The 144,179-nt window shown below is 35.2% G+C and overlaps 1 pseudogene; it reads right to left on the bottom strand.

Moving 5' to 3' along the window:
- Positions 1–45,988: 45,988 nt before the first annotated feature.
- Positions 45,989–90,990, bottom strand: LOC100018315 (retinitis pigmentosa 9 protein homolog; annotated as a pseudogene).
- Positions 90,991–144,179: the final 53,189 nt, after the last annotated feature.

Below are 144,179 nucleotides of genomic sequence, written 5' to 3'. Positions count from 1 at the left end.
AGATGAGTTAGGTTAAAGGGGCATAAAGGAGCTTAGAGGTTTAAAGTGTACATTTGTTAATTCTGGCTTTTTTCTTGGATGATCTTTGTTGTGTGTATGAATAGATATATATGAAAGGTTATCGGAGTTTGAAAAAGATATGAAGATAGCTGCTACTACTCTTAAGGACCAAATTTCATTTCTGCCACTATATTTAAATTGTTAACATAGCTTTAGAGAAGGCTAAGCAGCTACAGGGAGCAAACCAGAATAACATGAACAGTTTTTTCAGCTCCACATTTTGGTGCTTCTGTTACTCTGAAGGCTTCTAACAAGCAACAACTTATTTATTACTACTGTAATTTTAAAAGCTTTTTTTTTTTTTGCTTGAAAGTGCCTCGGTGGTCTCAAGAACTATTGTTAATGGGATCCCCTGGTTTCTTCACAAGAAGTGACATGATTTGAAGAATCCTCTTGTTAGCATTAAAATTTCTGCACCTCTTGTCCCCCCATTTCTCCTACCCCAATACTTTTCCACCACCACTGGCATTGAGTCACCAGCAGTTGTGTGAAAGGTTATGATTTGTTTGTTTCTTTTTTAAATCTGTGATGCTGCAGTTCCAGCAAATTCTCCTGCCCAAAAATTCTCTGTCCGTGACCACCTAGAAAGAAAAGCTGAATCAGCTGATGATTTTCATATGTGAACTATAGCAATACACTGAACCCACTGTAACAGGAATATTGAGATGCTTTGGAGGTGTATTGTGTACCTTCCATCTTTGTAGATGATTTTCTTTACTACTTCTGAATTGATTTTTTTTTGTTCTTGACAGTCCTTTTTACATCCCCACAAGGGTTTTACACTTGTCCTAGAATAAGCCTATTCAGGCTTGTGTTCTCAGAAGAGGATATATTGCATTGTAAATATTTGTGTTCATATGGTATTTTGAAGAAAGAGGGAAAAATACTTGTCCATTTTTATAATTCATTATAGGTGGTATCTTGGTTCCCTTAGGAAAAATTGACCCACCTGTCATATTGGCTCCTAAGGAACTGCTGTTGTAGGTGGCTCATCAAAAGGAGAACTTCATGCAATCTTATGGATGGGTGAGAATGCCACAGGACTACCCATCTGGCCTTGTTGAGGTCTGAATGGTTATTCACAAACAAAAGTAACTTGAGAAATTTATATATTTTTTTTAAAAATTAGATACAATCCCCATTCTTCCCTCTGTAATTGAAAGTATTTGTTGTATGAGGACCCCTCCCCAAGGCTAAGCATGGAATGTTCTGGTTCTATTACCAATTGCCTCCTCTTCCTTCCTCTTCCCATTTCACTCTTGAGATCTGTACGGAGATCTCTAATCCCTTTTGTAAATAACCATTTTATTTTCATTTTTTATGATTTTGTTTGTATCCTATTTAAAGCACTTGTAATTATTAATCTGTGTCTGAATCATTCATGTTCAGCATCATTTGAACCATTAGTCAGTACGGAGAAAGACATTTGTGTTTTAAATAAAACTGGTGTAGGAAAAAAAACTGTAGCATTCCCTGTAATAGGGGAACAAAAAACTTGAGGCAATGCAATAGAAGCATCAATTGAAAGACAAGGGTTATTTAGTGTGGAGGAATTAAGGCAGAGTGGGGAACCAAAAAAGCTATTGTAAGATAGGTAGAGAGATAGAGCTTGATTGGTCTGGCTCTGAAGGGCAGTAGTTAGAGCAATGAAAGCAACCTGCCAAAAGGAAAGTTCAGTAGTGATATAAGGAAAAACCTGTTCTAAATGATTGGCACTATATGAAAATGGGAAACGCAAGGGAGAGACAAAAATAATAAATATTTTATACCACCTACTATGTGCCAGGCACTGTGCCAAGATCTTTGTAAATAGTGTCTCATTTTATTTCCAAAATGGCATTGAATGGTAGATGCTGTTATCAATATTTTATAACTGACTGAGGTGCATACAGATTAAGTCTTGCCTACAGTTACATAGATAGTAAATGTTTGAGACTAGATTTGAACTCAGATCTTTCTGACTCCCATGCCCAGGGATTTCTACACTTACACCACTTAGTGGTTTTTCTATCACTGGAGGTAAAGATTAGATGTCCACTTGTCAGAGATGTTACAGGAGGGATTTCTGTTTAAGAGATGGCATGAACTAAGTGACTTGTGAGTTCCCCTACTACTTGCCTTGTTGAAAGCAGATGGACTTTCTTTAAGTAACATTCTTAGAATCCTGAAGTTTTCATGTTGAAAGAGAGCTTAGATATCATCTAATTCAATTTAATAATTGTTTATTATTCATTTTAACATGCACAAGAAGGACTGGGCTTGGGATTCAGAATTGAAAATCATAAAATAACAAAATATTAGAGATAGAGAAGCCTTCAGAGGATCAAGTATTCCAGTTTCTACATGAAAGAAGCCCCACTGAACACCTGAATTTAATGTGTGTATCAATTAGAATAAGGTAGTATAGTTGAGTGCCTAGCAAAATATCCTCCGACTCAGGACAACATGTATTCAGGTCCTATCCCTGACACTTGGCTGTTGCATGACTTTAGGTATGTAAGTAAAATACTCCACTGTTCTTAAAGTTGAATAATTACTGTTCCAAGTTATTTAAGGGAATGTTCTTATAGAGAGATCACAATTCCAATGAAATCATGAATCTTTTAATTAAAAAAACTAAAATGAACAAATTGGTTCATATTTCTATAAAGTAAGTCTCAGTATTCAAATTCTCTAAAAACATTAGAATTGTGAGAGAGAGGGCCTATAAGATTATTTACTGGTAAGAGTGTAGGATCAAATAGCAGAAAAGTCAGTCACCAATTTTTGATTGGAATATGGAATGTATGAAAGAATTATGAATACAAGTTTGCCTTAATATGCTAAATCATCTGATCCAATGGCGACAAACCCACATAGAATCAGGGCCACTCAAATATATATAGTATCCCTGCAAGCTGTATATGGACAGTTTTAAAATGTAAGGTTATTTAAGTTTTATTGTATTTTTATTTATATCAATAACTATTTCCTAATTATATTTTATACTGATATGGGTCATACTTAGGAGGACTGTGGGCCAAATGTAGGCTATAGGCCACGTATTTGACTCTGTTCTAACTTCTTTCATTTTACAAATGAGGCATGAAGGAACTTAGATCAGGAATGTGAGAACTCTACTTAGATCAGTAATGTGAAGACCTCTACTCCATCCCTACTTTAAATCTGCTTTAGGGGAAGAAACTCCTTTCTGAGCAATGAAAGATGCTTAAACCCATACTTATAATAAGGCCAAAAGTTCTTAATCTGTGCCTATTTTTAGAACTAATACAAAGGGGTGCTAAGTACCTATAAAGGTCAGGCAACTTGTGAACTTACAAGGAGCAAAGAGGTGAGAACTTACTCAGAGATTCTAGTCTACTCAGATGTGAATTACTCAAAAGTTTAGACTTCTTAGGTGTGAATTAAGAATGGTCTGTCCTTTGAAAAATGTCTACTGTGATTAGTAGATGTAAGAATTTAGGAGAGGTGACATAGGAGAAAATTCCCTTTAAATAGGAGCTCAGATAGAGCTGAAGGGACATTCAGATTCATTCAGATTCAGGATTAAGCTGGTGGAGTCAGCTGAAATGAAGCTGGCCTGGTGTCACTAGAATCCTTGCTTGGACAGATCTTGTGGTGAGTGATTAAGGACTGACTGATCTTTCTCTTAAGGCTTAGGCCTGGGTTAGCCAGGGCTTCCCTGGGCTGGCCTATCCTTTTCTCATTATTCCCCTTTTCTCTCTTTCTCTCCTTTTACTTAATTCCACATTTGTATTAATTAAAATCTCTATAAAACCCAGTTGACTTGGGTACATTTCATAATTGGGAATATTTCCCTGGCGACCACCTTATATTTGATTTAAAACCAAGACACTGTAGTGAAACATATTTTCTGTGGTCAAATTTACTCACCCTCTCTTATATCTATCACAATTTATATCTTTCACCATTTTAACTCACTACAGTTTATGGGCCTCACTATTTTAAATCTCACAGTACCTAGTCAATCTTTGTGAATGTACCATCTGCTGCTCAGAAGAAGGTATATTCCTTTTTGTCCCTATTTATTTTTTTCCACATATGTATTAACTCTAGTTTTTCAGAGATTTATTTTATAGCTTTTACCTTTTTCTTGTTTATATTTTTGTTTGATTTATCTAGATCTGATAGAGGAAGGTTCATGTCTCCCACTAGTATAGTTTTACTGTCTATTTGCTCCTCAAGCCCCAATATTTTTCCTTTAAATATCTGGATGCCATACTATTTGGTGCATACATGTTGAGTTCTGCTATTTCCTCATTGTCTATATTGCCTTTTATCAGGATGTAATTACCTTCCTTGTCTCTTTTAATCAGATATATTTTTACTTTGCCTTTATCAGATATCATAATTGTGACTCCTGCCTTCTTTCTCTCAGTTGATGTCCTATAGATTTTGTTCATTCTTTAAACTTTACCCTGTGTGTGTATGTCCCTCATGTGTTTCTTGTAGATAGCATATGGTAGGATTTTAGTTTCTAATCCACTCTGCTTTTTCCTTCTGTTTTATGGGTGAGTTCATCCCATTCACATTCAGAGTTATAATAACCTGTGACATCCCCAACATTTTCACCTCCTCTCCTAATCCTGAACTTTCTTCTTTCACTATTTCCTTCTGCAGCAATATTTTGTTTTTAATCAGTCCCCCTAATTCCCACCGCTACTTTAATTCCCTTTCTCCCCCCTCCCTTCTTATTCCCCTCTTATATTCTTTAGGGTCTTTTTAAACTACCCTCCACACTGTATCTCCCTTGTATTGCTTCCCTGCCCATCAGTCCATTTGTTACCCTTCTACATTCTCTACAGGGCACAAATCAATAATGTGCCCCAATGGATTCAGTTGTTTTCCCTCTTTGAGTCAATTTCAGTGCACATAAGAATGAAATATTTCTTGTCTCCAACCTCTTTTCCATTTCAGTATATTGATGTGCTTTCCCACTCCAAACATTTCTTTATGAAATTAGAATTCACCCCATTTTTTGTCTCTTTTTCCATTTCTCTTACTATAAACTTCTTTTTTTACTTCTAGTTTTATATAAATGTATATATACATATATGTATATATCTTCACATTTCATCCAATACAGTTTGCCACTGTTCCCTCTAAGTATAATTCCTCTAGCTCCAAAGGTAATAATAACAATTTTTAAGAGTGACCAGAAACATCTTTGCTTGTAGGATACAAATCATTTGAGCTCATTGTGTTGCTTAGGAGAAAAAAAAAACATTTTTTTTCTCCTTTCTTAATTATGTTTTGGTGATTCTCGTGAGTTATGTGTTTGGGTATCACCTTTTCTGTTATTTTCCAGTCTTTTCTTTATGAATGCTTGGAAGTCTTCTATTTTATTAAATGACTATACTTTTCCCTGTAAGAATATAGTCAGTTTTGTTGAATGGTTAATTTTTGGTTGTAAATCAAATTACCTTGCTTTCTTGAATATCATATTCCATTTCTTCTGGTCCTTCAGTGTAGATGCAGCCAGATCCTGTGCTAATCTAACTGTGGTTCCAGGGTATCTGAATGACTCCTTCTTAGAAGCTTGTAATATTTTTTTCCTTGGTTTGGTAGTTCTTGAATTTGGCTATAACATTCCTGGGCATTATCAATTCAGAATTAAATACAGAGACTGATCTGTGGATTCTTTCAATCTCCACTTTTCCTTCTTTTTCAAGAATATCTGGGCAGTTTTCTTGGAAAATTTCTGATAAAATGATGTTTAGGCTTTTTATTTTGTCATGATATTCTGGAATTACAATAATTCTTAAATTGTCTCTCCTGGATCTGTTTTCAAAGTCTGACATTCTGTGAATGAGGTGTTTTATATTTTCCTCATTTTTTTTAAGTTTTATAGATTTTTTGCTCTCTTGTGAAGTTATTTGCTTCTAGTTGTTGGATTCTAGTTTTGAAAGACTGCATTCATCCCTGGCTTTTTGCTCATCCTTCTCCTTCTGGTCTTGCACCTTTTTTTGCATCACTTTCAAGCTGGTTAATTTTGGCTTTTAAGACACTATTTTTCTGTTTCCAGATGACTTATTTTGCTTTATAACTTCATTTCCCACTTGTCTTCAGTATCTCTTTTTTTTTTGAATTGCAATTTGAGTTCTTCCAAAGCCTGTGTCCAATTTGCTGGAGTTTCTGTGTTTTTGCTTGGCATTGCTTGGTTATCCTCTGTTCCATTTGCTCTTTGTTCATTACCTGGATAGAATCTGCTTATTATAATTTCTTTTTGCTTTTTCTGTTTACCCATATTTTTGCTCTTCTTCCCCTGCCCTTCCCACTGTAATTGCTTGTAGTATTGCTCCTCTCGTTATTTGCGAGATCTGTGGGTGTAGACTGTTCTGTCCTGAAAGGACTTCTTCTCTGCTCTGCTGATTCACACAGATAGGCTGATGGTATTAATGAACCCTGAGGTCAGGTCTTCCCCAGCTGTCAGGAGAAGCTGAAAAGGAGCAGGATTTCCACCTTGTTATCAACATTGTAGTCTATAGTGGTTGTTGCCTACACCCTCAGAGCTTCGTAAGAGAGGTTCTCTGAGCAGTCTATGAGGGTGAGGTGTTGGAGTTTGAGCTTTCCTGCCCTCAGAAGGCTTCTTATCTGATCAATTGATAAGATTATGCCAGGGAGTAGTTGATCCAAAGAGTTGGATGTGCCCTGAGGCCAAAACCTTGAGAAGGTGGAGGGACAAGATGGAGTTTCTTGGCTGCAATTAAGTTGCCCTCACTGTGCTTCTCTTCCATCTGCCTTCCCACTGCCTCTGTTTAATGTTCTGAGCCTGACACAGCTGTGCCAACAAGAAATTCTCTCTAGACTAGCACCATTGCCCAATCAGAGGTGTAAGCCACAGCTGGAGACTCAACACTGTAGGTATGTGTGTGTGTGGAGTCCTGAGAACTTCCTTCTTCCTTTCTCTTGAACTAGTGTGTTCAAGAATTCAGTCTTTTGGGGGACATACCTTTTATGTTGAGTCCATCAGGAGGGCTCCCCTGTTCAGTACTGTTGTTAGATTTGGTTCGTCACCCCCTAGAAGCACTGTGTTTTTTATTGTTGTGGAAGGGTTTTCAGAGTTCTGGAATTTTGCTACTTCTAAGCTGCCATATTGACTCTGCCTCCCCAAAAATTTTCATATTGTCTCTCCTATATCTGTTTTGTAGATTAGTTGTCTTTTCAATTAGATATTTAATGTTTAATGTTTCCCTGTATTTTGCCACTCTTTTAACTTTTGCTTTATTAATTTGTGCTGTCTCATAAAAACATCCACTTCTACTCGCCCAATTTTAGTCTATAAAGAGTGGTTTTCAACAATGATATCTTGATTTCCCTTTCTGGTTTGGTTTATCTTGCTTTTCATGGCTTTTAGTAGGTCAATTCTGGTTTCCAATTTGCTTATTACTTCATGTGATTTCTGAGCTTCTTTTTCCAAGTGGAAAATTTTGCCTTTTAAACTGTTATTATCATTCTGAATTAATTTAATTTCTTTTTCCAACTTTTCTTCCCATTTTTCTTCTACCTTTCTTACTTTGTTTTTGAACTCCTTTTTGAATTTCTCAAGAGTTTATGACCAATTTACTTTTTTAAAATTTGAATGTGTCTGTGTGTTTGTCACTCTCTGCTGTCACTTCTGTATTTTCCTCTTTTCCTCCATAAAAATCAGCCAGTTTTTGGTACTTGTGGATTATGGTTCCTATGTGTTGGTGACCATTGTTGGATTATATTTTAATTTAGAATTCAAGAATTTTGATTTTTTTGTTTAAGATTGTATTTTTATATATAAAATCCAAGATTTTGATTTTGTTCAAGAAAAGATCTTCAAGAAAGAAGTTTGCTAACTCCTAAATCCAGAGAATGAATTGTTGCAGAAAGATGCTGGAAAATCTACACTACATCAAGAAGATCAAAATGAACTTTGGATATGGTTGATTGAACTGAACTTTGATTGAACATTTCTTGTAAATGTATACATTTATGCTAAAAGGGACTGTCCCTAATTTGGCTTTCTGTCAATGTGCCTAGCAAAACATTGGTTTTGCTTTCTTTCTTTTCTATTTCTTCCCTCAAGACTCTAATTTCCTCTTAGAAAATTGAATATTGTGTATATCTATAGTTAGAAGTGCATTTAGAACTACAAGATGATTATGTTAAATGATCAATGGGGAGACTAGTCTCTCAATGATCATTCAGGGGGGATTGTGAACCTTAAAAATTCCCAGACCCTACTTCATAAGATTGGATTAAGACCATTCCTCATTTGGGCAGTGAACTCTACTTAGATCAGAAATGTGAGACCTCTACTCCACCAGGACATAAGCCTGCTTTAGGGGAGAAAACTCCTTGCTGAACAATGAAAAGTACTTAAACCCATACTTAAGCCATGCCTATTTTTAGAACTAATACAAAGGGGTGCTAAGTACCTATAAAGGTCAGGCAACTTGTGAACTTACAAGGAACAAAGAGGTAGGAACTTACTCAGAGATTTTAGTCTACTCAGGTGTGGATTACTCAAAAGTTTAGTCTACTCAGGTGTGAATTCAGAATGGGCTGTCCTTTGGAAAACGTCTACTGTGATTGGTAGATGGAAAAACTTAGGAGAGGTGACATAGGAGAAAATGCCCTTTAAAAGGAGACAAAAAGCTCTCTCTAGAGACAGTCAGCTGGGAAAGGCTGCCTTGAAGGGTCTCTCTAGAGACTCTCTTGGGGACATTTCAGATTGGAAGGATTGAGCTGGTGAAGGCAGCTGAGATGGAGCTGGTCTGGTGTCACTAGAATCCTTGCTTGGACAGATCTTGTTGTGAGTGATTAAGGACTGACTGATCTTTTCTCTTAGGGCTTAGGCCTTGGTTGGCCAGGACTGGCCAGGGCCAGCTTATCCCTTTCTCATTATTCCCTCCTTTCTCTCTTTCTCTCTTTCTTTAATTCCTCATTGTATTAATTAAAATCTCTATAAAACACAGTTGACTTGGGTATATTTCACAATTGGGAATATTTCCCTGGCGACAACCTTACATATTGATTTAAAAACAAGACAATGTAGTGAAAACATATTTTCTGTGGTCACAATTTACTCATCCACTCTTTTATCTACTGCAATTTAAGTCTTCCACTATTTTAATCACTACAGTTTATGACTACAATTATTTTAACTATTACAGTATATGGCTCCCACTCTTTTAAATATAACACTTCCCAGCCAGAAGTCTGAGTGAGAAGGGCAGAGCTTTAAAGCATTTTTCCCTGAAGCTATTTTTCCAGTCTATTCTGTCTCTGCTTTAGTGTCACACTTCTGACCAATCTCTGTTCTTTACTGAAAAGGCTCTGCATTCTTCAGCCCCCATATCCAAGTCTCACTGTCAAGGCCTTGCACTATCCTCAGGTTAAATCTGTGGTGTACTCAGCTAGCCCTTGAGAATTTAGAAATGGAAAAGCCCTGGCTCTGACTCTGGCCTGTTATGTGATGTGGAGGAGGGGTGATCAGCTCTCCATTTAATAGGTTTAGTTTTACCCCCTTAAAGTGCAGAAATGCCAAAAAACTACCTACTTTTAAGTCTGGACCCTGTGGCAGAGTCCCTTTATTTGTCTGATTTTGATTTTTGCCCTTTTGAAATGCTTTGTAGTGTTCAGTAGTAGAGAGAGTCCTAAAGGTCTTAATACTCTATGATCATCTTAAGTCCACCCCCTTCCCTTTACTGTTTACTGTGTCTCCATGTTTTCTGTCACCTTATTAGCATATTTAGAATCATTTTCCATGCTATTTCTTGATTTCTGAATTTATGTTAATTTTGGGTTCTCTTTCTAATGTTGGGGGTGGGAAAGACTGCAATTTCAAGCTGTTCATGCTTCTGCTTTCAGAAGCTAATTCAGGATTTTGAAGTTTTCAGTGTTTCAAAATTGGTGTGATCTCAGAAAAAATTGTGATAATTATTCTCTTGCTCCTAATTCTGATTCTTAACCTGGGAAAGACGAAAGGCCCTACTTCCCTTGTCATCAAAAAACTATACTGTTGTTCTGACCCCTTGGGATTGGAAGTGATACTGACTCTTGGGGTTTCATTCCTTTTTAACTGAAAGTGCTCCTTTCTTCCCTTGAACTACAACTCAGGAGTGCATACTGGCAATAGATTTGGGATGTAATATCTATTTTATTATTCAGTGCTAGGACAGAGGTATCCTAGAATATCTTTCTGACCATTTGTCAGATCATCTTAAGGTCTCTGGGTTGAGAGTTTCCAAAACTGATGCTATACTTGTTGCCACCATCTAGTTCCAACATGGTTCATTAACATGGATTCTGGGTCACCTCTATCCTCATGTCACAGATATATTTTTGACCTTTTATACTATTTGGGAATGGAAAAATGTTTTACTTTGACCTTTTGTTGCCTGTCACACCATAATTTGATATGAAGAATTATTTTTAAGTTGTATAAAGGGAAATGTTCTTTATGGTCACTCAAGTAATTTCTATTCTGTGTACTATATGGCCAGAAAGGGAACACACACACATACACAGAGGAAATGGAAGAAGAGAGACAAAGATTTGAGAGAATAGAGAGAGGGAAGATTCACTTTCCCCTCTCTTCCCTTTGGGGGAAGGTAACCCAACTTTGTCTCCCTGAGGGAAGGAGTATGTCTCCTCAGAGAATGGTTCTGGGAGATGGAGGTTAAGAACTAGAGGGAAGGTCTTTGGTAAAATGACACTCTGCTTCCCCTTTTTGGTCTCAGCTATTGTTGAGAGGCATGATGAACGCTTCTGCCTCTGGGTCCTTCAGGTATACCAACTGCCACTCCCCCCCCCAAGATTTTGGCTTACTCCTCAGCCCAGGAGAGATAGTTGCTCCTTGGGTCTGGTTATTTGAATCCCTGGGATCCTGAGCTAACTCTACTTGTTGGGGAGAGGTATGGTTCTCCTCAAATCTTCAGCCATCTTTCTTATTCTCAGAACATAGTCAGACCTGATTCTAAGTAGTAGGCACTTTATTTGGGTTCACACAGGGAAGAGAGAGGTAAGGGAATTGGTTGAGCAGGAAGCCCTATGGACATGTCCTCTCTGGCAGACTGACCCCCCCAAGATCTCAGGGTTCAGGGTCTTGGCCTTTACCCCTCTTCCATACAGCTGCTGGATTGTTCCCTACTCCTGAGATAACTAGCTGAGTACTGGAGTTCAGGAACAAGTTAGTGAGAGAGATAGAAAATAGAGATCCTTGAAAAGGGGGGGGGGGGTCTCAGAGGACTGTTTTTCCACATCCTGGTCCACAATATTCATTGATGATTCTGAGCTGTTGATTGAGAGATATTCAAGGGTTCACAGGGAAACAATGATCTCAAGAGAGACACAAGCTTCTTCCTAGCCAGAGAGATCTGCCTCTACTCTGGCTTCTAGCTGGGAGAAGTGAGATCAGTTGGAGTTTCCATGCTTCAGATTCTCTGACTGGAGTCTTGAGTTTTTTCTTCTTATACCTTCCCAGCTCTCTCTCTGCATCTGATTTCTGCCTTGCATGAATTGGATTTGATTCCTCTCTTACAAATCCCCCTTATCATCTTGTGCGGTTTTGTCACTCTGACAATGCACTGGGGTTAGGCAAGTTACTTACAGTTGTTTCCTTAGTAGTATATTTCTTTCTATCAATATTCTATATCCCATCCCCCAAAATAAGAAATCTGCATTCCCTTGACTATATCTTACTCTTATCTTACGTTAGCCACCGAAGCCTACACTACAATGAGGTCCTGGAAAAGTTTCAGGGTAGGTGTGTTTTTGTTACAAGGGATTGATACAGTTGACTAACATGTTTTGGACTAACAATGTCCTTGCATAATATGTAACAATATTGATTTAAAAATATTTGGTAACAATGTCTTAAGGATCTTTAACTATCATAACATTTTTCTAACTACTTATGTTATCTTATGTTTTCTTAACTTCTCTAACTATTACAAATTCTTTAATTCTTAACTTTCCTACCTTAAATTACCCTATTCTTTCCATTACTGGCTCCCTAAAAGTTGGACTTCCTTTGTCAGCACTGCCTACTCTTTCTCTAATCTAAGTTTTGTTAAGAGTGTTAGTCTGATTCCTGAGTCTGTTAGCAGGTTAATGCCATGAGATTTACATTTTGCACATGGGATTTTTTTTTGGTACATCAGTTACATATGTACATGCACATATATTACATATATAGGAGAGTTCTGCTTTGGAGTCAACCAGACAAAAAGGTTTTCCAGTCCTTTTCTGCCTGTTTGAGTCCTGCAGGAATTTTATTTATTTTTACATTTGATTAAGTTTATTTAGTCAATTTAGAACATTATTCCTTGGTTAGAATAATCACATTATTTCCCTCCTTCCCCTCCACCCACTCTTCCCACAGCCAACACGCGATTTCATTAGGTATTACATATGTCCTTCATCAGAACCCATTTCCATGTTGTTGTTTACACTAGGATGTTCATTTAGAGTCTACATCCCCAACAATATGCCTTCAACCCATGTATTCAAGCAGTCATTTTTCTTTGGTGTTTTTACTCCCACAGTGTTTCCTCTGCATGTGGATAATGGTTTTTCTCATAGGTTCCTCCAAGTTGTTCAGGCTAATTGCATTGCCTCTAATGGAGAAGTCCATTACATTCGATTGTACCACAGTGTATTAGTCTCTGTGTACAATGTTTTCCTGGTTCTGCTCCTCTCATTCTGCATCACTTCCTGGAGGTTGTTCCAGTCACCATAGAATTCCTCCAATTTACTATTCCTTTGAGCACAATAGTATTCCATCACGAACATATGCTACAATTTATTCAGCCATTCAACAGTTGAAGGGAATCCCCTCATTTTCCAATTGGCCACCACAAAGAGCACAGCTATGAATATTTTTGTACATGACTTTTTTACTTATTATCTTTTTGTATTACAAACCCAGCAGTGCTATGGCTGGATCAAAGGGCAGATAGTCTTTTATCGCCCTTTGGGCATAGTTCCTAATTGCCCTCAAGAATGGTTGGATCAATTCACAACTCCACCAGCAATGTATTAATGTCCCAACTTTGCCACATCCCCTCCAAAATTCATTACTTTCCTTTGCTGTCATGTTAACCAATCTGCTAGGTGTGAGGTGATACCTCAAAGTTTTTTTGATTTGCATGTCTCTGATTATAAGAGATTTAAGCACTTTTTCATGTGCTTATTAATAGTTTTGATTTCTTTAACTGAAAATTGCCTATTCGTGTCCATTGCACACTTTTCAATTGGAGAATGGCCTGATTTTTTTGTACAACTGGTTTAGCTCTTTATATATTTTAGTTATTAGACCTTTGTCAGAGGTTTTTGTAATGAAGATTATTTCCCAATTTGTTGTTTCCCTTCTAATTTTGGATGCATTCGTTTTGTTTGTACAAAAACTTTTAAATTTGATGTAATAAAAATTATTGATTTTACATTTTGTGGTTTTTTTCTAGCTCTTGATTGGTTTTAAAGTCTTTCCTTTCCCAAAGATCTGACAAGTATACTATTCTGTGTTTGCCTAATTTGCTTATAGTTTCCTTCTTTATATTCAGGTCATTCACCTATTCTGAGTTTATCTTGGTGTAGGGTGTGAGATGTTGATCCAAACCTAATCTCCCCATACTGTCTTCCAATTTTCCCAGCAGTTTTTATCAAAAAGTGAGTTTTGGTCCCCAAAACATGGAACCTTGGATTTGTCATAAACTGTCTTTCTGAGGTCACTTATCCCAAGTCCATTCCACTGATCCTCCTTTCTGTCTCTTAACCACTATCATATTATTTTGATGACCACTGCTTTGTAGTATAGTTTGAGAATTGTGACTGCAAGTGTTCCTTCCTTTGCATTTTTTTTTATCATGATTTCCCTGGATATCCTTGAACTTTTGTTCTTCCAAATGAATTTAGTTATTTTTTTTTGATTCTGTAAAAACGTTTTTTGGTAGTTAAATGGGTATGGCACTAAATAAGTAAATTAATGTGGATAGGATTGTCATTTTCATTATGTTAGCTCATCCCACCCATTAGCAATCAATGTTTTTCCAATTGTTTAGATATAGTTTTAATTGTGTGGAGAGTGTTTTGTAGTTGTGTTCATATAGTTCCTGTGTTTGTCTCAGCAGATAGATTCCTAAGTATTTTGTATTGTTTAGAGTGATTTTAAATGGAATTTCTGTTTCTAATTTTTGCTCCTGAGATGGATTGGACATATATAGAAATACTGATGACTTATGTGGGTTTATTTTGTATCCGGCAACTTTGCTAAAGTTGTTGATTATTTCACCTAGCTTTTTGGTTGATTCTCTAGGATTCTTTAAGTAAACAACCATATCATCTGAAAAGAGTGATAGCTTGGTCTCCTCATTGCCATTTTTAATACCTTCAATTTCTTTTCCTTCTCTAATTGCTACTGCTAGTGTTTCTGGTACAATGTTAAATAATAGGGGTGATAATGGGCATCCTTGTTTCATTCCTGATCTTATTGGGAAGGTTTCTAGTTTATCCCCATTGCAGATGATGTTTGCTGATAGTTTCAGATATGTACTGTTTACTATTTTTAGGAAAGGCCCTTCTATTCCTATACTTTCTAGTGTTATCAATAGGAATGGGTGTTGTATTTTTATCAAAGGCTTTTTCTGCATCTATTGAGATAATCATGTGATTTTTGTCACATAATCATGTGATTGTCACCTTGCTCTTTAATATGGTCAATTATGTGAATGGTTTTCCTCATATTGAAACATCCCTGTATTCCTGGTATGAATCCTACATGGTCATAGTGAATAACCCTTGTGATGACTTGCTGCAATCTTTTTGCTAGTATCCTATTTAAGATTTTGGCATCTATATTCATTAGGGAGATTTGTCTATAGTTTTCTTTCTCTGTTTTTGACCTGCCTGGTTTTGGGATCAGTATCATGTTTGTGTCGTAAGATGAATTTGTAGAACTCCTTCTTGTCTTATTTTGTGAAATAGTTTGTATAATATTGGAATTAGTTGTTCTTTGAATGTTTGATAGAATTTATTTGTGAATCCATCTGGACCTGGGCATTTTTTCTTAGGGAGTTCTTTGATAGCTTGTTCAATTTATTTTTCTGATATGGGGTTGCTTAGATCATTTATTTCTTCCTCTGTTAGTCTAGGCAATTTATATTTTTGTAAGTATTCATCCATTTCACCTAGTTTGCCATATTTGTTGCCATAAAATTTGACAAAGTTGTTTTTAATGATTGCCTTAATTTTCTCTTCATTAGAGGTGAGGTCTCCCTTTTCATCTTGGATAGTGTCAATTTGGTTTTTTTATTTCTTTTTTTTTAATTAGACTGACTAGTACTTTGTCTATTTTTTTTCAAAGTACCAGCTTCTAGTCTTATTTAATAAATCAATAGTTCTTTGACTATCAATTTTATTAATTTCTCCTTTGATTTTTGGGATATCTAATTTAGTCTTCATCTGAGGATTTTTAATTTGTTTTCTTTCTAGTTTTTTAGTTTGCATGACCAATTCATTGACCTCTGCCCTTCTTAATTTGTTAATATATGAACTCAAGGATATAAATTTGCCCCTGAGTATTGCTTTGGCTATATCCCATAGGTTTTGAAAGGATGTCTCTGCATTTTCATGTTCTTCAATGAAGTTATTAATTGTTTCTATTATTTGTTCTTTAACTAACTGGTTTTGGAGAATCATATTGTTTATTTTCCAATTAATTTTTGATTTACCTCTCCATGTATCCTTACTAATGATTATTTTCATTGCATTGTGATCTGAGAAGTTCGCATTTATTATTTCTGCCCTCTTGCACTCATTTGTAATATTTTTATGCCCTAATATATGGTTAATTTTTGTGAATGTAACATGTGCTGCTGAAAAGAAGGTATATTCATTTTTCCCCTATTTATTTTTCTCCACATGTCTACTAACTCTAATTTTTCTAAGATTTTGTTCATTTCTCTTACCTCTTTCTTATTTATTTTTTGGTTTGATTTATCTAGTCCAGATAGAGGAAGGTTCAGGTCTCCCACTTGTATAGTTTTTCTGTCTTATTCATCCTTGTGCTCCTCTAGTTTCTCCTTTAGAAATTTGGATGCTTTGCCATTTAGTGCATACATGTTGAGTACAGATATTTCCTCACTGTCTATACTACCTTTTATCAGGATGTAATTACCTTCCCTATCTCTTTTAACTGGATTTATTTTTACTTTGATTTTTCAGATATCATGTTTGCAACTCCTGCCTTCTTTTTATCAGTTGATGACCAGTAGATTTGGCTCCATCCTGTTACTTTAACCCTATGTGTATTGATCTTCCTCATCTGTGTTTCTTGTAAACAGCATATCTTAGGGTTTTGGATTCTAATTTACTCTGCTATTTGCTTGTGTTTCATGGGTGAGTTCATTCCATTCATATTCAGAGTTATGATTAATAGCTGTGCATTTCCTAGCATTTTGATTTCTACTCCTGGTCCTGCCCTTTCTTCTTTCACTATTTCTTTCTACACCAATGATTGTTTATAATCAGTCCCCCTAATTCCCAACTTTATTTTAGTTCCCTTTCTACCCCCCTCCCATCTTATTACTCCCCCTTATTATTCCTATAATCTTTCTAAAATTGCCCCCCCACCATCTCCCTCCCTTGTACTGCTTCCCTCCCCACCACTCTGTTTGTTACCCTTATACTCTCTTATAAGGTACAAATCTATTCTCTGCCCCAATGGATTGGATTGTTCTTCCCACTTTGGGTCAGTTTCAAAGCAAGTAAGAGTTGAGTATTTCCTATCTCCAACCTCTTTACCCTTCTAGTGTATTGATGTTCACCCCTGTAAACATTAAAGTTTCTTAGACTTATAAATGTTGGAAATTTCACCATTGGGAAATTTCATACTTGAAAAATTTCCTACTGATAGTCTATTGGAATGTGAACCCCCTTGGCATGGGAGGGTCCTTCTCCCTACTTAAGATTACTTTAGGACAGAAACCTTTTGCTGAACAATGGAAAGGGCTTTGACCTATGCTTAAGCATAGAACAGGAAGTTCTTTGAGTCATGATTGATTTTAGAATGGATACAATAGAGATACTTGGAATGACAGAACCAGGTCTTGGAACATACAATCTCCACCCTACTCAGTCCTAACAGGATTTAGGAAGGGCTGCAGCATAGATCAAAATTTAATTATTTGAGAATATGACCTTCAACAGACATGTGCAAAGGGGCAGACCTCTGGGCAGTCCTGGGTTAAGCTAGAGCCACCATTGGCACAGGGAAGACATGGACAGTGATTGGTAGATGTGAGAACTGAGGGGAGGGAACTGAGACAGTTTCTTTAAAGATAGAGGGGTCTGAGGAATGGGGGTGGTTGGAGAGGTTTTGCTCTGAGAGGTGGTGCTCTGAGAAGGCTTGCTCTGAAGGAGGCTGGAGGTGGAGGCCCCTGAGACTATTTCTCCATTTTGGTCATGTGAGTGATAGGGACTGATCTCTTTCTTTGCCTCAGGTATCTAAGGGCTTGGGCCTTTTGGCCCAGCCTAAACAGAGGGGGTATTTAAGCCCTATTCCCTTCTCTCCCCTTCTCTCTCTCTCTCTCTCTCTCTCTCTCTCTCTCTCTCTCTCTCTCTCTCTCTCTCTCTCTCTCTCTCACACATACCTTTCTTCCTCCTGTTTGTAATTAAAAACTCCATAAAAGGTTGACTGCTGACTTGAGTTTTCATTTAGGAATTACATAGCTGAATTCCTTGGTGACCTAAATTAATATATATCAGTCTTTTAAAGTGATTTCCTTGTCACATTGTGGCTGACCACACGGGAGTCTAAAGAATTCTCTCAATAAACTTCTGAAATTCCTTGCCTTTTTACTCTATGTTCTCACCATTTAGTCCCTTTTAACAGCAAACTTGGCTTAAAGACACAGCTGCTAGAACACGTGAGTATAAAAAACTTTTTTTCTCTTCTCTTTTCTCCTTAAGTTAAATTGGAATCAGCAGTTTTTCTTTTTCTTCACTTTAATCTTAAGGGACAGCTTGGTAGCTCAGTGGATTGAGAGCCAGGCCTAGAGACAGAAGGTCCTGGGTACAAATCAGATCTCGGATACTTCCCAGCTGTGTGACTCTGATAGTTAGAAAACAGCTGTTTTAAATCTCAGCAAGAGGACCCTAAAGTCCTAGCTGGAAGAGCTGTTTCTAAATATCCTTTCCCTTAAGGAACAACTTCCTAGATTAGGAAAAAAAAAACCCTGTGGAAAGTTTGTTGCTTTGCCCTGCTCTTCACGTGTTTTGTGAAGACTGTTAGAGAAATAATTACAAAAAATATATATATACATATATATATGTATATATATATACATATATATATATATACATATATATATGTATATATATATACATATATATATGTATATATATATATATATATATATATATATATATATATATATATATAAAGGAGTACTACATTCTTTGACATTTATATGGCAGCTGAAGAATTAGAGGCATTGAGAAATGCAGGATATCTCCAAATTTTTATATTAATAGGTACTGTCATTTTTGTACTCCTCAATACTATATTTAGAGATGCTAAAATAAAAAATATTGAGGATAAAATAGAAAAAAATTGAGGATAAAATTCAAGCCCAATTAGAAGATCTAAAATGTTTCTTACAGGATCAATTGGCAAACACCCACTCTACCAGAAACAGACCTGTTTCTGAACCTTTGAATGAGGAAATTTCCTTCCCTGAAATAGAGATGGAAAACACCTTCCCTATAGCCTAGTTAACAGACTGCTTCTCTCATGCAGTGCAAATCTTGACTGAATTTAAGCACATTCCTTCATTGCCATGAGGATGGCCTCTCTATAACGGTATAGTTGTAGATAATCCTCAGGATTGTTATAGTCCCATTCGGGATCCTGAGATGGCCAATGTGCTGCATTATGCCCCCGGGTTTTGTTGACATGAGCAATTATTTTATTTTTTTCACGTTCAGTTAAAAAAGCCTGTAGCAAGTTCTCAATCTCCTTGTAAGATGGATTATACTGAAAAAATATGTCTCCCATATTTTTTGCTACTAGAAAAGGATCTTGTTCATATGTGGGGATATTTGGTGTAAATTCATTTATTTCTTAGGGAGTAAATGGTATCCTATGTCTTAAAGTCACCACATCCCCATTCCATCCTATTTCAGGTACTTCTCTTAGAGGAAATAGGCCTCTAGTTGAATTTTGTACCTGTGGGTCAGTTTGATAAGGACAGGTTTCTCTAGGAGGACAAGATCTCCTTTGAGTTGGAATTTGGTTTTCTGTAGGAGAGGGAACATGAGAAACTGGGATTGCAGGGGAAGGGTTTGAGCTTCCCTGTCTTCTGGAGGTTTTTGATTGGATTAAAGTCCAGCAGTCATTGAGGATAGGTATTGAGCCTGGGCTTCCCTGAGTTGTGGAGACTTTTGGTGGGATTATGTTCAACTTAGTTGGGCTGGGTGTGCTCTGAGTCCAAAACCTCTTGGAAGGCTGGAGAATATATGGAGTATCTCCACAGCTCTGTCTGGGCTGCCAGGTCTATGCTTCCTCTCTAGCTCCTTCCCCACTTTCTGTGTTGGATGCTCTGAACTTGGCACATCCCTGCCCCCAAGGTACACCCTGAAGACCAGCACCTTTGCCTGCCGAGAATTTCCCGCTGCTGCTGGAATCTCAGCACTCTGGGTGGGAAGGGAAATGGGTCCTGAGACCTTCCTTCTGTCTTCCCCTTAAACCCAAGTGTTCTTGGATTCTGTCTTTTTGGGGGGCATGTCTTTTGAATTAAGTCCAGCAGGTGGGTCCCTTGGCTCTGTCTTGTTAAGTTTGATTTTCAGTCCCCTAGGAGCATTCAGTTTTTGATCAGTAGGGAAGGGTATTCAGAGGTCTGAACTTCTGCTCCTTCTAGGCCTCCATCTTGACTCCTCCCTCTCCTGCAGGAACTTTATTTAAAAGTTTTTCATATTTCATTGTTATGGGTCTTGCTTATTTACAATCAAGACCCCTAAATCAGTGTGTTTAATGGTTATGTACTAAATATGTTATGTGGCATGTGCATACTTACTCCCTGTAAACAAATATCCTCTTCACATATTGACTGATGTGGTCTATCTTCTTTCTGTCCTGGAGTTGTGTGCCTGTTGGATGCATTTCCTTAATGAGATGTTAATATGTTTTTTTATATATTCAAAAAGAAAAAAACTATTTCATGTAATATGTATGTGTTCATTTGATAGTACAGTGTTCATTATAACCATTTGGGGAAAATATATTATCTTTATTGTATATAGTTTATTTTCAAATTTCTATCTTAGAGGATGAGATCTAGAGATTCTAGAAAGAACTTGGGAAGCATTGACAAATTAAATCAGTAATCATTTTAATGCAAAGGTTATCATAGATAATTGTAAAAAATGTGTTGGAAAATAGTTCAAAAGAAAGAGATAAGATGTCAAAAACTTGCTAAATATATGTAATAATTTCAAGAAGAGTCACAATGTGTTGGTCATATCAAGTGGAACATGATATCACAAAAAATATGAGAATACAGAAGATTGATTCTCAACCAATTTTTGTACCATGAATCCCTTTGGAAACCTGATAAAATTTATATATCTATAGTCATAATAATGTTTTTATACCATATAAAATAAATAAGTAATGTTAAAAAATAAATTACATTAAATAAAATAGATGACAAAAACTGGCAATTGTATCAAAATATTGTTATCATAGTATTTTTTGTCCAAGTTTAAAAAATCTCTGATACGGAAGAGAGTATGTCAAATTATCACCCAGAGGATATTTATTGTATGATAAGTAGGTATCATTGATCTTTTACCTATAAGGTAGAAGGAATACCTTTTCTATGGTCATGTGTCAATCAAAATTTAAAATTATAGTAGTTACATAAAATTATCAAATCAAGATTAATTTGAGTCAAATCCAAATTGTGTGTACTGAAATTGTTTTAAAATATATTTTCTAAAATAATTAAATGACATTAGAAAAAATATTGTTCAGGAAAAGCTATTACTGTTTCATTTTTCATAAACAATCCTAAGAATATAGTAGAGAAATAGTAGTGCTTGAAGAATGTATTCCTCCTTAAATTTCAAGATGATGAAAAAAACTATTAAAATGTAATAAATTTATAATGAGAACCACCCACTCTCTCTTCAGTTCTCTACTAGTTGTGATATTCATGGTTTGGGAGCAATTACCCAGGGTCATTATTTTGTTTGGCTACATTGTCCTTTCACTGTTAGGAAAATATTTTCTAAAAAAACTAACTTCTTTCCATCCTTCCTTTAACATAAAATCTGATATATTAACAGATAGGTACATAGATACATAGATATATGCATATATACATATATTTTTCATTTTGCATCTTAAATTGAAAGATATCAATGATTGAAAATTTGAGTCATTATAATGAATTAATGAAGCATTTATTAAGCTCTTATTATTCCATGTACTTTGTTAATCAAAGGAATAGATCTTGATTATACTTGGAAGGAGTATATAGTGAATATAATTTAAGAGTTAGCATAGAATAATAAAAAGAACCCAACATTTGCAGTTAGGAGAATCTTGGAATCACATCCTATTTCAGATACATTCTACCTAACAACCTTCCTGGGAGGTAAATACTGTTATTATTCCCATAATATAGTTGAACAAACTAAGGCAGACAGTTAAAATAATGTGGCTAGGGCCACAGAGCTAGTAAATATGTGAGGCCAGATTTGCAGTCAATTATTCCTGACTCTAGGTCCAGCTCTCTTCCCCACTGTGCCTCCTTAGTTACCCCTTTCTTTTTTGAGGGGTAAGTTATGAATCTGTAATTTCATTTGTGTAGGAAAATATCAGTGTAGAATACTGAAATTCCCTCCACCAAATGAAAAAAAAAATATTGTTCTATAATTTTGGACTCCCAGAAGTACTTTCCAAGGGTCACACAGCCAGTGCATGTCAGAAGGTCTTGAACCTATACAATATGACTTCTCATCTTTTTTTTTAATCCCAATTTAGGGTAACCTACAGGCCTTAAATCATAGGTGAGTTAGAGGATGTCTACCCCAAGCAATTGGTTGAGTGACTGAGAACAATTTGTTCCAATGACTGATGGTGGTGGAATTGTTGGTGTGTTGGGCACAGAACTTGGTCAGACACCAAAGAAACCAAGGCCATCGAATCCATTGCTTCCTTGGACATCATCAGTCACTCTGAATTTTGTCTTTGGTGACTCTGAGAGAGACTATAATGATTTTGCAACTCTCTTTCACTTAAATCCAAATTCACCATGAATCAAGTCATCTTTCTATAATATTATTGGGCCTCTTCAAAAATGAAGGACAAATAGCAACCAAATTACCATTTAGTGTGAATATGAACTAGCTGTATAACCTTTTCTGAAAGAAGAAAAGGATGTGAACTAAAAAAAGACTTAGTTTAAAATCTCAGATTCTCTATTTATGAACTTCATGGCCTATGTCACTTTCCTGTCTGCCTGGGTTTGAGTTTGCTCATTAATTAAACAAGAGGGTTAGAACAAAATATCTTTAAAGTTACTTTCAGTTCAGATATTCTATTCTATGCTAATAAATGAGGTAATATGTGGAGGGAAGTAATTCTTTGAATTTAGTAGATATTACTATCCATAGCTATATAAGCTTGCTACAATTTTATTCTACCTCTCCCATTGATTTTGTATAGATTATATCTCAATCCTTACCCCTAACATGCATTTCAAACTCATGTCTAGTCTGTATAAAACTTAAATATTTTTCCTGTCAGAGACCTTATTCTCTGTGGGCAATCTTTATTTTGGAGTAGCCTATTCTCAAACCAATATGATATTAATGTTTCATATTTGATTTTTTCTCATGAAATAGAATTATTTATTGAATATAAAGATGTAGGAATAGACACTGACATTTTATTAGCTAAGAGTTGGAGATTATCTCTCAATGATGGTTTTAAAATGCATCAATGTCTATTATAAAAATGAACAATATGGAAATAATGTTTGAGAGATAATACATATATAACCCAGTGGAATTGCTTGTCAACTCCAGGAGCAGGGAGAAAAGAGGGGAGGGAGACAACATGAATCATGCAACCCTGAAAAAAATTGAATTAAAAAATACCTCCTGAATGTTACTATGCGAAATCTCTCATCAGTGAAGAACAGAAGATAGGAAGTAGCTATATTAGAGTATTCAATTTTCTGTGTTGAGACAATTTCCAAATCTAAGTAAACAGACCACACAAATACAAATACTGTTTTAGAAAGAATATATTTGAATTGGCTGCATGAACGTAAGTATCTATTATGGAGAAATCTTATACAATAGATCCTTTACAAGTCACTATCAAATTAGTTAAAAAAAGAAAAAGAAAAAAGTTCTTTCCATTATAATTTTTCTGTTTTTTAGCTCTAACTGCCTCTGGCATATAGTAGCATCTGTCCAAAGCAGAAGAAATGATAACATTCTGTCTGGTCATAATGTTAATTTCATCCTTGAAAAGATGGAAATAGCTATGAGGGGAGACTCTGTCCTATATTTGATATGATCAACAATAATTAATTAGATTCAAAAGTATACATAAAGGGATTCTTTGGAGCAAGTCAATGTTCCATCATTGAATTCATGAAAGTGGAAAAGAAACTTAGGAGAGATATGAACACTGGAATAAGACATCTAAATATAGGGAGCACTGAGAAAAAATCCCTTTTATCATACCTATTTGAATATGCTGTAATGTTTAGAATTGGCATAGGGAGATAAAAAATGTAAGTCGTTTAGTTAAACGATGGTCAGTGGTATCCAGACATTCTTTGGGATATCTGCTTATTCCCTATATTTCTGAGATATGAGAGGTCAGTTTTCCCACTCAAAAAGAGATATAAATGTGCAATAAAGTGCAAAGGGTGCTTCAAATTAAGCCAGAGTCCTTTCTCCCTCACTCTGCCATCCCCAAACCTCATTTTTCTTCACGTTCTGAACAATTTTAATAGTCAAAGTAGCACTTGACTTATCCATATTTTGCTTCCTTTTTCTCCCTCTTTGGATCAGCTCACCTGCTGTCTGATAATAAATATCTTTGATAATGTGTTCTCTGCTATACAAGTCAGCATCAGTTACATGCATCACCCTGTATCTTATAATGTAGGAAATAAAAGGAAGGAGGGAGAAAGAGGAAGGAGAGTGAAGGGATTGGTTCTCTCCTCCATTGTTTTGAGAAATGGAGGAGAGGAGACTGGAGAGGGATTTGGTTCAATGAGGTAGGACTGTGCCTCCCTCAGAAGAGTTCAGGGACTCTGAGGTCAAATCTCTGTGAGACAAGATGACCCCTTGTAATTTCCACCTCCCAAAGGGACATCAACTGTCAGCCCCCAGGGTTTTGTTATGGCCAACTGTCCAGGAAAAAATGGAAATTTCCTTGGTCACAGATATTGAACTACAGGGTTCAGACTGAGATCTCTTCTCTATGCAAAGGTATAGCCAACTCAGGTCTGGGTTGACACCAGGCAAGGACAGAATTTCAGGTTGAAATCCTGACTTGAACTGCTATCTTAATTCCCTTATTGGTTATTTGTAACAGGTCCAAACCCAGATCTAAATAATACAGATATGATTTATTTGTAGGTCAATGAGGAAGGTAGAGGCAGAGGAATGAGGGAAATAAGGAAGATGGGAGAAAGGTCAGTCCAAGCAGATTAGCTCCAAAAGTCTGGAGGCCAGACACCACTGTGCCTTGGCCTCTTTCTCCACCAACTGCTTCTCCTACACTTATGCTTAAACAAAATCCTAAGTTGTTCAAGAGGTAAATAAGGGAGAGAGATTCAAGGGAAATGGATTAGGTGGCTCAAAGCCACAATGAATCTGACAAATCCATGATGAGAAGCACACAGATGTTGGTTGGGTCTTGGTGAGGTATTTGAGGGCATCTGGACGAAGTCAGGTCCTAACTTGTGGAGAAATCTGGTTCACATCTCTCTCAGCTCTAGGAAGATGCTCCTACCCCTTGCTTTCCCAGTCAGAAAGACCTTGACTGTTGGCTCCAGAATTCTCTCCCCTTGCTCTCAGAACCCTCAGCATTCTCTTTGCCCCTCCTCTGCTGCTTTCCAAGCCTATCTGTCCATCTCTTTTTCTTACTTGACAAACTTTCTGTTGCCTTTACATGATTTATCACTTTCATGTCTTTCAAAACGTCAATGTTCTGCAATTTGAAATATCACCAGAAGAATAATGTATCAGCCTGTAATTGGAGATCATTGAAAGCTATGCAAAATTTCCCAAATGTCTTCATTTCCAATCTCCTTCTTCTTCTCTATTCCAGGACCAGTTCATTGTCCATCTGTCATTCCTGTCCAATATACATATTAATAGATGGACTAACTTAATTGGCTTTCTGTCCAGATGCACAACAGAGTCTGGGCAATATGGGTTTTTCAAGCACTCTTTGGAAATGCTGTGAATTTCAGTGATGAGCCTGTGCAGTGTCCTCAAACCTATTTCCATTAATGGTATAATGCAATCTGCAAATAGAAGTATTTGAAGAAGTTCACTATTAATAATTCAAGACATTCTCCATGACACTTAAAGTATTTGCCAGTGGCTTTGAACTGATGCTTCATTAAAGTAATGGGATCTCTTTGTCCCTATTCTAAAAGGGAGACATTCTATCACTATGATAAGGTTTGGGGATGGAAATTTTATCATAATAATGTCAGCCAAAGGCATTCAGTTTGCAAAAGGAATCACCTCACCAGTGTGGTTTATGTTAATAGAAACTTCTTTTATTATACCACACTTTTAGATAATGATGGTGTTTTTCTCCCTAGAGCCCTCCAGCAAATATTGTTCACTGAGTGAGAGCTTCCTCCTCTGATATAAGTTTTGAGAGAATTTTTTGTCATATACCAGATTTATAAAGGGAAAGAGAGATTCTGTCCAACACTAACCAATGTTTTATGATGTCATTGGATTCTTTAATAAAAATGCTGGAGATACAAAAAAAGTAAAATATTCTCTTCTCTCTGGGAACTTATATTTGAACTGGGGGACTATATATGCATATTATATAGTGTATATATCATATATATGGACATATATATGCATCTGTGTCTCAATATATGTATCATCAGAACATACATGTTAGAGAATATACATAAGAACATATATCAGAATGCATCTTCCTGGCTGCCAAGAATATTTAAGTTCAATTAATTAAGTACCACACAAATATGCAGAGTACAGCATGCACACACACACACACACACACACACACACCATGCACACACATGCACATACAGATACTCTATAAACTGTAAGGGGTTCATGAAAATATAATCAAGATGGTTATATGGCTGTAGATCATACCATAGAAATATCAGATAAAATAACTGGGAATATTTAGACCAGGAAAAATAAAACTGGATGGAGTAGATGTTCATGAAAGCTATCCTCATGCATTTGAACAGCTAACTTTTGTCAGAGAAATTAGATTTATCCTACTTGTCCATATGTGGCAGAAATAGGAGTTATGGGCAGAAATTATAAAGCAACAGATACAGAGAACTACTTCTTGAGAATTAGAAATATTTTGTGAAACAAGATACATAACTATTAGACTAGAGAAAAGTTCATGAATGAAATAAAGGGGAAAATTATATGCTTCAAACTATATTCAGATTCCATCATTTCCTTCTGTAGTGGTAGAGATAGACTTTTCCCATTATGAGTCCTTTAGAATTGTCCTAGATCCTTGCATTATTAATAGTGACATTTTAATATCACTGTACTGAGACCTTATCTGAAAAACTATACCCTATTACAAATAGGAAAATAATAATTCTTATTTATGAATGACTTCAAAGTTTATAAAACCGTCTCCTCACACTAGATTTATGGAGTAGGCAATGAAAATATAATTATGCTTATTTTATAAATAATGAATTTGAAGGCCAAATAGGTAAAATGGTTGGGTCAGGAAGCTAACAAATATCAGTTTCAAGAAAAGAAAGGTCATGTAGAGTGGTGGATAGAGAATATTGACCATGAAATAAAAAAAAAGACCTGATTTCAAATTATGTTCCTACAGAAGCTAGTTGAGTGACTAAGAAAATCACTTAAAACTTTTTTTTTCTTCTCCCAAACAATTTCCTAGGAATATAAATTACAAAAAATGATTCCAATCTATAATTTTTCTTAACAGTTTTCTATGCTAATGAAATCTCATCTTAAATCCAAAATCCAGAGTTACTCGATGCCCTCCAAAATTAATCACCTTGATGAGTCAAATTAGACATCAATTTGGTTGACAAAGTATATAATACTTACTCTTCCATTGTCCCCTCATATGCTACTGTCCATTAGTCAGCAGGTTTACAGTTCTTCATTTCACTGTGACTACTCATTGGTGTTTTCCAACCCAAATCCTTCCCCAATTAGGAAAGTCTGATTTTCTTTTTTTGTGTTAGTAAGAGCTGACATTTTCTACCATGCATATGGCTTTTTCTGAATGAGTGCTCACAAGGGAAAATTTTGGGAAGGAGAAGATGCTACAGAGAGAACTGTTAGGTGTCAACAGAGGATTTTAATTTGTAGACTTCTCTGAAATTAGCTCATTAGGAATTCTGACAGTAGTCCAAAAAGGAGAGGAACAAATCACTGAAATTTGCAAAACTTAATAGATTATGGCCAAGAAGAGATTAGGAAATAGAATTTACTTTTTCCCTGAAATATTTAAAATATTAGTATTTACTGTCAGATAATCAATTCACTGCTCTGATGAGGGATGAGTAATGTTGTTTTGTGTCAAAATGGAGTCTTCTTGAAGGAAAAGAAATAAATGAGTTTGTTAGTCTACATTCAGTTATGCTTTTCCCTATCTCTTGAAATTCTGTCAAGAACTTTTTAGCTGGCCCTGAAAAAATTTCATGTGTATATGTCTGCACAAGAAAGTTAAAAAAATTATTATTATAGCTCTATTATTCTTGTTAACCTTTAATCTAATTATTAAGCTGTTAGCCCCTTGAAGAGTAATATGTGTGCTGAAGAGATCCTTACAAGGCATGGAAAGTATCATACAAGACATCAAAGGAGTAAGGAAGCAACTGGCTGTAATGTTTAACCACCTTTATCTACTTTTCTTTCTGGGTCATTGTCGACCAAAGTAATTTATCTTTACTTTAATAAATGTAGTCATACCAGCAACATATTATATAATAGGTATTGCTTTTTATGATTATTTATGTATGCTTTAATTCCCCTACTAGATCATACTTAATAAACCTGCCCAGTGTTGAAAGTCAGTTCACAATTCAGGAAGATGAGTTGAAAGTTAGACAGAGCTGATTCAAAATCAGCTGCTAGAAATCTCCTTCATTAATACTGCATTTCAATATCTGTTCTCAGAGACTTAATCTTTTTTATATGACAAACAACATTTTCATTGTCCTGTTTCAATTTTTCTCTCAAGACTTCTCAAGGATTTTATCCAAAAAAAGAAAGAAATTATTTGGGAATGACAGGTAGGAGGGATGGATGGATCAAGTTAAGTTTTCTTTGAGGATGAGAAAACTTGTTGGTGACATATTTACAGGCAATGGGGAATCAACAAGAATACTGGGCAAGATTGAAGGTAAATAGGAGAGTGGAAATTACAAAGGGGTCAATCTATTGGTAAATCTTCAATAGAAAGGAGCCATTTGTGCATTAAAAAATATATGTACCCTGGCAAGGAGAAAGTTCACTTCTTCATGTGAGAAAGGTATAAAGAAAAATAAAGCAATGAATGACATTTAATGATTTGAGATGAGGAGGAGAGAAGAGATAGGTCTCTTAGAATGGCCTCAATTGTTTTTTAGTGAAGTATGAAGCAAGATCTTCAGCTGAGTAGGGGAGGGAAATGTCCTGAGAACTTTTAAAAGGGCTGAAAGTGAGAGGGGTAGTAAGTCAATTAAGGATATTTAAAAGGTTTGCCTGCCCCAATTAGATCTTCATTGAGTTTCTTTAACATTAAATTTTAGTATATGGAGTATAAGCACACTTTCAATATTTTCTTTATCTTCTTTCAACACCATATGAGTAGGGATGAAAGGAACAGTTGTTGGAAGTAATATGTGGCTATGTTTAGGCAGGACAAAATCTTTGATAGGTTAAGGAGGCAAAGGAGTGGAGAGAAAAGAGTGTAGAGTTGAATAGACTCATTAAAGGGTGAAAATGGTGAATGGAGGGAAGAGAATGCATCAGGTACAGAAGTGATGGCCAGGTTAAAAAAAAACCCAGTAACTATGTTGTAGAGGGATTGAAAACTATATCGAGGATGGTGAATAGTTTTTGGTGTTTCAGGGCAGAGGGAGAATTGAATTGGTATCTTATAAAAGAATTTCAAAGAACATGGAAACAGAAATGAAGTAGGTAATTACAAAGTTAAGAATCTGACCATCTCTGTGTATTTGATTTGGGGTGGAAGAGTAGGTTGTGAGAAATTACTGAGTTGAAGAAGTGGGAAATTAGGGGATTTAAGGGGGTATCTATATGAATGTGGATACAAAGAGATAATAAGGAAAAAAAAAACTTGTTCTAAAATATTTATAGCCTTGCTCTTTGTGGTGGCAAATAATTGGAAAATGAAGGGATTTCCTTTGATTGTGGAATGGTTGAACAAATTGAGGTATCAGTTGGTGATGGAATACTATTGTGCTAAAAGGAATAATGAACTGGAGGAATTCCAGGTGAGTGGGAACAACCTCCAGAAATTTATGCGGAGTGAAAGGAACCAGGAGAACTTTATACACTTTATACACAGAGACATATACACTGTGGCACAGTTGGATGTAATGGACTTCTCTACTAGCAACAATGCAATCATCCGAGACATTTCTGAGGGACTTATGAGAAAGAACACTATCCAAATTCAGAGAAATAACTATGTGAGTAGAAACACAGAAGAAAAACAGTTTCTTTGGTGTGGGAGTAGAAACACAGAAGAAAAACAGTTTCTGTGTGTTCTTCACATGGTTTGATGGAGATACGATTGGGGATGTAGACTCTAAACCATCACCCTAGTGTAAATATTAATAATATGGAAATAGGTCTTGATAAATGACACATGTAAAACACAGTGGAATTGCACATTGGTTATGGGAGTGGGGGAGAATGAGGGGAGGGAAAGAACATGAATCATGTAACCATGGAAAAATTCTCTTAATTAATCAACTAAATAAAATGTAAAAGCAGAAAAAATATAAATGTGCATATTTCCTAGTATGAGGGCAGGTTTAGGGAGGAGAAGAATTACGAGCAAGGGAATAAATTAAGGAAGGAAATAAAGAAGGAAGGAAGGAAGGAAGGAACTCACCTTCTTGGATTAAAACTGACTCCAAACACTTACTAGCTATGTGACCTTAGGCAGGTCCTTTAACCCTATTTGCCACAGTTTCCTCATCTGTACAATAAGCTGGAGAAGAAAATGGCAAACTAGTATTTTTTTTAAAGAAAACCTCAGATCATGTCAGAATGAGTCAAATATAACTGAAATGCCTCAACAACAAATCAGTGTGTCAGTTTGAGATAGGTAGTTGACTCAGAAGATAGAGTGCTGTGCTTGAAATCTGAAAGATGTAAGTTCAATTTTTATCCTTAGATATTTACTACCTTTGTGGCCCTGGACAAGTCCCTTATTTTCTTTAGTCAAATGGAGAAGGAAACTGAACAACAATGTGCTTTGTTAAGTGCTTTAAATTATCATTTTATTTCACATTTAAAGCAACCCTGTGAGTTAGATATCATTATTATCCCCATATAAGGAACCTAAAGCAGACAGAAGTTAAGTGACTTCTAGGGTCACAAAGCTAATATGTGTTTGAGATGGGATTTTACCTCAGGTTTATCCTGACTCCATTCTGTTATCTTCTGTCCTCTGTTATCTGTCACAGCCACCTATCAACTTCATGCAGATAGGAGAGTGTCTCAGAGATGAAGTAAAAAACAGCCACCAGAAATAAATATGGATACTTAGTGTTGATGGTAGAAGGAGAGCCTGTAAGTGATCATGTAGAGTAAGAAAAAATTCTAATTCCCCTACCATGACCAATGAATTAGAGGGATATGGAATATGTAAGGAATATGCAATCAGTGCTTGAAAGGGTAGCCTGGAAAACTTTCATCAGAAAGGATCCAAGACTCAGATTAAAATGAAAGCTAGTTTGTTACTATAATTGAATGGTGATGATTAATATAACTCTTCCTAGTGCATCTGTTTTCACACTTTCCAAGGAGAAATCAGAAGGAACCTTAGATACCACCAAGTTCAACATTTTACACAGGACCCAATGAACTATGCAACAGTTTGAAAAAGGAATCATCAGACCTTTGATTTTACACCCCCAATGACAATGAATTCACTAATTAACCAGCCTATTCCTTTTTGGGGGCAGTTCTAACTGCCCCCAAATAATAAATATATTTATTTATTTAATAAATAATAATAAATTAATAAATAATAAATAAATAATAAATAAAATAAATAATAAACATATTTCTTTTTTTCTGTGTTAGAATTTATTTCCCAATAATTTGTACCCATTTTTCCACTGAATAAAACTATAGTTTAAAATAATTTTAAATGACAGCATTTTAAATATTTTTAGTAGATATCTTAGATTTTTAGAATGATTTCTTTTTCACACTAAAGACTACTATTTCCTTCAACTATTCCTGATTTGGCATATTTCCAATTTCCTTTGCCTCCTTGGATGCCTCCCTTGGATGAATTCCAACTTGCAAGTGTCTGTCTTATATTGTGACACCCTGAGCTTAGCTGAGTAATCCATATGAGGTCTGATTAGGGCAGGGAGTAGAAAGTATTATCCCCTCAATCTGAACCCTATGCTTTTCTGAATGCAGTCCTACATTGCATTCATGCTTTTAGTAGGCACATCACACTAACCTACACCAAGCCTGCATTAAACTAAATGCTTTAGTTGCAGGTCTGTGGTTGTTCTTGTTTCCACATTAGTTATTTGTTGTTGTCATATCTCCATTCTGCAAATGATTTGATTTTTAATAAAATGGAAATTTTTCAATTTCCAACATTTTTGTTTGTTGTCATTGTTAATAAAATTATTAAATTTATTATTCATAAACCTCCAAAATATTTAGTAAAAATTTTTAAATAAAGGGCCAGGAACAGGAAGATGTGAAGCATCTTGAGGTATATCACACAGATTCTTTAATCTACATTCTTTGAGTAGGTCATTCAATTAGTCTGTAATGCCATTAGCTGTATGATTATCTGTTGTTCATTCCATTGCCCTGATTTTTTTCATGTTTTATATGAAAATAGTTTGAAAAGTAGTCTAAAAAGTCCTGCTGAAATCCATACACAATACATCTAAAATTGTCACTGACCAGTCAAATGATTGTTTCAAAAATGAAATTGGTTTTTCATTTATTTGGTGAATACTGGCTCCTAGTGATCACAACTTTTTCTAAAGACTCACAAACCTTGTTTAATGACACTTTTAATTTTGTCAGATGTAACTGAGCTCATAGTTCTATTATTATCAGCATCTACCTTTAATACATTTTCACTGTAGTGTATTTAAATGGAAATAATGTTGGATTTACTGTCAGAGGACCTGGCTTTAAATTCCATATATGTCATTTACCACTTGTATGACTCAAGACAATACTTTCAAATCCTGAGTCTATTTTTTCTCTTTTGTAAAATGAAATTGAATAACATGACTCAAGGTCCTGTCCAGCTGTAGATCTATAATATGTATCATTCTTGGGCCATTTTCATTTTGTTTGTACCTCTTCTGGTTCCTAAACTCAAGAACTACCAGAACACTTTGAATTTAATAGTCTATATTTTTTTTCTTCAATTTCTGGGATATCATTCAGTTGAAGTAGGAAACAATTTGATTTGTGTCACTGATTTGGGGTTTAATTCCTTTTTATTTCTGTTTTATTTCATTCTCCTCCCAATCAGCATATTGGAAAAAGTAGAAGATATGGAAATAGATTACTTAGGTTTGAATCTTAGCTAAGCTATTTCCCTAGGAAACTGTGATAAAGTAAATTATCTAGCTGTGCTTCTTTTCCTAATGTTAAGAATGAAAGTTAAAACTATATAGCTAAGTATTTAACTTATAAAGAAAACTTAATCTATAGGTTAATTAGATTAATCAGTTACTTTTGAAAGCTTTATGTTAAAAAATGGCTGTGCCAGCCACTTTCACTCCTTCATTCTTCTCTGACTTTTATTCTTACTAAGTCACTAGTCCTTTTTCTTCACCTTTCCCCTAACATGAATAACTTCTCTTCCCACTCTCCTCTTTTCATCTTCCTTGTATGTGCTCTCTCATTCATTAATAATAATAGCTAGGATTTATATAGAGCTTTAAGGTTTACAAAACCCTTTACACATTATCACATTTTATGTTCATTACAAGTGTGTGTGTGTGTGTGTGTGTGTGTGTGCGTGTGTGTAGGCATTGGAGGGTGGATGGAGGTAGTGCTACATTTATTCTTATTTAACAAATGAGAAAACAGAATTACAGAGAAGTTGTGATTTTCCATTGAAGGTTACATAACTAATAAGTGCCTGAGGCCACATTTGAACTCAGTACTTCTGACTTGAGGTCCAACTTTCTATCTGCTCTTCCAGCTCTTTATACTTTCCCTGAGGTCAATGATTGTCTTTGAGTTTCTATTTGGTTTGTGTTCTCAAACTTTAAAAAGATTTTTTTTATTTAGACTGTTTTTTCAATGATAATATGATTCATGAATCCCTCTTCTTCTCTCCCCTTCTCATAGCTAATAAGAAATTCATCTAGTTCTTTATTCCTTTCAGCACCATAATATTCCATCACCATCAGATACCAAAATTTGTTCAGCAATTTCTCAATCAATTGTAAACCTTAAAATTTCTTAGACTTATAAATGTTGGAAATTTCACCATTGGGAAATTTCATACTTGAAAAATTTCCTACTGATAGTCTATTGGAATGTGAACCCCCTCCCTGCTTAAGATTACTTCTCCTCCCTACTTAAGATTACTTTAGGACAGAAACCTTTTGCCAAACAATGGAAAGGGCTTTGACCTATGCTTAAGCATAGAACAGGAAGTTCTTTGAGTCATGATTGATTTTAGAATTTATACAATAGAGATACTTGGAATGACAGAACCAGGTCTTGGAACTTACAATCTCCACCCTACTCAGTCCTAACAGGATTTATGAAGGGCTGCGGCATAGATCAAAATTTAATTATTTGAGAATATGACCTTCAACAGACATGTGCAAAGGGGCAGACCTCTGGGCGGTCCTGGGTTAAGCTAGAGCCACCATTGGCACAGGGAAGACATGGACAGTGATTGGTAGATGTGAGAACTGAGGGGAGGGAACTTGGATGGTTTCCTTAAAGATAGCGGGGTCTGAGGACTGAGGAGGTTGGAGAGGATTTGCTCTGAGAGGTTGTGCTCTGAGAAGCTTGCTCTGAAGGAAGCTGGAGGTGGAGGCCACTGAGACTGTTTCTCCATTTTGGTCACGTGAGTGATAGGGACTGATCTCTTTTCTTTGCCTCAGCTATCTAAGGGCTTGGGCCTTTTGGGCCAGCCTAAACAGAGGGGGTATTTAAGCCCTATTCCCTTCTCTCTCTCTCTCTCTCTCTCTCTCTCTCTCTCTCTCTCTCTCTCTCTCTCTCTCTCTCTCTCATACCTTTCTTCCTCCTGTTTGTAATTAAACTCCATAAAAGGTTGACTGCTGACTTGAGTTTTCATTAATGAATTACATAGCTGAATTCCTTGGCGACCTTAAATTAATATATATCAGTCTTTTAAAGTGATTTCCTTGTCACACAATGGACATCCCTTTATTTTGCAATTTTTTGTTCACTACTATAACAGTTAAATTAGTTTCTCTATGAAAAATAATATATTTTATGAGGTTTATTAAAGATTATTAGAAATCAAGGATAGAAAATAATAAACCATGCACCATGGCTGATTTAGCCAAATTCAGAACCCCCTGCTCTTAATTTACTCACTACATCCTTGCAATCTCTGAGTACAGGAAAAGGCCTCTTGGGAGGCAGAGAGTCCGTTAAATACTTTTTGTGTTCTTGCCCAGGTAGAGACCCAGGTGAGATTATAGGGAATTCTGGGAAGTACCAAGAACTTCTGGGGATTGAAGTCTGGGATTCAAATTTCCATTTTTACATCCCCCCCTTTGATTGTTATTGGGAAACCAGTTTCCCCAAAAGGATCATGAAAACATAATAAACTTAAAGATTCCAATAATTTGAGGATAAGAGGGAAAAAAAACAAAACCAATAATCGCTAGACCCATTGACAAAAAAACAGTTTTCCAAGTCTGTGACCTTTTCAGTGAGATAGTTTATGTTTTCTTCTATTTCATTAATTTTTTGGCTTTGCTGTATTGATTCTTACTGTTTTATGATCTCACTTTCTTCGAGTTGCTTGATTCTGGTCATTAGGGACTGGTTTTACTTTTCAGCTTTGTCTGACCTTCTATTGGATGCTTCGAGCTCTTTTTCCAATTGAGCAGTCTTATCTGTCAGACTGCTGATCTCTTTCTCCCATTTTTCTTTCCAGGTTTCCATCTTTTTGGTAAGTTCCAGTTTGAGATCTTCCAGAGCTTGTTGATAGTTTCCATTTTGGGAGGCATGTTCTGACTTTTTTTGGATTTCATCCTCATTCTCTTCTTTTCCTTGGGTACTTCCACCATAAAAGTTTTCAATAGTCACCTTTTTCCCATTCTTCCTGGAGGCTTGATTTTGGGCCACGTGAGCCATCCCTTTGGTGGTTTTATTCCCTTTTCCTTTTTGGTCTGGGCGGATTTTCTGTGAATTTAGGTTGCCTCAGACTAGTTCTTCCCAGACTCCAAGGTTTCTTAGAGCACTGGGCCCCTGATCACAGCCAAAGTGCCCAGGTGTTCAGCTCTGCCCAGATAATCAGCGCATGGTCCTCCCCTTGTGCTTAGCTCCACCCAGATTCTCAGCGCAACCTCCCCAAGTACAGCTCCCTAGGCCCCTGTTCTCAACGCAGGATTCTCCTGTGAACCCACCCTGAGACACTTTTTCCTGGCAGTCCCCATATCCCAAGGACCCTGGAGTGCCCCCCCAGACAGAGATGTAAATTATCAACAACTTTAGCAAAGTTGCAGGATGGAAAATAAACCTGCATATATCATTAGCATTTCTATATATTTCCAACACAGCTCAGCAGCAAGAACTAGAAAGAGAAATCCTATTCAAAATTACCTTAGACAAAATAAAATAATTAGGAACCTATATCCTGAGACAAACACAGGCACTATATGAACACAACTACAAAACACTTTCCACACAACTAAAACTAGACTTGAACAATTGGAAGAACATTAACTGCTTATGGGTAGGACAAGCCAATATAATTCAAATGAATATCCTACCCAAATTTATTTATCTATTTAGTGCCATACCCATTGAAATTACAAAAAATTTCTTTACTGATTTAGAAAAAAAAAACTGTGGAAGTAAAAACACCGAGGAAAAGCAACTGCTTGACTACAGGGGTTGAGGGGATATGTCTGAGGAGAGACTCTAAATGAAAACTCTAATACAATTACCAACAACATGGCAATGGGTTCGAATCAAGAAGACATGTGATACCCAGTGGAATCATGCATCGGTTAGGGGAGATGTTGGGGGTGGGGAGAGGAAGATAAGAAAATGATCTTTGTTCCCAATGAATAATGTTTGGAAATTACCAAATATAATAATGTTAAAAAATTATGAAGAAACACGAAGAAAAAAATAACAATAAAAATATTTCTCAGACTCTACTTCAGAAGATTTTATTAAGCTATTCCCCATTTTAAACAATGGAGGTTCTTGATCAGAAATGTATTGGGAACTTTAAAATTACTCCACCCATACTTAGGCATAATTTAGGGGAAGATAAAGTTGTAAAACTCCTTACTGAAAAATAAAAAAAAGTACTTAACCCATACTTATAGTGAGGCAAAAGCCCTTAAGCTAGGTCTGTTTTTAGATCTAATACAAGAGGGTGCTAAGTACCTATGAAAGTCAAATGAATTACTAAAAGTTCCAGCAACTTGCAAGGGGCAAGCTTAGCAAAGAGATGTGAAATACTCAGAAGTTTTAGTCTACCCAGAGAAGGTGTGAATTAAGATGTTGATAACAAGATGTGAATTAAGAAGTTCATAACAAGATGTGAATTAAGAATGGTCAGTCCTAGTAAAAAGCATCTACTGTGATTGGTAGACATGAAAACTTTGGGGAGGTAACATAGGAGAAAATTCTCTTTAAAAGGAGCTGTCTCAACCAGTTCAGGAGAGTTGGAATAGTTCATCTTCCTGAGCTTAACTTGAGGGTCTCTCTGAACACTGGAGTTTTGCTTGGACAGATCTTGTGGTGAGTGATTAAAGACTGACTTAGTTTTCTCTCTTCAAGAGGAATGCCTAGGCCATTGTCCTAAGCCCTAGCCTTTCTTTTATTTTCTCTTACTCTGTCTCTTTTCTTTCTCTTACTTCCTTCATTTGTATTAATTAAAATCTCCATAAAACCCAACTGACTTGGGTATTTCATATTTGGGAATTTTCCCACGGCAACTACTTATTTTTGATAAAAATCAAGACACTAAAAATTATCTTTACAGTTTTGGAAATTCAAAGTCTTGTAACCCACATTTTTGCGGTCACAGTTTATGGCAACCACTCTTTTGTCTGTAACGGTTTATGGTGACCATGAAGGGACTGATGAAAACCCTCAGTAATTTCTATGAAATCTCTTTCCTTTCTCTCTTTATTACTTGCTCTGTCAGTTAGTCTTTTTAAATGTGCTAACTTGGCTTCAAAACACAGCTGCATGAGCCAGTGAGTAAAAAACATTTGATTTCTCCTTAAATTAAATAGAACACAGCTGTTTTAAATCTTAGCAACAGGGCCCTAAGGTCCTGGCTAGGAGAGCTGCTTCTAAATATCCTTCCTTTAGGGAATAACTGCCTAAATTAGGACTAAGGGAAACCTGGGGAAAGTTTTTGGCCTTTTTCTACTCCCCACATGTTTACTTTAAAAATATGTGGATACATCCAGTTCACAATGTACTTAACAACTAGCTATTCAGCTCCATGACCAACCTTGTAAAATTCGCATTTGTTGCCTCTCTGAGATTTTCCATATGGAAAATTATAATCTACATGGTACTCCCCCTTGGAATTTTGATTTTTATATCTGTAATATTGTATTTCCTTACAAAACCCACTTCTCAATCAAGCCAACTGAGTGTTACTTTTACTACTCAACACAATTCAGAAATAAATACTCAGCTTGAACTTATAAAAGAAATTCAGGGAGAGATTGAAGCTTTTATGAGAAGTATTAAAAGTGAGTTAAGAACATTATCAGATTCTCTATCCCACCCTGCTCTGGACACTAACCCTCCTAGCCAACCCACTGTTCCCCCTGCCAACTCGGCTTTAGAACCCCCTGCTCTTAACCAACCACCCCTCTCTTGCTCCATCAGCCTCAGAAAACCCTACTTCTAACCAACCCACTCCTCCCCCTGCCCATGTTTCTGATCCCACACCCTCCACTATGAGTTCACAACCTGCACATCCTTCACACCCTACTCATTCCTCCAACGCTAACACCACTGTATCTTTCCCTCTAGTTACTAACACTTCTTCCTTTGCCCCTCCTTCCAACACTGCCCAATTCATTTCCCATAGCCTTCCTACCTCTGATCTTTCTGGTACTATGAGACAACAACAAACCTTCTCCCTCAGTGTGACCAACTCTTCTCTTTATCATACCTACCCCATTGAGAGTAGAGCAAGAAGCCTAGGAACAGACATAACAGTACCAAATAATTCAGATAGGTTAATTCCTTTAAGGGAAGTACCCGCTTTTAATAAAAATGGAAACTTGGTTTCTGTAAGACACCATACACCTTTTAGCCCTGATGATTTAAATAAATTTAAGGAAGATCTTCCATCATTTCAGGACAAACCAATATTAATTATAACAAAATTAGAGAACATATTCAGAACTTTTTACCCCACTTGAATGGATGTTGAGAATTTGTTAGAGACCTTTTTAACAAAAAGAGAAAAAAATAATATCATTAATCTGGCTAATCAGAAGCGAGGGTGAAGAGGACATTATTGGTCAACTGAAGATCTGCATTGGAACCCCAATGTTGAACTAGATCACACAAAACTAAACCAGGCCAGAGAAGCATTATTGACAGCTATGAGAGCCTGCTCTGATAGACCTGGGAAATGGTCAAAATTTGAAAGAACCCAACAAGAAATTGATGAGACCCCCTCCCAATTTATGGACAGACTTATTGATATAGGAAATACATATATGGACCTTGATTTTTCCAGAGAAAGGGACATTAGGCAAATATATAGGCAATTCGTTGAGAATTGTTGTTCAGTGGTAAAAGACTATTTTAAAACTAGTTGTCCTAATTGGGACTCTATGGACCTTGAAGAATTGAGAAGAGTAGTGTGTATGTGTATAAAGGTCGTGTAAAAAGACCTGAGGAAAACAATACATTAGTGGAAGACTTAAAAGAAAGAAATTGAAATATTAAAGAGACAATTGAAAAATAAGGGAGAGACTATAGCCACTTTGCAGGAATGCACAAATAAATCAGTAACCTGCCACTTCCATGAGAAGAAGGTACACAGAATGATAGAATGTAGAACTTTTCTCAACATTATTGGAAGGAATATGAAGTTTAATAACAACTTTAGAAATAATAACTATAGAAATGATTATAACAGTCATAGAAATAAGAATTTTAGAAATTATGGAAATAACTATAATGACCATAGAAATAAGAACTTTAGAAACCAAAATTATAGAAGTAGGAATTGGGAAAATAATGACAATGCTCCAAATGAGGTAAATGATAATACACAACAGCAATATATAAGAAATGGTGCTTGTCCAAAAAATACTCAAGGTTTTAATGTCCCTCAGAGGGGTGCCCTTTATGGGGGTGCCCAAGGAAAGTCCCAAACACAATGAAGGTGTTGGGGGGCACAGGAATCAGAGGATACAACCTTTGATTTTCCGGACCCTGATGTCCTATTACCCATTGTTCCTATCCACTGCCCTCCCCATCCTAATGAACCCCATGTTACCTTAAAGGTGGGTAACACGTATTTTGATTATCTTTTAGACACTGGAGCTACCAGGTCAGTATTAAAGAATGTACCTGATTTAAATTGTTATTCTGTTGACTCACAAAGTGTAGTGGGAGTATCAGGAATACCCCAAATAGTTAAAAAAAACTTCCCCATATAATGGTGTCTGTATGACCCCTAGAGGTACAACATTCCTTTCTTTTAATGCCTAACTCCCCTTTAAATTTACTGGGGAGAGACCACCTATGCAAATTCAGAGCCACAATAACTTGTTCCCCAGATGGTTCCTTATCATTGGAAGTACCAGAGGAATCTTTAAATTTACTCCCTGTACTTCTCTCAGAGAGACAGGAGGCTTGTCCAAAAAATACTCGAGGTGCTAATGACCCTCAGAAAGGTGCCCTTCAGGAGGGTGCCCAAGGAACATCCCAAATACAATGAAGGTGGTTCTTTTTAGACTCTATTAATTTTGTTGATGTTAATTAACCTTTTTCAGTTTTCTCTCCACTCCAACTAGTAGGAAAGAATGAACAAAGAACTTAAAACTATGATTAGAAAACTATGCACTGAGACCCATTTAAAATGGCCTAAAATTCTCACTCTAGCCCTATTTTATCTTAGAAGCAGGCCTAAAGGAGACCTACACCTCTCACCATTTGAGATGCTTTTGAACATCTGCCAAATAGGCTAAACCTTTTCCCCCTGCATATACATTACTATTAGGGGAGATACTACTATTGCTTCCTATATACAGGGATTACAGCACAAATTGCATGAACTTCATGAATCCAGAGCTGCAGTACAAGCTGGACCACTAGACATTTCTCTTCAATTTCTCTTCATTACCTGAACCCAGGAGACAAAGTGTATATTAAGAATTTCAAGCATATTGGAGCAACTCAGTCTTCCTGGCTGATCATACTTCCTGTGTGATCCTGATTGTAGCTCCATTTTATTTGAATGGTTTCTTTCTGGCTATTTGAAGTATTTTTTCCCTGGCTTGGTAACTTTTGAATTTAGTTATTATATTCTTGGAAGTTGTCATTTGAGAATTTTTTTCTGAAGGTGATCTGTTAATTCTTTCAACTTAAGTTTTGTTTTCTCATTTGGGAATCTATGGACAATTATCTTTGATTATTATGTGTAATATGATATCCAAGGTTTTCCTGATGATGACTTTCAGGTAGTCCGATAATTCTCAAATTGTCTCTCCTAGATCTATTTTCTAGATCAGTTGTTTTTTTCAATAAGATATTTAATTTTTCATTCCTTTAATTCTGCTTTATTGTTTCTTGATTTTTCATGAAATAATTAATTTCTAGATGGTCAATTCTGATTTTTAAGGACTGATTTTGCTCTGACAATTTTTGGTTTTCCTTTGTCAATTGGCCCATTTCTTCTTGCATTACTTTCATTTCTTTTTGTATCATATTCCTTTCTCCTTGAATCCCTTTAATTTCTCTTTCCCAATTTTCAATTTTCATCTACCTCTCTTAATTGGTTTCTGAAATCCTTTTTGAGGTCCTCCAGAATCTGTGTTCAATCCATATTTTTCTTTTGGACTTTGTATGTGTTTCCTTTGTTTTCACTATCTCCTGTGTCTGTACCTTGCTTTTTGTCTTTATAAAAACTTTTTAGAATTAGGTACTATTTTTGATGTTTGCTCATTTTTCCTGTCTAATCATAGATGAACTTGGGGGATGATGTGATGGTCTGAGGGCTGAGAGCTCTGAGAGTCCAATCCTTCTGATTATTCAGTTTGCCTTTATAATGCTGATAGCTTAAAGACTTGCCTTAGCCTTAGCGTTAAGCTGCTGATCTCACTCTGATCTTAATCAGCTCAGGAACTGTTCAAATTCTAGCTTCAGGCTCAGCCTCAAATTTTTGGTCTCACTGTATACTTGATCCAATCAGGTACATCCTTGATTGTCCTGTCTTGGAACTCCATCCTGAGCTTTAGAAAAAAATGATCAGTAATTAGTACTAAAATTGGCTCCAAAGTATGAATTAAGTCCTTGTTCCAAGCTCAGACTAGAATTCCCTGAGCTGGGGATCCAGACTTCTCCATAGGTTTGAAATTTCAAGGAGTATGGGTTGGCTTGTAACTCTATTTGCTCAGACAGGGTCTCAGGGTCTGTATATTTTGGCTCAGGAATAGGTTCCCAGGCATTAGGCAGCAGATATGGGATGGGAGTGTGGCTTGATCTTGGCTTACTCTTCTCTCCTTCCTATAGCTGCTTGCTGAAACTGTTCTCCTCTCACCACAGTGTTCCAGATGTTCTTTGACTACCTTTTGGGTTTTCTTTTCTTAAACATTGTTTTACTTTTTCATTATTGGTTCTTACACTCTTGTATTCATTTTGTGGAGATATTTTAATCTTGGTTGGGGAGGATTCTCATGGTGGAAAAGAGCTGCTGAAGATTACTCAATAATATTGGCACTACCCCTGATACTTCTGTGTTCTCAATCTTTAGCTAAGTACCTAACACAAGGTAAACACTCAGTAAATGCTTGTTAACTTCATGTGATATAATGTAGCAGCTGAAGCAAATAACCCTGATGAGGGCTCCTGTCTCTCTTCAGAGGTTACTTGTAGTACCCTACCAAAGTAGAGCAGTGTCTCTAATGAGGTATCTGGGCTAATGTTTCTGATTGCCTTCATTGAACAGAGCTAATTATATTTTCCTGTTGGAGCCCCAGGGATCCAGGTGAACCTAAATGTCAGTGTAGTTTACCTCTAGGACATTTGGTTACCTGCACCAGGACTTCCCCTGAGTGTTTTCATTTATATTTACTTATGTTGTATGTAGAACACTCATATAGTGAAGTACAGTACAGGGTGCTGGATCTCTTAAAGAAGATGACTCATTAATAAACCTTTTCTAAGTTCTAGGACCCAGAGGGCCAATTCAAGTTGTCTGTGAGCCCCATGATTACTGGAGAGAGTTGAGGGAGGAAGTGCTTGCTTTGGGCTGCTGGACAGAGGAGTAGGGCATGCAAAAAATGTCCTTCGGCTCTGGGAAGAAGGGAAATTGAGCAGTTCTCCCAAGTTCCAGCTCTGTACATGTGCCACTTCTTAGCCAAGGCTGGCCTAGGCCCTGCACTAAAGGGTTTAGAAAGACAGAGATTGTATTTCAAAGCTAGTGATGACTGTACCATTAAAATCATCTTCTGAACTTTTCCTTATTCTCTAAGTCACGTTATGCAAAAAGCCCGGGGAGATTGGCACTAAGATCTCTGCCATCTCTAAAAGCTCTATAGTATATGACCGATGCAGGAAAACAAGATCATAGCTCCTCTGTTCATATTACTTCATCCATTTCAAGCAGAAGTCCTCATTTCCTGTTTTTTTTCTTTAGATATCTTTTAAAAATCTTCTTTTTAGTTATTCTTAGCATATCTTGCAATATTTCAATTCATATTGCACTTTTACCTTCAAGCATAGTGTCATACATAGGTTTAGAACTGAAAAGAATCTTTGTAATTTTATAATCCAACCTGCCCATTTCACAGAGAAGGAAATGGGTTTCACAAAGAGGTTGAAAGACTTGTTTCAGAGAGGTCCAGTGTCTTGCTTGGGGTCACAGAACTAATCAGAATGAAGGCAAGAATTTAAACCTGATTTCTGAACTATGAAACCAATGAGCTTCTCCACCTAACTCTGCTATTAGTTTCTTCTGACACTGATCTCACAAATTCATCCTGCACTTTTTGTTTTCATTTTTTTATGAGTCTAAATGCTATCATTCTAGGGACCTTAATAAATAGGATTTAGAAGAACGAATATCACCCTTATTTAAAGAGGAATATCATGTTTTTAGGGAAATGTTTCTCTATTTCTCCATCAGCATGTAATTCATTTTTATGTAAAGAATCAAGCTATTTGGTGTTTTGAATGTTTGTAGTCCACCTCCTTGAAGAAACATATAGCAGACCAACCTTTTCCTCTATGCCCCATTCAAATAAGAATATGTCTCATAAGCAACATTTGCATTCACCATAGGAATAGAAGAATTCACTATCAATATTAATTTATTGAGTATGTCTGTGTCCTCAGCACTATCCCTGGTGTTAGGGAGGGGGGTAACAGAAGTATGATAATATTCACTCTATTTGAGTAGAAAAGATATTTATATCAAAAAAGTAGCAAACAACATAATACCACATAGGATTCCTTAGACCAAACTAATGCTATTAAAGCATCACTAGAGGAAGGGAAAGAAAGAACCTGAAAGTACCATGGGAAGAGTATAATAAATGGCTTATAACCCATATGACAGTGCAAAGATGATTCATAAATTTATGGAGTTGGTTGCAAGGTTTATAATTAAATAATGTTATTTTTGAACTGCTCTTCATTGAGATTAATCTTCATTTGCACATGCCTGTGATTCTGTAGGAATTCAAGGTTAAAGTAGATAGGGGTTGCAATGACTCTCAAAAGATGGATAACTAGATGGATAGTTTCATTCATTTCAACAAATATGAAGTTCCTTTTTGGGGAAAAAAGAGTGTGGGAGGGGATTGAAAGTTCAGATATAATAATAGATAGAACAATAATAGATAATAGAATAATCTTAGGAATTTAGTTTAGGAGGACATAGACGTATATAATCATATCCTAGTATAAATAGTATGAGATATGGGATAGGTAGACTTGGCTTTGAACGTCAGTTGTGAGATGTGATATGGTACAGTGGTTAAACTGCTAAAATTGGAGACATGAATATCTGTTTGCACTCTACCTTTCACAATAAATTTTAACATATCCCTTTTTTTTTTAACCATAGGTATCTGGATTAACTTCTCAGCCTCACTTTTCCCTTTCTTTGAAATGCAGCCATTGATACACCTCTTGAAATCATATGCATAGCCTTTGAAAATATTTTGGAACTATTTAAATGCCACAGTTCATATTAAGCACGTTGCAAGTTCTTTATAGGAATAGAATAATAAAAATTGTGATTCATATTTTCATAGGACTTTGAGCAATCTACTTCAGCTTTATTGACCTTTCCTTTTGTTTATTTTTTTAGTTCACATTTCTATTGGGTTTTCTTTTGTTATTGTTCTCAATTGGGGAGTAAATTGTACTGGGAAGGAAAGGAAGGATATTCTGCTGACAGAAAAAAAATTTTTTTTTCTAAAAATTTTAGTTGATAAGTTACTTTGTGAAGTGCCAGATTCTACAACAAAATGATTACAATCAAGATAAGATATTTCATATAGCTGCCTCCTTTTTCATTCTTCCACCATTAGATTTTGCAAATATACAGCAAGGATATTCACTTTTAAGTCAGAAATAATGGAGTTTTATTATTCATCCCCCAATAGAAGACACTTGTAACTGCTGAAGATCTCAACTTCTCAAGTCACCCTACTTACTAACCCATTAACCCTCTGATGTCTAGGAGAATCTCTCTTGGACCTAGAACATTTTCGGATCTTATGCTTGATTTTTTTTTCAAAACTAATCAAAAACTATAGTACACAGGGAGGAGGAGGAGGAGGAGGAGGAAAATCTAGCAGTGTGGCATATAAAACAGTCAACATCAGATGAATTTGTCACTGTTGGCCATGAGTAACTATACAAATTTTTTGGTTCCTTTTTCTCTGTCAACTGAGGCCCTGTTGTGGCTACTTCTTTACCTCTGACATTCAACTATGATTCTGGGAGTGACAAGGTGGATTCAAAGGAAATGACTTTTTAGTCAGTCTGAACTCTCATTTGATTTAGATTTGTGCTTTTTTTCTTTTTCTTTCTCTCTTTCTTCTCCTTTTTCCTTTTCTTATGGTTCTCTTTCTTCTTTCTCTTATGCTTCTCACACTCTGAGGAGCTGGAACTAGTGCCATTTTCATCTGAGGTAGAATCTTCTAGTAGCTTCTTTAACTGCTGTATCCTCACATCTTTTCCATGCTGCTTATTCTGTCTTATGGTGTCATACAAGGGATCTTTGTGTGCTACGCTGAATTCTTCTAATATCTGATTGTCTTTGATAAAGAATGGGCATCCTTTGTTACCTGTTCTCTGTCCACACCCTTTACAGCGCCAGCATTACATAACCTTGACTTCTTTCCCCAGGGGCATCCAGAGTCCTTTAGTTGGAGCACGGGCCAGAAATTCTCTGGCATGTTCATTGCCTGCTACATCTGGGATACAGTCTTCTGGCTTAGTCTCATCTTTCGTAATAAGTCCAGGAGGAGGTTTTTCATAAAAGGACTCTAAGTGCTGCAGCTGCTACCGCTGCTGAGCGTCCCGCAGCCACCCCTTCTGCTCTTGGTGCCGCTGGTGCTCTAGCCCGGTGGTCTCCGGAGCCCACTTGAGGCCACCCAGGTGCTCAGGGTCTGCAGCTGCATTGGGCCTGTGTGGCCTGGCCCGGGGCTGGGGGGTGGCGGGGGGAGTGAGGGGTGTGTGTGAGGGGGGTGGGGGGACATGGCCGGGCCCAGGTCCCTTGATCCCCTCCTCTGCCGGGGCCTCTAGGGGGTTGACCTTATTTTCTTAATCTATAAAATGAATGGTAAATATGTTAGAGGATTGCTAGAAGGGCAAAGAAGACAATTTTGTTACTATATTTTAAAATTAAATATATTTTTTTTCAATAGCATCCTGGCTGGCCCTGGAATCCAGATAACCAAGTTAGACTCTTTCTGCAAAGACTCTTGGCAAGTCATTTAGCCTATCTCAGTTTCAGTTTCATTATTTATAAATGGGCTAATTAGAGCAAATAAGGCCTGGTTGTTTTGAGGAGCAAGTGATATAATAAGTAAAGCAGTTGGCAAATGGATCTAAATATTAGCTATGAAACAAGTTCATTGTTTCATATGCAATCCTTCATGTTTTCCTTTTGTATTAAAATGTTTAAATTCATGATGAAAAGTTCTCAATAAAAATGAAAAAGGTGATCCTATTATATAAAAACAAGCAATCTTGCATGAGACACAAGTCAAAGTGTTTGGTGAGGCCGATGTTAAAAAAAGGTTATTGATTAGCAAAGTCAGTGAAGGTTTCCTATAGGAGGTGGGGTTAGACAAAATGATGCTACTGGGGCAACAGGTTGAGCAGAAGCAGACATTTGGTGAATGCAGAGGTCACTCAGGGGACAGAAAGTCCAGTTTGTCTGGACCTGGAAATGGTGAGCAATGCGATGAAGGAAAGACTAGAAAACTAACATGAGACTTGAATCCTAAGAAATAAATACATTAAGAAAACCATGCCAGAGATGGTGTTTAAAGGCCTTGACCCCTTTGAAAATAGGTACTAAGAAGAGATCTAATAATATAATGAAGTTTTTATGTCCTATTCCCAAATAGGCTGGTAGCATTGCCCTGTCGTTACAGCTTGCTTTAAGTTAGAAGTTTGTTTTGTGTTTGGGTAGGATGGAGAAATCCACTTTAAAAAGACATTTTCTCATAACAGACCAATTAGTTAAAATGAGGATCTTATCTAGAAGATATTCCTTTGAGTGTTGGAATCATGAAAATAAAAGTACCAATGGGTATAAGCTTATTTCAAACAGCAAAATGCTTACTTATCTGGATCATACCTTTATATTACCTTGACCAATAGCCTTAGGGACACATTCTACAGTGAAATCCCATACCTGAACCCGAGCTTAATAAAAGATTTCAACATCCTAAAAGTGTCCTCAGGGATCTCTGAAAATAGAATATGCTGGTAAAGTATTTTAGGTTGTGACAATCCTCCCTGCCTTCTTAGAAAATGTATATAATATACACACACATACATCTTTGAATGTATGTGCGTCTGTGTGCATCTGAGTATGGGGTATATATTCAAATTCCCTGACTACTTTAATGAAGAACGAGAGACTACCAAAATCCACCCTTATTGTATTTTGACATTCCTGGTACTTCTTTATTGATTCTAAAACTCAGCTGAGTTTGTATTTTACAGTGCCATTTGGGGAAGCCTAGTGGGTAAGAAAAATAGGGGTAATGGAAATAGAGAAAGAAAAGATGCATTTTGGATAATTTTCTGCTTTCATTTCACATTTTCACCACCCTTTCCATCATGTCCCATGTTTCTTGTTGCTGGAGATTTGAACATTTTTTTTTGTTTTTCCAAGTGAAATATTTTAAAAACCTAAATGATAAAGAAATGGGCACAAAGAGGATGAAGAAATAACTTAAATAAGTCTTCATTTTTCATAAAGAAACTTTATTGACTAAGTCAAATTTTGTACTCTGTTTTTTTCATTCCTAAGGCTGAAAAGGCTACAAGAATCTTAATGATTCTGCTATCTAGACATTTCAGCTTTGTCTGACTCTTTCTGACCCCCATTTGGGATTTTCTTGGCAAAGATATTGGAATGGTTGGCCATTGCTTTCTCTAGATCATTTTATAGATGGAGAAAGTGAGGCAAACAGGATTAGATGGCTTGCTCTGGGTTACACAGTTAGCAAATATCTGAGGCCAGATTCAAACTCAGGTAGATGAATCTTCCTGATTTCAGGCCCAGTAGTCAATCCATTGTGGCACTTAGCTGCCCTATCTTGATATTACATTAAGATTATGCAGCATTAAAATATGAAGATATTTCCCTAGGATTCTCTATAGAGATCCCAACTTAAATGCTTTCACTGAACATATTGAAAACTGAACCACTATTTTGTCCTATGTGTTCTATTCTCACTTTCCCCATTTTACCTGAACTATTCTAATGGCCTCCTTATGGTCTCTCAGCTTCAAGTTACCTCCTTCTCCAATGCATCCTTTACACAGTTGCTTAATTATTTTCCCCAATATTCAGATCATACAAGATCATTCTCTTTGACAATAAACTCTAGTGGTTCCTTTTAACCTTTAATATTGAACAAGCTCCTTAGGCACTTATGACTTTTCATAACCTAAATTAGGTTACCTTTATTTATTTCTTACTATCTCAGTAGAGTTAACTTTAGAGTTAAATTGTATTGTCCTTTCTAATCCTCAAACAAAAAATCTATCTCTTTTTAAATAAATTTTTGTTCTACCTCTACTCTATGCTTAGTATGCTAATCCTCAAATAACTATCACTTCTGTCTTTGATTCCTATTTTTCCTTTTAGACACATGTTAACTGTCACTTTCTATTCAGAGAGTTTTTAGATACTTGAGCTTCCCAAGCCCTCAATCTCTAAAATACCTTGATTGTGCTTTATATTTATTTAATCTATATATTTCTATTTTTTGTAGCGTTTTGCTTTTCACAAGGGAAAAATACATATTCACTCTCTGGCTGATAATACCATTCTGCCCTTATACGTACAATTCTAGATTCTTAGAGTAGGAACAGCACCTGACTTTAACAATTAAATACTCTCAGGGTTATAATGGCAACATTGTTGGGGGGAAATGTATTCTCTTTATTCATTGCATTAGCTCTTTTAGACACCATTGATGTACTTCCATTTATAGAAAACCAACCACTCAAAATGGCACCTTTAGATCTGATCCTATCCTTTTTTAGCAATCGAAAATAATATCATAGATACTCAAATACTATATCAAGTTAACAATAAATATATTACAATTCTCCAAAACTTTGGTCACATTCTTTCTAATGTACTCATGACTTGTGGATTAGAGATACCTACACAAAGAAACCTGTGAAAGAGACATAAAAGTGAAGCTAACATGTCAGTTCAAGGTACAACTCCGGAGCTGTAATTTTTGTTGTTATTTCATATATCTCAAAAAACGTCCCTGAAAGTTCCTTGATGAATATATCTCCTGTTTTGAACAGATATACCCATTGCTAAGCTGAATTATTTCATGAAATTTTAAAATATCTCTTATTTACTATTATTAGCATCAATAATTTGTTAACCAGGCAATGCTGGAGTTGCCTTAGTTGCTGTATACATCCTGTCATTTAGATACTTCCAGTTTGATATTTTCCCCCCAAATCTCTCTCCTTCTCTTCCCTCTCTTCCTTCCTTTTTCCCTCCCTTAGGCAGCAAGTAATGTAATACAGAGTTATTTATGTGCTGTCATGCAATATATATTTCCATATTCTTTATGGTATTAAAGACACATATCACACATAAAATAAAATACTCATGAAGGAAATAAAGTAAAAAGTGGTATTCTTCAATCTGTATTCAGACTCCATTAGTTCCTTCTAGGTTGTTGGAATTTTTCATCATGAGTCTCTTGGTGATGACTTATACTTGAAATACTGAAAAAAAGTTCTCATTCACAGTTGATCATCAGACAATATTGATAATATTGTGTACAATATTTTCCTAGTTCTCTCTCTTCACTCTGCATTAGTTCATACACGTCTTTTCAAGATTTTTTCTGTAATCATGCAGTTCATCATTTCTTATGGCATAATAATATTTCATTACAATCATATGCCATAAACTGTTTAGCCATTCCTCAATTTATGGACATCATCTTAATTGCCATTATTATTCAACATTGTACTAGAAAGGCTAGATATAGGAGAAAAAAAAATAATTAAAATAGGCAATGAAGAAACCTAGCTATTACTCATTGCAAGTGATATGATAGTATATTAAAATGATAATAGCTATCAATTTATTACCAGCAATCATTATCTCATAATGAGGATAAGGGAGAAGCTTTTCTCATAAAATTACAGTGAAGCTTCTCCCTTATCCTCATTATGAGATAATGATTGCTGATAATTAATTGATAGCTATTATCATTTTAATTAAAATTTCATTTATTCCAATGTTCTGTTGTGCTTTTAGTAGGAATGGGTATTGTATATTGTCAAAAGCTTTTTTCTACATCTATCAGATAATCATATAGTTTTGATTATTTTCAAATTTATATGTTACTTTTCCTAACACTGAATCATCCTTTCATTCCTGTCAAAAAACCTATGAAGTTATAACATATAATGCTTGTGATACATTTCTATAAGATCCTTTCTAGTATTTTATTTTTAAAATGTTTGCATCAATATCCATTTGAGAAATTGATCTATAGTTTTGTGGTTTTGCTCTTTCTGGTTTAGGAATCAGAACCATATTTGTATAAAAAAGGTAGTCTTGTAGAATTCTTCTTCATCTATTTTTCCAAATATTTTATATAGTAATAGAATTAATTGTTCCTTAAAAGTCTGGTAGAATTTACTTGTGAATCTATCTGATGCTGCAGATTTTTTTCTTAGTCAATTCATTGATGACTTGATTGCTTTCTTTTTATGAGACAGAGTTGTTTAAATTTTCTTTTTCTCCTCCTTTAAACTATGAAATTTATACATTTTAAAATTAATCTTCTATTTTTCTTATTAGACCTTTTGGCACATAATTAGGAAAAATAAGTACTAATAATTTTTAAAATTTCTTCTTTCTTAATCATTAATCTTTTTCATTTTATATTAAATTTGTTTTCCTTTTTTAGAATCAAATGAACCAATTTTTAAATTTTCTTGCTTTTTTCATGAACCCAGTTGCTTATTTTATTTTTTAGTTCAAAGTTTTCTTATTTTTAATTTTATTCTTTTGTCTTTTAATTCAAGTATTTCTAATTTGGTGTTTAAGTGCGGGATTTTAATTTGTTTTTATTCTTTTTTTCTCCCTAACTGCATGTCTAATTAATTTATTTGGCCTTCATCTCTCTTATTGATATAAATATTTAGAAAGAGAAATTTTTCATTAATATTGATTTGGCTTTATTGCCAAATTTTTGCTATGTTGTCTCCTTTTTGTTTTTTCTCTTTAAAGAAATTACTGATTCTTTCTTTGATTTGTTCTTTGACCCACTTATTCTTAAGGATAAGATAGTTTCCAAATACATTTTAGCCTAACTTTCATCAACTCTTTATTGAATGAAATTTTATTACATTATGGTCTGGAAAGGATGCATTTAATATTTCCACTTGTCTGCATGTGATGTTGAGACCTTTATTCCCTATTGAACTGTCAATTTTTTGTGACGGTGCCATGCACTACCAAGAAAAAGTTATATCTCTTTTCTTTTCCCACTCAAATTTCTCAAAAGTTCTATCATATAAAATTTTTCTAAATTTCTATTTACCTCCTAAACTTTCTTCTTATTCATTTTTTAACTTTACTAAATAAACTATTTATTAAAGGGAAAAGTTATGGTACCCCACTACTATTGTTTTACTATTTCTTTTTATAACTCATGTAGAGTTATATTTAGACATTTGGACACTGTATATTTTGGTGCATATATGGTTAGTATTGACACTTTGTTTATGTTAATTTAAAAAATGTGATTTCTTTCCTTAGCTCTTTTAATTTGATCAATTTTTTTTATTTTTATTTATCTGAGATTATGATCACTATCCCTGTTTTTTTTCTTCAGCTGAAGCATATATTACTTTTACACTGTCAATATGAGTTTTTCTAAAATTTTTTCCCTTTATCTTTTGCTCATTTTTCCAGCCTTTTCCCCCCTTATGATTATCTACATGTTGCTGGTCATGTCTGTTTCTGGAGTTGGGGTGACGAGGAAGTACTGTCCCTTTATTACCCTGGGTACTATGAGCCCTCTATTGAGCTACATTCTGTTCCCCAATTGCCAGTTGCCAGCTAGTTCCATGCTTCCCCATACACTTAAGTTTTTCCTGGGTATGATTGCACTGGGCTGCTCCTCAAGGTGACCTGGACAATATCCTTTGTTACCTACTTCCCTGAACACCACATGTGTTGGATAGTTCCTCCTGTTCTCAGTTTCCTTGGTGCTGAATGTGTTGGACTGATGCTCAGATTTTTTCAGGGCTGTTCCTCATTCTGAGGGTTCCACTGTTCTCTTAACCCCAACAAGATCATCCTTACATCTGTCCCTCAACATTTTTTTGAGCAGAAATAGTCGTTCACCATGTATTTTGTTGGTGCCGGTGCTCCAGAATTTTATCTGAGACTATTTGGCTGTTTCATTATGGGTTTAGGTAAGCTTTGATCATTCCTAACTCTAAAATCTTGGCTCCAAGAAGGGGAACTATTTCATGCAATATTTGACTAACATATCATGGGGTATGATACCTCACCCAAACTATTCCATCTAATTCTTGACTTCTTTGATTCTTTGGTTATAATCCCTTCCTCTATTCTGCTAGATTTACTTAATAAATGATAAGCATAGTATCTATTATTTCTAGCTTAGTTGTTACAGTTCTGAAATCTAAACTTTTATCTTTCTCTTTCTTGATTTAGATTCCCTGTCCTTCTGAAAATGACCACACCTCATGTTATGGCTAGTAACTAAATTATCATCTTTGGTCTTTAATCAGATAAATTAAATTTCCCTCTTAATGATGTAATAGTTATGGTGTTCATATTTGTTCTAGTATATGATAGTTTGTCACATTAAATAATAATAAAAATAGCAACACCCATTGCCAAACTGTCAGAGTAACTATTTATCTTAGAAATCTTCTTAGATCCATGACCCAAACAAATAAACAGCTAGGAGAAGAATTAAATCAGCAACTACTTTTTTCAAAAACAGATTTATGCCCCACTGAAGTGAATGGTCCTTCCCTTTAAGGAACAACTCCAGTAAATTTAGATAATTTAATATTTACCCATAATGAAGTAGGTTCATCCAAAGAAGGGGATCTTTTTTCTCCTGACAACATCCAGGCACCTAGTAGACTGCCTTGCATATAACAGGTGTTTAATATATACCTACTGATTGACAGTACCACTATCCTTTAACTGTATGAGCTCAAAACTTTAAAAAATATATTTTTTTCTCCACCACTCAAACAATATAAAATCCCCTGCATTCCTCTTTTATTAGTGCTTTCCCATTATACTCTTTCTCTCAATTCACTTAATAATTCAGGCACTCATTGCCTCTTGAGTAGTATATTATAAAAACTTCCTAAATGGTTCCATAGCTTCTAGTTTCTCCTTTATCCAATTCAGTTTTAACAGTTTTCTATTTTTTTGAAAGTATTGAACTAACCCTGCTATTTATCTCAATATTGCAGCTCTTTTTTTCCTTCCAGGAGAAAAGATTAGCTTTTTTTGTTTTAAATTGTAGGTACTATGCAGGCTGACTCCAATCCGTATTAATTTTTTATAGCAGTCTTCATATACCATACATTTAAGGAAATTTTGGTCAATAATTAACACTCAGAATTTCTTTCCTTTCTCACCTCCATGCATCCAGAGGAGGATTTTCATGCCTGACATGTACTCATTTTTTGTCTCTGCTTGTTCAAATGCATGAATACCTCTTCTGCTCATCACAGGTGATAAAAAATCATGGCAATTTCTTCTCTGGAGTATCAGAGAAGAAGGGTCTATTAAACTAGGAAAAAAATAAGGAGGTAATGATAAGGGCAAAAAAAGGGAATCACATAAATGACCTAAAAATATTTGAGCCAGGAGGAAACTTTTATAACAGTGATGAATCATGTAAAGCTACACAAGTGGCTCCAGCAAATTTAAACGAAGAAAAATGAGAATTCAGAAAGCTAGAGATAAGAAATGATTATTTATATCTGAATAACTGTGGATATGGGAAGCCTGTATCACTCCCTTTCCTAGTATCCTTTTGGTCATCAGATCTTTGAAGGCAGGATTATCATTTTATCTCTTTATCTCTTTCACTTATCATAGTGCTTTGTACATTGTAGGTCTTTAATAACTATTGGAATTGAATCTTCAAGGCTTTTACACATCTATAAACAGTCAGCAAAAAGTTTTAAAATTATAAGGTCACAAATCTAGTATGGAACCTCAGAGTAGAATTGGTCCAATCCTTTCAGATAATGAAACTGAGGCCCTAAGATTTAAATGGCTTGACTGAGGTAGTGAGTAGTAGAAGTGCTATTTGAGAACCACATCTTCCTTTTGCAGAATCAATGTTCTAATATTCTCCAATTTACCACAATGTAATCAAAAATAGCTTGGCAGCCTCTGTACAGTTTGCTGAAAATTAAATCAGCCCAGATTATCAACATTAAAGGCTCTCTGAAGATTTCTCATTCTATATCTCATAAGTTCTCAAACAGTATTCTTGCTGAATGAGAAATGTACTGTCTTTTTCTAATAGCTCTAATGAATCATTTGGACAGTCTTATTGACACTGAGACTAGTTGTAAGGAAAACTTACCACCTTATTCCAGATCCCAAAACTATAGCTTTCCTGTCAAAAATAAAAGCACAAGCTAATATAAATACCTATCCAAGTAATTTTTTAGCACCTGTATAGTATGTTAATTACCATTTTACTTAAAATTGCAGTCATTGACTGGTTATGAAGCACAAGGAAATAAATTTTTACAAAAAGAGATTTTTAGATGTTGGTGTCACTGGTGTTAGGTTGTGGAAATTTTATAATTTTTTTTATAAAATACCTTTGATATTGAATAAGCTAACATGCATAATACACAGATTCTGAAAATTTCTAGAATGTTGAAGGATAAAAGTATTTCATAAATTGATACCTAGTGACTTTCAGTGACTGATACCTAGTGACATAAAAATTGGGGAATATGACTAAAAGTGGAATTCAACAACTCATATATAACAATATTTTTAGTCTTATGACTCCTTGAACTATTTATTAAATGTAGTATTTCCAAAGTCTGAGAACCCTTCCTTTTAATCTATCTTGATAATACTTTTTCCTTCTCCATTTCTGTCCATCCAAAGACAAAAAAAATGTATTTTCCCTTTATTTTCCAAAGTGTTTCAGTATCCTCCATTAGATGAAAAAGAATTCATGACCTTCCCAGAAGCATTGTTTGTTTGTTTCCTATAATTATCAAGCCAGGGACTGTTCCCAAATCTCCTAACCAAATGTTTCTGTGATACCTTCATAACAACTGAGAGAACCTTATGAATGTGGTTCAACTCTGGAGCATATATTGTTGCAATGACTTGAGTTTTGCAATGATATGTAAATCATTACATTTGATTTTTAACAATGCATTAGTTCCAATATTGTATCCTCAAAGACTTTAGTAGGAATCAGAGGACAGGGTGCAGTTGAAAACCTTGTGTCTCGTTTGTTGATGTATTTAAATAATTACAGTAATGATTATTGTCTTAAATTATTATTCTTGGCAAGTCATAAGGATATTCTCTAAACCATTGCATTATTGGTTAAATGTGTAATGGTGAAAAAGTTTTGGGGATGATAAAGGGAACAGGATCTAGGAGAGGATAGCTGATGTTTAGGGTTGACTCAGAGAGAGGAGAGGGAGTTTGAACATTTTGCCCCTTCTGCCTTCCCTTCTTAACTATCTCTGCTCTCCCAGATTTGCTCTTGTCATTCTTGTCCCCCCTCCACTACTCCAGACCAAAGAGTTTCTTCTTAGGAAGATGTCTCTTCCCATGATCTGTTCACTCACACTTTATTCACAGCTTGGGGAAAAGATAATTGCTTTAATGTCAATTAACTCAATCAGGGTAATACAAAGGAATAATTGGCAGTGGAAAGAATTAGAGGATAGTGGGGAAAAGGAGTGCCTTTCTCTAGCTAAAACCCTTTTCCTCCCTCCTCAAGTTTGAGAGGAACTCAGGCCTTGGCCTCCTAAGCCCCCTGAGAGAAAGTCAGGTTGACTGACCTTAGGTTTGCCCCTTGGCCACAGTTCAGAACCAGGGCAACAGAAGCTGTTGTCTGATAAAGTTTGCCAGAGATTCAAAATGCCTTTCTCAGGTATCTCTTCAATAGTGTTTTTCTAATTGGGAAATGTTGGGGGGAAGGATTTCCAGTCATCAGCAAGAAAATAGTGGGTAACCATCAGGAGAAAGTCTTATTCACCTTCTCTCCAGTTTCTCCAAACTGAGAGACCAACTCTTCTTCCTAAGGAATTTCCTGCTTCTCCTCAAGATTCCATCCTCCTGGGGCCCCTCCTCCATTGAAGTGATCAGTTCCACACACCCTTCAGCTTGGCACCTTTTCTTTATGTGCCAGCTTCCGTCACAAATGTAAATAACAGATAAAGTAATTTCTCACAAATGTTCACAGGGTACTGGAAACCATTGTTTATTTAATTGGATGTTAGGCCTTGAAACAATCATAGTGATTGTTTAATCATAGGTTTATAAGCTAATAGAGGTGGAAAAGACTTCAGAAATCTTCTAGCCTAAGGATTCTCAACATTTTTTTTTGGTCATGATCACTTTTGGCATGCTGGTGAAGTCTAGAGGCCCCTTCTCAGAGTAATATTTTTAAATGCATCAAATAGAATGCACAGGATTACAAAGTAAACCAATTATATTGAAATGTAATTATCAAAATATAAGGGAAAGCAAGTCTGAGGACACTAGACTAATACTTGCTGATTCTAGTCCAACCCTTTAACTATGGGGGATAGACCAATTACCTTATGGGTATGGAAAATTCTCAGGACAAAATGCTGTTATCTGTTCAGCTTTAGTCTTAGAGTGTTGCCTAGAACACTGAGAGATTACTTGATTTTCTGAGGGTTACACAACCAGCATATGCTCAATGCCAACTCTCTGTCCATTGAAAGAAAAGAATCAAGTAATTTATGCAACATAGTACAGCTAGTTAATAGAGTTAATACTAGAAGCTGGGTCTTTTGATTCCAAATTTAGTAAAGAAAGATCCTGAATATCAGTTGTATATATACGACTCTCCTTTTTCTATATGTTTTCATTTGCTGTTCCCCATGTTTAGAATATACTCCCTTCTCACTTCTACCTATTCACTTCATTCACTTCCTTCAGGTATTAACTAAAGTCCTACCTTCTACAGAAAGTCTTATTCAATATTTCTTATTTTGGTGCCTTCCAAAAATAGGTGGGTTAAGTAAGGGTTCAAACTAAATATATATAACAAAAGAACAGATTTATTTAACTAAAGGGAGAAGGGAAAGGGAATCAGGGAATATCTAACTTTACACCCAAATCAGAGACTAAAACCCTAACAACCCTTTATATCTATTCTAAACTAACTCCTTAATTGATAATTAATATTGGGGAGGATTTGGTTGGAGCAAGAATAAGGGTCAAAGGTAATCTCACACAACTGGATTCTATTTTGGGTCAAGCAGAAGTCCCAGTATGAAGAGCAGCACTACAAGAATCAAGATCAGAAGAGGAGAGATGGATTAACACACAACGTCCACCAGTGTAATGTTATTCACTATCTCTGCCACTTCCTTAAGATGATTTTAATTATAAGAAGGTCCAGTCTCCTGGCAGCTTCAAGTCTCCCTCTATCCTCCAGAGAAGACAACCAACTACTCCCAGAAACCATCTGTGTGATCAGTTCCTCAGCTCCTGAGAGCTCAGAAATGTTGGCCTGCATGATCTCCTGCTCTCAGCTTGCTCCTGCTAAAATCCCTATGTTGAATATGTCTAATTCATCAGGTACATAGCTTGTTTTGCATAGTTGTTTCCATATTATATACCACATTAGACTGTGAGCTCCTGGAGAACAGAGGGTATCTTGTGCCTTTCTTTGTAGCCCTAGCACTTGCAGTATAGTAGACATTTTATAAATGTTTATTCTCAGACAACAAGACAAGTATTAAGGAAAACTCCAAGGGACTCATCATGAAAAAAGACATCCGCTGATACAGAAGTAACAGATTGAGTCTGATTATGGATTGGGACATACCATTCTTCACTTTATTACCTCCATTTTTAAAATATTATAAATATCATGTTTGTTTCACAATATAACAATTATGGAAATATGTATTATATGTTTATATATGTATAATTTATAAAATATTACCTGCCCTCTTAGGAATGAGGGAGGTTTGGGAGGGAAAAAGAATGAGATAGAATATTTTGGACAGAATTAATGTGAATTTTTTTCTCTCAGATAAGCATATTTATTATAATTTATTATATATTTATAATAATTCTTATGCCTTAGATTAGTATAATGTTATATATTATATTTTTTATACATACAAATAAAAACAAATATCTATGCTTTAAAAAATACAAATTGGTATCAGAAGATATTCAATCTCCAATTTTTCTATTTATTTCCTATGTGAAATTGGGCAAGTTGCATAACCCTCAAGGATTTAGTGTACTTATCCAAAAAACAAGATGGGTACAGTGGATCTCTAAAATCAGTTCCATCTCAACTGATTGTGATCTGGTACAAATGATAGTGCTAGGGAAAATGGGCAGCTGTCTGAGATCTAGGGAAGAATATATGAGATACTTTGTGAAACAAGTAGTCAATGATGAGAAGTGGATACATTCTTACCCATTATAGTATAACTACTGTGCTTTGTCATTAAAGTATAAATACTATGGTTTGTCCTATGAAGAAATTTTATAAAATTACATTCATATTTTAATACCAGGAACTTCTACTCTTTGTTTTTTGGAAAATCAAATTCCATTATGTTACAGTAAATACTCAAAGCATGTAGTAGAAATAGCTCAGAAGGGAGCAAAGTCTTTCAAACCTTGCCTAGGGCACATGAAAACTTTCTCTGTTCTGACTGTCAAGGTGATTGGCAAAAGACTTACAAATTGTGGCAAATAATTCCTATTAAATTTATACTCTGGACTGGTATTATTGACTTTTTTCAGATGATAAAAGGAACTAAACAGTGGGAAAGGGGGGGAAGGTACTTAAAGAAACTATCTTGGAATACATTTTAAGCCCGATGTGCTACCCTTGGGAGATTATTAACAATCACTTGTTTCCAGAACTATGTACAATATTGTGGTGTTTTCAGCTGAAGGTACTTGATTTTTCTTCACTTGTATTAACTTTTTCCCAAAAAAGTATTTCTTTTTCTTTTCCCTTTATGAATAAGAATTTCTCATACATTTCAACCACAATTAATTGAACCAACTAGTTGCTTTATGCAGTAATAATTTTAATAGGTTAGAAAGTCTTTGTGTTACAGTACCAATCAACTAAAGTTAAAAACTGGGTGTGAACTGAATATGAGATGATGATGCATGCAGAAAATGTCTTGTGGCTGGTTAAATTGTTTAATACTCCTTGGGACTTGGGTAAAGTAGTAAGTCAATTTAGAAATTAGCATTCCAGTAATACTTGACTTAGTTGTGGAGGTGCTCTAGGCAAGCACCTCACCAGCCCTTCCCCAGCTACCCAAATGGTTTTGTTGTGCTGAGGTACATAAAGAGGAAGGAACTACATTTTGTCCCTGCTCTCCCATGACCAGAAAATGATCTTACAATTTTGTAAGTTTCAAAGTCAGAATAATATTTTGAACTTTTCATTAGTGTTGTTATCCCTGTCTCTGGAACAACAGTGGATGGAAACAAGGTATCCAGGCTAAGGGCAAACTAGACCCATAAAAGTGGAGTTAGGATGCCACAAGGATTCTGACTTTCAGAGCCTATCACAGGAAAAATGAGAAAGAGGGAACTTTGAGAGAACTCCACAAAAGGATGAATAATTTGCAGAAGCCAGGACCTGTGAATTATCTTTTTACAACATATTCTCCAGTCATTCCCCATTCTCCCAAGGGACTTTGAATGTCGAGGGAAAAGTATGTCCACTATTTGAGGTGAAGTTGTTTATTCAATAACTGTACTTATTATACTGGCTTAGTAAATATTCCTTTCTAAAACAAATTAATTGTAGATGGATACTTGATAAACAAAGGAGTGAGAGTAGAGAGTGAATCTGGGACGTATGAACAACAGTAAAACCATGTCTAACCCCACAGGGTTATCCCTATGTCTCTGAACAGTAAAATAACCATCCCACCTATGAGATCTCAAAGTGTTAGTGCTTCTGGAAGGTGGGAGAATGAACCTAGCTGGAACTTTACAAAGTTAAATATTTTCTTTAGGAAGAAACATCTAGAATCATTCTGTGTGTTGGTAAGAAAAAAATTCAATTTGAAACTCTCCAAGTAAAAAGCAGGTAAACGTTTTTTCTCCCTTTTGTAGATGAGGGGGTAGAGTATGAAATAGTAATGGCACTATTATATAGATGCAAAGAAGAATATTTTGTGAAAATCCATGGTTTCTGAATGGTCTAAGTTCATGAGATACACATTTTCCTAAAATGCTTTGTTTAAATTCAGTACAAAAGTGTGCCTTTGTAGATGCTGCCAAGTATTAATAGAGTATCAAATTTTCAGGCCATCCTGTTGCTGTTACTGTTTCAACAGTTGCCATGCCTGGGAACAGCTAGATAAAACTCTAAATTCTGTTCTCCCTGAGACCTCATCACCACTTTTCTGCTGTTGCCATATTCTAAGCTCCCACACCTCTTCATCTGACAACTTCACTTAAATCACTATAATTACAACATCTGGAAAGTGTTACTGTATCATATAACTCTGTTCAATTGCCAATCTTATAACTTCCTAGACTCCCTTCTCTGCTGTGAATCTCCAAATATATTTTCTCTCCTTAATTAAAATATAAGTATCTTGAGGGCCAAGAACATTCCACTTTTGTACATATATTCATAGTTAAGCAAATGATTAGGTGATGGCAATTTAAAAAGTTGATCTTCCTTTCTTACCAGATGGAATTCAACTACTTTCAAACATGAAAACTTTCATCTACTGCATTCCTGGGTTAGAATAATTCATTTTTCCTTAGGCATTCAGGTTATTTCCTCCTTACTCCCTACTCCCATGGACTTGTCAAAATGATGCCAAACATAGTTTGGATACCATCAGCTTTAGCCCATTGGAGCTCAGAACTCTTGAGGTCAATCTATTCACCAGCCTCAGCTTCCTCCAAAAGTGAGAGGGTTCATCATACCCAGCTACATAAAAATCCAAAAACAAACCCTTAACTATTTGCATTCATTCATTATGTAATCTACATGTGTACAAAAAATAAAGACTCTCCTGCTCTGTAATAAATGTCAGCCAGTGTTTTAGCAATAATGTCTATTGGCAGCCTGGTTCTTGCCCAGATTCCCTGTTGACCAATGAGGACTGAAGTCTCTCAAGCTATCTTCTTGTTATATCACAGTACCTGTCCACCTCCTAGCTTTTTATTTTTTGGTTTGGGAACAGTAAGTAAATTAATGTGTTTGCTTCCAGAAAAGGTTGTCATAGGTCATACTATGACTCCAGTCACTATCTCTGTGATTTCATTCTTTCTTGGCCACTAATCTCTGTTTTTCTGTTTTTTCCTTCAGAATATAGGCTCTTTTTTGGCATATAAACTCCTTTTCATTCTGAGAAAAGCCCCCAAAACATGCTAAAAGCTTAAGAAGTTATCTTTGCATTCATTTACTAAATACTAGTAACTTGATGAAATATATTATATCAAAAGATTCAAATGAGATAAAAAATGAGATAAAAAATGAGAAACATATTTACTGCAGAAAATACTTTTTTTTTCCCATGTGAGGAATAATAGTATCAGAAGTTATCCACCACTGAAGTTTCTTCTGAAGAAAAAAAAAGGAAAAAGAAAATTGTTGGAAGCCAAACATAGGGATTAAAGATACAACACAAAAATGATAATGAGTTAGACAAATTTGATACATACATGTTTACCTCAGATGAGTGTGCACAAAGATACTTGTGTGCGAAGGAGATTTAAGTGGAAAAGTCGATGCACAACAACAGTCCCACTCTCTCTGCTTTGGAAGCCTGGGTCCAGTGGCACGAAAAGTCATTACACCTGGAGACTTCCTCAGGTGCATTGGATGGCCGTGTTGTCTTTTGTGCTTCAACACGCCCTGAGCACTCCACAGTGCCTTGCTGCATCGCCATCTCAGTGATTGAACCTTCTTGTTGGTTTCTTCCATCTGTTCAACCAAAGCAGTCTTCACATGCTGGGTGAGCAAAGCCTTGGTTCACCAGGGGTTTATGACCCGATGGCTACCCTCACAAGGTTTAGCCAGCCTGTCAAAGCCATTGCCTGGGGTATGGCCGCCTCCACATGCCAGCAGCTACTGGGAGCCACAAGTGAGAGCTGGGTGTCAGGTGGGGGAAGAGAGGCTGGAGAGCTGCCCTAGGAGGGCATGACAAGCCCTCCATACCAGAGATACCAGAGATACTATCCCTCAATGCATACTTTTTTAGCACTCAGTTTCTTGAAATTTATTTGATGTGAGATCCAAGCCCCTCAGAATGCTTATGCCTCTTAATTTCCATTATTAACTTAAAAGGATATCAAATATATCCCTGCCACTATCACTGAATTCTTTATGTTAACTATTTTTATAATGGTTTTAAGTTGCCTTGAATGAGCAATTACATATCTCTCATTAAGTCATTAAGTCAGGATAATCTGTTATCTACCATTTCACTCTTTATATTTGTCATTTACCCATTTTGAATTTATCTTGGTATAGGGTGTGAGATGTTGATCTAAACCAGGTTTTCCCCATACTGTTTTCCAGTTTTCCCAACAGTTTTTGTCAAATAGTGAGTTTTTGTCCTAAAAGCTGGGATCTTTGGGTTTATTGAACACTAATTTGCTGGGGTCATTTACCCCTAATCTATTCCACTGATCCATCCTTCTATCTCTTAGCCAGTACGACCACAGCTTTGTAGTATAGTTTAAGATCTGGTACTGCTAGACCCCCCTTCACATTTTTTTAAATTTCCCTTGATATTCATGATCTCTTTTTCTTCTAGATTAACTTTGTCATAATTTTTTTCTAATTTTATAAAAAAAGGTTTCTTGGTAGTTGATAGATATGGGCTGATTAAGTAGATTACTTTGGGTAGGATTGTCATTTCTAATATATTAGCTCATCCTTCTCCTGAGTAATTAATGTTTTTCAATTGTTTAAATCTAATTTTATTTATGTGAATTAACAGATTAACTATGATTCTGGGTAGTCTACTTCATTTTATGATACTGTTTCTTCTCTATCTAAAATGGCTTATTGTCCAACAGAATACTATACAGTGGCCTTATATAACACTATTCCTAGCCATACTTATAGTGATAGGAGGCTTGGCATTTTGCCTATTCCTTCTCAGGAAGAAGCAGAATAATAGTTTTGCTGAACTAAAATCTCACTTTGAAGAAAATCTAGAAAACATCTCAAATGACCTTAAGAAGCTGGAGGAGAGATTGGGAGATATAAAGACTTATATAAAAATCTTTGAGAAAAGATTAAGAAATCTCCAGAGTAAGAAGAGAGATTTATGTCTCAATACTCCTTCATAATTAGAGCTAACTCAGTCTCTGTCCAATCCTGCTCCATGCAATTCTACTTGTATTAAAACCACCGCAACTCCTCCTCATCCTCTTCTAACTATCTCTAAATCTACCCAGATTGCTCCCACTCAACCTATTTCACTGCCTACATCAATTACCTATTCTATGGCAACTCAAGTTAAAAAAAAAAACAAGTCAGAAACCAAAATTAATTCCATTTCAATCCTATCCCCTTAAAAGAAGTACCCAACTTTGATAAGAGTGGAGATGTAATTTCACTAAGGCATTATATACCATTCACCCTTGAAGACATTAAGAGATTCAAACAAAATACCCCTTCTTTTGACTATGAGCCAAATGTGATTATTAAAATATTTTGCACATTTTTTGCACATATGACCCCATATAGATTGATATTGAAAATTTTATCCAAGCTTTTTGACAGAGAGAAAAATAAAATTGTCACTCTTGTCAATCCGATTCAGGGAAGGAGAGCAGTTAATTGGCCTCTGCAAGACCCAAAATGGAACCCCAACAATAAGAAGATTAGACAAGACAATGCCTGGATAGACAGGCATTATTTACTGCAATTAGAGCTTGCTCTGATATAACTAGTATATGGACACTAGAATACTGTTGTGCTACAAGAAATGATAAGTAAGATAATTTTAGAAAAACAAACTTGGAAAGATGTATATGAGCTCAAGCAAAGAGAAGTGAACAAAACAAAAACAAAACAAAATATTGTAAATAGTAATAGCAAATTTTAGGGATGAGTAATTGTGAAAGACTTAACTATTCTGATCGACAGTGATCCAAGATTATTCCAAAACTTACATGATGAAAAATATTATCCACCTCCAGAAAGAGAATTGATGAGGTTCAAATAGAAAATGAAAAATATCTTACTTTATTTTTCTTGTTCATGTTTTCTTTTGCAACATAGTTAATTTGGCCACGTGTTTTGAATGATTCCACACACATAATCAATATCAATGTGCTTCAAAGGAAGTCAGGAAGGGATAGAATTTGGAACTAATTTTCATAATTTTTTAAAAAAATTAATTTATTTTATATAAATTGTAAGTAAATTAAAATAATTTTGATGAATTATTTTATATTTGGTGGGGAATATTAAATAAATATTTTAAAATCATTTAAAAAATAAAAGTCATTTTACTTGTCCAGGGTCACATGATTAGTTAGCAATAGATCTGGCAATAAGAACCTCCATTTCCTCCATTCCAGAACCAATGCTTTTTGGATTCTAACATAAAAGGGAGTTTTATTATAATGTCCAAGTTAGTCCAGTAAACAAATGTTTAGAAATGGAGAGAATATAAGAAAGGGCAACTAGAACTTACTTTAGAAATATTAGTGTTGCTTCAATTCAAGGAAGTGATTTTGATGCAGCACTCAAAATTGCTAGATTAATGAAAGACCTAATTGATCTGTTGATCAGTGTCCTTCAACTTTTATTTTCTAATATTACTCCCATGACCATAATGTAAGAATTCTCTTCTCATTTTATGTATTCAGAACAGTAACTGTCTGCCAGAAAAGAATTCCCCCCCCGCTTTTTTTTTTGCAGAACAATGCAGTTCTTATGAAACTGAGAAGTCTTTGAAGCTAATAATAACAATGAAGATTGGTTTAGTCTTTAGTCCAAAGGAAGTTGGCTTGCTACATAGAAAGGCTCACTTTTATTTCAAACTTCTAAGCTATTATCAAAGTATGGAACTTTTTAGAGAATAAGCAAAATAGCATTTTTATTAAATTCAATTATGATAAAGGATAGACCCATTTAATTGGATATTATGGCTTTCCAATGAAAGTCTTTCAAGTAACCATTATGTTAAATTTGGAGTTAAATTTAGGCTAATATACTACTTTTGGGCATACCTTTTCATTTCTCTAAGTTATATCATCCTAAACCTAGTTTTCAGACAAAATTATATATATATATATATATATATATATATATATATATATATATATATATATATATATATATATATATATATATCAGTGGGAGGAAATGGAACTTGAATTGTATACTAAAAAAACTATCAACAAAGACCCCATTAATCAGTATAAGACAAAATACAATGTTTTTGAGAATAGATAATGGTCAAGGACCACTGATGTTCACTAATCCCCAAATCAAAGGCATCCCCATGTAATATATAATCTAATGGGAGGGAAAGGGCAAGAACAAAAATCACTATAGTGCAATATTACAAGCACAATTCTCTACAAGGTTAGAGGAGAAAGACAATTTTCAAAATGAAGAGATCAAGAAAAGATTCCAGTGAGCCAATATTTTCGTTATTTTCAAATGTTAAGTAGGAGAACATTCAAAAGAGGGGAAAGGCTTGCCTTGTAAATACAGATGAGCCCCGAATTAAAAATGTTCCCTTAATCTATTGGACTTCTTTTAAGCCTTTTAAGGTATGAACATATAGCCTTGACCTGTAATTTAGCAATCTGTCTGATACAGCTGCAAAAGTGGGCATTTCCTTGCCCCCGGCCATCGAATCTGAACGTAGATTACTTTATTAGATGTTTTCTTCAAGTAGGACTGGGTCATCATTTGTTGATTATGCTTTTGAGGAGATTCTTATCCAATAATATGTTGGACTACATAGCCCCTGAAGGCCTTTCTATCCATTAGAATTTATTTTTATATACTGTATTATTCTGTTGACTTTTACCTTTCCTTTGTTTTTAGGAACTCCAAGGAATATTTTGCCTCCTAAACCAGATCAATAAACTACATACATGACTGTCCCACCTCAGTCACCTATGGGGATGGAAAGGGGTTGAGAGTCTTAGTAGAAAGCTCATTGTTAGCTATTCATGAAGAAGAGATGATTGGGATATCCAAAGGAAGGACAGAATAATTAACTACTGGGACTTCCGGTTAAGATGGCGGCTTAGAGAAAGCTCAAGTTCAGATCTCCGGAAAAACCTTCCCGACCGATCTCAAACGATAAGCTCCTAAGGCGCCGAAATTCAAAACGATCAACAGCACAGACCCTGGGAACCCTCCTCCTGGACCTGGACCCGGTTCAAAAGGTACGGCTCCCCTCAAAAGCCAGAACCCGAGATCCCTCGGACCTCAGGGGTAGGAGCGCAGAGTCCAAGGCTCCCGGAAGCCGCAGCCCTGCCGGCTGGGCTCAGAGAGCAGAACCCTCAGGGCCTTCTACAGTCCCGGTGAAAGTTACTGCCTGGGGCTTCCGCTGCAGAGAGCTGGTCGAAACAACAGCAACCCTCAGGGCGGGCAAGACAGCCTCACGGGCTGGATCCTGCTATCCAAGTCTCAGTGAAAGTCCTTGCTCTCCGAGCTTGGGTTAGCTGCAGCCCATCCCCCGCAGGCCGACGAAACAGCCTCACGGCCAGCAATTCTGAAGGCAACTTCCTGAAAGCAACGTGGTCCGACCCTTCCATTCCAGTTCCAGTGAGGCATATTCAGTTTAACCCAGGAAAAGTCATAATACCATCTGCCCAGGACTAAAGCCTCTGAACACCAGACAGAGACAAGAAAAGCCAATCCTCCACATTCAGAGATGGAAAACTCCACAGAAGCACAGAAGCCCCAAAATACCAAGAAAAATAAGAAGAAAGGGGCGACTTTGGACACATTCTATGGAGCCAAAATACAAAATACAGAGCAGATAGAAGATAATATAAAAGAAAATGCTCTAAAACCTTCCAAAGGAAATGGAAACTCTCCACAAACCTATGAAGAATTTGAATCAGAAATGACCAAAAAGATGGAAGCCTTCTGGGAGGAAAAGTTGGAAATAATGCAAAAGAAATTCACGCATCTACAAAACCGGTATGATGAAACTGAAAAGGAAAACCACGCTTTAAAGGCCAGAATCAGGCAGCTGGAAGACAACGATCGTGTAAAAGAGCAAGAATCAATAAAGCAAAGCCAAAATACCAAGAAATTAGAAGAGAACATAAAATATCTCACCGACAAGGTGATAGATCTGGAAAATAGGGAGAGAAGGGATAATTTAAGAATAATTGGACTCCCAGAAAAGCCAGAAATAAACACCAAACTGGACATGGTGATACAAGATATAATCAAAGAAAATTGCCCAGAGATTCTAGAACAAGGGGGCAATACAGCCACTGACAGAGCTCACAGAACACCTTCTACACTAAATCCCCAAAAGACAACTCCCAGGAATGTAATTGCCAAATTCCAAAGCTATCAAACAAAAGAAAAAATCCTACAGGAAGCCAGAAAAAGACAATTTAGATATAAAGGAATGCCAATCAGGGTCACACAAGACCTTGCAAGTTCTACTCTGAATGATCGTAAGGCATGGAACATGATCTTCAGAAAGGCAAGAGAGCTGGGTCTCCAACCAAGAATCAGCTACCCAGCAAAACTGACTATATACTTCCAAGGGAAAGTATGGGCATTCAACAAAATAGAAGACTTCCAACTTTTTGCAAAGAAAAGACCAGAGCTCTGTGGAAAGTTTGATACCGAAAATCAAAGAGCAAGGAATACCTGAAAAGGTAAATATTAAGGAAAGGGGGAAATGTTATCTTCTTCTTTTACTCAAACTCTCTTCTATAAGGACTACATTTATATCAACCTATGTATACTAATATGTGGGGAAAATGTAATGTATAAATAGGGGGTAAAGAAAGACCAAATAGAATAATCATTCTCACACAAAGATTCATATGGGAAGGGGAGGGGAAGAAAACTCCTATAAGAAGGAGAGGAAGAGAGGGGGGGGGGATTTACTTAAACCTCAATCTCAGGGAAATCAACTCTGAGAGGGAAAAACATCCAGATCCATTGGGATCTTGAATTCTATCTTACCCAACAAGGGTAAGGAGAAGGGAAAACCAAGGGGGGGAGGGGGAGAGGGAGAACAAAAAGGGAGGGAAAGAGAGGGGGGAAGGGGAGGGAAGAAAAAGGGAGGGACTAAAAAGGGAAACATCAAGGGAGGGGACAAGGGGGACTGTTTCAAAGTAAATCACTGGACTAAAAGGTAGAGCCGAAGAAGAAAAGGTTAGAATTAGGGAAGGCAATCAAAATGCCAGGGAGTCCACAAATGACAATCATAACTTTGAACGTTAATGGGATGAACTCACCCATAAAACGTAGACGAATAGCAGAATGGATTAGAATCCAAAACCCTACCATATGTTGTCTTCAAGAAACACACATGAGGCGGGTTGACACCCACAAGGTCAGAATTAAAGGATGGAGTAAGACCTTCTGGGCTTCAACTGATAGAAAGAAGGCAGGAGTGGTAATCATGATATCCGATAAAGCCAATGCAAAAATAGACCTGATCAAAAGGGATAGGGAAGGTAATTATATTTTGTTAAAAGGGACTATAGACAATGAGGAAATATAATTAATCAATATGTATGCACCAAATAATATAGCACCCAAATTTCTAATGGAGAAACTAGGAGAATTGAAGGAAGAAATAGACAATAAAACCATACTAGTGGGAGACTTAAACCAACCATTATCAAATTTAGATAAATCAAATCAAAAAATAAATAAGAAAGAGGTAAAAGAAGTGAATGAAATCTTAGAAAAATTAGAATTAATAGACATATGGAGAAAAATAAATAGGGATAAAAAGGAATACACCTTCTTCTCAGCACCACATGGCACATTCACAAAAATTGACCATACATTAGGTCACAGAAACATAGCACACAAATGCAGAAAAGCAGAAATAATGAATGCAGCCTTCTCAGATCACAAGGCAATAAAAATAATGATTAGTAATGGTACATGGAAAACCAAATCTAAAACCAATTGGAAATTAAACAATATGATACTCCAAAACCGTTTAGTTAAAGAAGAAATCATAGAAACAATTAATAATTTCATCGAGGAAAATGACAATGGCGAAACATCCTTTCAAACCTTTTGGGATGCAGCCAAAGCAGTAATCAGAGGTAAATTCATATCCCTGAATGCTTATATTAACAAACAAGGGAGAGCAGAGATCAATCAATTGGAAATGCAAATGAAAAAACTGGAAAGCGATCAAATTAAAAACCCCCAGCAGAAAACCAAATTAGAAATCCTAAAAATTAAGGGAGAAATTAATAAAATCGAAAGTGATAGAACTATTGATTTAATAAATGAGACAAGAAGCTGGTACTTTGAAAAAACAAACAAAATAGACAAGGTACTGGTCAATCTAATTAAAAAAAGGAAGGAAGAAAAGCAAATTCACAGCATTAAAGAAGAAAAGGGGGACAGCACCTCTGATGAAGAGGAAATTAAGGCAATCATTAGAAATTACTTTGCCCAATTATATGGCAATAAATACACCAATTTAGGAGAAATGGATGAATATATACAAAAATACAAACTGCCTAGACTAACAGAAGAGGAAATAGAATTCCTAAATAATCCCATATCAGAAATTGAAATCCAACAAGCCATCAAAGAACTTCCTAAGAAAAAATCCCCAGGGCCTGATGGATTCACCTGTGAATTCTATCAAACATTCAGAGAACAGTTAATCCCAATACTACACAAACTATTTGACATAATAAGCAAAGAGGGAGTTCTACCAAACTCCTTTTACGACACAAACATGGTACTGATTCCAAAACCAGGCAGGTCAAAAACAGAGAAAGAAAACTATAGGCCAATCTCCCTAATGAATATAGATGCAAAAATCTTAAATAGGATACTAGCAAAAAGACTCCAGCAAGTGATCAGAAGGATCATTCACCATGATCAAGTAGGATTCATACCAGGGATGCAGGGCTGGTTCAACATTAGGAAAACCATCCACATAATTGACCACATCAACAAGCAAACTAGCAAGAACCACATGATTATCTCAATACATGCAGAAAAAGCCTTTGATAAAATACAACACCCATTCCTATTAAAAACACTAGAAAGCATGGGAATAGAAGGGTCATTCCTAAAAATAATAAACAGTATATATCTAAAACCAACAGCTAATATCATCTGCAATGGGGATAAACTAGATGCATTCCCAATAAGATCAGGAGTGAAACAAGGATGCCCATTATCACCTCTACTATTTGACATTGTACTAGAAACACTAGCAGTAGCAATTAGGGAAGATAAAGGAATTGAAGGCATCAAAATAGGCAAGGAGGAGACCAAGTTATCACTCTTTGCGGATGACATGATGGTCTACTTAAAGAATCCTAGAGATTCAACCAAAAAGCTAATTGAAATAATCAACAACTTTAGCAAAGTTGCAGGATACAAAATAAACCCACATAAATCATCAGCTTTTCTATATATCTCCAACACAGCTCAGCAGCAAGAACTAGAAAGAGAAATCCCATTCAAAATCACCTTAGACAAAATAAAATACCTAGGAATCTATCTCCCAAGACAAACACAGGAACTATATGAACACAACTACAAAACACTCGCCACACAACTAAAACTAGACTTGAACAAATGGAAAAACATTAACTGCTCATGGATAGGACGAGCCAATATAATAAAAATGACCATCCTACCCAAACTTATTTATCTATTTAGTGCCATACCCATTGAACTACCAAAATACTTCTTCACTGATTTAGAAAAAACTATAACAAAGTTCATTTGGAAAAACAAAAGATCAAGGATATCCAGGGAAATAATGAAAAAAAACACATATGATGGGGGCCTTGCAGTCCCTGACCTAAAACTATATTACAAAGCAGCAGTCATCAAAACAATTTGGTACTGGCTAAGAAACAGAAAGGAAGATCAGTGGAATAGACTGGGGGAAAGCGACCTCAGCAAGACAGTATACGATAAACCCAATGATCCCAGCTTTTGGGACAAAAATCCACTATTCGATAAAAACTGCTGGGAAAATTGGAAGACAGTGTGGGAGAGACTAGGAATAGATCAACACCTCACACCCTACACCAAGATAAATTCAAAATGGGTGAGTGACTTAAACATAAAGAAGGAAACCATAAGTAAATTGGGTAAACATAGAATAGTATACATGTCAGACCTTTGGGAGGGGAAAGGCTTTAAAACCAAGCAAGATATAGAAAGAATCACAAAATGTAAAATAAATAATTTTGACTACATCAAACTAAAAAGCTTTTGTACAAACAAAACCAATATAACTTAAATCAGAAGGGAAACAACAAATTGGGAAAAAATCTTCATAGAAACCTCTGACAAAGGTTTAATTACTCATATTTATAATGAGCTAAATCAATTGTACAAAAAATCAAGCCATTCTCCAATTGATAAATGGGCAAGGGAAATGGATAGGCAGTTCTCAGATAAAGAAATCAAAACTATTAACAAGCACATGAAGAAGTGTTCTACATCTCTTATAATCAGAGAGATGCAAATCAAAACAACTCTGAGGTATCACCTCACACCTAGCAGATTGGCTAACATAACAGCAAAGGAAAGTAATGAATGCTGGAGGGGATGTGGCAAAATAGGGACATTAATTCATTGCTGGTGGAGCTGTGAAATGATCCAACCATTCTGGAGGGCAATTTGGAACTATGCCCAAAGAGCAACAAAAGAATATCTACCCTTTGACCCAGCCATAGCACTGCTGGGTCTGTACCCCAAAGAGATAATGGACACAAAGACTTGTACAAAAATATTCATAGCTGTGCTCTTTGTGGTGGCCCAAAACTGGAAAACGAGGGGATGCCCATCAATTGGGGAATGGCTGAACAAACTGTGGTATATGTTGGTGATGGAATACTATTGTGCTAAAAGGAATAATAAAGTGGAGAAGTTCCATGGAGACTGGAACAACCTCCAGGAAGTGATGCAGAGCGAGAGGAGCAGAACCAGGAGAACATTGTACACAGAGACTAATACACTGTGGTATAATCGAACGTAATGGACTTCTCCATTAGTGGCGGTGTAATGTCCCTGAACAACTTGCAGGGATCCAGGAGAAAAAAACACCATTCATAAGGAAAGGATAAACTATGGGAGTGGAAACGCCGAGAAAAAGCAACTGCCTGAATACAGAGGTTGAGGGGACATGACAGAGGATGGACTCTAAATGAACACTCTAATGCAAATACTATCAACAAAGCAATGGGTTCAAATCAAGAAAACATCTAATGCCCAGTGGACTTACGCGTTGGCTATGGGGGGTGGGGGGGGGAGGAAAAGAAAATTATCTATGTCTTTAAGGAATAATGCTTGGAAATGATCAAATAAAATATATTTAAAAAAAATAAAAAAAAATAAAGAGCAGATTGTTGATGAGGAAAAAAAAAGAATAATTAACTACTAAATTATATTCATAGACTACTATGAAGAAAATTCCTGGTCTTTGATTCTCAAGAGGATCACTGACATTTTAATTTATTGGTTAAATCAAACATTTAGCCAAAAAGAGTCTCTCAAATACTTTATTAGTAACAAATATTAATTATTATTAATATTATTAATAAATATTAAATAACAGATAGTAATTCTTAAGTTCTTAGTCCAGTACCTTGTACATAGTAAATAATTTACACTTATCCTCTTTTCTCCTTCATACAGAGTGCAATATAATTTCAGAAGAATCATTTAACAAAAAAAAAGGTATATATAAAAAACTATGTCATGCATGTTTCTATTCATCAGTTCTTACTCTAAGGGTTAATATTACACTATTCTTCAACCAATATTTCTCTTGCTATATATAGCATTTCCGTGGTTCTGCTTGTTTCACTCTTCCTCATTTCCTGTTGATTTTTCTGTATTTTTCTCATTATTTCTAACAGCACAGGAGTATTTTATCACAATCATATGCCATAACTGGTTTAGGCATACCATGATTAATGAGGATTCTCTCAATTTACATCTCTTTGCTCCTACAAAGAGATTTGCTATAAACATTTTAAAGCAGAGATTCTTTACCCTTTTTGCATTACCTTGGGAAAGTAGACCTAAGAGTAGTATTCATGAGTCAAAAGGCATATAAAATGAATATATGAATATATGTATATGTGTATAGATAGATAGATACACAGACAAGATAATTTTTTAAAATAAAATACACATAGAACAAATATTAGAAAGCTTCATGAGGACAGATAGGCATCATAGTATTGCTTTTAGGGCACTAACTTAGAGTAATAGAGCTTAATTTGGTGCCAGCTAAATCATTTACACATCACCAAAACTCTCTACTTTTATTTTGTGTAATTGATTATTAGGAAACTTTTCTTTACATTGAGCTAAAAACACAATGTCTACCCATAATCAAAGGTTTGCTCTATGGGGTCAGGAAAAATGGTTCTAATATTATGAGCAAAAATGTGTAAATCATAGAACAGCGACTGCAATCACAACCAAAACAATAGCAAGAACAACCAGAACCACAATAAAAATAACAATGAATTATATGGCTACATAAATATTGACATATTTAATTGTATGGAAGAATAGTGATTCTTTTTTAAACATTTTAATATTTTATTTTATTTTATTTTATTTTATTTTTGCAATTACATGTACAGTTTACATTTTCCAAAGATTATTGAGTGTTGAACTCTCTTTTCCTCTCTACCCTCCCAAACCAATCTCCTACATTGAAAAGGTAAACAATCTCATATATGGGTGTGTGTGTGTGTGTGTGTGTGTGTGTGTGTGCCATCATGTAGAACATTTTCTCATATTAATGCTTTTGTGGAAGGAAACAAATTTTAAAAATTAATAAGGAAGTGAATTCCCCCCCCCCCATTCAGATACTTTCAGTTCTTTTCTCTGAAGCACATAGAATTTTTTACATGAGTCCTTTAGGATAATTTTGGATCATTTTCATATTGATGAGAATAGTTGTTATTCACAGTTGTTCATTATATATTATTCCTGTCACCATGTAGAAGGTTCTCCGGATACAATTTATTTCACTTTGCTTCAGTTAGTGTAAGTCTTTTCAGATTTTTATGAATTCCTCCTGTACATCATTTTTTTACAGGAAAATAATATTCCATTGCAATCATACAGTGTATCTTAACCATTCACCAATTGATAAGTATCCTCTCACATTCCAATTCTTCCTCCACAAAAATAGCTGCTTTAAATATTTTTTTACATATAGGTTTTTCTCTTTTTTTTATCTCTTTAACGTAGAAACCTAATAGTAGTGTTGCTAATTCAAAGAATTTGTACTATTTTTAGACTTTCTACATAAGTCCAAATTGCTCTCCACAATGATTAAATCAGTTTACAATTCTGCCAAAAGGATATTAATATCTCACTTTCCCATATTTCTTCCAAGTTTTATCACTTTCCTTTTCTGTGACATTAGCCGATCTGATATACCTGGGTTGTTACTTCAGAGTGGTTTTAATTTGCATTTCTCTTATTAATAGTAATTTAGAACATTTTTGCATAACTAGATATATTTAAATACTTTGTCTGTATCCTTTGCCCATTTATCAATTGGTGAAAGAATTGTATTCTTATATATTTGACTTATTTCTCTATGTATATGAGAATTGAGGACTTTATTAGAGATTAGAAAAAATCTTATAGCATTATGATTACTGTGTATTACTCTGCAGCTTATTTCCCCATGAAATGTTTCGATCATCACTTCCCCCAATTTTTCTATCAGCCCCACCACCCATTCTCTTACTCCCTTCTCCTAATTTCCTGTAGGATAAGATAAATTTCTTTCTTTTTTGAAGGGTGGTTATTTATTTATTTATTTATTTATTTATTTATTTATTTTTAGTCTGAGATAATTTCTACCTATTTTTTATTCTTAAAGTTTCATTTTTATTGTCATGTAAAACATATTTACATTTTGGACATTGTTGTAAGAGCAAATTCATAATAACCAAAACCCCAAAATAAAACTATAAGATACTAATGTGAAAGACAGCTCCAACAGTCCTTCCTCTGGAGGTAGATAGCATTCCCTGTCATAAGTCCTTCAGGATTTTCTCAAAACATTGCATTGCTAAGAGTAGCCAAGTTTTCATAGAAAACCATCATATAATATTGCTTTTATTGTGTACAATGTTCTCCCAGTTTTGCTTATTTCCTTCAGCATTCATTCTTGCAGATCTTCCAGCTTTTTCTGAAATCATCTTGCTTATCACTTGTTATATAGCCCAATAGTATTTCATCACCAACATGTACCACAGATTGTTCAACCATTCCCTAATTGATGGACATATCCTAAATTTCCAATTTTTTGCTACTACAAAAAGAGCTTATACACACACACACACATATGTGTATATATATATATGTATATATATATATATACCTCAAATATATACACAAACAGGTCCCTTCTCATTTTTTATTATCTTTGAGATATAGACCTAGTAGTGATATTACCTGATCAAAAGGAAAGAACAGTTTTATAGCCTTTTGGCATAGTTTCAAATTGCCCTCCAGAATGGTTCAGCTTCAGGTTACAAGCTTCTAAGCAGAAATCATTCAGATACCATAGAACTACAGTTAGGATAACACAGGATCTGGCTGCAGCTACACTGAAGGAATAAAAGGCAAGGAATATGATATTCTGAAAAAAACTGAACTAGGTCTACAACCAAGAATCAATTACCCAGAAAACCTGACTATATTCATATAGGGGAAAGTATAGTCACTTAATAAAATAGAAGACATCCAAGCATTCATAAGAAAAAGACCAGAACTGAGTAGAAAATTTGATGGCCAAACACAGAACTCAAGAAAATCATCAAAAGATAATTAAGAAAGATGGAAAAAACAAAACAAAAAACCCTTTTTAAGGGACCCTATAAGTTAAAAATGATAATCATTCCTACAAGAAAAGAGGATATTGGTAACTCTTAAAAACTGTTATTATCACCTGGGTAGCTAGAAGAATTATATTAGAGGGAACAGTGACAAATTGTATAGGATGAAATGACAAGATATAAATATGTATGTTGATATATGTATGCAATATATAATTAGAGTCAAATAATACTAAGAGAAATGGCAAAAGAAACAAAATGGGGTAAATTTATTTCATAAAGAAGCACATGGCAGGAGTGGGTGAGAACACCAATATACTGGAAGGGTAAAGAAGTTGGAGATAGGAAATACTCAATTCTTCTGTGCATTGAAATTGACTCAAAGAGGGAAGAAAATCAAATCCATTAGGGCATAGAAATGATTTGTACCCTATAGTGATGTAGAAGGGTAACCAACTGACTGGTGGAGAGGGAAGCAATCAATGGAGGGAGATGGTGGGTGCAGTTTAAAAAGACTGTTAAAAATTAGAGAAGAATAAGAAGGGGGAGTATAAAAGGCAAGTAAAATAAGAGTGAGAATTAGGGTGACTGATTAAAAACAAAACACTGATGTAGAAGGAAATAGTAAAAGAAGAAAGGGTAGGACTCAGAGTGGAAAGCAAAATGCTGGGAAATACACAGCTGGTAATCATAACTCTGAATGTGAATGGAATGAACTCACCCATAAAACACAAGTGAATAGCAGAGTGGATTAGAAACCCAAACCCTACCATATGTTATCTACAAGAAACACACATGAGTAAGGTAGACATACATAAGGTAAAAGTAAGCAGATAAAGCCAAATCTATTGGGCATGAACTGGTAAAAAGAAGGCAGGAGTTGCAATCATGATTTCTGACAAAGCCAAAGTAAAAATAGATCTAGTCAAAACAGATAAGGCAGGTATCTGAAAAATCCTGAAAAAGGGTAGTGTAGACAATGAGGAAATATCAGTACTCTTAAAGTAAGGGATTTGGGAAAGGTTTTAGGGAAAGGGTAATAGATGATAACAACAATATTTGTAAACAGGGGTATGTTTAATTTAAAATGGTAAAGGGAAAACATTAGAAAGCATAGGAATTGAAGGGCCTTTTCTAAAAATAATAAACAGTATCTAAAACCATCAGCAACCATCATCTGCAATGGAAATAAACTAGAAGCCTTTCCAAAAAGATCAGGAGTGAAACAAGGATACCCAATATCACCTCTATTATTTAACATTGTGCTGGCAATACTAGCAGTAGCAATTAGAGAAGAAAACAAAATTGAAGGTATTAAAATAGGCAATGAGGAGATCAAGCTATCACTCTTTGCAGATAAAATGGTCTACTTAAAGAATTCTAGAGAATCAACTAAAAAGCTAGCAGAAATAATCAACAACTTTATCAGAGTTGTAGGATACAAAATAAACCTGCATAAGTCATCACCATTTCTATATATTTCCAACATATCTCAGTAGGAAGAATCAGAAAATGAAATTCCATTTAAAATCACCCTAGATGATATAAAATGCTTAGAAATCTATCTGCTGAGACAAACACAGGAACTATATGAACACAACAACCAAGCATTCTCTACATAATTAAAACAGAAATCTCTATCAGATCTCTGGGAAAGAAAAGATTTTAAGACCAAGCAAGAGTTAGAAAAAATCACAAAATGTAAAATAAATAGTTTTGATTACATTAAAAGTTTTTGTACAAACAAAACCAATGCCACCAAAATTAGAAGGGAAGTAACAAATTGGGGGAAAATCTTCATAATAAAAACCTCTGACAAAGGTCTAATTACTCAAATTTACAAAGAGCTAAATCAATTGTTCAAAAAAAATCAAGACATTCTCCAATTGATAAATGGGCAAGGGACACGAATAGGCAATTTTCAGATGAAGAAATCAAAATGATTAATAAACCCATGAAAAAGTGTTCTAAATCTCTTATAGTCAGAGAAATGCAAATCAAAACAACTCTGAGGTATCACCTCACACATAGCAGATTGGCTAACATGACAGCAAAGGAATTAATGAATGCTGGAGAGGATGTGGCAGAGTTGAGACATTAATGCATTGCTGATTAAGTTTGAATTGATCCATTCTGGAGGCCTATTTGGAACTATGCCCAAAAGGCGCTAAATGACTGTCTTCACTTTGATCCAGCCAAAGGACTGCTGGATTTATACTCCAAGGAAATAATAAGTAATATAATAATTAAAATAAGTAAAAATACCTGTACAAGAACACTCATAGCTGCACTCTTTGTGGTGGCAAAAAATGGAAAATGTGGGGATGCCATTCAATTGGGGAATTGCTAAACATATTGTGGTATCTGTTGATGATGGAATACTATTGTGCTCAAAGGAATAATGAACTGGAAGAATTCCATGTGAACTGGAACAACCTCCCAGAACTGATGGAGAGTGAAAGGAGCAGAACCAGGAGGACATTCTACACAGAGACTGATACACTGTGGTACAATCGATTTTAATGGACTTCTCCATTAGTGGCAGTACAGTGATCCTGAACAACTTGGAGGGATTTACAAGAATGAACACTATCCACATTCAGAGGAAAAACTGTGGGAGTAGAAACATAGAAGAAAAACAACTGCTTGATTACATGGTTCGAGGGGTTTATGACTGGGGATGTAGACTCTAAATGATCATTCTAATGCAAACATCAACAATATGAAAATAGGTTCTGATCAAGTACACATCAAGCCCAGTGAAATTGTCCATCCAAGGGGTGAAGGATGGGAAGGGGGGGGGTAAAAATTATGATTCTTATAACCAAGCAATAATTTTCTAAATTGCTTAAATCAAATTTTCAAAAAAAATATTCAAGAAAACTAACCTGATATTCTTGAACAAGAGGGCAAATAGACATTGAAAGAGTTCATAGAACACTCTCTACACTAAATGCTCAAAGAACAACCCCCAGGAATGTTATTGCCAAATTTGAGAGTGTTTATAAGAAGCCAAAAAGGTATAATTCAGATATCAAGGAGCACCAGTCAGGGTCACAGAAGATCTGGCAGCTTCCACACTGAAGGACCAAAAGGCTTGGAATATGATATTCAGAATGTCAAGAAAATTGGGTCTTCAACCATGGATCACTGACCCATCAAAACTTACTATATACTTCCAGGGGAAAGTATGGACATTCAAGAAAATAGAAGATTTCCAAATATAAGGAAAGAACAGAACTAACTGGAAAGTTTGATATCCAAACACAAAGATCAAGAGAATCATGAAAAGGTAAAGAAGAGAGATAAAATGGGGGAAATGTTTTTTAATTAAATTTTATTCTTTAAGGGCTTTAATAAGATTAAATTGTTCATATGAACATATGGAAAATGTTATTTTTAACTCTGAAAACAATATTCACTATTATAGTAATTAGAGGAATCATTCATAGGTAAAGGTTGGGTAAATAATTGTTCTAAGATGATATGCAAAAAAAGAAAAAGGGAGGGGGGATAGAAGAAAGCACCAAGAGAACCTTGAAGGAATAAGATAAATAGGATAATCTATATCACACAAAAAGGTGCATGGGAAGGGGAGAGGAAGAATACTATTATAAGAAGGAGAGGAAGAGAGTGCTAATAGGAAATACATAAACCTTGCTCTCAGTGAAATAAAATCTGAGAGCAAAGAGCATCTAGATTCATTGTTATATGGAATTCTATCTTACCCTATAGAGAAAATGAGAAGGGAAAAACTAATGGATGTGAAGTACAGAAAAGGAGGGAAGGGATGATGGAACTTAATAGACACTAAAAATTAGAAGAAATGAACAAAAAGGGAGTGGATATAAAGGGAAATATAATATGGGTGGGGACTAGGTGGACTGATAAAAAGCAATCCATTGGTTTTAAAAGATATAGCAAAAGAAGAAACAGCAGAAGTAGGAGAGGATATCAAAATGTTGGGGAATACAGAAGTGTTTATCATAAATCTGAATATGAATGGAAGGAAGTCATCCATAAAATAAGCAAATAGCAGAGTGGATTAGTAACCAAAATCCTATCATATATTTTCTATGAGAAACACACATGAGGCAAGTAGACAATCACAAAATAAGGATCCAAGGCTGCAACAAAATTTATTGCACTTCAACTGAGAAAAATAATACAGGAGTTGCAATTATGGTATCTGACAAAGCCAAAGTAAAAACATATTTGATTAAAAGAGATAGGGAAGGTAATTATATCCTGATAAAAGGCAGTATAGACAATGAGGAAATATCAGTAATCAACAAGTATACACCAAATACTATAGCATCAACATTTCTAAAGGAGAAACTAGTGGAGTTAAAGGAGGAAATAGATAGTAAAACTATACCAATGAGAGTCCTGAAACTTCCTCTTTCAGAACTAGATAAATCAGATGAAAAATATAAATAATAAAGAGGTAAGAGAAGTGAATGAAATCTTAGAAAAATTAGAGTTAGTAGACATGTGGAAAAAAATAAATAGAAAAAAAAGAATACACTTTCTTTTCAGCAGCGCATGGTACATTCAAAAAGATATACCATTTATTAAGGCATAAAGACATTGCAATCCAGTCAAAAGAGCAGAAATAATAAATGCAACCTTCTCAGATCACAATGCAATGAAAATAATAATTAGTAAGGGCTCATGGAGAGCAAAATCAAAAATTATTTGGAAATTAAATAACATGATTTTCCAAAATCAGTTAGTTAAAAAACAAATCATAGGAACAATTAATAATTTCATTTGAAGAAAATGGCAATGATGAGACATCCTTTCAAATGGGATGCAGTCAAAGCAGCACCCAGGGGGAGACTTATATCTTTGAGGTCATATATTAAAAAATTAGGGAGGGCAGAGGTCAATGAATTGGGCATGCAAATCAAAAAACTTGAAAGAGAACAAATTACAAATCCCCAGTTGAAAAGTAAATTTGAGATCCTAAAAATTAAAGGAGAAATTAATAAAATCAAAATTGAAATAATTATAGAATTAATAAATATTACTAGATGATTGCATTTTGAAAAAAAAACAAATAAAATAGAGAAAGTACTGGTCAATCTATAAAAAAAAGGAAAGAAGAAAATAAAATTAACAGTGTCAAAGATGAAAAGGAGACCTCACCTCTAATGAAGAGGAAATTAAGCATTCATTAGAAACTATTTCACTGAATTATATGGCAATACATCTGGCAATCTAGATGATATGAATGAATATTTACAAAAATATGAATTGCCTAATGTAGTAGATAATGAAACTTGATGAATTATAGTGGTGGGGAATTTTAGAAAAGATGCACCAGGAAGTAAGCCAAGGAAGAGACTGAATCTTGAGTCCCTCCCCTACACTACTTCTTGTTTCTTTCACTGTTTGGATGAAAAATCTTCTCAAAGATGGTAAGTTGAATGTGCTCCAATAAGAAAAGATCTCTGCTTATTATAATAACAACATTAAGAATGAAACAAGGTTACTTAAAAAGAAGACACATCTCTGAAAAACACATTGCATAATGTATAATTCTATCTATAACAAGAGAATAATAACCATAAAGTAAAGGAAAATTCTATTTCTAAGAAAAATTCAAAATTCAAAATAATCTCCTAATATAAATATGTCAAAGAAGCCAAATCTCCATGAAATAACCTCCTTGAAATTTAAACATCAAATGATACAAGATGATACCACATGTCAACATTATAAGACATATTTTAAAAATCTTCTTAGTAAAACATACTACATACACCCTCACATGAAGATTATCACATGGAAAAGCATACATCCACACATGAAGAATCAAACTATTAAAGACTGACAGACACGCATGAAAAATTCAAACTTACTTCCATGCACATGCAAATAAGGTAAAATCAATCTTACACACAGGAAGACAAAGAACTTACACACATGCATGTTCCTGTATGTTAAAGAACCCAGGACTTCAATCAAGGGGAGACAACAGACAACATGTGTAACCTGAACAGATGAAGAATCCAAGACATGTATATTTCCTAAAATCAACATCAAGGACATGGACAGACTTTGAAATCTAGAACTGATGGTGATCAGGTCATATAAGAATTCATCATACATGTTAACTTCACACATAAGTACATGAACACATATCACATATAAACACAATGTGGAAAGAAATCTCATGGATTGGGTAAGTATGTAGCATCTCATCATTAGAAAACACACAAAATTTATACTTTCATTATTGTGAGTTTCTGTGAAAAATTCAAAGGAAATTTTCTTATTTGCATGACTGAACAGAATTCACATACAAAATGTATCATAATTGTACATATGTAAAATTTATACAGACAAAACTATGTACATTTGTAAACTACTAATGAAACTATCATTCTAACATTATAATGGTAAGTTACCGACATTTTTAACAACTAACACACAGGGCAAGATCAGATAAGTCATTTGAAATTCTAAATAGATTAGGGACAGATGGATAGCTTAGTTAACATAAGTTAAATTGCATAGTAATATTAGGAATGGATATTGTTTATAAAACTTTTACTTAGAACAGCCTATAATTCATTTGGAAATAAGGAAGTTATATTGTTTTAAAAACTGCTTAAATTGTTGCACTGGTTATTAGTGTTTTCAAAACCATATTTCCGTAGTAAAATTGTACGTTATGACCTACCTACTCTCCTTAATTCCAAATCTTAGAATAGGGTAAGATAGATTAGAATAGTAAAGACAGACTAGGATTTTTTATTTTGGAGGGTTGTGGAATACATTAGAAAATAAGAGGTTAGTATGAAAAGAGGAAAGCAGAATTACTGGTAGTAAATTCTGGCAAAGACAGAAATGGGGATATTTGGGAATGAAAATTATTTGGGCAAAGAAAAAATGGATCTGCAAAGCAAAAGAGCTCAGCACTTTTAGATCACATATCATTGGGGGAGGGGAGACTATTCCAATGTAAGCTTGGAGGAAGCAGTTAGGAAGCTCCACCTGCCTGAGACTTCATAACCTTTTTGGCTGTTTCTACTTGAAGATGGAAGACAGACCCCTTCGTCTCCTTTCTAGCCATTGCTTTCTCCCTATACTGTGAGCTGAAGAGAAATTTGGTTTAGCCCAGAAGAGAGTTGTCAGCAGTGCTATTAATATCTACCCTGAGGGGAAGATAATTTTGTTTTCTGAATTGACTGTATTTCAAAATATTCAATCAACAAGATAACTTAGAACTTATGGAGACCCTAATTTCCCTCTTTCCCCCCAACCACTTCTTACCCCTTTCTCTCCAAAGAATAAAAGATCTTTTAGTTAATGGACTAGTTGTGGGATTTGGTTATTAGAGGTTAAATCTTCAACTTACTATCTGTGAGAAGATTCTTCAACCAGACAGGGAAAGAAACAGGAAGTTATGGGGGGGGGGGTCTAGATTCAAGTCTCTTCCTTGGCTTACTTCCTGGTGTAACTTCTCTAAAATATCCTACCACAATAATTCATCAAGTTTCATTATCTACTACACTAGGTTAACAGAAGGAGAAATAGAATGCTTAAATAATCCCATATCAGAAAATTAAATTGAACAAGCCATCAAAAAACTACATAAGAAAACATTCCCAGGGCCTGATGGATTCAGAAGTGAATTCTATCAAAAATTCAAAGAACAACTAATCCTAATATTATACAAACTATTTGACATAATTTGCAAAGAAGGAGTTCTACCAAATTCCTTTTATGACACAAAAATCGTACTGATTACAAAGGCAGGCAGGTCAAAAACAGAGAAAGAAAACTATAGATCAGTCTCCTTAATGAACATAGATGCAAAAATCTTAAATAGAATACTAGCAAAAAGACTCCAGCAATTGATCACAAGTGTCTTTCATTATGATCAGGTGGGATTTATACTAGGAATGCAAGGATGGTTTAATATTAGGAAAACCATCCACATAATTGACCATATCAACAACCAAACCAACAAAAATCACATGATTATCTAAATAGATGCAGAAAATACCTTTGGCAAAATACAACACTCATTCCTATTGAAAACTAGAAAGTATAGGAATAGAAAGGCCTTTTCTAAGAATAATAAATAGCTTATATCTAAAACACTCAGCAATTATCATTTGCAATGGGAATAAATTAGAAGCATTCCCAATAAGATAAAGAGTGAAACAAGGACACCAATTTTCAACTCTATTTTTTAACATTGTACTAGAAACACTAGCAGTAGCAATTAGAGAAGAAAAATTAATTGAAGCTATTAAAATTTTCAATGAGGAGACCAAGCTATTGCTTGGTTCATCCTACTCATGAGTAATTAATGTTTTTCCAACTAGTGAATCAACTTAAAAGCTAGTGGAAATAATCAGCAACCTTAGCAAAGTTGCTGGTTATGAAATGAACTCACATAAATCATTAGCATTTCTGTATATTTCCAACACATCTCAGCAGGAAGAGTTAGAAAGAGAAATTCCATTTAAAATCACCCTAGATAATATAAAATACTTAGGAATCTATCTGCCAAGACAAACACAGGAACTATATGAACACAAATACAAAACACTTTCCACACAATTGAAACTAGATTTAAATAATTGGAAAAAACATTAATTACTCATGAGTAGGATGAACTAATATAATAGAAATAATAATCCTACCCAAAGTTATTTACTTATTTAGTGCCAAACCAACTAAACTACCAAGAAACTTTTTTTACTGAATTAGAAAAAAAAATCATAACAAAGTTCATTTGGGAGAACAAAAATCAAGAATATCAAGGGAAACTTTGAAAAAATTTTAAGAAAGGTGAAGAAAGGCCATGCAGTACCAAATCTTAAACTATACTATAAAGCAGGGTTATCAAAACAATATAGTACTGGCTAAGAGACAGAAAGGAGGATCAGTGGGTAGGCTTGGGGTAATTGACCTCAGCAAGACAGCCTATGATAAACCCCAAAATCTCAGCTTTGGGAACAAAGCCCCCACTATTTGATAAAAACTTCTGGGAAAATTTGAAGACAGTCTGGGAGAGATTTGGTTTGGATCAACATCTCACACCCAATACTAAGATAAACTCAGAATGGGTGAATTACTTGAATATAAAAAAGGAAACAATAAGTAAATTAGGTGAAAACAAAAGAGTATGTTTGTCAAATCTTTGGGACAGGAAAGATTTTAAGACCAAGCAAGAATTAGAAAAATTACAAAATGTAAAATAATTAATTTCGATTACATTAAATTAAAAAGGTTTTGTTCAAACAAAACCAATGCAACTAAAATCAACAGTGAAGTAATAAATTTGGAAAACATATTCATAGCAAAATCCTCTGACAAAGGTCTAATTACTCAAATTTATAAAGAGCTGAATCAATTGTACAAAAAAATCAAGCCATTGCCCAATTGATAAATGGGCAAGGCATATGAATAGGCAGTTTTCAGATAAAGAAATCAAAACTATCAATAAATACATGGAAAAATGTTCTAAATCTCTTATAATCAGAGAAATGCAAATCAAAACAAGTCTGAGATACCACCTCACACCTAGTAGATTGTCTAACATGGCAGCAAAGTAAAGTAATAAATGTTGGAGGGTATGTGGCAAAATTGGGACATTAATTCTGTAACAGTCATATGGCAACTGTTACATAAGCAATTCCTTTGTGAGTTGTAGCCTGAGAGGGAGCAAGGAATCTGAGGATTATGGGTGATCGATTGAGAGATAAATACAAGTTAATTTTTGTAAGGAATGGTGCTTAGTTCCTGGAAAGGAAAAACCTGTAGATAGAGAGAATAGATGTATTTCAGTATTCCATGATAGAGGACAGTTGGTGGCAGAGTGTAGCTAACAAAGGCAGGGAGAGCAGGCTCCTAGTGCCCAGACAGGGGAGAGTTTAGGTGAGTGGGAAACAAAAGAACAAAGGAAGAAGATCTTTAGAGACCAGAGTAGGGCTCCAGAGAAGGAGAGATCCAGATGGCAGAAAGCCAGAGCCAGAGAGAGGGAGGAGTTGTGCTGTTCCTGTATTTTATTATGGAGATGATTAGGAGGTATGTAATGCATATGTAACAACACATAGTGGATTCATATTGGTTTGAAATGCTAATGATGTACATGATAGAGGCCTGGGTAAATTCAGCCCCTGCTTTACAACCAATCCTACTTAAAACAAAGGCTGCATGGCCCGCTTAGGATCCCAGCTCAGTAATGATACACTGGAATGCTACAAATTCATTACTGGTGGAGTTGTGAATTGATTCAAGCATTCTGGAAGGCAATTTGGAACTATGCCCAAAGCACCCTAAAAGAATGCTTATGCTTTGATCCAGTCATAGCACTGCTGGGTTTGTACCCCAAAGAAATAATGAGGAAAAAGATGTGTACAACAATATTCATAGCCATGCTCTTTGTGGTGGCAAAAAATTAGAAAATTAGGGGATGCCCTTCGATTGGGGAATGGTTGATCAAATTGTGATATCTGTTGATGATGGAATACTATTCTACTCAAAGAAACAATGAACTGTAGGAATTCCATGTGACCTGGAATGACTTCCAGTAATTGTTTCAGAATGAAAGGAGCAGAACCAGGAGAACATTGTACACAGAGACTGATACACTGTGGTACAATCGAATATAATGGACTTCTCTATGAGCAGTAATGCAATGATCCAGGACAATTTTGAAGGACTTATGAGAAAGAACACTATCCACATTCAGTGGAATATCTGATGGAGTAGAAATACAGAAGAAAAACAATTGTTTGATTCCATGGGTCAATGAGGATATGATTAGGTTATAAGCCCTAAATAATCATTCTAGTGCAAATATTAATAATTTGGTAATAGCTCTTGACCAATGACACATGTACAACCCAGTGGAATTGTGTCAGCTATGGGGGGGGGGTTGGATGAGGGGAGGGAAAGAACATGATTTTGGTTATTCTGGAAAAATACTCAATTAATTAAATAACATTTTTTTAAATAGGAAAACAATTCTTTAATGAAATACCATTCATGGTCCAGATGCTGAAGCCAAAGGATAGAAAAGAAGAGGGACAGTTCTGACAAGTGAGTCTAATGGTGAAATTAAAGCATTAGGAATTGTTGACTAAACAGGATGAAATCATCACATAAAAAGAATGTTTTGAACAAATCCATGGATAACTGTGCTCATTCTGCTAGCTTTAGTGATGTATATGTTCATTTTTGTAGGTAGTATCTTCAACAGAACAGAGAAACATTCCTTCCCTTAAAAATATGTCAGACTTTTTTTGTCAGTATCCCTTCATACTCTTAAAAATAGAGGATTCACAATGTTTTTGTTAAATGTTGTATTCTGAAATATTTTAATCAGTTGTATTGTGAATTTTAGATTTACTCCACCCTGCTTAGTCTTTAGAATTTTAGCAAACAGGAATGTATACACCCCCCACTTAAGGATTAAGTGTGGGGGAGGATGGTCTGTGACCTGAGTGTGCTAGCAAGTGACAAATCAGAAAGAACTGACTGACCCCCTGGGCTGTCCTAAGCCAAGTATAAGCCACCATTGGTGCATGTGAGACACAGGAAGTGATGGAAAGAATTGCCTTTATATTTTGCATCACTTTCTGTGAGAGGGTGCTTTTATGAACTTTGGTGGTGGAACTTGACTTGGTGGAGTGCGTACCCTGAAAGTGCTTCCCTGAAAGTACCACATAGTGAGTGATAAGGCTGACTCCCCTTCCCTTGACTTTTATGAAGGCACTAACCTCTAAGGTGGTCCCTCATCTTGGAGGAGGCCACATGGCTGGAAGCTGAGCTAGATTTAATTTTTTGGAAAGTCTTCTTGGCTGAGGCCTCTGAACTCCCCCTGGCTCAGACCAAGTTAGAGCCTCCCTAACCCCCCTCCATTCTTAGTTTCTTCTTTCAATTGTAAATAAACCACCATAAAATTCCATTCTGACTTGAGTATTTCATTGGGTTTTAGAATTTAAATTCCTGGTGACTACTAAATAATATATTCAGTCTCAATCCTAAAATTTACCCTTAAATATATATATATATATATATATATATGTGTGTGTGTGTGTGTGTGTGTGTGTGTGTGTATACCAATATTTACTCTGTTAAATATGAATACATTGTAATATTATTATGAAAATAGCTTACTGCTCCCAAGACCACATGCAATTTTTATCTCTTCCATTGTATCTTTTTATAAATTTCTTTAGCATTGAACACAGTCCCTGACACATAGTTTGCAATTAATTTTTATTGACTAATTTATTTCAATGGTCACAGGCATGTCTGAATTGTATTTTCATAAGTGCCTTAGGAGATGGTCTTTTAAAGATGTTAGTACCAAAACATCCTCTCTTTGCCAGCCTCTCTCCTTTTAATAAACCTTTACACATTTATTTATATTGAGCCTTGGGGACAGGTATGATTTTGTCACCAAGCCTACATTCAGTCTCGGTTAAGATATTTGTTTGGGTTATGAAAATTCAACTCTGAATGAACATCATCAAGGAATAAAATATGTTTACTACAGGTTATTATGATCAGCATTTCTGAAGAGTTGGATGGATAGTCATGTGATGGGAATTATAATTTAGAAAAATAGAGGAAGAAGGCAGAAGTATGCCCTGAGGAAAGCATTTTGTAAATGTAGCAATTGTTCATATATAAATGTGAATTATTTGTTTTGAATGATAATGAAAATGAATTTCAAAGTGAATATTTGGGTAGGTGGATTTCTTGTCTAAGCTACTTAAACTGAGCAGAAGAAATAGGATTCTAATCTATATTTTAGTATTGTGTAATCCAAATGTGCAATTAATATTTTTATTCCAAAATCTGCAAAGTGGTACAGCCACTTAAACACTATTCAACCAGGGCTGTAACTGTCACATTCAAACTAGAAAGTCCAATAATCTCTCTAGTGGGTTAATACAATAATAATGATAATAATAATAGTAAAACAATAATAACATTCATATAGTAATTTAATGTTTGAAAAATCATTTACAGATATTATTTAATTTTATTCTCACAGTACCTTATGAGATATTTGCTATTATTATCATCATTTTACAGGAAAGAAAACTAATAAAGATGTCAAGGTTAAGTGATGCATAGCATCACAAGTTTCTAAATTTCAAGCTAGATTTTCACTTTGACCTTCCTGGCTCCCACTGTAAACTCTATTTTACTACCTAGTTTTCATTGAGACTAGGATCTCCAAAGTGGGACTACAATAGTGATGGGCAAACTTGGGTTATGTGTCACTTTGAGAAAAAAAAAAACATAGTTTTATGATAGTTATAGTTTAAATAACAAAAATATATAATTGTAATATATAACTCTATTTAATAAACCAAAAACTAATTATTCAACTTATCTGTTTAGTGACTTCTTGGTTCATCTGTCAGTCAGGTTTTTTTTTTTGTTGGTCTTGATATTATTTAACTTGTGTGGGGTACCGTGAACTAAGATTTAAGTGAGGGGAAGGAGAATTTTTTTAATTATCCTCTCTATTAGTGACTGTTTTTTTGATGAATTTTATTGGCTAAATCTTCAATTAAAGGTTGGTATTTTGTACAATTAAACCCCTAGCAAGCACTACTAATTTCATTTGTCAATCTGTTTCTTTTGTGGGTTCTGATATTATTTAAACCTGAGAATATGGTCTCACAAAAGTATATAGATGGAAAAATTGTGAGTAAGGCCATTGCTATATTTTTCAGGGAGCTAAAAGTGTCTGGTAATCAGTTCCAGACACTGCTCCCTTGCATATGGGCCAGAGCCCCACCAAGTCTCCCTCTGACCTGGCCCCACCCACCCTACCCTGCCCCAGCTGGCTGGCCTAGGGAAGCTGCAGCAGTAGCTGCTGCCTGCCAGGCTGCCTTCCCTGGCACACTCCTCCTCTCCAACCCCGCAGGAGCCCCATGGGCCCAAGCTGCCTGGTGCATACTGCCCATGGCTTGACCCCCACCCCTGTGGCTAATGAAAGGAGAAACCCTCCCCCATGCCATCCCCCAGGCCAGGCTGGGGCATGGCCAAAGCTAGGGCAGTGGACATGAGGCTCCCTGGCCGGCTCCCAGGCCCCCAAATGTGCTGAGTCCACATGCTACCACATGTTATAAAAATAGCTACACATGTCAGTGTTGACATGTTGTGTCATAGGTTCACCATCATGGGACTAGGAAGAGACAGAGAATTGATACACTAGATATGTCATAAGATTGTTTTGAAATCTATGGGTTTCAGAGCATGTTAAGAAGTTGAAAAGTACATAATATTTTACTACCTCAAATCTCTGCTTCAGGGTACCTCAGGCAACTTGTAATTAGGGAAGCTCCTGGATCATACTCAATATTTTGATCTATTGAGGAGTCATTTGAATGTAGATCCTGGCAATAGCATAAAAATGTCAACACTAATTCACTAGTATCTTCCCTTTTTGTTTCTATCTTCAATTCCTTGGCTTTTCCCCATTAAGTCATATGACCTTCCTTTAGAAGTACTGAACCAAAGAGTTTACTGCATTCAGCATTGACTGTTTTATCCATTTCATATATGAAGTTCTTTTTAATCTCAAGAATACATTTAGACACTATGAGAAGAGATTTGTGATATATCCACAAACATAGCCTGAAAACCTTTTGGTACCAGTGCTGTTTCTAAAAAAATATTATGTTTCATTTAAACATGTACAAAACCAAAGAGAAATAAAATTTGAAACACTTAAGAAATGAACTGGAGTTTTTGAGAATTGATGCTCATTTCAAGAGCAATCAGGGATCCTTTTTTTTTTGCACAAGAGCATACATATGATTGGGTTGTCAGACATATATATATATATATATATATATATATATATATATATATATATATATATATAGTTGCTTTATTTGGATTATGTAGACTGGATCTTAGACAAAGAGTTTGAAGCAGTGGAAAGAAAGCATCCTTTCCTTTCAAACAGAAGATCAGGTCATTCTTTCTCAGGATCCTTTTTCTCCATGAAGCTCCCCTGTTTGTTGCCTCTTGCCCTTCATCGCTTATAACATTTTGCCTAGACTCCAGCTCTGAAGTTATTTGAATTTCCCATTGAATTAGTTATTTGTATATTTGTTCTCCATTTATTAAACTGCCAAGGACAGAACAGATACTTGATAAATATTTGTGGCCTCACTGTCTACTTATAAGAAGGACTTGAATTTCTACGGTTCTTAACATAGTATCATACATATAATAGACTTGTGGTAAATGGTTTCTTAAATTAATTTCACTGCAATACTTTTGGGATATTTTTTTCATTGTTTGACTATATGCCATATAAATATACAACTGAATATTACTATGCTATTGAGACTCTAGACCAGGGGTCATTTTCTAGCAAACCTTTGTGAAAAGAGTTTAATCTATTCATGGATGTTAGTGTCAGCATAGCAACTGAGATAGATATAATGTAACCTGCCCTTTGAAGTTAGAATGAAGAGAGAACTCAATTTACTTTTCTGCTTGGTGAATTGAAGAGGATAAGTCAAGTATATAATCAAATATAATGCATATCATTTTCTTGACAACTGAAGCAAAATAAGTGAAACACTCCCATTTTAAATGCATCTCAAATCTCATCAATTTCTGAGTGAAGGTCCACATGCTCATATTTTATCAAATAATTTTAAGGTCATCTTAGAGAAGTTGTATAAACTTGCAATTTTTGGAGGGGAAACATGAAAACCATGGATAACATCTTATGTAAATATTTTTAAAAGATAAAACATAATCTATAATATGGAAATATTGGGTAGAAAATTCTAAAGAGTTAAAAATTATGCTCTGGGAAACAAGTACTTTCTATTCTCTGCAGAGAGATATTTTTCACAGCTTAATTGAATGGAATTTCAGTGTAAGACTCCTCTCACCTGGTGGAAAAGTATCACAAGGGTTTGGGAATGAAGGGTTTGATGAAGGGATATTGGGTCAGGTTAATTTTTTTAACAGCGAGATATTCAGTGGTATGTATGCTGTGAATAGACAGAGAGGAAGACAAAAAAAGAGAGGAAAATATGAGGAAGACATGACCTGAGTATGAAATAAAGAGTATTGAATTGAGACAGATATACAAAGAGGTGAAAACAGGAAAACCAGCAGGTATTTTGAGTAAAAACAAAAACAGTGAATGTTGAGACAATTTCAGGGTCACATAATTAAAGCATTTTAAAAAGCTATTTGAAAATATGTCCTCAAAATTACTAAAATGTTTAATGCTTAAAAATCCACATTATTTCTCTTGTGCTGATTTTATACCCCTTACCTGGGAAAAAAGAAAGAAAGAAAGACAAACCCAGTTACAAACATGTATCCTTGACTGGACACAGCACTCATAATTCACATATATATATATATATATGTATATATATATGTATATATATACATATATATATACATATATATACCCACATAGTGCACAAATTTAATTCACTCATTGCTGGATTTGGATCCATTTCTTACCCTGTTGCACTATATGCAAATTTTTTTTTAACACCACAGCATTAGCAAATGTTTTTGAGATCACATGCTCAAAATGCAACTTCAAGCTGGCTGTGAGTCTGTCCCTCCCATTACCCCAGAGAATGGAGGGAAGAAATACTTGCATTGTTCTGCTGGATAGAGGAGTGGGGCATGCAATAAATGTTCTCAGGCACCATGGAGAGGGGGAACAGAGCATCCATCTCTGTGCTACCCCAGCACCTAAGCCATAGCTTCCCCAACATGGTACCTAGACAGACCTAGTCCCAGAGTTCATAGACATCTTTATCTCTAAGCAGATCTGTGCTGGGAAAATTATTCACTGTGATTTTTTTCTTAGGTATCCTGATAAGAATTTAGCTTTTTTGAAAATGTATTTAAAGGGGAAGTGGATGGAAGATCATTATATTTATTACTTATTTTTTGCCACCCTGGCTTTTACAGTCTATCCAAATCCTTTGAACATATGATAGTATTAATTATCTATACCCCAAAAGAGAGAAAAATGAGGAGATAGTTCTAGATAGTAGCTGTTTCTGTAGTGTCAAGGAGCTGGAAATTAAAAGGTGATCATTAAATGGATACTTGCTAAAGTAATTATAATATATAGCCATAATTGAAGACTTCCAAATTGTACTTTGGAATCGATGACAGGGATGATATCAGAGCAAGCTTATATGAACTAATGCAGAGTGGAGAACCAGGAGAATAGTTTATATTATAAGAATAAAATTGCAAGGGCAAAACACTTTAAATGATCAAACACACTTCCAGAAAATTAGTGACAAAGCATGCTAGCAATGCTATTCTGAAACCAATTCATACTGGATTAATAGAGCTCATTGTTAAACTTTTTATATGAGCCTTTATACCTCAGAAACTGACAAACACTACAAATCAAGGTTTGATTTATTGTTCTACTGATTGTCTAGATTAAAGAAACTGTTGAAGAAAATGTTAACATTATGTATTAAATTTAAAATTGTGTTGTGTATTTTTCTGCAGATCTAGTTATTAAATATTCACCAATATACCCCTGCAAAGCTTCTCATATCCTGACAAAGATGATAGATTTGATTTGGAGAATGAAATATGCATTTTTTTTATTATGGCCACTGTGAGAATATGCTTTTCTTGATTTTACATATTTGATACCAGAGTTGTAATTTTCTTTTTTTTTGTTTTTTGCATTTGAGTTATGAGTAGGAGGAAGAGTACAAAAAATGCTGATCATTTATCTAAGAAATATAGTAGGATAAAACTAATATCTGTTTTGTCAGCTATAGAGAAATATGACTATTGGAGAAAATAGTTTAGTGGGAAATTGTCATGTGATTTTATAAGTGCAATGAGATCTAAATGTAGAAATTTCTACTGCCAGTGTAAATATGTTATTTTTATCTAACTTCTGGTCTTGGAGTTATCCAAAGTAGTGAAAATTTTTCTTTAAAATTTTTGGTTTGTCTCAGAAACAAGACTTTAACTTGATACCAAGACCACCTCTCAGTGCTATAATCTCTGGCTTACTTCAAATACATCATATTGTGATGTTAAAAGTGTATGAAAACTATTAACAAGCACATGAAGAAGTGTTCTAAATCTCTCATAATCAGAGAGATACAAATCAAAACAACTCTGAGGTATCACCTCATACCTAGCAGATTGGCTAACATGACAGTTATGGAAAGTAATGAATGCTGGAGGGGATGTGACAAAGTAGGGACATTAATTCATTGCTGGTGGAGTTGTGAACTGATCCAACCATTCTGGAGGGCAATTTGGAACTATGCACAAAGGGCAATAAAAGAATGTCTACCCTTTGATCCAACCATAGCACTGCTGGGTCTGTACCCCAAAGAGATAATGGACAAAAAGACTTGTACAAGAATATTCATAGCTGCGCTCTTTGTGGTGGCCAAAAATTGGAAAACGAGGGGATGCCCATCAATTGGGGAATGGCTGAACAAGTTGTGGTATATGTTGGTGATGGAATATTATTGTGCAAAAAGGAATAATAAAGTGGAGGAATTCCATGGAGACTGGAACGACCTCCAGGAAGTGATGCAGAGCGAGAGGAGCAGAACCAGGAGAACATTGTACACAGAAACTAATACACTGTGGTATAATCGAACATAATGGACTTCTCCATTAGTGGCAGTGTAATGTCCCTGAACAATCTGCAGGGATCTAGGAGAAAGAACACTATCCATAAGCAGAGGACAAACTGAGGGAGTAGAAACACCAAGGAAAAGCAACTGCCTGACTACAATGGCTGAGGGGACATGACAGAGGAGAGACTCTAAACGAACACTCTAATACAAATACTAACAACATGGCAATGGGTTCGAATCAAGAGCACATGTGATACCCAGTGGAATCATGTGTCGGCTATGGGGGGGTGGGAGGGAGGAAAAGAAAATGATCTTTGTCTTTAATGAATAATGCATGGAAATGATCAAATAAAATACTATTTAAAAAAGTGTATGCTTACTTTTATGTTACTTCTTTGGAGGTAAGGGCCTTGTCTTATTTATCTTTTGAACATAGTAAGTGTTTTATAAGCATTTGCTAGGTGATAAATAAAATAGCATATCAGGCTCTTATTGTTAAGAAAGCCATAAGAATAAAAAATGTGTCAGTTCAGTGTCAGAATTCTATTCTTCCAAATACGATTATTCAAAACCCCATGGTTGAAACAGTGCAACAACTTATGCTAATGGTGACATTTGAAACAAACTTGTCTACTATCTATTATTTATACTTTTAATACATTCAGATTAAGAATCATATTTTATTTTCTTTAATTTCAAGGAAAAATTCCATTAAAAGCAATTTATTAGTCTACTGATTCATTTATGTTATGAACCTAATTAAAGAGAAGGGGGTATCTGCTTCCATGGCTACAAGACAAAAACCAGTAGCATCAATCTTACCTTTATCTCTCAACCTGCAAACACTTCTCATTGACTTTTTGAGTCCTGCAAGCTAATTTTCCACCTTTTGTACATATTGCACACTCAGACAAGACTTTTTTCCTATATGTCATACATATGAATCCAGATCCTATCTCTATAACTTTTTCATGGAGTGCACTTCCTGAACTCTGCTTTAAAATTTCTACTTGCCATCAAAGCTCTGCTCATGTGTCAACCCTCTTTATTTGTGCAATTGATAGTGGGTCCCCTTTTAAATAATCTTGCTTTTGTATGTGAATGTATATATAAATGTTGTGCCACCCAATATAATGTAAATTCCCTGAAGGCAGTCATCATTTCATAGTATGTTTGTCTTTTTATTTCCATTGTCTGACAAAGAGGCATCATTTGATATATATGTGTATTTGATTAAATGCCTAGAATTTAAGAATATCTAGAAGAACCAATTTATATCAATTAATACAGTGCATTAGCACATAATAAAGACAATAGAATGAAATGTTTTATTTCATAGTAAAATTATATTTGCTTATGATGATTTGTATTTAAAATGCATTAACACATATAGAATAAATAATATTGATTTATAATGAAACTGGGGACATATGCTGTATTAATTGACACCATTGTATGCATGGTCTTCTTCTTAGTTAAAGATTAACATTCTCATTGAATTTTACAAAAACTGATTAAATTTCCTTCTAATACTAGAATATTTTTTCTTCAAATCATCTCAATCATTTTTCCACCTAGGTATGATTTTATTTCCTTGGCTAAAAAGTCATTTCCTAATGGTCAAATTAGATGTATGATTAAAGTTAATGAAAACTCTTTTATTAAAATTAATATCTTCTAACTCCATTGCCAAAAGATTCTCCTTCATTGTGCTGCATTTTTGTTTGGCTGGTCCTTAGTCAGCATAACTCTGACAAACCAGTCTTTTTCACTGCTGTTAAGGAACTAGATTATCTGTGTCTTTTTCAATACTGGAATCTTCCCAAATTAACAAATGTCTTTTGCTATAGACATCTACTTTTTATTTTTGTGATCACTTATATTAACCCCACATTCAAACTCCAACATTTTGTTTCCATTTTTTGAGGGTATTCCTTTATAACTATATTAAGTTTTAAGTTACAAACTGTACTAACACTGTTGGAACACTGTACATAAAATAATATTATTTTAAAGTTTTCTAATACAGTCAGCTTCTATATGTACTGTATCCATTGGTATTTATAGGTATTTCCTACCTAACAACATTCTCTGATACTATGAAAACAGTAGGGAAGATTAAACAACATTACAGGGCAACATGTGTCTTTGCATGTTATTATGCCCCCTCTGTGGAATAGTATTCAAATTATTGTGAATCTTTTCCATTTCAAATTCTTTATTCATTTTAAGAATGTCTTAGGTTAGAACACAAAGTTTGATAGATACTAATGCATCAGTCTGCTATAAAGGGGAGAAGAGTTTTATTCATAGCAAAGCACTCATATTGAGTCCTTTGGTGAGTTTCTAGCCAAGGGAACTCTACCATCCTATGCAGTGAACTAGTATTGATGGCCTGAGCATAAGCAATTTAAATAATGGTTTAAACTTATTGGGGGATATATTTTTAACATTATTTTAAAAAACATGTATCTATACTCATAGGAAATTTTACCAGGTATGATATATGGCTATTTCTTTTGTAATGCCATACTGCATATATTACCCTGAATGCCCAAAATTTATCTAGGGAAATCTCATGTAAAGGGTATGAGTTTTATTCTTTACTTAAGAGTACACAAATGCTTAGGCTACTCAGCCAACTCATTAGGGAGACCTATAGACTTAATACTGTTATTGGTAAAGCCATGAAAAAAAATACAGGTGTTATTGGAAGTAATCCCATGGCTATTCCAAAAAACATTGGTTGGGATATTTTAAAAAGAGGAAGGATATTTACTCATTTTGTGGAAATTTCCAGAATGGTAACAATTTGTATAGTTTGCTTTAAGGTCAGAAACTCAAGTTGGGGGGGTCATCTGTTTTTTTTCCAGGATGGACTCATCTGGAATGTTTAAGACATTTTGAGGTACTCTATATTGCACCTCTGATAAGATTCTTGTTCAACATACTTATGACATGTTTAAAAACCCCATTGGAAGCATACACAGTTACAGTGTAAAATAGTCCTCATCCCCCAGTATGTCAGAAGAGGCTGGGCCACATGATTCATCAATTCAAGGAGCAAGTGCAGGCATTTCAGTCTTTCCAAGGTGGTGCCTCAGCTAGAGGGGCATGCTTGTGTCATGGCCTCATTTCTACATAAGCCCCCTGTCCTGTGCTAATATTTAAACATAAATTTCAACAACATTGGATTTCTTTGGCCAGGGAAAATCAGAATGTGTCATATAAACACCCATTTTGATAGTAATTAATTAAAAACACTTTTTATATAACAGAATTTTGAAGGAGCCTCATTGGTGTGAAAATGTTTTCTGATGTATAGTTTGATGTGCTCTTTTTAATCATCCCCAAAATGTACGAATTTACTTTCTTTGAATTTTATAGCTTTCAGACCACTATTTAGAATTTGTGAAAATTGGCTAGGAGAGTCTTTAACACCTTAGGGTAAATGAAATGAAGGAAATGAGCAGGAGGGGATGCTACAAAGGAAGAAGCAGGGAGGTTCAAGAATTCTGGAGAAGGAACAACTGTTTCTTTTTCTAACGGACAGTTAAGCAAGAGGTTGAATTTATCTAGTCTCCTAAGGTGGACCTGGTGAGCTAGCTCTTCTCTCTCTCATGGCTTTCCTTGTGATCCATCTTACCAACTACCTGTTCTTCTTTATCTTGTTGATGCCAACTGAGAGATATTCCTACCGAGCTGCTTGAAAAACCTAAAGCCATCTGTCAGTGAGTATTTCCCTTTGAAACCTGTTTCTGCTTACCTTCCAAACTTACTAACTCTATTACCATATAAGGAGGGATTTGGGTTAGTGTAGTGTATTTTATCATAGGAAATGGGACTTTTAATAAGAGAGGTAACTGACAGTGTATATACCATCTCTCTGAAGCTACAAACTAGAATTGGTGAGAGGTTTATTTATATTCTTTAGATAGATCATCCCAATTCCCTTCCCTCACTTCCCTTATCTTAAATAAACCCTCTTTAATAGCATTTGGTATCCTGTGATCTTTATCCTGTTGACCTTCCTAAACACTGTGTCCTGATATTGGTCCTAAACAATCATTCCTTGACCCACTAAAATCCCATTACCATCAGGTATCTTTCCAGAAACAATTATTTTAGCTATATATAAAATTATTTCAGTACAGATGGTAAAAACATAGATATTGACAAGGATAGTGTACAAATTTACCCTCTGCCCATGAGTTCTGCCAACTCAAAGATTTCTTGGTCTGAAGAAACCAGCAATTGTGGAAATATTTTGAAAGATCTTGAATATAGAAATCATCACTTATACTATCCAGTACTGGTGACTTGATTAGCTTTGTTGTTATGATGATGTAACTGAATAACTTCTAGAAAATGGGCTGAGAGGATAGTCTCATGACAAGAATAACTGAGCCACTGAAATGATGGAAGAGATCCAAGGACATATATTTTTAGATCATGCAAAGACTGTGTGGTCATAGACTTAAAATTGGTGGCCATAGCCTTGTTCCTTCTCAGTCAGAAGTCTAAGTGAGGAAAGTGGGTGATCTTTGTATTGAACTACAGAGAGGATTTTCCCCTGGGGTTATTTTTTGGCTCTTTGTAGCAGTGTCTGCTGTGAGCAACTCTGTACAGTCTCTTTGCCGAGCTCCATGTTCCTCAGTCTTCTGGGGACCCAAGTCGCACTGCTCTTAAGGACAAGTCCAGCCCCTGATAACCTAAAGATTGACCCACATAGGTCTGGGTGTGGAGTATAGGCAAGTCTCTGTATTTAGCTCTGGAGATGTTTTTGGTCTAAGGCTATTTTTCAAGCCTCTAGGGTGTCTTCTGTGAGATGCTCCTCTCTGCCCAATCTCTGAGCCCTATCTCCATATTTCCTCAGCCTTCTGGGGTCCAAAGTCTCATTTCTTTTAGGGATGAATTAGTGTTGACCTCAGCCACTCTCTGAGAACCTAGATGTTTCCCTGTGCTGGCTCTGACTCTGTTTAAGTGGGGGAGGAGTGATAAGCTCACCCCTTGAAGGGAGAATTTTGCTCCTTTTAGCTTAGAAATGCCCAAACTGTGCCTACCTTCCATGCTGTGCCCTTCTGTGGAGCTCCTTCACTTGTTTGACTGGTTTTGTCATTCTGAGGAAATGCATCTTGGTTGGTGAAGAGGATAGGGAGAGCCCTGCTTCTATTCTGGGGCCATCTTAAACTGGAAATAACAAATACAATAATTTTTAAAAAGAAAAGAAAGTCAAACACTATCATTAAAGAAGAATAGCGTAAATATACTACCAATGAAGACAAAATTAAAGCAATTATTAGGAGTTACTTTGTCAATTAAATGCCAACAAATTTAAAAATTCAAGTGAAAACGAAAAATACTTAAAAAAAATATAAATTGCCTAGACTAGTAGAGGAGGAAATAAAATATCTAACTAAACTTGTTTTAGAAAAAGAAATCAAACCAGCCATAAATGAACTTCCTAAATATAAGAACCAGGGTCAGATGCATGCACAAGTAAATGATACCAAAATATAAAGATAAACTATTTTTAATATTCAATAAATTATTTGAAAAGACAAGTAAGGCTGGAGTATTGCCAACCTCCTTTCATGAAACAAATACGATATTGATACTTAAGCCAAGAACAATTTCATTAATTAACACGGATGAAAAAATCCTAACTAGAGTAATAGCTAGAAAAATACAATACATTAAAATAATTGTACATTATTACCAAATAGGATTTATGTCAGCAATGTAGTGATGATTTAATATAAGGAAAACTATCAAAATTGATTATATTAGTAACAAAATAATAAAATATGATATGATTATATAAATAGATACTTAAAAACATTTGATAATGTTATATCCATTCTTATTAAAAAAAAACTGGAAAGCATAGGTATAATTTGTTGTTTTTTTTTTACTTAAAATTATATGAAGCATCTACCTAAAACCATCAACAAGCATTATTTTTAGTGAGGATAGGCTAGAATCATTCTCAGTTAGATCAGGAGTGAAACAAGGATGATCTTTATCACCAATATTATTTAATATAGTACTAGAAATGCTAGCAATAGAGAAGAAATTGCAAAAGAGAAGAAAAAGAAATAAAAGGAATCAGAATGTGCAAAGAGACAATAAAACTGTTTCTTTTTGCAAATGATATGATGGCATATGTGGAAAATCTTCAATATTCAACTAAGCATTTAGTTGAAACTATCAATTTTAATAAAGTAGCAGGATATAAAATATGCCCATATAAACCATCAACATATTTATATATTACTAACATCCCTCAAAGAAAATCAATAGAAAAGAGGATGTCAGTACTGGGGATGCAAAGTACAGTATATATTATAAAAGAGAAAGTCATAGAATGGCAGAAGACAGACTATTAGAGCAATCATGTCCTGATTGCTCTGGGAAGGGGTTCAGACTTTAAGTAACTTTATGGGAGTTGAAAGGTAATCTTCAAGAAAAAATCAGTGAGGAGGAGCCAAGATGGCTGTGAGTAACAGCAAAAACCTGAAACTGCTCTCATTGTCCTTCCAAACCAATTGTTAAAAGGCTCATCTAAAGCACAGGAGTCAGAACAGAGCAAGTAAGGAGGTTCTCCAAAGAATACAACATGAAATTTAGGCAGAGAGAGTGGATTTACATGATGAGGGGGAGAACTGGAACAAAACTGCATGTGGAAAAATGCAGGCCAACAAACCCCCCACCTTTCTACAGCTGACTCAGAATCAGGGTGTAGGCAATGCTAAGACCTCAGTTTGGGGGCCACACTAATAGAGGAGACCTTCAGACTAACCCCTTAAAGCACCAGGCACTGGGAGTGAGGTCTGGATTTTTATAACACTCAGTGCACACTCAAGCCTCTACTGTAACAGTGAGGATATGTCTAGTGCATAGCACAAAGAAGCAGTCCTGGTTCAGGGGTTACATATAAAGAAGAAAATTTCAGAGGAGAGAAACTTTTGAAAACTTACCGCAGGGCAGAATAACACAACCCTAATCCATTAAACCAGCAGAGAAGAGAGACTAGACAAGCTTATATCCATAGGCAAACAACAACAACAATAAAAATAACAAAAGAAAAGAAAAGGCTGTAAATATGAGTAATCAACAGAGAAAGAGGAGATTTATTGAAAGCTTCAATAAAGCTTCAATTGTTCAATAAAGAACAAACAAGAGAGCCTGCAAAAGATGAGAAGATCCAAGGAAATACAAGCAAAGCTTCAAAAAATTCTGGAAATTGTATTCATGCTCTAGAAGAACTCAAAAATAAATTCAATGACCAAATAAGACAGGTTGAAGAAAAAATGAGAAAAAAGAAAACAACTGCTTAAAAGCAAAACTGAGCAACTAGAAAAAGAGACAAAAGAAAGTAAGGAAGGAAAATGTGCTTTATTAACCAGAATTGAACTACTGGAAAAAGAAACCAAAAAAATCAAATGGAGGAAAGAGTGACTTGAAAATAACAATGGACCAAAAGGAGAAGAAGAATCAAAAGGTGGAAGAAAATCAATTTTTAAAAAAATAGAATTGGGCAATTAGAAGCTAATGACTTCATGAGACACCAAGAAACAATAAAGCAAAATCAAATGAATGAAAAAATAAAAGAAAATATGAAAAATCTCATTGGAAAAAATAAGTGATTTGGAAAACAGATCCAAAAGAGACAATTTAACAATCAATGACCTATCTGAACGTTATGACTGAGAAAGAACAAGTAGGGACTTAGTGAGAATAGGAATGAGTCTCAGGAATTTATGAAAAGCAGTGAGATTCCTGCTTATGAATCACTATAGGAAGAAAATGATCTTTTAACCACTCCACCACTCTGCCACCCTTCTCAGGCCCTTGTCCCAATAAAAGGTAGAATATTTGGAGCAAAGTCCCAATAAAAGGTAGATGATTTGGAGCAAAGTCTGTCATTCTACTCCAGTTTTGCATCTAACTGTATTTGAAAAAATGTGAAATAAAATTCTTTACTATCAAGTTTTTTGCTCCAAAAGAGAGTACTTCATAATCTTTCTCAGGCTCTAGGAACAGAATTGTATATCCAATTTTTGTTATTTATTTTATTTTATTTTTTCTTTTTAAACAGTATTTTATTTGGTCATTTTCAAACATTATTCATTGGAAACAATGATCATTTTCTTTTCCTACCCCCTTCCTGCCACCCCTCACATAGCCAACAAATGATTCCTCTGGGTATCACATGTGTCCTTGATCCGAACCCATTTCCATGTTGTTGGTATTTGCATTAGGGTATTCATTTAGAGTCTCTACTCAATCATATCCCCTGAACCGCTGTAGTCAAGCCTTTCCTCAGTGTTTTTGCTCCCACCATTTGTCCTCTGCTTGTGGGTAGTGTTTTTTCTCCAGGATCCCTGCAGATTGTTTGGGGACATTGCATTGACACTAATGCAGAAGTCCATTATGTTCGATTGAACCACAGTGTACCAATCTCTGTGTACAATGTTCTCCTGGTACTGTTCCTTATGCTCTGCCTCAATTCCTTGAGGATGTTCCAGTTGCTATGGAATTCCTAAACTTTATTATTCCTTTCAGCACAATAGTATTCCATCACCAACATACACTACAATTTGTTCAGCCATTTCCCAATTGAAGGGCATCCTCTCATTTTACAATTTTTTTGCCACCACAAAGAGCATAGCTATGAATATTCTTGTACAAGTCTTTTTCCTTATTATCTCTTTGGGGTACAAACCCAGCAGTGTTATGGCTGGATCAAAGGTCAGAGAGTCTTTTAGTGCCCTTTGGGCATAGTTCCAAATTGTCCTCCAGAATGGTTGGATCAATTCATAACTCCACCAGCAATGAATTAATGTCCCAACTTTGCCACATCCAAATCCAGCATTTATTACTTTCCTTTGCTGCCCTGTTACCCAATCTGCTAGAGGTGAAGTGATACCTCAGAGTTGTTTTGATTTCCATCTCTCTGATTATAAGAGATTTAGAACACTGTTTCATGTGCTTAATAATAGTTTTGATTTCTTTAACTGAAAACTGCCTATTCATGTCCCTTGCCCATTTATCAATTGTAGAATGTCTTGATTTTTTGTACAATTGATTTAGCTTTTTATAAATTTGAGTAATTAGACCTTTGTCAGAGATTTTTGTTACAAAGATTGTTTCCCCATTTGTTGCTTCCCTTCTGATTTTAGTTACATTGGTTTTGTTTGTACAAAAAGTTTTTAATTTGATGTAGTTGAAATTATTTATTTTACACTTTGTGACTCTTTCTAAGTCTTGCTTGGTTTTAAAATCTTTCTCATCCCAAAGGTCTGACATGTATACACTTCTGTGTTCACTTAATTTACTTATAGTTTCCTTCTTTATATTCAGTTCATTCACCCATTCTGTGTTTATCTTGGTGTAGGATGTGAGGTGTTTATCCAAACCGAATCTCTCCCAAACAATCTTCCAATTTTCCCAGCAGTTTTTATCAAATAGTGGATTTTTGTCCCAAAATCTGTGGTCTTTGGGTTTGTCATAGACTGTCTTACTGAGGTCACTTACCCCAAGTCTATTCCACTGATCCTCCTTTCTCTCTCTTAACCAGTACCAAATTGTTTTGATGAACACTGCTTAATAATATAGTTTGAGATCTGGGACTGCAAGGCCACCTTCGTTTGTATTTTTTTTTTCATTATTTCCCTGGATATACTTGATCCTCTGTTCTTCCAAATGAACTTTGTAATGGTTTTTTCTAATTAAATAAAAAAGATTTTTGGAAGTTCAATGGATAGGACACTAAATAGATAGATAAGTTTGGGTAGAATGGTCATTTTTATTATATTAGCTCATCCTACACATGAGCAGTTAATATTTTTCCAATTGCACAAGTCTAGTTTTAGTTGTGTGGAGAGTGTTTTGTAATTGTGTTCATATAATTCCTGTGTTTGTCTCGGCAGATAGATTCCTAACTATTTTATATTGTCTAAGGTGATTTTGAATGGGATTTCTCTTTCTAATTCTCACTGCTGAGATGTGTTGTAGATATATAGAAATGCTTATGACTTATGTGAATTTATTTTGTATCCTGCTACTTTGCTAAAGTTGTTGATTATTACCACTAGCTTTTTTGTTGATTCTCTAGGATTCTTTAAGTAGACCGTCTTATCATCTGCAAAGAGTGACAGCTTGGTCTCCTCGTTGCCAATTTTAATACCTTCAATTTCTTTTTCTTCTCTAATTGCTACTGCGAGTGTTTCTAGTACAATGTTAAATAATAGAGGTGATAATGGGCATCCTTGTTTCAGTCCTGATCCTATTGGGAATGCATCTAGTTTATCCTTATTGCACATGATGTTTGCTGATAGTTTTCGATATGTACTGTTTATTATTTTTAGGAAAGACCCTTTTTTTCCTATGCTTTCTAGTGTTTTTAATAGGAATGGATGTTGTATCTTATCAAAGGCTTTTTCTGCGTCTATTGAAATAATTATGTGATTTTTGTTGGTTTGCTTGATTGGTCAATAATGTGGATGGTTTTCCTAATATTGAACCATCCTTGAATTCCTGATATAAATCCTACTTGGTCACAGTGAATGACCCTCTTGGTCACTTCCTGGAGTCTTTTTGCTAGTATCCTGTTTAAGTTTTTGCATCTATGTTCATTAGGGAGATTGGTCTGTAGTTTTCTTTCTCTGTTTTTGACCTGCCTGAATTTGGAATCAGTACCATTTTTGTGTCATGAAAGGAATTTGGTAGCATTCCCTCTTTGCTTATTCTGTCAAATAGTTTGTATAGTATTGGAGTTAGCTGTTCTTTGAAAGTTTGATAGAATTCACTGGTGAATCCATCAGGCCCTGGGGAATTTTTCTTAGGGATTTCTTTGATGGCCTGTTGGATTCCTTTTTCTGATATAGGATTACTTAAGAATTCTATTTCTTCTTCTGTTAGTCTAGGCAATTTATATTTTTGTAAATATTCATCCATATCACCTAGATTAGCATATTTATTGCCATATAATTGGGCAAAGAAGTTTTTAATGATTGTCTTAATTTCCTCTTCATTGGAGGTGAGGTCTCCCTTTTCATCTATGATACTGTTAATTTGCTTTTCTTCTTTCCTGTTTTTAATTATATTGACCAGTGCTTTGTCTATTTTGTTTTTTTTTTCAAAGTACCAGCTTCTAGTCTTATTTATTAGTTCAATAGTTCTATCACTTTTGATTTTATTAATTTCTCCCTTAATTTTTAGGATCTCTAATTTGGTTTTCTTCTGGGAGTTTTCAATTCGTTCCCTTTCAAGTTTTTTTGATTTGCTTGTCCATTTCATTGATCTCTCCCGTCCTTAATGTGTTAATATATGCACTCAGGGATATGAATCATCCTCTGAGTACTGCTTTAGCTGTATTCCATAAGATTTGAAAGGATGTCTCACCATTGCCATTTTCTTCAATGAAATTATTAATTTTTTTCTATGATTTGTTCTCTAACTAACCAAATTTGCAGTATCATATTGTTTAATTTCCAATTGATTTTTAATTTTGCTCTCAATGTACCCTTACTGATCATTATTTTTATTGCCTTATGATTGGAAAAGGTTGCATTTATTATTTCTTCTTTTCTGTATTTGTATGTCATATTTTTATGACATAGTGTATGGTCAGTCTTTGTGAATGTGCCATGTGCTGCTGAGGTGTATTTCTTTTTGTCCCTATTTTTTCCATATATCTACTAACTATTTTTTCTAAGATTTCATTCACATATTCACATATTTTTCCTCTTTCTTATTTATTTTTTGATTCGATTTATCTAAATTTGTTAGTGATTGATAAATCTGATATTTCAGGTCTCCCACTAGTATAGTTTTACTGTCTATTTCCTCCTTCAATTCTTCTAATGTCTCCATTAGAAGTTTGGATGCTATACCATTTGGTGCATACATGTTGATTAGTGATATTTTCTAATTGTCTATACTCCCTTTTGTCAGGATGTATTAACCTTCCCTATCCCTTTTAATCAGGTCTATTTTTGTTTTGGCTTTGTCAGATTTCATGATTGCAACTCCTGCCTTTTATTCTGTCATTTCAGACCCAATAGGACTTACTCCAACCTTAAATTCTGACCTTGTGAGTATCTACCCTCCTCATTTGTGTTTGTTGAAGATAACATATGGTAGGGTTTTGGATTCCAATCCATTCTTCTATTGTCTACTTTTTATGGGTGAGTTGATCCCATTCACGTTAAAAGTTATGATTGTCACTTGTGAATTCCCCAGAATTTTGATATCCTCCCCTAATTCTGACCTTTTTTCTTTTGGTATAACCTTTTAAACCAGTGGTTAACTTTAAATCAGTCCTCCTAGACCAGTCCCTTGCTATGCTTCCTTTTCTGGTGCCTCCTTTTTTGTTTCCTGCTTTTTTTGTGGGGGGCTGTTAATTTCCCTCCTCCCTTTCTTTCCCTCCATTTTTGTACTTCCTCCCCTCTACTCCCCCCCTTATTTTTCCCTTCTCCCTTACCCTTTTGGATAAGATAGAATTCACAGTCCCAATGGATCTAAATGCTCTTCCCTCTCAGAGTTGATTTCACTGAGAGTAAGGTTTAAGTAATACAATTTAGCACTCTCTTCCTCTCCTTTGTAAACCTTAAAATTTCTTAGACTTATAAATGTTGGAAATTTCACCATTGGGAAATTTCATACTTGAAAAATTTCCTATTGAGAGTGGGAACTCTATTGGAATGTGAACCCCATTGGCATGGGAGGTTCCTCCTCCTCCCTTCTTAAGATTACTTTAGGACAGAAACCTTTTGCTGAACAATGGAAAGGGCTTTGACCTATGCTTAAGCATAGAACACGAATTTCTTTGAGTCATGATTGATTTTAGAATTGATACAATGGAGATACTTGGAATGACAGAACCAGGTCTTGGAAATTGCAATCTCCAACCTACTCAGTCCTAACAGGATTTAGGAAGGCCTGTAGCAAAAGATCAAGATTTAATTATTTGAGAATATGACCTTCAACAGACATGTGCAAAGCCACAGACCTCTGGGCGGTCCTGGGTTAAGCTAGAGCCACCATTGGCACAGGGAAAATGATGGACAGTGATTGGTAGATGTGAGAACTGAGGGGAGGGAACTTGGATGGTTTCCTTAAAGATAGAGGGGTCTGAGGATGGTGGGGGTTGGTTAGAGAGTTTTTTGGCTCCCAGAGGTTGTGCTGCTCTGAAGGAAGCTGGAGGTGGAGGCCTCTGAGACTGTTTCTCCATTTTGGTCACGTGAGTAATAGGGACTCATCTCCTTTCTTTGCCTCAGCTATCTAAGGGCTTGGGCCTTTTGGCCCAGCCTAAACAGAAGGGGTATTTGAGCCCTATTCCCTTCTCTCCCCTTTCTCTCTCCCTCTCTCTCTATATATCTAATTCCTTTCTTCCTCCTGTTTGTAATTAAACTCTATAAAAGGTTGACGGCTGACTAGAGTTTTCATTTAGGAATTACATAGCTGAATTCCTTGGCGACCTTAAATTAATATATATCAGTCTTTTAAAGTGATTTCCTTGTCACACCTTCTTATAAGAGAAATCTTCCCCTCCCCTTCCTTTGTGTATCTTTGTGTGATAAAGATTATTCTATTTAATTTATTTCTATTTCTTCAAGTATATTTTGTTACCACCATTGATTTCCCCCTTTCCTTTTTCTTTCTTTTTTTTCTCCAAATAATCTTAATGCCCCAATCTTTCCCTATAAGTGGTTCTTCTGATTACTCTATTAATGCATACAATTTTTGAGTTACACATAACATTTACCCCATATATTATATATATATATATATATACATACATACATACATATATATATATATATATATATATATATATATATATATATATATATATATATATATATATATATATACTTTGATCTAATTGTAGCCCTTATAGAAGAGACTTTGAATAAAAGAAAAAAAAACATTTTTCTCCTTTTCCCTTTCTTTCATATTTACCTTTTCATGTTTCTCTTTCTCCTTGGGTTTGGATGTCAAATTTCCACTGAGTTCTGGTATTTTCTTTACAAATACTTGGAAATTTTCTATTTTGCTGAATGCCCATGCTTTCCCCTGGAAGTGTATAGTCAGTTTTGATGGATGGGTGATTCTTGGTTGAAGACCCAGTTATCTTGCCTTTCTGAATATCATGTACCAAGCCTTGCTGTCTTTTATCATGGAAGCTTCCAGGTGTTGTGTGATATTGATTGGTGCTCCTTTGTATCTAAATTGTCTCTTTTTGGCTTCTTGTAAGACTTTCTCCTTAGCTTGGAAGCTCTTGAATTTGGCAATTACATTCCTGGGAGTTGTCTTTTGGGGATTTAGTATAGAGTGTGTCCTATGAACCCTTTCAATTTCAATTTCGCCCCCTTGTTCTAGGACTTCAGGGCACTTTTTTTGCTTATTCTTTTAGTATGGAATCATGATTTTGTTTTTATCTATGGTTTTAAAGGTAGGCCAATGATTCTCAATTGTCTCTCCTTCCTCTGTTTTCCTGGTATGTCACCTTGTCAGTGAGATATTTTATGTTTTCTTCTATTTTATTAATTTTTTGACTTTGCTTTATTAATTCTTGTTGTTTTGCAAGATCATTGTCTTCCAGTTGCTTAATTCTGGACTTTAAAGACTGGATTTCTTTTTCAATTTGGTCTGTCCTGCTTTTTGTGGCTTCCAGCTGTTTCTACAAACTGTTGTTCTCTCTTTGAATTTTTTTCCACATTTTTCTTGCCAGAAGGCTTCCATCTTTTGGATAAGCTCTAATTTGAAATCTTCTGGAGCTTGTGGACAATTTCCATTTTGGGGGTAAGGTTTTGATTTTGTTTGAATTTCATCCTCTTTTTCATCTTTAGCCTGGGTTTTTTCTCCATTAATGTTTTCAAGAGTCACTTTTTTCCTCTTTTACTTGGAGGGTTGTTCTTGGGCACAATGAGCCATCCCTTTGATGGATTTCCCTTTCCTTTTTAGTCAGAAATATGAGTGAGATGAGCAGGTTTTCTGTAGAGTTAGGTAGCAGGGCTTTTGCCTCAGGCAGGTTCTGGTGTCTCTGCAGTTTGCTAGAATGCCTGCAGTCTGTGCTCTCCAGTGCGCAGGGGTCTCCTGTCTAACCACTCTCATGGGCAGATCCCTGGCAGTCCATGTCAATTCTCAAGGACCCTGGTGTTCCCCCCACTCACTACAGAGAGAAGTGGGGCTTTTGCCTCAGGCAGGCTCTGGAGTCTCCACATCTTCTGCAGTTTGCAAGAGCACCTGCAGTCTGTGCTCTCCAGTGCCCAGGGGTCTCCTGTGTAACCGCTTTCAGGTGTAGATCCCTGGCAGTCCTAGTTAGATCCAAATGACCCTGGTGTGCCCTCAACTCAATACAGTAATGTCCCTCGCTCACTTGCTGTCTCTGGTAGGCATGCTGGTCCCAACTCTGGTTCCATAGGTGAGGTGGGGGAGGGTAGTTCAGATCACTTTTGGGTGCGAGGTTTTTCTCCTTCTTATAGTGTGGAAATGCTCAAACCCCACATAACTTCAGTGCTGTGCCCTACTGTAGAGTCCCTCCATTCTTCCAAAGATGAATTTTACATTCTTTTGAGGTAGTCTATTTCGTTGGGTGCTGGGGAGAAGAAGCAATTCACCTCTAGTTTGCTGCCATGTTTACCCGGAAGTCCTATCCAATTTTTTTAAATGCTAACCTTCTGTCCTAGAATGCTCTTAATTATTCCAAAGTAGTAAAATGGTTAGGGTAACGCTCTTTCTTTTAATTAATTTGCCCTGGGTCATACAGCTAAGAAATATCCAAATTCACATATGAACCCAGGATATCCTGTCTCTAGGAATATTCACTGAGGGACATTGCTACCCATATGTATGCAATTTTCAAATGAAGGAATATTTATTTTTGTTAAACAGTCACTTTAATAAACAAGATGTATTACTTGGAAAATTCCTGTTCCTTAAATCTATATCAATCTGGACCCATGACATTCTACTCCAGAGTACCACAAAATTTATCATTTGTGAATAAAGTTTGCTTCAATTTAAAGGAAGAAAAGGGAAGCTACAAACATAAAGCATGTTATTTCTGATTGACAAAACACTTTACATTAGAAGCAGGGGTTTCCTTTGCTAAGCCACAATCAGTGCAATTACATACTTAGTATGTGAAGGACTTGCTTCTCAAATATACCAAACTGGTTAAGAACATTAGAGTGATGGTTCCACCCCTGGGTTTAAATATGGAAATTTGCATCTCTGTCTCAAATTACAGTCATAAAGCTAACTTTCTTCTTTGACTTTTAGAAACTTACTTCAATATAAATTTGTCTTTCTCCATATTAAAAAACAATTTACTATAAGAATGAATCACTGCTTTTAGCAATTTCTGTGATCTACAGGTGAAAATTAAATACTATTATCTGCAAGGGAAGATGCAGGTTAGAGCCTTCTTGATTAATGCAATATTTGTATTCTTCCTAAATAAGACTGCAAAGGTGAATTGTGGGTAATGATAATAGATAAACAAGACTTCGTGTTCTATTTGCAGCAACTTTTACTATACATGTAAAATAATTAATTAAAAATACAAGCATTGTTGCTAATCCTGAAAAAGTATTTACTTTGTGATTTATGATCATAATTGTGTTAAAAATTCTAGTCACCAATCTCTAATTATTTGAAATTTAAACGTCATAAATCTATTTCTAGATAATTGCTCTTAGCATATCGACTAGATTTATTACCTTTTCCACCATGTTTCCCAGGTTGACTTTTGTGACAAACTAATTCAACAAGAATTTATAAACCTCCTATTGACAGGAAGACAAAATGATATATGATACCTGTCCTCAAGAAATGTAGAGTCTCCTGATAATGTCTACTGACATATGATTTAAGCTGAGAAGAGAGTATATAAAATAAGAGAAAAATAATATAATGTAACAAGAACAGTATTTACATAACAATTTTCACCAATCAATCAATTAATAAGTCTTTATTAATTCAGGCACTATGCTAGATCCTGGGGGTAAAAAAGAGACAAAGTATATTTAAAGTTTATATTTTAATGAGGGAGACTCAGCAGTCTATAGAAAATGTTTAGGGAATAAATATAATTAATAAAATATGTATGTGACTATTTGTGAATGTATACACACAGAGTAGTTAAATACAAGGTAATTTGAGAGGGAGAAAATTAGTAGTTGAGGAAGGGAGTAAAGGAAGAGAACATCTTAATACTGAAGACATGCTTGAACTGTGTCTTAAAGGAAAAGAAAAACCCTTAGGTAGAGGCAAGGAAGAAATGTCATTTGTGAGGAAAAGGGAGAAGGACTGCAGAGTGTGGGAGAGGAAATAATTTACAAAGAGCCTGGAGAGACAGGTGTATACAAAGAGGGTAGGGCTGTAAAATTTAAACAAATAAGTATATGATTTATTTTAGAGATCACAGGAAGCCTGACTGAGTAGGAAGTAATGTGTTCAGATGTATGATAAAAGAAAATATTTTTGGAAATTTTATGTAGGAAGGACCATATTAAAGGGGAGAATTGAGGCAGGGGAACCATTTTTGTCAACTAGCTTTTGTTTATTTATTTTACCTTTGTTTTATTCTTTTCAATTAATTATAGAAACAATTTTTGACAATCATTTTTGACATTTTGAAATTTGAATTCTCTCTTCCCTCTTACCCCCTTCCCTACCCTACCCTGAGGTATTAAATTGTTTGATATAGGTTATAACTGCTTTTATGTAAAAATGCTGGAGTAGTTTGCCCTTTCCTTCTTTAACTCATTTTACATATGAGGAAAATGAGGTAAATGGGGTTAAATAACTTGGCCAGGATAACACAATTAGGAAATGTCTGAGTCCAGATTTGAGCTCAGGAAGATGAATCTTCTTGACTTCAGGCCTAGAACCAACCCTATCCACTGTCACCCATCTGTTCAACCAGTTATCAGACTTGTAATAATCTAGTTGATAGGTGAACTAAAGAGAAAGCTATAGGAAGGGAGATTCAAAATATGTTCTAAAGGAAAAAATAGCAAAATTTGTTTCCTGCCTTTGTAAATATTTTGATGGAAAGTGATGAGTCCAAGATAATATAGAGCTTGTAAATCTGAAATACTGGAGGTATGGTGGTATTTTTGCCTGGAATGAGTTAGATCAGAGGATAGAATGGTTTCAGGAGAAAGTAAAGAGTTCAATTTTAGACATTTTTAGTTTAAAATGCCTCCAGGATATGTAGTTTGAAATCTCAAATATTTAGCCATTGTTGAGGTGATAGTGAAGCTTAAGGGAGGGACTTTGATCCAATATATGATATCATTTGCTCCTCATAATAAACATGTGAGATAGGTTCTACAGGTATAGACAATCCCATTAGAATGATAAGGAAACTGTAGCTGAAAGAGTATAAACAACTTGCTAATAGTCACGTAGGTACTCAGTATTGGAAATGAGTTTTGAACAAAAGTATTGGTAGATTGCAGGTGTGATATTATTTTTATATCACAGTACCTCTCATTTGGGAATAGTGAAGTACTCAGGCCATGTGTGCCAACTTGAGCCCAGAATTTTCAAAAAATATCTTCTTTTTTATTTATATCTCTATATAAGAACTAGAGATATTCTCTCATTTACTCTCAATGTCTCTCATATTTTGATCTTGTACTGTGATTAATATGGAGAGAAACTAATTATTTTTTAATCCCTAATTTCCTTCTTATTGACAAAGCCTGAACTTCACCTAAAATTTTTGATCTGGAACAGTGAAAAATCAAATAACTTTATCCTTCTCTCCAGCAAAGAGGTGAGTTGACATGCTAAGGACATCAAAACTACAAAGTTCAAAATTGAAGAACAAAATTACTTTGTCTTCATTTTGAAAATGGTTATTTCAAAAGAACTAGAATATTGGATACATGCTACAATTCAGAAGGGAGCTGAAAAGAGTTTCTATAGTAACATGAGTTAATTTTGAGAACATTGTATCAGGTAAAAGAGAATACTTAAACCTTTATCCTTGCCTTGGTAGAATTCTGAGAATTAGTAAGAATATTAAATTTTCAAGTACCCATAGCTTTCTGCTCTTTCTTTTCTAGGTCTTTTCAATTCATTTTCAATCTAGCTATCCATCTCATTCAATGTCTATTTTAAAAGCCTTGTTTACACTTATACTCAGTTTTCTTTCATCTTGTAATATACCAAAATATCTAAGATTACATTCATGAGTTGCTGTGGAAAAAATAAACTAATTGTAGATTCCTAAAAAATCTCTTCCATTATCTCCTCAATACTCTCATAGTCACTATCCTGATTCAGGTCCTCATTAATTCTCAATTCTAATGAATTTCCATGCCTGAAGACTCCTACCTCCTAATTCATCCTTTACCTCCCCAAAATGATTTCTTATGCTGAACTCTGACCATATTGCTTTCCTACTCAATCAGTCACTGCAGTGACTTCCTATTACTACTGGGTAAAATAAGAACTCCTGTCATATAAAACTTTACACAACCTATCTCCAACTTGCTTTTCCAACCTTACTATAAGTTACTCTTCTTCTTGAACCATATGGTGTATCTAAATTTGTCTCCCTTTTTTCCTTGTGATTAATGTTCCTCCCACCCCTTTACCCTACACTTGCTGTGTCCAAATTCTGTAATACATTGAATTCTAACCTGTTCTTCTTGAAATTTCTGATTTATTTTTTAAAAAGCCAACTCAATTGTCATCTTTTCTATGAAGACTTTCCTGATACTCAAAGTACTAGTTCCCTTTTCCCCAAATCACCTTGTATTTATTTTCTAGATACATATACATACATCAACTCATGAATAATAAACAATTTATCAAGCATATACTATTTACCATGTACTGTGCTAATCACTGTGTATACAAAATGAGGCAAAAAGTGTTTGTGCCCAAAAGGAACTTGAATTCTAGTGATAGACCCAAGATATAAACAATACACATATTCACAAATCAAACTATATGCTGGATAAAAAGGAAATAAATATTAGGTAGAATACATTGGAATTATAGTGGCTGGAGAAGTAAAAAGGGAGATTTTATTTAACACTTATAGGAAACCACAGAAGGTCAGTAGTCTGAAACAGGGAAGGAGTTAGTTCCTGGTGTGGGGCAGTCAGAGAGAATGCTCAGATCTTATGTATCTTATTTGTGAAACTAGCAGGAAGCCAGTATTCCTGAATTGAAGTGTGAATGTGGGGGAGGAAGATATAAGAAGATTGGAAAGGTAGGAGGGGACTAGGTAAAGAAGGACTTTGAATTACAAAGCATTTATAATTTGTTCCAAGAAACAATAGGAAGCTAGTGGAGTTTATTGAGTAGTGGGGTGAAATGATCAGAACAGTGTTTTAGGATGTTCAATTTGGTCCCTAAATGGAGGATGGATTAGAGTAGTGAAACATGAGACAAAGAGACCAACCAGGAGGCTATTGCAATAATTTAGGAATAAGGTGATAAGGGACTGCACTAGAGCTGTGATAGAGCCAGATGAGAGAAGGGGAGATATTTGAAAGATGTTTCAAAGGCGAAATAGACCTTTAAACAGCTGAGATATAGGGAATGAGAGATAGCATGGAATGCAGGATATTTCCAAGGTTTTGAGCCTGAGATACTGGAAAGATGGTGTTTCCCTCTATAGTAGTAAGAAAGATAGACTGGGGAGAGGGTTTACAAGGAACGATAACAGATTCTATTTGGGACAACGAATTTAACTTGTTTGCTGGACATCCACTGGGAGCTGTCTAAAACACAATGAAACCCAGCTTTCTCTAGAAATCTTTCCCTAGAAATATATGAAATGTTTCAATCAGTTTTTCAATAACTATTTCCCATATTGTAGACCAAAATCGTCCAAATTTGCATGAGATATTTCGCAAGGACAAAAGAACATGTGATTACTGAAGGCTTTGAGTGGGGAAGGGATAAAAAAAAGAGTAGATCCACTATTTGACAAAAACTACTGGGAAAATTGGAAAACAGTATAGGAGAGATTATGTCTAGATCAACATCTCACACCCTACAGCAAGACAAACTCAGAATGGGTGAATGACTTGAATATTAAGAAGTAAACTATAAGTAAACTAGGTGAACACAGAATAGAAAAAAAACTGTCATCTTTGGGAAAGAAACAATTTCAAGACTAAGCAACAGAAAAAAAATTAAAAATGTAAAATAAATAATTTTGATTACATTAAATTAAAAAGGTTTTGTACAAACAAAATCAATGCAACAAAATTAGAAGGGAAGCTAAAAATTGGGAAAAAATCTTTATAACAAAAACATCTGACAAAGGTCTAATTACTCAAATATATAAGGAGCTAAATCAATTGTACAAAAAATCAAGCCACTGTCCAATTGATAAATGGGCAAGAGGCACGAATAGGCAATTTTCAGATAAAAAATCAAAACTATCTATAAGCACATGAAAAAGTGTTCTAAATTTCTTATAATTAGACAAATGCAAATCAAAACAACTCTAAGGTACTACTTCATACCTAGCAGATTGGCTAACATGACAACAAAGGAAAGTAATAAATGTTGGAGAGGATGTGGCAAAATTGGGACATTAATGCATTCCTATTGGAGTTGTGAATTGATCCAACCATTCTAGAAGGCAATTTGGAACTATGCCCAAAAGGTGCTAAATTACTGTCTGCACATTGATGCAGTCAAAGTACTGTTGGGTTTATACCCCCAAAGAGATAATAAGTAAAAATACCTGTACAAGAAAACTCATAGCTGTACTCTTTGTGGTGGCAAAAAAATGGAAAATGGGGGGATACCCTTCGATTGGGGAATGGCTGAATAAATTGTGGTATATGTTGGTGATGGAATACTATCATGCTCAAAGGAATGAACTGGGGGAATTCCATGTAACCTGGAATGACCTCCAGGAATTGATGCAGAGTGAAAGGAGCAGAACCAGGAGAACATTGTATACAGAGACTGATACATTGTGACATAATAGAATGTAATGGACTTCTCTACTAGCAGCAATGCAATGATCCAAGACATAAATCCCTCGATTTATGAGAAAGAATGCTATCCACATCCAGAGAAAGAATTGTGGGAGCAAATGCAGAGAAGAAAAAGAACTGCTTGATCACATGAGTCGATGGAGATATGTTTGGGGATATAGACTTCAAATGATCACCCTATTGCAAATATCAATAATATGGAAATGGGTCTTGATCAATGACACATGTAACACCCAGTGAAATTGTGCATTGGCTATGGGAGGGTGGTGGGAGGAGGTGAGGAATAGAACATGAATCATGTAACCATGGAAAATTTGTCTTAATCAATTAAATAATTTTTAAAAATAGAGTAGAGTTCTCCACTCTGCCTTAAGAAAAGACAAGAGTCCCTACCCAGGAAAATTCTTTAGGGCCTGATAGTGGTTACCTTACTCAGTTCGACCTTCAGAGGTTGGACCTACAAAGACTGGAGTTTGAGGGAATGACTGCATTCATAGAATTATTGTTCATTAGTAATAAAATCCAACATAAATTTTCCTAAAAACATATGAATAAATAAGTAGTAAGCACTTAATGTCTATCTCCAAACTTGTAGTACATAAATATATCAAAATAGTAAATAGAAGGTAACCATAGATGGAAGACTCCTGAAACTGAGCTGAGAGAGCCCTCAAAGTTCAGCCGTGTAATAAAAGGATTAGAGAAGGGAACAGAGGAAATGGAAAGACAGAGGGAAATGGGAAGAGAGAATATTCTTCTTTCCCTCTCTTCTTCTAGAAGAGAAATAGCAAGTCTTATCCCCCTGACAGAGGGAATATGAGATGGAAGACACCCACTGTCACTTCTGTTCAGAAACCTGGTGTCACCCCACTATCAAGGAGAGATGTTGTTCCTTGGGTTAGACAGTTTGCATCCCTGGCATCCTGAGCTAACCTTCCCCTTTTGGGGAGAAATGTGATTCTCCCCAATGTTTTGTCCCCTTTCCTAGCATCAGAAACCAACCATATCTAATTCTAAAGTAGTAAACAAATTATTTAGGTTAACACAGGGAAGGAGAGGTAGGGGTGTCAGGCAAGGAAAGTGGGGAGCAGGAAACCCTAACACTGGTCCCCTCTGACAAACTGCCCCCCCAAGTTCTCAGGCACTCAGCCTTGAACCAAACTCTGGCCAGCTGCTGGTTGATCCCTATTCCTCAGCTAACTAGCTTTTAATTCAGAAGTCTAGGAACAGGTCAGGGAGAGAGAGAAATCTCAGGGAAATATCTGAATGGTTCTGGCCAGTATGAATCCAAATCCAAACCCCTCTTTTAGATAATTGTTCTTAAAGAGTCTTAGTGGATATATTTTTGGGTCCCAGAAGGAATAACAGGTCCCAAACCAATTGGCTCTTTCTCAGCTTCCAGGAAAACATCCTTTCCTCCTCCACCTCCCAGGCTGGAAGACCATTGACAGTTGGAGCTTCTCTCTCTCTGCCCCTTCTCCTCTGCTCTTCAGCTGATCTCTCCTTCAGCTTGACTTCTCATTGCAACACCCAAATCTCTCTTTCTTACATTGCAGCCCCATAAGCTGGCACTTGAGTAGTCTAAACAGAAATCAGAGATTTGAAGAGGCAGTGTTGAGGAAAAAGGGAATTGTAGCCATGAAGAAACTCTAGACCAAAGGCAGAAACAGGAGGTAAAATGGCATGTGTGTGAGGGATAGTGGGCCAAGCAGTCCAGGAAGGCAGAATTGTGGAATAATTTTAGTGATACAGCTAGTCTTAGACACTTATTTTACATAAACATGTACATATATGTGTGTATATGTAAAGTTTGGGAAAATATTTCTCTTAGTAATCTAGTGAGATTGGCATGGCATTTATTATCCTTATTTTTAGGCAAAGACATTAACTGATTAGTCCACTACCACAAATCTAGTCAGGGAATCAGTGGCAGAATTCGTACCCAGATCTCCTCACTCTTTTCCAATAAGCTAGTTGGTTTCAATGTATTATATGATTCCTTAAATAATCATGAGTAAAATCAAGTTCATAGTAGCCAATGCAATAGACCTTAAATGTTTACAAAATGAAAGTTACTTTGGTAACACCTGAAATTTTAACCAACAACTAAAATGAGACCATTTCTTTCAAAATAATATTATTTATTAGTAGAGATATGAATCAATTAGTAATAGATGAGTCACTCCCGGTCAAGATGGAGGCTTAGAAGCAGTAATAGATGAATCAATCCCATGAATCTATGCATGGAAAGACTTTAAGCTGATAGAGTCATTTATATTAAGATCCATCTCCTTTCTGATTGATGTAATAGTAAATCTTTTGGATCTCTCTGGGCAGTCCCAATTGTTGGATATTTTAATGATGAGATAAGCTTATCTCTCAACTGCTTTCCCATTACTTAATTTTCAGCTTCTCTAAAGGTAAGCTTATCCATCCCTCTCTGGCACAGAAGAAATGGCATTTTGTTTTTGGATAGAAAAAGAGTAGGGGTCCCTGAGTAAGTAAAGTTGTTAGGGCACCTGGGAGTAATTACTTTATTCAGTTACATCAGTTACACACTCAGGAAACTTCCTAGTTTTCTGATGTTGGAGTTTGAGGGAATGAATGCATTCATGAAAATATTAGTAATAAAAAATATAACCCACCATTAATTTTCTTCACCTTTGTAATTTTATATATCTCAATTAACTTGAAGCTCTAGAATAGGAGGCTTTTAGCTGGGGTACATACCAAAAGCATCTGTAGGTAGATTTCTGGGCATCTGACTAGTTAGGTGTTAAGAAAACTATTTCAATATTTATCAACTTCCTTTGCAACTCTATGCATTTTATTTTATATATTTAAAATATTATTCTAAGGATAAGTCTGTAGGCTTCACCAGACTGTCAAAGGAGTCCATGATGTAAGTTAAAAGATTCTAGTCTAGAGCATAGCACGTTTAAGGTATCTTTGAAAAATGTTAAAAAATGGCATTCCTTTTAAGTAGTCATTATTTCAAACATAGATATATGTCTATATGTACATGTAAACACACCCATAGAAACAGAGAATCACATAGTCTAAACCAATGATTTCATCAGTGTGGGCAGTGCTCATTTCGAAGTTTGCTCTGCTAATTACTACAATTTCTTCAACTAATAGAGATCAACAATTCCTCTGAAAATTATAGGCTTATAAAGGTCTGTATGACACTGAGAAGTTAAGAGACTTGCCAGGAGTCCCACAGCCAATATGACTTAGAGGTGAGATTTGAATACAAGTCTTTCTGACTCTTGTCTTACCTTGTCCACTACAAATTGCTGCTTCTCAGTCATTATTTCTGTGAAAATCTTATCAATTCTTTCCTTCATTTTTATCATGTTAGTATGTTTTATAGAAAGAGTGGACTTTTTTCCTCTCTTAATCATTCCAAGGTCATGAATTGAAAATAAACTGATTAGGAACAAAAATTATTTTCATTAGAGAGAGTTTATTTTAATCTGTGGCTTTATTTCATAGTATTATCTCTAAGTGGATATTCCTGCCACAGATGCTCTGCCTTTGTTATTGTTCTGGCAAAAAAAGAAAGAAGAGCACTCACATGGAAATTAACATCACAGTGCTCAGTTCTTAGTAAGGAAGCCAAATAGAGAGTGTATCATCTTCTAGTTAGCCTTCACACATGTTTTTTGCTGTCTCACTCCCCCCAGTATTCTGAAGGAACACAAAGACCCTTACATTACAAGCTGGGTGGTCACTTCCTTTCCTTTGGAAACTGATATTTTTCTGGCATCTTCTGAATCACCTTAATTTTAGCAAAATAAAACAAACTGCCAGAAATCTTTGGGCAAATGATAATGCTGAACAAATTCTAAGAAAAAAAAAAAACTGGAGTGTCCTACAAGGAAACACTGCTGTGCTCTGAAGCACAGCTCTTGATCTCTTTGCTTAATGCTTTCATTTAGTCACACTAATCATTTCCCTTTTCTTTCACAAAAGCATCAATTAGTTCATCAGTGTTTCTATTTATCTTAGGTTTGGAGGCCATTCACTTCAAATGGATGCCAGTTTCCTGAAAATAAATCATTGCTTGCAAAATTTAATATTAAAAGCCATTGGTAATTAAATGTAAACCCCTTTAAAACATCTATTCTAATGGTTTTCCATTTCAGAAGTAAGCTATAGTAGTCATCAAACTTTTTTAATATTCTGAGATTTTTTCTGCCTCTTCCATTTAGTTCAATAATTTATTCACCATTAATTTAATGAATATTTGTTAAGCAATTGATATATTTGATATAATTGGAAGATTAATTGCATTATCTAGATTTGGTTTGAACTTAACCTTGCCTCTATTATTGCATAAGGAATGCCAACACCTGTAATGAATCTCATAAAGCTGATCAGCAAGTTTTTATTAAGTTCTTACTCTTTTATAAATTTTATAATAGGCCCTGTAGATACATATGCAAAAGTGAAGATTATCTTATAAAAAGTTCAAAATCTATACTTTAAGGTTATATAGAGATGTGCATCTTTTACATCATGATATATGGTATACTGACATTGTAGCTATGGAAGATATGCAAGTCAATTTGCCTAGATTATTTCATTTTTATCCTCAGTTACAACATCTCTGAATATTATAATCCTATGACATACATATTCTACAAGATGTATATATCAATATGAACATTATCTTGTTTTAGCCAGTTTGGCCCCTTACCAAGGAAGAGTATACTCCCCACATTCATTTTCCACTCACATTCATAATAGAAAATAGCATCTTCTATCCACTTTAGAGTGCAATTCTTAATTCAGATAAATGACATAGTAAGATAAGCCCTGGTTTGGGTCCTAGTAGTAATTCTGCCACTAACTATCTCTCTGATCTTTGATAAAGCATTTCACTTTGCTGTGTCTCTGTTTCTTTATCTGTCAAAAGAAGAAGTTGAACAAGGTTAGTTTGAAGATCTCATGCCCTGCTAATGTCTCAGAACTACACATGGAGACAAGCTGTCCCATTTTGGCAAAATATAAAAGAACTAGGAAAACACATGTTCAGGTCCTACTTGCAAATTATAAAATATATAATAATTTTTGACCTTGAAGAAGATAATGAGATGGAAGCATTACACTTAAATTGTAGCATTTGCATATATTATGATAGACTATAAAGAGGAAGTAACTAAGGACTACAGGACTAAGTTTAAAAGAAATTATTCAACTAGTCCTTTTTTAATTAATTCCACAGACCACTTTTTTTGTGAAACAGCTTCATATAACTCTCAGGTCAAATCTCAATTCCTTTTTCTCAAAGAACATTGCAAAAAGTTTAAGAGTAAAAAATAAACATAGCATATTATTGAAGAAAAATTAAAAATTATTGAATAGGCTAAAGTTAGTTAAGGAATATACAAATGTAGAAAATTTAAAAGATGGTTTCCTTATTGGATCAGGTTCATGTATTGTAATGCTGTTTTTTCATTGAAAATTATTTTAGCTATGACTCTTTAGTTAACAAAGAACAAAGCAAAAAGGAACACTACATAATATATACCAAATGTTAGATAACTTTTATCTTTCCTCAAAATAAAATGTCCTTAGGAGAACAATTTATTGCTTTAAATGATGTGATTTTCAAAATAATTTCAAGATTCAGCCTGTCCAATACACATGAGAACTGCCAGAGAAAAGGGGGACAGAGGGGAGAGAGAGAGAGAGAGAGAGAGAGAGAGAGAGAGAGAGAGAGAGAGAGAGAGACAGAGACATTCAGAGACAGAGACAGAGACAGAGAGACAGAGATAGAATGCAAATGTTTTTTGAGGACATGGACTATTTTACATTTTGTATCATCAGCAACAATTATAATGCCTGCCACATGGTATGCACTAAATAAATATTTGTTAGTTAATTGTAAGAAACTTTCTTGAATTGCTCTGAACCAAAGCATTTAGCCACTGTTGGCCAAAATTTTTCCTTTAGCTGTACTGGCTGTTGGCATCTGACATTACTTCCTAGCACTTTCCTGGGTCCTACCCATGCTTCTGCTTTTACTGATATAGCCCTTCACAACATACTGGAACTTATTTTTTGCCAAAATGAAGAATTCATGTAGGAATTAAATGGTTACATTTAAATAGTCAGTAAAGTTCAACAGTCACTTCCTTCCTCCTTATTTCCCCTTTCCAAGCCATTCTCAACATAACACACAGTTCATACTACTAAAATTAGTTCATTGAGAACAAAGAGCACTTCAATAGCTCACTGAATAGTTGATATCTGAGTTGTTTATCAGTAAACTGGAAAGGGGAAATGTACTTTAAAGTTGACTCATTAAGAAAGGAAGCAATCAGGAAAAAGAACTAATCCAACTATTTATCAATTCTCTACCCCACCCTGAGATAGTTGCCAATAAAATACTATCATTGATGGTGTACAGGCTGGTAAATGCACCTAGATTATGTGAAGCAATTCATTGTAAAGAGTTTTATAGTGGGCCACTGATTTACCCAAAAGATAGTATGATTCAGGACTACCAACATCCTTCTTTTCATTTACCTGCTAAAAAATTATCTTAAAGAATACAACCTGAGAGCTGAAAATAATCTCAGATGTTTTTAAAAGGGTTTTAACTAAAATTTCTGTTAATTTATATGGATCCAATTACCCAAATAATTGTGGAAGATGGAAGATGTGGGTGATGATTGATGAGCCTGAAAACAAACTTGGCTTTGGATTCTATTCTAAGTGAATGGCTCTGAAAAACTACCTGTACTACATTACTAATATTATATACAGAAAATAGGGAAATGATTCTGACAGTTATCTTGATAAACTTCTGGAGAGTCTATAGATCAGTAGTTCTGAAATGATGTTCCCCACAGTGCATCAAAATTTTCCTAGAGTAGTATAAAATGCATACTTGTAAATGATTGAACATATAGAAATCTCTTGGCTTTCCCATAATGTCAGAGCTTCCTTACAGCAAGATAATATTAGAGCATGAATTTAAAATTTAAATTTTAAAATTTTAAATTGTAATTTTAAATTTTAAAAATACTTGAGAGCTATTTTTCTAAATGTATGTGGAAGAATAGCAATTTATTGTTCATCATCTATGCAAATGAAGATTTATTGGTTCAAAGGAGACAAATTCTTTGTATTTATAGTGTTCTGATGAAATATTATAAATATATATGTATTATATTATAATTTCAAAAACCTTTTCTATAGACACAAATTGAGAAAGGAGGATCTTGTCTTCTTCACCACCATCCCTCAAGAATAAAAATGAAAGGGTCCTCAGAGTTCTACACTCAGATAAGAGTTATGATGATCTAATCAGAGACCAGATCTCACCTTCCATAACTCACAACTCTAAGTAGCTTGTCTTTTGTTCCAAAAGACATCTTTTAATTATGACTATGCGTAATATTCTGACATTAGATTTCTTCTAAGACAATATAATTTTGGGAAAGGACATCCAACTAGTAATCCCTGGTCCCCATGATGCAATTAAAGTATGGCATTCAGTACAATGTATGTTAGTATCATAAATGTATTATGGCTTAAAACAGATAAACACCTGGACAAAAAAATTAAAAAAAAGTTTTATATGATTAAGTGAAAGTTGTCCTACAACATAAACTTGGGCATAAGATTTAGTTGCTAATGTGAAGAATCATGAAGGTTGATGTTTAACAATAGAAGTAACCAGAAAGCAGTAGAGATGGAACATGTTCTCATGATAACACCAGTATTGGGGGTAAGTTTCAGCCTATACAAACCAGTTTAAAAGATGCTTCTGGGTACTTCCATTCAAGATGGTGGCTTAGAGAGAGCTAAAGTTCAGATCTCCAGAAACCCTTCCTAACCGATTTCAAACTGTATGCTCCTAGGACACCGAAATTCAAAACAAAAAACAGGATAGATCCTGGGAACCCTCCTCCTGGACCTGGATCAAAAGATAAGGCCCCCCAAAAGCCAGAACCACAGATCACCCGGATCTAAGGGGTAGGGAGAAGGAAGGTCCCAGGACCCATCCCCCCCAACCCAGAGCACTGAGTCCGAGGCTGCAGCAGGAACCTAAGAGCCAGCAAAAGGAACTCAGGGCCAGCTATTCTGAAGGCGGCTTCCTGAAAACAACCTGAGCCAGTCGCAGGGGCACCCAGACAGCAGGGAAACAGAGAGAGACAGAGGGGAGCCTGTAGCCCCCTGGCTGGATCCTTCCATCTGAGTCCCAGGGACACACTCAGTCCAACCAGGCAGAAGTTAATCCTATCAGGAGCCCTCAGAGTGCCGGGAAGCCTCGGCCCCTCCCCTCCTCAGTGTGCAGGCCCTTGTGGCCCACAAAGGCTCTGAGATACCTCACAGACAGTGCCAAACCAGGTTCAGAGCGTGGAAGTAAGGCAAAGAAGAAGCTATGGGAGGGAACTGAGAGCAGTAACACCTGCGAATGAACAATTCACCTGGGGCTAAAGCCTCTGAATACCAGACAGAGATAAGAAAAGCTAGAACTCCCCACTCAGACAGATGGAAAACAGCACAGAAAATCCCCAAAACTCCAAAAAAACCAAGAAGAAGTGGGTGACTTTGGACACATTTTATGGAGCAAAAATACAAAATATAGAGGAGATAGAAGAGGAAACAAAGGCAAATGCTCTGAAACCTTCCAAAGGAAATGGAAACTCTCCAAAAACCCATGAAGAATTTTAATCACAAATGATCAAAAAGATGGAATTTTTCTGGGAGAAAAAGTGGGAAATAATGCAAAAGAAATTCATGCATCTACAAAACTGGTTTGACCAAACTGAAAAGGAAAACCAGCCTTTAAAGGTCAGAATCAGGCAACTGGAAGACAACGAGCAAGAATTAATATAGCAAAGCCAAAAGACCAAGAAATTAGAAGAGAACATAAAATATCTCACCAACAAGGTCATAGACTTCGAAAATAGAGGGAGAAGAGACAATTTAAGAATAATTGGACTACCAGAAAAGCCAGAAATAAACAGCAAACTCTACATCGTAATACAAGATATAATCAAAGAAAATTGCACAGAGATTCTAGAACAAGGGGGAAATACAGGCACTGAAAGAGTTCACAGAACACCCTCTACACTAAACCCCCAAAAGTCAACTCCCAGGAATGTAATTGCCAAATTCCAAAACTTTCAAGCAAAAGAAAAAAATCTTACAAGAAGCCAGAAAAAGACAATTTAGATATAAAGGAATGCCAATCAGGGTCACACAAGACCTTGCAAGTTCCACTCTGAATGACCGTAAGGCATGGAACATGATTTTCAGAAAGGCAAGAGAGCTTGCTCTTCAACCAAGAATCAGCTATCCAGCAAAACTGACTATATACTTCCAAGGGAAAGTATGGGCATTCAATAAAATAGAAGATTTCCAAGTTTTTGCAAAGAAAAGACCAGAGCTCTGTGGAAAGTTTGATATCGAAAAACAAAGAGCATGGAATACCTGAAAAGGTAAATATGAAGGAAAGAGAAAAGGAGAAAAATGTTTTCTTTTTCTTTCATTCAAACACTCTTCTATAAGGACTATATTTATATCAATCTATGTATATTAATATGTGGTGGAAATGTAATGTAATCAACAAGCAAAGCAATAAGAACCAAATGATTATCTCAAAAGACGCAGAAAAAGCCTTTGATAAAATACAACATCCATTCCTATTAAAAACACTAGAAAGCATAGGAATAGAAGGGTTGTTCCTAAAAATAATAAAGAGTATATATCTAAAACCATCAGCTAATATCATCTGCAATGGGGATAAACTAGATGCATTCCCAATAAGATCAGCAGTGAAACAAGGATTCCCATTATCACCTGTATTATTTGACATTGTACTAGAAACACTAGCAGTAGCAATTAGAGAAAAAAAAGAAATTGAAGGCATCAAAATAGGCAAGGAGGAGACCAAGTTATCACTCTTTGCAGACGACATGATGGTCTACTTATAGAATCCTAGCAATTAAACCAAAAAGCTAATTGAAATAATCAACAACTTTTGCAATGTTGCAGGATACAAAATAAACCCGCATAAGTAATCAGCATTTCTACATATCTCCAACACAGCTCAGCAGCAAAACTAGAAAAAGAAATCCTATTCAAAATCACCTTAGACAAAATAAAATACCTAGGAATCTATCTCCCGAGACAAATACAGGAACTACATTAACACAACTACAAAACACTCTGTACACAACTGAAACTAGACTTGAGCAATTGGAAAAACATTAACTGCTCATGGATAGGATGAGCCAATATAATAAAAATGAACATCCTACCCAAACGTATCTACCTATTTAGTGCAATACCCATTGAACTCCCAAAAAATTTCTTTACTGATTTAGAAAAAACCATTACGAAGTTCATTTAAAATAACAAATGATCAAGGATTCCCAGAGAAATAATGAAAAAGACACACACACACACACACACACACACACACACAAATGATGGGGTCCTTGCAGTCCCAGACCTCAAACTATATTACAAAGCAGCAGTCATCAAAACAATTTAGTACTGTCTAAGAAACAGAAAGGAGGATCAGTGGAACAGACTGGGGGCAAGAGACCTCAGCAGGACAGTATACAATAAACCCAAAGATCCCAGCTTTGGGGACAAAAATCCACTATTTGATAAAATCTGCTGGGAAAATTGGAAGACAGTGTGGGAGAGATTAGGAATTGATCAACACCTCACACCCTACACCAAGATAAATTCAAAATGGGTGAATGACTTAAACATAAAGAAGGAAACCATAAGTAAATTGCGTAAACACAGAATAGTATACATGTCAAACCTTTGGGAAGGGAAAGACTTTAAAACCAATCAAGACATAGAAAGAATCACAAAATATAAAATGAATAATTTCGACCACATCAAATTAAAAAGCTTTAATACAAACAAAACAAATGTAACTAAAATCAGAAGGGAAACAACAAATTGGGGAAAAAATCTTCATAGAAACCTCTGACAAAGTTTTAATTACTCAAATTTATAAAGAGGTAAATCAATTGTACAAAAATCAAGCCATTCTCCAATTGATAAATGGGCAAGGGACATGGATAGGCAGTTTTCAGATAAAGAAATCAAAACTATTAATAAGCACATGAAGAAGTGTTCTAAATCTCTTATAATCAGAGAGATGCAAATCAAAACAACTCTGAGGTATCACCTCACCTCTAGCAGATAGGGTAACATGGCAGCAAAGGAAAGTAATAAATGCTGGATGTGGATGTGGCAAAGTAGGGACATTAATTCATTGCTGGTGGAGTTGTGAATTGATCCAACCATCCTGGAGGTCAATTTGGAACTATGCCCAAAGGGCAATAAAAGACTGTGTGCCCTTAGATATAGCCATAGCACTGCTGGGTTTGTACCCCAAAAAGATAATGGGGAAGAAGACTTGTACATGAATATTAATAGCTGAGCTCTTTGTGGTGGCCAAAAATTGGAAAATGAGGGATGCCCTTCAATTGGGGAATAGCTGAACAAATTGTGGTATATGTTGGTGATGGAATACTATTGTGCTAAAAGGATTAATAAAGTGGAGGAATTCTGTGGAGACTGGAACGATCTCCAGGAAGTGATGCAGAGTGAGAGGAGCAGAACCAGGAGAACATTGTACACAGAGACTGAAACACTCTGGAACAATCGAAGATAAAGGACTTCTCCATTAGGGTCAATGCAATGTCCCTGAACAACTTGCAGGGATATAAAATACACTATGTACAAGCAGAGGATAAACTGTGGGAGTAGAAACACCGAGGAAAAGCAACTGCTTGACTACAGCGGTTGAGGGGACAGGTCTGAGGAGACTCTGAATGAACACTCTAATGCAAATACTAACAACATGGCAATGGGTTCGAATCAAGAACACATGTGATACCCAGTGGAATCATGCATTGGATATGGGAGGGGGAATGAAAAGAAAATGATCTTTGTCTCTAATTAATAATGCTTGGAAATGATCAAATAAAATATTATTTAAAGAATAAAATAGATGCTTCTGATGTTGGTGATCGAATCTTTCCATAATTTTTAGTCTTTCTAGGACAGATAGTCAATAAACTGTGTTTATTGTGTTCCTACTGTGTTCCAGGCAATATGTTAAGGCATATATATATATATATATATATATACATATATATATGTACATACACACACACACACACATATATATATATATATATATATATATACATACATATATAAAGAAAAGAAAGACAAATTATTGCCTTTAAGGACTTACAATCAAATTGGGGAAGACAATTGCAAAAGTTCACAGGGGACCTGGAAAAGGACTGAGGGCATGGTGGAAAAATCAGTAAAAAAAGTCCCAAATTGGTACATCTAGAAGAGAAATGAAATGTCTGGGTTGAGTTCTCTCCTTAAATGGAAGTTTGGAATTCAAGTTCACATCCTTCAGAAATAAGGAGGTAGAGTACCAAGACTGACAAGATTTTATAGGATAATGAAGGTATCTCAATCATGACTACCAAAAATATTGCAGCAAAGAAACCCTTTGTAATTTAAAAAAAATTTATATGGAATCTATGGACCTAGAGCATGATTAATATACATTCATTAAATACATACTATATGCAAGGCAAAATTTAATGCTTTGGAATTTTCTATCTTCATGGTATTATCTCTCCATCAAACTCCAATATGATATGAGTTTATTTTCTCTGTGTAAAACTATTTGTGTAAAATAGAAACATTTTGAATATTGGTGTTTATGGAAAAGTAAGATTCACTAACATGGTAACTTTTTCCTTATCTATGAGTTGTAGGAAGGATTCAGGACTTTGTGTAAAAGATTTAATTTCAAGGAGGGATGACAGAGGCTAAAGTAGCAATTTCATAAATCAAAGAAAGGAGTAAAATCAATTGAGATAGAGAGACCTTGAGAACAGAAGGCCACTGTGGTGGAAGATGCTGACTGTAAAGGAAAAGTATTAGTCAAGGTTAGACAGCAATTTACATGATGTTTGACCACTGGGAAAAATAGATATATTTCATCTGGTTTAGTCAAAATTCTTTTTAGCCAGATTCCATGTTGATGAGTGGGTAATTGTATCAATAAAATAGTAATTTAATTAACTTTTAGAATCCATGATATTTTAATTGTAATATAATTTTATGTAAAATCTTTATATTTTAATTTGTATCCTATTAATGTAAGTGCCCTTAGGTAAGTACCTAGTTATCCCTTGGCAGTTACAAATATTAGTGACAAATGATGATAAGAGCTGGTTCTAGGTTAGTCTTAGTCTTTATTCTGAGGTTAAGATGTTCCTCTATCTCCATCCTTAAAAGATGCCCATTGATGAAGATGACAGGGTCCACTTGGTCTGAACTTCAGTAAACTTTAATCTTCATCCAAATACAATAAATACAACAAAAACTGAGCATCCCTTTCCACAATGCAATTGCAAAGATGATACCTTATGTCCAAATTCCACTACCTCTACTCTTCTACCTTGTAGAAGCCGCAGGTGGTACAATGATTCATGTTAGCTCAAATTTCATGTTTTCAAATCCACCCTCCATCTTCTAGAAATATTCTTGCATTATCCAAGTGTTACTGTAACACATTATCTGGAATTTCCTTTTGCCTCTTTAAGACTCTAACCTCAAATATATTTATCTGGTTACATATTGATCTCCCCTGGCAAGTTCTTTGAGGGGAGATATTTTTCTCATTAATTTTTGCATCCCAGTGTATAGCAGAGTGATTTATATGTAACTAGTAATAAATGAGTGTTTATTCAATTGAAATGACAACAAAAATTACACCACGATTAGCTTGGAGATCTTTGTGTTATCTCCTTCAAGAAGAGTTGGTTTAGTCTTTGATATATAGTTTTCCCAACTAAATGTAGAAACAATTGTATTAATCATTTTCAGACATTTTCTCATTTACACTCTCTCCCTCCCTTTCTCTTCTCTCCCCTTCCAGAAACAACAGGTAACATGATATGGGTTATACAGGGGCTATCATTCAATTTATTTGTTCATCATGTTGTGAAAGAAGACACTTCGCTTATAAAAAAAAAAAAAAACTTATCAAGTAAAAAGAGTGAAAAATGATATACTTCCATTGGCATTTCACCCAATCAGTTCTCTGTAATGTCAGTGGATAACTTATTTTTGTCATGAGTCAACTGGAGTTGTCTTGGCTCCCCAAATTGCTGATTATAGCTAAGTCATTCACAGTTGATCATCACACATTATTGCTGTTAGGGTTTGGAATATTCTCCTGGTTATGCTCACTCAACTTTGCATCACTTTGTATAAGTACTTCTAGGTTTCTTTGTGATTGTCCTATTCATCATTTCCAGCGGCACAAGGATCACAATCAAAGCCCATAACTTGTTCAGTTATTTCTCAATTGATGGACACTTCTTCAGTTTCCAATTATTTACCTAAGAGGAAAAAACTGCTAGAAATATTTTGATACGAACAGATTCTTTTTCCTTTTATTTGAATTTTTTGGGAACAGACACAATTATCAGGTCCTTTTGGCATTGTTCAATATTGTCCTCCAGAATGATATATTAATTCCCAGTACTACCAACAACATATTAATTCCCCAATTTACCCAAACTTCATCATTTTCTTTTTTGTCACAATATCTTATATGTGTGAGGTGGTAGGTTTAATTAGTCTTCAGAACTAAGGCAGCAAAGACAGATTAAGTTAACTCTGGAAGGAGAACTCTGGACTCACAACCAGAAGACTTAGGATAAAAATAAAGCTCTGACTCTTATTGGCTCTGTAACCTTGGATAAATTCCTCACTTCTCCAACCTTCTGTTTCCTCATCCACAAATAGAGGTAATAAAATTTGGATTTATTTATCTTACAAGATAATTTTGTGTTTCAAGTGATATGATATATGATTTAAAGTAACTGATAAGCACTAAAGTATTATATAAATGTCAGCTTTAATTGCCCATTATAGCTAGGAAATGCAAATTTCACCTTGGAACTAGCAAAGTTGAAAGAACAGTTAATATGAGAAATTAATATACTCAACATCATTAGACTCTGTTTTGCTGAATGTGTTCTTAAGATATGGCTCTTATACACAATGTCTTATTACAGTAGAAAAGAACAACCTGTCTTCTTTTCTTTGGAACATATTTTTTATGCTTTATAACTATCATCTTTGTAAAAAATGGTTTACTGCCAAAAGCAAAGAGAATATATAGGGTGAAGCATCCTAAAGGATTCCTAGAAGGAAAATTCTGTGCACAGTTAAACATAATCCAATCTAACATATTTAGGAAGTGCCTACTGTGTGTAAGACACTGGGTTATACATTGAAGATAGAAGAACAAAAAAAGAACAAAATTCAAAAGAACACTCCCTTCCCTCAAAAGCTTATGTTCTACTGAATTTGGGAGATGAGAGAGGGAAGTTAAAAAGAAAAATGCAAAATGTATAATGGTAAGCACATATATGATAATTTTTGCTTCTATTACTCTATTTAAACATCCTTCTGGAAAAGTGCTTTCCAAAACTGAGTATGTTATTTCATATCTGGACTGACTAGGACAGAGTACTTCAGGGATCTTATTTCTTTCATTCTGGACAGGTGATCTATGCTAATATATTATAAGAGTACTTTTGCATTTTTCTCTAACATTTTACTCTAAGCTCCCAAAATTTTTTAATCAAAATCCCTAGTTATTTTTCATATGAACTGCTGTTAAGCCTTATGCTATCAGTTTTGTACTTGTGTAATTGAATTGTTTAGCTTAATCACAAATTACGCTTATCTCCATAAAATTTCATATTTATCTGGCCTATACTTCTATCTTGATTTATTTCCAGAATCTGATTCTGTCACCCAATATATGAACTATCCCTCTAATCTCTGTATTGTAGATTTGTGTGTTGAAAGGGCTAAAGTCAAAAAAGAGAATACTATCATAATCAACTAGATATTTTTCTCCTGGTTCCTATTGATACATTACCCTCAGAAATAGAGTCATCAAACTTACATCTCCCCATTTTTTACAGAAATATATGGTACTAACAATTGCCAGGTTTTGATCAAATACTGGGAAATAGATTTATATAGTCTTTTGATTCATTTGTTAATAATCACATTTAAAAAAAAGTAAATTATATCAGCATGCCATAACTTGTTCTTAGTTAGCCTTTCTTGTCTCCTGGTCATCCTTTTCTTTCTAAGTACTTACAATACTTTAAATAAGACACTTCAAAAATGTGTATAGTTAACAATTAGATTAACAAATAGAAATCCACTTTTATTTTTTTTAAATTCCATGATTTATTAGTCTTTCTGCTCTAATTTTTAAAATATTTCTTCAAAGATTACCAGCATTAATTTTTCAACCCTAAATGCAATTTTTTTCAGTAATCTGGGATACATAAACTAGCCTTGGAAACACGCCCTAAAATATATCTAAATTGCATGTTTCTCAGTGTCTTCATTATTTCCAGGTTTAAGACATTTGAAACAACATTTATTCTACAATTTCCAGCCTAAAGATATATTTTTTCCATTGTAGAGAATGATGAAAAAAATGGAAGGTATATATTTTATTTCTCTGTTAAGTAAATGTTATACTATTTGCCCAAAGCAATAAGCTTAGTGTATCTTCATTGTTTTTCCTTTAAACCATTTATTTATTTATTTAGTTAGTTATTTTTCAAATTTTTATTTAGTCAATTTAGAACATTATTCCTTGGTTACATGAATCATATTCTTTCCCTCCTTCCACTACCCCCACCCCTTCCTCTAGCCATCACTCAATTCCACTTGGTTTTACATGTGTCCTTGATAAGAACCTATTTCCATGTTGTTGATGTTTACACTATGATGATCATTTAGAGTCGACATCCCCAATCATATCCCTGTTGAACTGTGTAATCAAACAGTTGTATTTCTTCAGTATTTCAACTCCCACAGTTTTTCCTCTGGATGTGGATAGTGTTCTTTTTCTTGATCCCTCTGAGTTGTTCAGGATCACTGCATTGCCACTAATGGAGAAGTCCATTACATGCAATTGTACCACAGTGTATCAGTCTCTGTGTACAATGTACTACTGGCTCTGCTCCTCTCACTCTGCATCAATTCCTGGAGGTCATTCCAGTTCACATGGAATTGTTCTAGTTTATTATTTCTTTGAGCACAATAGTATTCCATCACCAACATATACCACAATTTATTCAGCCATTCCCCAATTAAAGGGCATCTGCTCATTTTCCAATTTTTTGCCACCATAAAGAGCAGAGCTATGAATATTCAAGTATTTTTCATTATTATCTCTTTGGAGTATAAAACAAGCATTGCTATGGTTGGAGCAAGGGACAGATAGTCTTTTAGTGCCCTTTGGGCATGGTTCCAAATTGCCTTCCATAATGGTTGGATCCATTCACAACTCCACCATTAGAGCATTAATGTCACTATGTTCCCAAATCCACTCCAGTATTCATTAATTTCCTTTGCCAATCTTTTAGGTGGAGGTGATACATCAGAGTTGTTTGATTTGCATCTCACAGATTATGAGAGATTTAGAACACTTTTTTATGTGCTTATTAATAGTTTTGATTTCTTGATCTGAAAATTACCTATTCATGTCCCTTGCCCATTTATCAATTGGAGAAGGAGAATGGTCTGATTTTTTGTACAATTGATTTTGTTCTTTATAAATTTGAGTAATTAGACCTTTTTCAGAGGTTTTTGTTATGAAGATTTTTCCTAATTTGTTGATTCCCTTCTAATTTTGATTGCATTGGTTTTGTTTGTATAAACCCTTTTTAATTTAATGTAATCAAATTATTCATTTTACATTTTGTGATTTTTTTTCTAACTCTTGCTTGGCTTAAAATCTTTCCTGTCCCAAATATCTGACATGTATACTATGCTGTATTCACCCAATTTACTTATAGTTCCCTTCTTTATATTCCAGTCATTCATCCATTCTGAGTTTATCTTGGTTTAGGGTGTGAGATGTTGATCCAAACATAATCTGTCCCATACTGTCTTCTAACATTTGCAGCAATTTTTATCAAATAATGGATTTTGGTCCCCAAAGTTCGACCATGGGGCTTATCATAGACTCTGTTCCTGAGGCCACTTACCCCAGTCTATTCCACTGATCTTCCATTCTCCCTCTCAGCCAGTACCATATTGTTTTGATGACCATTGCTTTATACTATAGTTTGAGATCTGGGACGGCAAGGTTACCTTCTTTCACAGTTTTTTTTTTTCATTATTTTGCTGTATATTTTTGTTATTTTGTTCTTCCAAAGAACTTTGTTACGCTTTTTTCTAATTCAGTAAAAAAGGTTTTTTTGTAGTTCAATGAGTATGGCACTAAATAAGTAAATTAATTTGGGTAGGATTGTTATTTTTATTATGTTAGCTCGTCCTACGCATGAGCAATCAAGGTTTTTTTTTTTTTTCCAATTGTTTACATCTAGTTTTAATTGTGTGGAGAGTGTTTTGTAGTTGTGTTCATATAGTCCCTGTGCTTGTCATGGCAGATAGATTCCTAAATACTTTATATTATCTAGGGTGATTTTATGTGGAATTTTTCTTTCTAATTCTTTTTTTTTTTTGGTTGCATTGTAGATTTTATTTTATTAAAATTTTACTGCATTTATTACTTTTTAAACATTATTTTATTTGGTTAGTTAAAAACATTATTCATTGGAAACAATGATCATTATCTTTTCCTCCCCCCTCCCACCACTTCTCACATAGCCGGCGCACAATTCCACTGGGTTTCACATGTTTTCTTGGTTCGAACCCATTTCCATGTTGTTGGTATTTGCACCAGAGTGTTCATTTAGAGTCTCTCCTCTGTCATGTCCCCTCAACCGCTGTAGTCAGGCAGTTGCTTTTTCTCAGTGTTTTTACTCGCTCAGTTTGACCTCTGCTTGTGGATAGTGCTTTTTAGATCCCTGCAGATTGTTCAGAGAAATTGCATTGTCCTAGTGGAGGAGTCCATTACCTTCAATTGTACCACAGTGTATCAGTCTCTTTGTACAATGTTTTCCTAGTTCTACTCCTTTCGCTCTGCATCACTTCTTAGAGGTTGTTCCAGTCTCCGTGGAATTCCTCCACTTTATTATTCCTTTTAGCACAATAGTATTCCATCACCAACATATACCACAATTTGTTCAGCCATTCCCCAATTGAAGGGCATTCCCTCATTTTCCAATTTTTGGCCACCACAAAGAGCTCAGCTATGAATATTCTTGTACAAGTCTTTTTCCCTTATTTCTTTGGGATATAAACCCAGCAGTGCTATGGCTGGATCAAAGGGCAGACAGTCTTTTATTGCCCTTTGGGCATAGTTCCAAATTGCCCTCCAGAATGGTTGGATCAGTTCACAAATCCACCAGCAATGAATTAATGTCCCTACTTTGCCACATCCCCTCCAGCATTCATTACTTTCCTTTGCTGTCATGTTAGCCAATCTGCTAGGTATGAGGTGATACCTCAGAGTTGTTTTGATTTGCATCTCTCTGATTATAAGAGATGTAGAGCACTTTTTTCACGTGCTTATTAAAAGTTTTGATTTCTTTATCTGAAAACTGCCTGTTCATATCCATTGCACATTTATCAATTGGAGAATGGCTTGATTTTTTGTACAATTGATTTACCTCTTTGTAAATTTGAGTAATTAAACCTTTGTCAGAGGTTTTTATGAAGATTGCTTCCCAATTTGTTGCTACCCTTCTGATTTTGGTTACATTGGTTTTGTTAGTACACAAACATTTTAATTTGACGTATTCCAGATTATTTATTTTGCATTTTGTAACTTTTTCTAATTCTTGCTTGGTTTTGAAGTCTTTCCCTTCCCAAAGGTTTGACAATTATACTATTCTGTGTTTACCTAATTTTCTTATCATTTCCTTCTTTATGTTCAAGTCATTCACCCATTTTGAATTTATCTTGGTATAAGGTGTGAGGTGTTGATCTAATCCTAATCTCTTCCACACTGTCTCCAGTTTTCCCATCAGTTTTTATTGAATAGTGGATTTTTGACCCAACAGCTGGGGTCTTTGGGTTTATCATATATTGTCTTGCTGAGGTCACTTGCCCCAAGTCAATTCCACTGATCCTCCTTTCTGTCTCTTAGCCAGTACCAAATTGTTTTGATGACTGCTGTTTTGTAATATAGTTTGGGATCTGGTACTGAAAGGCCCCCTAACTTTGTATTTTTTTTCATTATTTCTTTGGATATCCTTGATCATTTTTTATTCCAAATGAACTTTGTTATGTTTTTTTCTAAATCAGTAAAGAAATTTTTTTGGAAGTTCCATGGATATGGCACTAAATAGATAGATGAGTTTGGATAGTATGGTCATTTTTACTATATTGGCTCGTCCTACCCATGAGCAGTTAATGTTTTCCTAATTGCTCAAGTCTAGTTTTAGTTGTGTGGAGAGTGTTTTGTAGTTGTGTTCATATAGTTCCTGTATTTGTCTCAGGAGATAGATTCCTAGGTATTTTATTTTGTCTAAGATGATTTTGAATGGGATTTCTCTTTCTAGTTTTTGCTGCTGAACTATGCTGGAGATGTATAGAAATGCTGATGACTTATGTGGGTTTGTTTTGTATCCTGCAACTTTGCTAAAGTTGTTGATTATTTCAATTAGCTTTTTGGTTGAATCTCTAAGATTCTTTAAGTAGACCATCATGTCATCTGAAAAGGGCTATAGCTTAGTCTCCTCCTTGCCTACTTTGATGCCTTCAATTTCTTATTCTTCTCTAATTGCAACAGCTAGTGTTTCTAGTACAATGTCAAATAGTAGAGGTGATAATGGGCATCCTTGTTTCACTCCAGCTCTTATTGGGAATGCATTTAGTTTATCCCCATTGCAGATGATATTCGCTGATGGTTTTAGATATATACTGTTTATTATTTTTAGGAATGACCCTTCTATTCCTATGCTTTCTAGTGTTTTCAATAGGAATGGATGTTGTATCTTATCAAAGGCTTTTTCTGCGTCTATTGAAATAATCATGTGATTTTTGTTGGTTTGCTTGTTGATGTGGTTAATTATGTGGATGGTTTTCCTAATATTGAACCAGCCCTGCATCCCTGGTATAAATCCTACTTGATCATGGTGGATGACCCTTCTGATCACTTTCTGTATTCTTTTTCCTAGTATCCTATTTAAGATTTTTGCATCTATATTCAATAGGGAGATTGGTCTATAATTTTCTTTCTATGTTTTTGGCCTGTCTGGTTTTGGAGTCAGTACCATGTTTGTGTCATAAAAGGAGTTTGGTAGAACTCCCTCTTTGCTTATTATGTCAAATAGTTAGTATAGTATTGGGATTAACTGTTCTCTGAGTGTTTGATAGAATTCACTTGTGAATCCATTGGGCCCTGGGGAATTTTTCTTAGGGAGTTCTTTGATGGCCTGTTGGATTTCATTTTCTGATATAGGATTATTTAAGGATTCTATTTTTTTTCTGTTAGTCTAGGCAGTTTGTATTTTTGTATATATTCATCCATATCGCCTAGATTGCTGTATTTATTGCCATATAATTGGGCAAAGTAATTTTTAATGATTGCCTTGATTTTCTCTTCATTGGAGGTGATGTCCCTCTTTTCATCTTTCATGCTGTTAATTTGCTTTTCTTTTTTCCTTTTTTTAATTAGATTGACCAGTGCTTTGTCTATTTTGTTAGTTTTTTCAAAGTACCAGCTTCTTGTCTTATATATTAAATCAATAGTTCTATCACTTCTGATTTTATTAATTTCCCTCTTAATTTTTAGGATTTCTTGTTTGGTTTTCTGCTGGGGGGTTTTCAATTGATCGCTTTTGAGTTTTTTTATTTGCATTTCCAATTGATTGATTTCTGCTCTCCCTAGTTTGTTAATATATGAACTCAGGGATAAGAATTTTCCTCTGATTGCTGCTTTGGCTGCATCCCAAAAGGTTTGAAAGGATGTCTCGCCTTTGTCATTTTCCTTGATGAAATTATTAATTTTTTCTGTGATTTCTTCTCTAAATAATGATTTTGAAGTATCATATTATTTAATTTCCAGTTAATTTTTTATTTGGTTTTCCATGTACCATTACTGATCATTATTTTTATTTCCTTGTGATTTGAAAAGGCTGCATTTATTATTTCTGCTTTTCTGCATTTGTATGCCATATTTCTGTGACCTAGTGTATGGTCAATCTTTGTGAATGTGCCATGTAGTGCTGAGAAGAAGGTATATTCCTTTTTGTCCCTATTTATTTTTCTCCATATGTCTATTAACTCTAATTTTTCTAACATTTCATTCACTTCTTTTACATGTTTCTTATTTATTTTTTTATTTGATTTATCTATATTTGATAATGGTTGGTTCAAATCTCCCACTAATATTGTTTTACTGTCTATTTCTTCTTTCAATTCCCTTAGTTTCTTCATTAGAAATTTGGGTGCTATATTATTTGGTCCATACATGTTGATTAGTGATATTTCCTCATTATCTAAGATCCCTTTTATAAAAATATAATTACCTTCCCTATCCCTTTTAATCAGGTCTATTTTTGCTTTGGCTTTATCAGATATCATGTTTGCAACTCTTGCCTTCTTCCTATCAGTTGAGGCCCAGAAGCTCTTACTCCATCCTTTAATTCTGACCTTGTGGGTGTCTACCCACCTCATGTGTGTTTCTTGAAGTCAACATATGGTAGGGTTTTGGATTCTAACCCATTCTGTATTTCTTCTATATTTAATGGGTGAGTTCATCCCATTCATGTTTAAATTTATGATTGTGACTTGTGAGTTCTCTGGTATTTTTGATATGCTTCCCTAATTCTAACCTTTCTTCTTTAGCTCTAACCTTTTAATCCAGTGATTTACTTTAAACCAGTCCCCCTTTCCCCCTCCCTTGATATATTTTCATGTCTAGCCTTTCCTTTTTTCTTCCCTTTCCTCCCCCCTCCATATCCCTACACTTTTATTTTCCCTCTTCTCCTTTCCCCCTTGGTTTTCCTTTCTCCCTACCCTTGTTGGGTAAGATAGAATTCACGATCCCAATGGATCTGGATGTTCTTCCCTCTCAGAGTTGATTTCTCTGAGAGTAAGGTTTAAGTAAAAATTCTCTTCCTCTCCTTCTAATATGAGTTTTCTTCCCCTCCCCTTCTGGTGTGAATCTTTGTGTAAGAAAGATTATTCTATTTGGTCTTTCTTTTCCCTCTATTTATACATTGCATTTTCCCCACATGTTAGTATACATAGATTGATATAAATGTAGTCCTTATACAAGAGAGTTTGAATAAATGAAAAGATAACAATTTTCTCCTTTTCCCTTTCCATCATATTTACCTTTTCAGGTATTTCATTCTCTTTGTTTTTCAATATCAAACTTTCCACAGAGTTCTGGACTTTTCTTTGCAAAAACTTGGAAATCTTCTATTTTGTTGAATACCCATACTTTCCCTTGGAAGTATATAGTCAGTTTTGCTGGAGAGCTGATTCTTGGTTGAAGAGCCAGCTCTCTTGCCTTTCTGAAAATCATGTTCTATACCTTAAGGTCATTCAGAGTGGAACTTGCAAGGTCTTGTGTGACCCTGATTGGCATTCCTTTATATCTAAATTGTCTTTCTGGCTTCTTGTAAGATTTTTTCTTTTGCTTGAAAGTTTTGGAATTTGGCAATTACATTCCTGGGAGTTGTCTTTTGGTGATTTAGTGTAGAGGGTGTTCTGTGAGCTCTTTCAGTGGCTGTATTGCCCTCTTGTTCTAGAATCTCTGGGCTATTTTTTTGATTATATCTTGTATTACGATGTCGAGTTTGCTGTTTATTTCTGGCTTTTCTGGTGGTCCAATTATTCTTAAATTATCTCTTCTTCCTCTTTTTTCCAAGTCTGTCACCTTTTCAGTGAGATATTTTATGTTCTCTTCTAATTTCTTGATCTTTTGGCTTTGCTTTATTAATTCTTGCTCTTTTACCTGCTCATTGTCTTCCAGTTGCCTAATTCTGACCTTTCAAGCCTGGTTTTCCTTTTCAGTTTGGTCAAACCGGTTTTGTAGTTGCATAAAATTCTTTTGCATTAATTCCCACTTTTCCTGCCAGAAGGCTTCCATCTTTTTGATCATTTTCAATTAAAATTCTTCAAAAGTTTGTGGAGAGTTTCCATTTCCTTTGTTAGGTTTCAGTGCGTTTGCTTGTGTTTCCTCTTCTATCTACTCTGTATCTTGTATTTTTCCTCCATAAAATGTGTCCAAGGTTGCCCCCTTCTTGTTTTTCCTGATGTTTCGAGGCTTTTTTGCTTCTGTACTGTTTGCCATTTCTATCTGAGTGAGGGGGGCTGGCTCTTCATTATCTGTCTGGTGTTCAGTGGCTTTAGCCCTAGGCAAATTGTCTGTCTTCCCCAGGAAGCCTGGAATTGCTCGTGTTTTGTTGTTTCCGTGTTACTATCCTCCTCAGTTCCCTCCCGATGCTTCTCTGTTGCTTTACTTCTATGCTCTGTGCCTGGCTTGACACTCTCAGTTGTATTTCAATGCTTTTGCTGGCCAGAGGAGCCTGTACTCTGAGGGGAATTAGCTGTGGCTTCCCAGAGCTCCAAGGGCTGGTGATAGGATTAACCTCAGACTGAGTATGCCCTGAGGCAGGGACCTTTGGTGAGACTCAGATGGAAGGATCTGATCAGGGGGTTACAGGCTCCCCCATCTCTGTTTCCCTGCTCTCTGGGTGCTCCCGCGACAGGGTCAGGTTGTTTTCAGGGTGTGTCCTTCAGAATAGCCGGCTTCCAAGGCCCTTTTGCCAGCCCTGAGGGTTACTGTTGTTTCAGAAGACCCTGCTCTCTGAGGGGGGAAGGGCCATGACTTCCCAGAGCTCTGAGGGCTGGTGATAGGATTAACTTCAGACTGAGTATGCCCTGAGGCAGGGACCTTCATTGAGACTCAGATGGAAGGATCTGGTCAGGGGGCTACAGGCTCCCCCCATCTCTCTCTGTTTCCCTGCTGTCTGGGTGCCCTCTCCCTAGGCCCTTTTGCCTGCCCTGAGGTTCCTGCTGCTGCCTTGGATTCAGCGCTCTGGGTTGGGGGGATGAGTCCTGGGACCTTCCTTTTGCCTATCCTTTAGATCTGAGTGATCTCGGGTTCTGACTTTTGGGGGGCCTTACCTTTTGATCCAAGTCCAGGAGGAGTGTTCCTGGGGTCTATTCTGTTCTTTGTTTTGAATTCCTTACCCTAGCAGCATTCAGTTTGAAATCGGTAAGGAAGGGTTTCTAAAACTCTGAACTTTAGCTTTCTCTAAGCTGCCATCTTGACTGGAAGTCTCTCTTTCTAATTCTTGATGCTGAAATGTGTTGGAAATACATAGAAATGCTAATGACTGGTGTGGGTTAATTTTGTATACTGAAACTTTGCTAAAGTTGCTTATTATTTCCACTAGCTTTTTAGTTGATTCTCTAGAATTAAGTAGACCATCATATAATCTGCAAAGAGAGATATCTTGGTCTCCTCATTGCCTATTTTAACACCTTTATTTTCTTTTTCTTCTCAATTGCTACAGGTAGTGTTTCTAGTACAATTTTAAATAATACAGGTGATAATGGGCATCCTTGTTCACTCCTGATCTTATTAGGAAGGCTTCTAGTTTATCCCCATTGACAATGATTTTTGTTGATGGGTTTAGATATATACTGTTGAATATTTTTACTAAAAGCCCTTCTATTCCTATGCTTTCCTATGAATGAGTGTTGTGCTTTTGTCAAAGGGTTTTTTTTTGTATCTATTGAAATAATCATGTGATTTTTGTCAGTTTTCTTGTTAATATGGTCAATTATGTGATTAGTTTTTCTAATTTTGAATCATCCTTGCTTTCCTGGTATAAATCCTACCTGATCATAATGAATAACCCTTGTGATCACTTTTTGGAGTTTTTTGCTAGTATTTTATTTAGGATTTTTGCATTTATGTTCATTAGCCAAATTGGTCTATAGGTTTATTTCTCTGTTTTTGACCTGCCTGGCTTTGGTATCATTACCATATTTGTTCATAAAAGGAATTTGGTAGAAATCTTTCTTCACTTATTATGTAAAAAATTTGTATAATATTGAGATTAGTTGTTCTTTGAATGTTTGATAGAATTTATTTGTGAATCCATCTTGTCCTGCGGATTTTTTCTTAGGGAGTTCTTTGATGGCTTATTCAATTTATTTTTCTGATATGGCATTGTTTAGGTAATTTATTTCTTCTTCTGTTAGTCTAGGCAATTTATATTTTTGTAAGTAGTCATTCATATCACCTAGATTGCCATATTTATTGCCATATAATTGGGCATAATAGTTTTTAATGATTGCCTTAATTTCCTCTTCATTAAAGGTGAAGTCTCCCTTTTCATCTTGGATACTATCAATTTGGTTTTCTTCTTTCCCTTTTTTTAATTATATTGACCAGTAACTTTACTTTTATATTTTTTCAAAATATCAGTTTCTAGTCTTATTTATTAAATCAATAGTTCTTTGACTTTCAATTTTATAAATTTCTCCTTTGATTTT

The sequence above is a fragment of the Monodelphis domestica genome, chromosome 6, assembly GCF_027887165.1.
Source record: "Monodelphis domestica isolate mMonDom1 chromosome 6, mMonDom1.pri, whole genome shotgun sequence".
In the NCBI taxonomy this organism is placed as follows: domain Eukaryota; kingdom Metazoa; phylum Chordata; class Mammalia; order Didelphimorphia; family Didelphidae; genus Monodelphis; species Monodelphis domestica.
This window is presented reverse-complemented; position numbering and strand designations above follow the sequence as displayed.